This window comes from Cydia pomonella, chromosome 5 (genome assembly GCF_033807575.1).
Source record: "Cydia pomonella isolate Wapato2018A chromosome 5, ilCydPomo1, whole genome shotgun sequence".
NCBI lineage: Eukaryota > Metazoa > Arthropoda > Insecta > Lepidoptera > Tortricidae > Cydia > Cydia pomonella.
Genome location: NC_084707.1, coordinates 20,585,931 through 20,730,109, shown reverse-complemented (window position 1 = coordinate 20,730,109; position 144,179 = coordinate 20,585,931). Strand labels below are relative to the sequence as shown.

Sequence of the window (144,179 nt, the reverse complement as noted above, 5' to 3'; positions counted from 1 at the left end):
GAGTGTATAGTGTTAGTGCTGACACTAATACATTATTAAGGTTTATTCACTTGCTTCGTAGCCATATAGAAGTGTGAAATGTGTGAATACTACGGAGATTTTTAGTCACCTGCTATAATTTACGGGGTGAATATATAGAACATACTGAGCAACTTTTTCCTGATTTCGGGGTTGGTCCCATAGTAAAAGTAGCTCAGTATGACCTAAGTTTTTTGGGGGTTGTGTCGCTCACTTCCGTAGGAGTTTACCCATAATATATATGAATCCCTACAAGTGACCCCCGGGTGGTGCTAATCGAGTGACAAATCTTACCGGTGGTAGGCTAATGCCGTAGCTGGTTACCACCCATCAGACTAAGCCATGGCGCCATAATGGGTCACCGTGTTCCGTCATGAAGTCTGTTGATAGCAGTTGAGGTGGTGTGTCTGAGCAGTAGTTTCTGGCCTAACTAGGGCGTGCAGTCCCGGGACCGGTTCCTAGTTTTTCATTTCCCGGTACCGGGTCGGAGCCGGTACCGGGATTCCCGGTTCTCCCGGTTCTTTATGCTGAGCTGAATTATTTTTATATATTTTGTTTGACATCATTTAACTGTGAATCTTGTGTGAATAAAAAACAGTTTTAGGAATAATACACTTAAATCAGTCTTTATAGTTACTTTAATCAGTCTTAATTGATTAATCAGTTAACAGTGTCATTGATCATAACCGTAATGTTATGAATCATGTGTAGTAAGTAATACTTACAAACACCATAATATTTTAAACATTATTATCGTGTTCACAATATCATAATTATCATAATATTGTAATTAAAAAAAAAAAACAAATTGTGCAAAGTTATACAAATTTTAATATCTCAACCTGACTATTTATGTAAGATGTCGTCGAGTTTACTTGACGTAACGCTAATCATTATTTTAATTTTAAATGTGAACTTAAATAATATAAATCAGTCTAATTATAATAGTTCAATATTTTTTCTATTTCAACTGTGATTAACTTAAGATAATTGTAACATTGCAGTAATATAATAATCAACACACTTAAAACAAATACAGTTCTTTTTTTTAACAAAAATATAATCACCTCACAAATAAATAATTTAACATAAAGAACTTATCAAATACCTAATCTAATCATTGGCTTAAGAACGGATGGAACTGGAGATCAATAACAATTAGACACAAGAATGTGATTTATAGTTTTATACATAAACATTGTAGTTTAAGTCTTGTGTATATAACATTTATTAAACTCTGAGTAAAAAGTAATCAATATTACGGAAACTTAAACGTAACATCAACAAATTATAATCAGGTATTTCAGGTCATTATCTAACATTTGAATCTTACAAAATAATAAACTTTTGCAAAATTACACCTACAAGTTCAAAATCAAAATCTGACTAGTTATGTTAATATGTCGAATTTGTTTGACGAGACGCTAATGATTACTTCAATTAAATGTCAACTTAAGATGATATGTATAAATCAGTCTAACTAAATCTAGTACTTAGTCCAATACTTTTATTTGCATCTCTTTTCTTGATAATATGTCCGAAGAAAACTAATGGCGTCTATGGTACGGTCACCTAGAGATGTTCGCAATCGATTAATCAGGTAACAGTTAGATTATGCGACGCTGCCGAACTTGCCGGTGCGTTAATTTTACTGATAATATAAATGTTTATTTGATGTTATGGCGGGAACCGGGAGAACCGGGACTCGGTGCTCAGTACCGGTTCTTTGGATTCCAAATAAATCCCGGGATTTCCCGGGAAATCGAGAACCGGTATTTCCCGGGAGGACGCCCTAGGCCTAACTACAGTGGCACTACTGGTGCGTGCCACACCGAGCGTCTAGTTCTGGAGGTTAGCGGGATCCGAAGCACGGTGCACCGCTGGCCGACCGCAGGTAGTAGGGGGCCCAAGTAGCGGGAGAGCCACCCGTGAAAGGCTGCCCCGCCAACTAGCGAAAAATCCTGAAACGGCTCCACCTTGCCGGTTGGCGACCGGATGGGAGGGCCAGGTGGCCATTTCAGGGGGGTTCGGGCGTCCCCGCAGTCTCCAACCTAGATTTCTTTAAGTGTGGCATGCATGAGTTTGTGCTTGAGTTCTGAAGGCTGAGTTGCCTCGCTCAACTTGCATTCCCTCGTCTATTCGCTCTTCCTCTTCATCCCCTAACAAACATGCATAGCAAAAGAAAGAAAAGTAGAGTTCAACAGCGGTTGCACTCCCTCCCGTTTAAAGTGCATCTCTCTAACATTAGAGGTCTGCACTCCAATATCAATGCAGTCCATCATCACCTAGAGACTGACAAACCGCACCTGCTGTTCCTCACTGAAACGCAAATCAGATGTCCAGTTGACTCGTCATACCTCAACTACCCAGGTTACACTCTGGAGCACAGGTTTCTATCACGTGCGGGTGTGTGTGTGTATGTCCGAGATGACATCTGCCTTAAGCGTCTCAAGAATCTTGAAGAATCCAAGTTTTCTGTCTTGTGGGCTTGGGTCGATACCGGCGTAGCTCAAATTATCTACGCCTGTATCTACCGATCGCATAGTGGGGACTCTGAGACAACAAGGCTGTTTAACTACCTTAGTGAGGCTGCCGATGAGGCTCGCCAAAGGTACCCTACGGCAGAGCTAGCAATCGTTGGGGATTTTAACGCGCATCATCAGGAGTGGCTGTTCCCGTATCAGATGACGGACCACGCTGGACGAGAGGCCCATAAATTTGCACTTTCACTAGACCTCTCTCAGCTTGTTAGCTGTGCTACTAGGGTACCTGATGTTGAGTCACACACTGCCAATTGTTTGGACCTTCTGCTAACCACTAACCCAGACCAATACTCTGTAGTGGTAGATGCTCCACTAGGAACGTCCGACCACTGTCTGGTGAAAGCTGTATCCGTTTATTCCCCACCCGATCAAGGCCCAAGTGGTGAGAGACGGGTGTGGCGATACAGGCTAGCAGACTGGGATGAGATGCGTCATTTCTTTGCATCGTATCCTTGGCGCACCACCTGCTTCTCTTCGGATGATTCGTCGGCCTGTGCTACCGAAGTAGCCAATGTCATTCGGCAGGGTATGGAATATTTTATTCCCTACTCTGTTGTTTCGACCGGTTGCAAAGCTCGCCCGTGGTACAATGCTGACTGTGATCGCGCTGAGGCGCTTAAGCGGTCGGCTTACCGAGAATGGGCTGATGCTCGTTCACGCAAGGCTACGAACACACATGACTTGAAGAAGAAGTTTAATAAAGCTGCCAAGTCCTGTAAGAAGCAGTTTCGCAAGGCCAGGTTCGACCATGTCCGTCGTATTGGGACTAAACTAGCCTCATATCCTCCGGGAAGTAAAGCGTTTTGGTCCCTAGCGAAAGCGGTCGAAGGAAATTTCTGCCGCCCATCACTGCCTCCCCTGGTAAAACCTGACGGAACGCTAGCACATACAGCCAAAGAGAAAGCTGACCTGTTCGCTTCTCTTTTCGCTAAGAATTCACGTCTTGACTCAGCCGGTAAACTTCCACCCGTGCTTCCTCAAATGAATATTTCCATGAGGGATGTTCATATACATCAAAAGGAAGTCCTCAAAATACTGCGAACGTTAGACGTGAATAAAGCCAGCGGTCCCGACGGAATCCCTGCTATTGTCTTGCGAAACTGTGCAGCCGAGTTGTCCCCAATCTTAACACGCCTATACCGCCTGTCGCTCGAAACTGGCGTAGTACCCTCGTGTTGGAAGCTTGCAAACGTGCAACCCGTGCCCAAAAAAGGTAGTCGTTCAGACCCAGCCAATTACCGACCAATCTCGGTCACCTCCATACTCTGCAAGATTATGGAGCGTGTACTGAATAAGCGGCTCCTAACACACCTAGAGGATAACGATTTGCTCAGCGACTCTCAGTATGGCTTCCGCGGGGGTCGTTCGACTGGAGATCTTCTGGTGCATGCTACCCATCTTTGGAGCGAGGCAATTGAGAGGCACGGTGAAGCCCTTGCGGTATCTCTCGATGTCTCTAAAGCATTCGACCGGGTCTGGCATGCAAGTTTGGTGAGCAAGCTTCCAGCATATGGGATACCAGCCGGCCTGTGCAACTGGATTGAGAATTTCCTGAGTGAACGTTCCATCCGGGTGGTGTTAGATGGCTACACATCTGACCAATGGGCTATTAATGCCGGTGTTCCTCAGGGCTCTGTTCTGTCCGCGACCTTATTTCTGCTGCATATCAACGACATGCTAGTCCCAGATACTTTTGGGTATGCCGATGACAGCACTGTCGTGGACAGATATCTCTCCAATGCTCGGGCCAAAAAAGAGGAAGTCCAATCTAATCGACAGGCTATGGTAGACCGTCTGAATTTGACACTTAAGGTAGTATCCGATTGGGGCGACGCAAACCTGGTCAAATTCAACGCTACCAAAACACAGGCGTGTCTGTTCTCTGCGAAACGGAGTCCTTTCGACCTGACTCCGACTTTCCGGGATGTATCCGTACCGATATCCAACCATCTCCAGCTACTTGGCACAAGTATCTCATCTAACCTGAGCTTCGGGGCGTATATTGAATCTCTGGCTAAATCTGCAGCTAGACGATTAGGCGTCCTTTCTAAGGTCAAGCAGTACTTCACACCGGAGCAGCTTCTTCAGCTTTACATAGCTCAAGTCCGGTCGTGTATGGAGTATTGCAGTCACCTTTGGGATGGATCCGCCAAGTATCAGCTAGCCACCCTAGATTCCATAGACAAACGCGCTAGGAAGCTTATTGGGGATGCGAGATTGGTAGAGGCTAGACTGCAGAGCCTAGAACACCGTAGAAAGGTAGCCTGTTTATCGGTATTCTACAGGATACATTTCGGGGAGTGTGCGATGGGATTACATAATCTTATCCCCCCATCTCCGTTCTGCCACCGTGGGACTAGACGCGGACTTGCGTTTCACTCTTACGTCGTTACTTTACCACTGATTCGCACTAAACGCTACGCATCCAGCTTTATCATGCGTACGGCTAGGGAGTGGAATTCACTTCCTGCAAATCTATTCCCAGTCCACTATAACTTGGACCTTTTTAAATCGAGAGTGAATAGACATCTTTTAGGTAAGCATGTTCCATCCTAGACTACATCGGCACTTTCCATCAGGTGAGATTGTGGTCAAATGCTTACCTTTTCGGAATAAAAAAAAAAAAAAAAAAAAGTATATATTAATCCGTAAATTATTGAAGGGGAGTAAAAAACTCCGTAGTATTCATACATTTCACACTTCTCTCACTCAGTCTCCAAAATGTTTATTTGTTTTAAAAATAAAAAGATAATTTTTAATATCGTTGACTTTCGTTATGTAAAAAGGAACTCAATTGCAATATCAGCAATAGAATCGATTATAATTATATAGCCTTTGCAGATTTATTTATTTATTTAATCTTTATTGCACAAAAGAAAAACAATCTTAAAAGAAGGCGGACTTAATCGAGAATCGTAAAAAAAACCTTTCTAATTTGCATTGTCACAACCTTATAATTGTTTTTTTGACATGGACCAGTACCCCTAGTGTAAATAAATTCGATTTCGAAACGTGACGTACGCGTTTGCGTTTAGTCTCATTTTGTATTGGATTTAGAAAGAGCGCGCCAAGCGGGACGTTTTGGAAACTCAAAATCCTATACAAAATGAGACTTAACGCAAACGCGTTCGTCACGTTATGATGTCGATCAAATTTACACTAGGGGTACAGTACCCCTCATCATAACGTGATAACGTGACGAACGCGTTTGCGTTAAGTCTCATTTTGTATAGGATTTTGAGTTTCCAAAACGTCCCGCTTGGCGCGCTCTTTCTAAATCCAATACAAAATGAGACTAAACGCAAACGCGTACGTCACGTTTCGAAATCGAATTTATTTACAATAGGGGTACAGGTTTGAAAAAGACTATAGATACTTTTGACACATTGTCTGATACGCTACTTTTGATATTGATTGTACCTACTGCTAAGTACGAAGTACAAAGATTCTAGCATGCTGATACGAACTATTTAGCTATCTTGTGATAAAATTTTACGATTGCTATTAAAACATACTACGTACGCGTTTATCAACGTGTTGAAAACTTTTTATAGGCTCTTTATAATATAACACGCGCCTATCAGGCCAATTCTAACGTGCACCACGTCAATATGATATTTGAATCATATTAGAATTATATTCGTTAGCTGTCATTTGTGCGTTCATTTAATATTACTCTGATTCCCTAACAATAATTTACTTAATACTACCTAATCTATTGCAGCTTTTATTGTGCAGTGCAATTATCATATCGGAGTGCGAGAAGCAGGACTTCACGCCCCACACCTGCATATTCATAGGGAGTTTAAGGGCTCCTCTACACGATGGCCCATCGTAGGCCAGTCTAAAGGACGCAGCTATGCGGTTGAATGAGATAGGTAATATTGCTTGCTCCCTCTAACGCATAAATGCGTCCCTTGGAGTGGCCTACGCTGGGCCATCGTGTAGAGGCGCCATAATACTTTTTATTTTACCCCCCCCCCCCCCATACTGGCGACTGAAAAAAAAACATGTCGTGTCCCACTATTGCCAATATTTTAACAATTTGGAAACAAAAAATACAAGTGCCTAATAGTGTATTGGTAGATATTATTTCAGGGTTCCGTAGCCAAAATGGTAAAAACTGAACCCTAGTTTCGTCCGTCCGTCCGTCTGTCTGTCCGTATGTCACAACAATTTTACTATAAGGTATATTTTTGGAACGTAGGTATATTAAAGCGGCTACATAGATCAGAAGTTAAAATTGATAAATATGTATTTTTAGGAAGGGCATCCCAATATAAGCACATATTTTTGCTTATATTGGAATCTAAGGCTCAGTCAATGGTTTTCTCAAATGAAACTAAAAAGATGGCAACACACCTACAAACATACAAACTACCGAGCTCATCTACGTCTAGAATATTCGCCCCGTGACCAACTAGGCCTGCTATTCACAATGCTGCCATAAGTATTTACTTACACACCACTGCAGCACTGGGCAATCCGGTACTACTTAATTAATAATACCATATATTTCCTGCAATGCATTCCTGAGAAAAAAAGATTTATTGTCAGGCAAGAAAGGGCTAAAAATCTTAAAAATAATGATCATTTTGGCGACACGACATTTTTCTGGTGTAGGATTCGGCATCCTTCGGAAAATACTTCGGCCAGAAGTTCGCGCTCGCAATGGTTTCCAAAAGTCATTGGCAGTGTTAATCCTGTAAGGACATCGTTGTGATAAAGAACCCTAAAATGATAAAATATTTAAAACGTACGAGTATTATGCCTTTACAAAGTTACACTCAATAATTGACGACCGGTTTGGCCTAGTTGGTAGTAACCCTGCCTATGAAGCTGATGGTCCCGAGTTCAAATCCTGGTAAGGGCAATTTATTTGTGTGATGAGCATGAATATTTGTTCCTGAGTCATGGGTGTTTTCTATGTATTTAAGTATTTATATATTATATATATCGTTGTCTAAGTACCTACCCACAACACAAGCCTTATTGAGCCTTACTGTGGGACTTAGTCAATTTGTGTAATAATGTCGTATAATATTTAATTTAATTAATAATCCTGTATCCCTTTCCTTTTATGCTCTTAATAAACAATTACGCCGTCACCATCATTGTTGAAGTCTCCGATAGATATTTCGTACATTTTTGAAATCGAATTATGAAACAGGTTAGATCAAGGGAAGAGCTAGAACACAAATCAAAATGTTTGTTAACTTAAATAGCTCGGCTAGTAATGGTTGACATCACGAAAAACAATTACCTCTCGGTGCCGCTGGTCATTTGTTTCGGTATTGTTTTACCGCACCAGTGCGTTGATTCGAGTCGTAGCCGTGCACAATCAGGCTTCCGATCCAGCCCATCACCGATTTCTGATAGTCACTTGTTTGTGCATAGTGGTAATTTAACGGAGATAGGTACTTCAAGGAACAGAGCCTAGAGTGGCTTAGAATTTAATAGGAATTCGTGACTTGATCTGACATAAAGTTATTTAACAAGAGAATCCTTAAATAGTTAGGGCCAGAAGACGAAAATTTTTACGGCAATTAATTATAAATTTAAATATCTCTTTTCTCAGGCTGTGGTAAATTAAGTAGTTGTGGGGTAATTTTCTAATAGACACTATTACACAAATTGACTAAGTCCCACGGTAAGCTCAATAAGGCTTGTGTTGCGGGTACTTATACAACGATATATATATATATATAACGAACGACATACCTTTAAACATAACAACGATATAACTGTAGGATTGAGTGAAACGGAATGGATGAATGACGTATTGTGAGTGAATGAGATAGCATGAAGACCATGTCTATAAGTATGAAAGAGATAGCATGATAACTTAAGACTTTTGTAATCTAAGGGGCGGGCCGGCGGCCATTGGAGAATCTGTTCGGAGCGATTAAGTAAAAGACGTGCTGTTACATTATTTCTTCTAAAATATAGTTAATTCACTTAAAGTTGGTGTTTATTTGCAAATCCACTTCCTACAGTGGTGTCAGAAGTGGGATACAGTGGATTAAGCCTGAAGACGAGAAGAAATTTGGATTCTCCGGCAGCGGCTAACGAACAAAGGAGTACCGTTAGTTAACCGTTGGGATTGCAACGTGGTTCGAAACTAGGAAGACGATAAAGACGTCGGACTACAACGAGACGTGAAGATGTCGCCAGGCTCAGGCAGGTAATAACTCACTTCTTATTTATTTTAGTTGTTGTTTACATGGGAACCACACTTACCCTCCCCTTAAGTCAGGTTGTGTACCCATACATTGTTTCATGTTTAAGATGTTTCAAGTTATGATTGTTATCTAATATATTGCTGATCTGTGTACGATTGTTAACCATGCTCGCCTACATGCATACATGTTCTACCTGTACAAGTACATATCAGTCATCAGCTGTTTATACGATGTTTAGTTATAAGAAAAGCTACACTGAGATGTTTGTTGTTATATAGTTGTTATGTTACTTATGTCAGCCTGAGAGACCAGTCTGAATTTCAGGAAAGGCCGACTGTAGGATTGAGTGAAACGGAATGGATGAATGACGTATTGTGAGTGAATGAGATAGCATGAAGACCATGTCTATAAGTATGAAAGAGACAGCATGATAACTTAAGACTTTTGTAATCTAAGGGGCGGGCCGGCGGCCATTGGAGAATCTGTTCGGAGCGATTAAGTAAAAGACGTGCTGTTACATTATTTCTTCTAAAATATAGTTAATTCACTTAAAGTTGGTGTTTATTTGCAAATCCACTTCCTACATACCTTTAAACGAGCAATTCTTGTATATATATATATATATATTTCTGTGATCTCGGAAACGGCTCTAACGATTTCGCTGAAATTTGGTATATGGAGGTTTTTGGGGGTATACAATCTATCTATATTAGTCTTATGTTTGGGAAAACGCGTGTTTTCGAGTTTTCATGCGTTTTTCTTTCGACGCAGAATATGGTCGCTAATTTCGTATTGCCGGCCACTGTCCGTCTGGTCCAGCGGGTTAAGACGCGGACTGCTAAACGAGTGTTACGGGTTCGAATCTCGCCCGGTGTATAACTTTTGTTTTTTTTTTAGTTTATATATAATTTTTGAATTTTTATTGTTTTAGACAAGTTTAATTTAGTAAAAAAATGTAGTTAAGATTATCACCTATAGACCACCACATTACAATAAATAGCTGTAACCTTCGCCCAGGTACTATATATTATAGGTATACATATTTATAACTACTTAAATACATAGAAAACATCCATGGCTCAGGAACAAATATCCATGCTCATCACACGAATAAATGCCCTTACCAGGATTTGAACCCGGAACCATCGGCTTCATAGGCAGGGTCAAATAATAATTTCTTTACCGACCGCCTCAGGTGGTGGTGGTAGACTAGTGGTAGTGGTGGTGGTGGCTGGACACCTGGACGCGTGCTAGTGATTGGCAATGAACTATTTCTAGATCGGAATTAAGTATAACATTCTGAGTCAACTGTTGCTTTGATAAGAATTTACACTCACTGGAAAATCAATAGAAAGCCATTAAAAAAATCGGAGTCCCGGTCGATATTAACACATTCAACGGCTTGTTATTTTCGATAAAACCCTATTTTAAAGGCGGATACGAACTATTCTAACGTCATTCACAATACTATTAGGAATCTGCCCGACCACGCCGGAAACCTGCGGTCAGTCGATACATTCACAAACATTCATTTTTTTCCTAACTAATATAACTTAACCCTCAGTTTCTTCACAATAACGCATAGCTGGCCTTCTGATTTGTACTGGTTTTCGTACAGCGCCAGTAAGTGACCACTAGGTACCTGAATATCTTTCACTGATAGACCATTAGGTTAGATAGCAGTCTTGCCACAGGATTCTTATTTCCATCGCTCACAGATTACCTTAGACCATTCGGTCCAGTCTGAGTATGATATCCAATTACACACAGTTATTAAGGATCTTCAGGTCATGCTTTAAACTGGTCTGGAAGACGAAAGAAAAAGAATGGTTAAATAAAATAAAATGAAATAATTTATTAATGAATGTGGAGAATGGGTTACATATTTAGCTAAAATTGCTACTCTAGTAGTCTCACCAAATTCTACCCTTTCAGGGGTACATACATTTCAGTACGACACACGCAATCACATTATATACATAATATCGATTTAAAACAATTTAATTCTATAACCCCTCAGAAACCAGAAATCGTGCAGTTTTATGCCTGTCTATTAGGAAATGGAAGTCCAATCAAGTTAGTTGGAAGACCAATCAGCTACGTCGTCAATATTTAACGAGATCGTTTTATTGGCTCTAAATAGCTTTTAAGAGTACAAATGTACAATTAGGGTACATTATAGGGCTTTTAATACACTAAAAATAATACGGTTTACTTAATTCATCTGAAACTAATATGCAGCTATTTAACAGTACTTAGCCTGCCTAGCTCCTGAATGTATTTCTGAAATCCACAAGATATAAACAATAATCATAATCTAGAAATAGAACTGAATGCTTATAAGTAATGTAAAGCTTGATACTATGATCAAAAACGCGTTTGTATAATATACAAACTCACAGTTATGTCCTAAAGCACAGAGAGCCTCGGCCGCGTCACGCGCCGCTTCGCGGGCATGGACCCGGGCGACAGTTTTTTAGACAATCCACCGAAAAAGTCAAAACGAATAAAAAGCCACCGCTTACGAAATCACGAAAACTCGTGTCGTCAAAATTACCCTCGGAAACCATCTTGGTTGCCGTTGTTTTTGTCGAAGTTGTGCTCTAAGGCGGCATAATAGAAAGAAAATTAGCTTTTGTCGATAGACAGGAGTATGTTTGCGCGTGTACGCCGTCGGCAAAGAATAAATTGCTCCAAGTGTCAGCTAAACTCATAGTTCGGACGCAATTTGTTTTCTACAAAGGGCTCATTATTAAAGGAATAATTTGGACGACTGGCAGGAAACTATGTCGAACGCTGAACTTTCTTCTGCATTGTTGATATAATACCTTGCTATTTCGAAATGCATTTATTTGCTTTTAATATACGCGGCTTCAAATGAAAGTAGGTATTCCTATTGAAACGTTGCAATAATTGAAACGTTTGGCAGCGGTACTAATAAGGAGGGCAATTTTTTGACGATTACCAACTTAAAAAATGTACAATGTTTAAATTTAAAGTATTTTCAACATTTTTTTCATGTCTTTTGAACGCACAGTCAGATATAGAAGAGACTGGACTTGGCCTCCACTTATTGCAACTATATGTAACCCAGCCCTTTATTGGTTAAAACCTTATCTTAACTTTTAATACAACCAAGGGATTTCTAAATCTTCTTCAGCAACACTAATCCGCGCCCATTTTTGTAATGACACGTTGCGGCGGTCGCTCGCCGGTCATTAGCCACGCCACGGTAGCCAAATTATACATAATAACTAATGAAATACATAAACAATCCGGTATTTAGCGTGAGAACCGATTTTTTGACACCACCAGAGACCAGTTAGATTCGATCTGAAAGTTCCAAAATAAACACTCAAAATATATTGCTAAATAACAAAAATTTCGAAAGCAAGCTGAGACCACACTAAAAGACCGCTTGTTGGTTTGCTAATTATTGGTTTTTCGCTCAAAAATATCAACGCACCAAGAAAATTCTGATGATCAATTTCTATCTAATCTTAGCACATATTTTACTACCATAGAATATAACTAGTAACTGGTTATAACACAGACAATATTATATACCTATAAGAAACTGTTATGTATGTAAAAGGGTAGTTGTAAGTGCATGCAAACGGTGGCTGCGTCCACCGTCATTCTCGAAAATATATTAGTTCATAAATGGCTGCCTTGCGTTTGACTGTGCTCCCCGTTCCAATACTTAACAGTGGCGACGAGGATGGGATTCCAATACCCAAACCGCTTAAGCGGTGCCATTTTCCTCAATGAGCCATACCCTAATGTCTGCATTGGGACCTCAGTGGACAGATTTAGCGCAGATCTATCCTGGTACTACCTCCCTGTGTAGAAACGGACTCCCGGAAATATCTTTTTGATTACCGCAACTCGCGGCATAGTACAACGGGGCAGTCTCCAGCGCGCCTAGTATTCGGTAGGCAGCTGAGGACTAGGCTAGACTTACTTACGCCACAGTCATCGCCCTCGTCCACTGAACTCGCCTCATTCGTTGAAATCAACCAGTGCTCGCAGCGTAATCACTATGGAGGTACCAGCAGAACACATTTCGCACCCAACGACGAGGTGTTGTACAAATCTTATACAAACAAAAATAAGTTTTGCTGGCGCAACGGATGCGTTATCAAACGTATTGGCAAGTTATTATACCTTATACGAGACAATATAACACAGGAAACAGTGAAAAGACACTTTAATCAAGTTTTAAAATATAAGGCTGCAATGCCACTAACTAGTACTAATCAAGGCCAACAGCGATTAATGCCTACGAAAACGGTACCCCCCCCTGTTTACTTTTCCGACTGTACTAGAGGCTGGAACAGAGCCGGGGGGAGGAGAAGAGACGAATATAGGCGATGTCGATAATCTACCATCGGTCGCGTCATCTGAGCCGTCTCCGCCGGCCGTATCCGCCGCGCCGTCCGCGCCTGCTGTGCCGGCCGCGCCGCCCCTGCGGACCGCACCGCCCGCGCCTCCCGCGGCCTCCGAGAGCGCCGCAGTCGCGACTTCATCGTCACCGGCGGCTACAGTGAACCCGTCACCTGGACAGGGTTCCAATGCGACGGGTAAACAAAAGAGGGATCGCCCTAGAATTAATTATAAAGTTTTCTTCTAATGTTTATTTTGAATGTGTGTTCTGATCTTATAAGGGAGGGATGTTATGTATGTAAAAGGGTAGTTGTAAGTGCATGCAAACGGTGGCTGCGTCCACCGTCATTCTCGAAAATATATTAGTTCATAAATGGCTGCCTTGCGTTTGACTGTGCTCCCCGTTCCAATACTTAACAGAAACAAAACAGCTCCCTATTGTTAGTTGACTTGAAGTCTGTCTGAAAGCAGGCATTTCTGCACATTGTTTCGGCAAATGAGCTTCATATGCTGAGTCGGGACCATTTCGTGGCTTATAATATATGTTATGTTATGTTACTTATTGTTTTCTTTTTTATTTTGCCACGAATAAAGGCTCTCTATTTTCTATTCTATTCTATTCTCTATAAAAATTACTTTACATTACACGAATGTACATATAATTAATAACCGGCCAAGAGCATGTCGGGCCACGCTCAGTGTAGGGTTCCGTAGTTACTCTTCCGTCACAATAAGCTAAACTGGAGCTTAAAGTATAGTAAATTGTTAACCAAGGGATGAAACGCTACCTTTCACCTGAGTTAAACAAATAGGCAAATTTGCATAATCAGTACCTAATTAAAATAAGGCTTTTTATTTATTTATTTAATCTTTATTGCACATAAGAAAACACACTGTACAATAGGCGAACTTAATGCCGTAAGGCATTCTCTACCAGTCAACCTTTAGGCAAAGCAGATAAGTTGTAGGCGGTGCAAAAACATAGGTATAGGTGATACAATTGATACATGTACGAACACAATACATTCATAAAAAATACACATACATAAACATACATATATATTAATAATATTGATACAAATACATATACTTACATATACATATATATATATATATATATATATATATATATATGAAATCAGATGAACTTACAAAGCAGAAACATTAAGATTTTCCAGTACTGCCAGCAAAGTGCTCACTTAAGGATTTTTTAAAAGCAAACCTGTTCGGACACTGTCTAATTTTGACAGGGAGACTATTCCAAAGGCGAGCTGCCTGAATAGAGAAAGAATCGGACATGTAACCAGTTCGGTGAGATGGTATAGACAGTGATAGATTGCCAGAAGAGCGAAGCTGACGGACACGAAAGACACCATAGTAGTGGAAGAAAGATTTTAGATATTCGGGGGACTGAGGGTCGTTAAGAACAGAAAAGAGGGTGCAGAGCATGCGAATGTTGCGCCGAATACGAATGGGAAACCAGCCAAGTTTTGAGCGGAATGAGGAGACATGATCGTATTTGCGGAGACAGAAAACAAAACGGATACAATTATTCATTAAACGATCTAAATGGTCTGGCGACGACCGGTCTGGCCTAGTGGGTAGTGACCCTGCCTATGAAGCCGATGGTCCCGGGTTCAAATCCTGGTAAGGGCATTTATTCGTGTGATGAGCATGGATATTTGTTCCTGAGTCATGGGTGTTTTCTATGTATTTAAGTATTTATAAATATTTATACTCGTATATTATATATATCGTTGTCTAAGTACCCTCAACACAAGCCTTATTGAGCTTACTGTGGGACTTAGTTAATTTGTGTAATAATGTCCTATAATATTTATTTATTTATTATTATTATTTATTATTTATTTAAGTCCGGATAACACACATCGCCATAGTCGATTATTGGTAGGATTTTTACTATGAAGGGAAAACTTTTTGCGATAACTCAAAAACAGCTAAACTGATCATGTCCGCTATAGTTTTCATTTAATGTCTTTCTTAAGTTCTACTTCCACGATTTTTTTTCATATTTTTTGGACCTATGGTTCAAAAGTTAGAGGGGGGGGACACATTTTTTTTTTCTTTCGGAGTGATTATCTCCGAATATATTCACTTTATAAAAAAAATGTTTCTTGAAAACCCTTATTAGTTTTGAAAGACCTTTCCAACGATCTCCCCCACTCTAGGGTTGAAGCGAAAAAAAAAAATCACCCCCACTTTACGTGTAGGTGAGGTACCCTAAAAAAAAAAAATTTTTAGATTTTATTGTACGACTTTGTCGGCTTTATTGATTTATATATCCATGCCAAATTTCAGCTTTCTAGCACTAACGACCACGGAGCAAAGCCTCGGACAGACAGACAGACAGACAGACAGACAGACAGACAGACAGACAGACAGACAGACGGACATGGCGAAACTATAAGGGTTCCGTTTTATGCCATTTGGCTACGGAACCCTAAAAAGGATATGATAGACGCAAGCTTTTAGCGTCGTAGTTTTAGTGAGATAGACAGGGAACGCAGCAGCGAGGAATTAGAATACGCAAAACGTCTTGTGCATTGACATAGGTATATCTAAGGACGGGCCTTACGGGCAATACGAATGGGGCCAGTACAGTGGTGTCACACACATGAATTCGAGCCAATCGTGCAGTCTAACGCCGCAACTCAATTGGTTGATAATTAGACTGCACGATTGGCTTGAATTCGTGAGTGACACCGCTGATCTAGCACCATTCTTAGTACCCGTAAGGCCCGTCCTTAGATATGGTCTTGTGCCTTGCTTGTGCCGTCTAAAATAATGTAGCTGGTGTTCCCCTAAAGCTCGGTCTACAATATAACACTAGGAGACTTTGGCTCAAGATTGGCTGAAGTGGAGGCATGCAGTGAGGACAAAATTGCCGTGGTGGTCGAAACAGGCCAGGACAGTATGATTATCTCATTAAAGACGGGCGCCGCACAGCCGCTTCATGTCCGTTCATCGCGGCCTCTTTTTCAAGGACTCGAATCTTACTTACATAACTTTTATTAACATATCGACAGATATAGATAAATTATAACTATTTCTTGTTTACTACGAACTATAAAACGAGCTTACTAAAGCGCTCTAAAACTTAGTACACTTAAAATCTGTCCAAGTTACCCAATCCCTGGTACCATTCATTCTTTAAAGACCGAATTCAGCACGCTCTCCGGTATAAATTCGACGCCGACGGTCATCCACCGTCACGGCCGACCGCCGACGCCGCCGCCGCCACGAGTCTTGAACTTTACAGCTTTGGATTCAGCGGAAACTTTTGAAGTATCTGTCGAGTTACGTGTTGAATTTAATGTTTATTTTAATAATGCATGTGTTTGTTTCCTTTTCTTGCTTGTAAAGTTCTTCTTTATGTTATGTGTAGGCTGCATTAAAATGGATTATGATTATTATTTATTTATTCATGAACAATATAACAATTGTATTTTAATGTAACTACTTACTAAATTCCTTAAATCTAGGTTCTTTAAATCTAAGAATTATACAATCTAACATGCAGAACAATATCAAGCGTATTTATCTAAATTAATTACTAACCATCATTAACTTAGATAAACTACAAAAGTAGGTCGTAAACTCCTCTATAGATTAAAATCATTCTTTCAACATTAATGTTATTGATTTATATTCAAAGATAGCAAGGCAAGTGATATTCCTTCATTCACTGGGAAGCTTGTTCTTTTAGATTTTTAAATCCTAGTCTAGTGCATTTTAAAGTAAAATCATCTTTGAATACATTAATTAACTTATGACTTATCAATAGGGTCCAAAACCTGCCACACAACCACCGGGCATGGTGGAAGTCTCTCGTCGTCGTCCCAGAAGTGTCCGGGTACATACTACGAGTATTAATAAATTATTTGCACGCTTGAACATTTAATAAGTATTTCTTTATATTTTACTCGCAATTCGAAGTGAAAAGCAAAGTGTATTTCTATCAGAAATATTAAATACCCATTTTAGACCCCCTGCTTCTTGCCTATAAAATAGGTGTTTTATGCTCCTGTACAGTATTGTATGATGATGATGAAGATTGCGTTATTTTTGGTGGCTGTTAAAAATTAAAACAATCAATTAAATCTTTTAATGCGGTTTTTCTTAAGAGGAAAGTAGATGATCGATTCTCCATACAAACGTAGTATTTTCCTCCCTGAATATTTTTACAGAATTTTATGTATTTTAGTCATAGTTATTTTATTTATTATTTAAAATTTGTTCATGCAACAAGGCCCATATTACAAATACCTTACAGACCCACCACACACAGATGCAGAGCTATACCTGATTGTTTTTTTTTTTCATTTTTTTAATTATTATAAAAGTTAGGTGCAAAAAACATGTCTCATAAATTATTTTAATCTCCTCCTATCTCATATAATATTGATAAAGTCGAAAAAATCAAACGGTCGGGCATAGCTCTGCATCTGTGTCTGTGTGTGGTACCCACTACACGGTATTTAGTATTAAGTAGCTATTATTAAAACACATTATATTGAGTAAAAACATTTTGAATAATGTTAATATCCAAAGAGGAAAACGGGGACTACGTTAGTATGGAAAGGTGGTTTCGGGGCGGTCGTCCCCTTTCGTCTTATAGTTTACGATTTTCCTCCCTGTTCCGTTTAGATTCAACGACCTGTATATTGCGCGCAAGTACCTATAGCGATGCGAATTAATTTGCCCTTTTCCATAGATAATCAAATATTTAATTTTCTTACAAAAAACACATTTCTTTGGTAAAGTTAGAAATGGCAAGCAGACGCGGGTGTCATTGGCACTGACAGCAAAAAGGCCGTGAAATGCCAACAACCTCGTAGTTCCATCATTAACGAGTGCATCGCCTCATATGACCAGTAAAAGTTGGACTTTGATATGTATATCCTCCAGTCCAGATGTCCTTTGAAAAGGACGAAATCAAACCGAATTTTGAAACTGGAATAAAAGAAGGTTCCAAATTCAAAACTAGATATCTTACTGTATATCACGTGGATAGAAATACAGAGCGGATCGGAGTTAGCGCACCCGTGGTTTACTAAGCGGTAACTGAACGCGAATATGGAACAAATATAAAAGATCACTGGCAGACTAGGCCTAAAATTCCGCTGATCGAAGTAACGAATTGCCGCATATGATCAGTAGGTATTATCCAAGAACGAACGAGACAAGTGCACACAGTAAAAATTAGTGCATAAAGAAGACTGAGATAATTTACATACTTTGTCTTAAGAACCGTGTAAAAGTGGCCTATTCAATTCAAGCAAGCAATTGATACGATTCAAGTTGTATTCTCATTACTCGATGAAGGTAAGAAAAAGAGTATGCCCATATAGTAAGGTAGTGTATACATATTTTTGCCACATTCTTCGTATCGATAATTTCAGACGTGACTGAAAGTTTTCAAAAAGTGATCTTACAAAATATTTCACAGAAATGGAGAGACTCTTAAAGAGAAAGCACAACGGAGACCGGACCACTGATATACCTAAGTATTAAAATGAAGACCTGATCAGAACACTGACTACGTTAGTTCTGGTACAGTAACAGAGTACTTGTTAAGTCGTTGGAATACCGCTGCGCCCGCGTCGGCGTCACGGCGCGGGCGCACATTATGCACCCTCTTTAATTAGCCTGCTTTATGGCGGCCATCATTAAGACCAGCTAATTGAAGGCTTTGGAAACTTCAAGCCTTTCTAATGTCAAGTTTAAGGATAGGAAAAATATTGTAGTATGTTCCGTACTTCAAGAATACATTTTGGACCCGGGTATGTCCTTAAACTACGTCGAAAAGAGGTATGTGCACAGAAAACCGCAGACAAATAACAGTAGACGCTACTCATAGTGTTGTCTTCCTGCCGGTGAGAAAGGTTGCCAGAGCTCAATGAGGATGCGGTGTGTTAGGGTCGGCAACGCGCATGTAACGCCTCTGGAATTGTAGGTATCCATAGGCTACGGTGACTGCTTACCATCAGGCGCGCCACCGACGAAGTATAAAAAGCTAGCAGCGATGTTGAGTCGTGACCCTCACGTCCCTTAAGAGTCACACAGAAATTAGATCGAATAGAGGTTTCACATAAATAAACTTCGAGTGGTTCCATTTGTATTTTTAATTTAATGCATATTAGTTATAAGATATACAATTTAGAAGGGATTTAAATCTTTTCGGGTCAGAGGTGTGGGGTTAGAGCCGACGTAGCCTTTATTTGACGTTCATAAATAAGGCATTGTAATATGCCGACTTGAAAAATAAACTATCTTTATTTTCTTTTCATAACAATGTTTAGCAAAGAAATCTAGAGGTACCAGGTAGATAGATGTATGTCACCTACTTGAATGATCATGTTATTTAAGCATGTCGCTTTAAATGAGTGCAAGTTCGATTTTATTGGGATTCGGTCACTAAAATGGTCACTTTTAATGCCTAAGGCTTGTAAACTGTCCAAGTTGCGAGCAATGCACAACAGCAAGTGCACTAATGAATATTTACATTATGAAAATTATTACTACACCACCATTTCGTTAAAAAATTTTTTTCGAAATTTTTATTATTATAAGAGTTAGGACCGATAAATATTTTCCATACAAAATTTAAAATGCTCCTAACTCTTATAATAATTAAAAAGTCGATAAAAATCAAACAAGGGAACATAGCTGTGGTTGATATACATCAAATTGTGTGAAAATATTTTCCATAATGTTAATGTCCAGAGTGGAAAATGGGCACTACGTTTGTATGAGAAGAGGGTTTCGGAGCGGTCATCCATTCTCGTCTTAATTTCAACGGGCTAATATTGTTAGATCTAATCTAAAGTAAGCTGATAGGAATGGAGTTTCCCCACTATTTCAAGAGCCACTGTACCAGTGATTATTTATTTATTTGAGCTCCTTTCAAATTTTTTTAGTTCCCAGTCCTATTTGATTGGTGTTTTATCAAATAGGGTTACGAACCAATTTGTCAATCACTGACAAATTCGCATTCCCCTACAATAATATTCCATTTCTAATATATAAAATCCAAGTGCGGCGGAGGCGTCGACCGCCACGCGCCGCCGCGTGCGCAGCCACCGTGGCAAATGTAAGGTGCGCGTCCTAGCAGGTGATGTTCGATCACAGAGGTCGGGCGAGACCAAAGTTCCGGCGAACCATTATAAGAGAGTATAATATAGACGTATATAGCGGGCCAGGAGCATATTTCGTCAGTCATCGCCTCCCGGCTGATACTTTGTCAGATGATAGTTTAGTTGCTGTTTCAAACTTAAAAAAACCGTCAGCCGGTTCTATCGCGGTGGAATGACCGTCAGCTGTAAAATGAACATGTAAAAAATATGCGCCTACCACTTTATGTGCGGCAAAGTATGCGTAATGTGCAAATTGCGTAATCCGTTGATGGCTTTCCAGGCGTTTACGCCTGATGAAATGCTACATGCAATAACTCATGATTTGTTATTGCTATCATAAAAGGTAATAGCGCTTATTTTTTACATGTTCATGCGACCATCTGATGTTCTTACCGCCGCGATATAACCGGCTAATGATTTTTTAAATTAACAACAGCATCTGAACTATCATTTGACAAAGTATCAAACGGGAGGCGATGACATTTTTTTTTACGTGTTTCGATGGCTGCCTTTCCTCAACCCACCAACGGAGCGACAGCTGACGTCATCGAGGGTTCATCATACCTAGCCGTTAACCACTACACGAGTTTTCAGCCGGGAGGCGATTGGTCATGGAAATTGTTCCTGGCTCGCGGTCTAATAAGACTAGCCAAGATGACAATCGTTGATAGAAAACGATAATCAAAACTTAAATGGTATATTGAAATAGTCACGTGACTTTTCGTAGCATCCGCCCTCCCAACATTTTTACTTTTTGTTTGGCGTTTATCATGTTGGCTAGGCCCCCTGTGCAACCATTATTCTTAGACACTGGGTAACCAATCTACTCTGTTCGCTCTGCTCGTATCGAGTGGGTATCACGGATAAGAGACACGACAATAAGCTGTCTAATGGTATACAGATGTCCCCTGAATGCTCTCTTTATCCCACGCTGTGCGTTGTTTCCCATTATCCCATAGCCAATAACCATGGCAAAATCAATTGATCGCTCGCTCAACGCGGGCGAGACCAAAGTTTGAAGGACCAATGTCAGAGGATACTAGCCATTACAGCCACCGAGGAACGTAAAATGGTCCTGCTCGGACGGAGACAGACGGAAGGAGACACTAGCGAGTCCGAAGTTCGAATCGAACGAACAGTGAGCGACTCCATCACACACTGGACAGCAACTTCGGATCATACACAATGGCAAAAGTAAGGTGCGCTTCCTAACAGGGTACTGTTCGATCGTGCTACACGGGCGAGGCCAAAACTCAAGCGGTCAGATATAAGAACACATGGAGCTAGATTTTAAACTCGAGCGAACCAAAATAGACGGTCATCAAGCGAAGAAATGTAAGGTGCATCTACACGTAGTAGCACTAATGTAGCAGGTAATATTTGTTACATATAAGGGAACACTAAACGATTAATTATGCATTACAAAATATAAAGCTCTATAGACCGTAGCAAATGTGAGGTGCATGTCCTAGCAGCTACTGTTCATTTGCTCGGCTAAGACGAATCCAAAGCGAATGAGCAGAGAGGAGAGAGTGGCTTTTCTTCTATATTTGTTCGTAGTCCCACTTTAATCCCGCCCTAGATCTTATTTCAGTGAAACCTGAATAACTGAGAATTCAAGGGAACTGCCAATTTGTCTCACTTAAAAAGGTATTTCACTTAGCCAGGTATATATAAATTTCTGTCTCATTTACAGAGGGTTCCATTAATGGAGAGGTGAAAATAGAGGTTATTTCAGTTATAGAGGTAGAGGTGGTTAGTAAGTTATTTGTAAACATTATATATACCTAAGTTATAATCTTTAACAATAAAAATAATAGGTACTTGGCCTTCAGAATATTGAGTGAACTTTTAAAGTCTATTTAAGTATTTTTTCCAATTTATTTTGAATGATTCTACAAAGGTTAGATTTTGTCACATTAAATTTGATGCAGGCTTTATGCGTCTTACCATTTTAAGAAATGGAAAAAAATTGGTTTTTCATGTTACTTATCATGATTTTAGCTTTCGTTTCTATAGTTTTTAACTATTTAAACAAACTCAATAAATCGGAAACCTTTAGACACAATTAACCAAATGCGGAATTTGTGGGTAAAGTAAGAATTAGTTAAAAAAATTATCGAGGTTTGATTTGTCTCACTAACAGAGGTAATTCAGTGCTAAAGTGTCGGTACCACAGCATGAGTCCTAGCTATGGCGGTTTCTCAAGTTTCACTGTATTTTTATTTTCTTGGCGAGAAACCAATTATATTTCGACCCTAGCCACTCGCCATGGAAAATGTATGGTGGACGTTCTAGCATGTGTTGTTGAGTGAACAGGGCGAGTTTAAGTGGACACCAATATAAGAAGTCATTGGACAGCCATTCCTTTAAAGGAATACCACGATCGGGGTAGAAGCACTGCGTAGAGCTATAAAGCTTTATAGTTATAAAAGGAGTGTACAGGTTCTTGAAAGGTCGGCAACATGCTTGTGACTCCCCTGAAATTGCTTGCGCCCATAACCTAATGAAACCGTAACTTTACCAGACGGGCTTTGTGCTTTTTTACCACTGATATTGTATGAAATACGTTTTTTATCATTTCATTTTTGATAGACACTGCATGGCTTTTATCGCTGATTGTACTTTTATTTCAAGATGCAAATATAACTCATCGAGACAATTCTAACAAATCAAAACACAATTAGGTTATGTTTTTTTATCACAGAGTTCTTATGGCCACCTCCTGTGTTCATCATGAGATCGATCGATGTTCGATGGTGTCATAACATTACATTGTCACCCAAAATACATATGTATACATAAGTATGTGGTGTTTCAGTTCAATCGAATAGTGAGAATTTAGCTTGCAAGATTTAACCAGAATATATATACAAACACGGCAAGTTAAATAAAACTTGTAAAAAAGTTCATATTACACTGGATCGCCTGCGAACTTGCCTCGCGTGCGAGCGGAGCGCACGCGCAGGTGCGGCGTCACCTGCTTATGGGACTGTTATGACATTTGCCAACGGTTAACGATGATCTAGAAATGTCTAGAATGTTAATCGGTACGATTGCGTGATAATAAAGTTGGCTGGTTGTATAGTAGGCTGCAGCGGACAATAAACTAAGCGAGGAATGGAAGCTACTGTTCTCAGTAGAACGTACTTCACAACTCCACTACAAGTGTACAGTGTGCATCAAAAGTAGCATATGAAACAACGCGCCAAAAGTAAATAGAATAGAATCGTTTATTGTCAACCATGCTACATTAAATTTGTGGAACACATGGCGCCCTGGTAAGGCATTGCAAATTAATCTTATATCTAATTTTATAAAGAACAATTTTTAAAACTAGCGTTTGTACAAATGCATTATTGGGCCATGATAGGTCCTGGTTTCAAGACTTGGCCTGAAAACGGACAATAAAACACATGCGCGATGACGACCGCCTCGAAACGGAACCTCAGTTTATGTATTTGCCATAAATGTGGGCGATTATGTCGTTCAAGAATCGGTTTATATAGTTACGAGCGGCGCTGTCGCTAGATCATAGATGCTGCTTAAATCATCTGTAAGGATGTACGAGTACAAGGCCTGTTGATGATTAGGCCATATTAGGAATATAGATCGGAACAGATGCGATAGCCCAGCTATTAAGCAGTTCCTGTACAGTACAGGTCTCAGAACCCCATGCATTTTCATCTTTACCAGGAGCCAGAAATTTATGCTTACTTAGACTTTCTATCAGGCACTTTAAAGACGATTTGCCTACTCAATCGCCATGATTATGGGCTTGTTTACGCGCTTCAGTAGGTACTGTAAGCAGCAGTAAATTCCAGAAATTATACAAAGTAGCTTCACGGTTCAATGCGGTGGTGTATTAGTGGTCGTGGTTATAAATTGGCGGATTTCCTAAGCTTTTGTTTGGTCAAGACAACGTAAACTGAGAATTGTTTAGGATTTCCGAATTGGTTTAGAACAATAGCTTTGTGCTTTTTATAAAATTCGACTATACGGTCATTATTGGGTAGATTATATAAGTAGGTACCTACACCGACTACTACTTATCAATGCAGTGTAAAAAGAAAGAAGGCACAAGATAATATGCCTAAATATTTATCTTCCAAGTTTAACTAAAAGTCTTTACTTAGTTCCTTAGGTGAAATATTAACAATGTCGAAAAACGACACACCTAACCAATTTGCTTGTGTTGAAATCATTCAGCACCGAACCTTACGAAAAACTGAGCCAAATAAGCTCAAGCTTGCTTGGGCAAGCGGATACTTAAAACACCATTTTTTTTACAAATTTATAGTTTTCAGATTTTTCACCGTATTTGTAGTGTAAGACGATATTACTTGACAAATTTTATAGTTCCAGATCAATTGGAAGTACCCTATAAATTTTTCATCACACTTGCTCGAAAAAGATCTTATTTCATGCACGTGTGCTGAAGAACAAAGGCCTATTTTGTTCCCGCGGGAGTTATGGATTGTGAAAAAAAATTTCTTTAATTATGTCACTTATTCAAACAAACCAAGTAGCATAAATGAGTTTTACTTTTAAAATACTGACGTTTATAATTTAATAGTTTTGTTTATATTTAAAATTATTTAATTTGATTAATTTAACAGCCGTTTAAAATATTTTTACATAATTTTCAATCGTGGCTGAATGCCGAATGGATGCCTTCGATGCCTCACCTGCCAAAAAATTGCAAAATGGCGGACGAATGTTTGATATGTCACCGTATTTCAGAATTATTTTGCTTAAAATTTAGTTTTTTCTTCGCAAGTGTGATGAAAAACATTGTGTGTAGCTCCGGGGGTAAGAATATTGCAAACTCAGGTCTTTAATTCCCTCCAGCCTGCGGCTGTCGGGAATTACCACCCTCGTATCCAAATGCTCACTTACCCCCCTCGTTGCACAATGTACTAGAGGTACTATTGATTCCGTTGAGTGTCGAACCATCTTTTTTTACGTTACCTTGTGTTGTTTTTTTTCACAGTTTCAAGGGACTGTAGACCAGTACCCCTAGTGTAAATTTAATGGACATCATAACGTGACGAACGCGTTTGCGTTAAGTCTCATTTTGTATAGGATTTTGAGTTTCCAAAACGTCCCGCTTGGCGCGCTCTTTCTAAATCCAATACAAAATGAGACTAAACGCAAACGCGTACGTCACGTTTCGAAATCGAATTTATTTACACTAGGGGTACAGGGCGCGGTTGTGACAGTTCTTTGCGTTTCGTTCGCTACGAAGCGTTAACGATTGACACGTTGGCTACGCGCCCTGAGTATATGGTTTTAATTTTAACTTGATACCTCCACGCGTTCCCGACATAAAAGGTCTTGACAGACGGACGAGCGGACGGACGGACAACCAAGTGATCCTATGAGGGTTCAGTTTATTCCTTTTGAGGTACGGAACCCTAAAATCGTATCGTTTTGTGGGCAGCGGCATCACGATTTCACGGGCTCAGTAATGACAGCCATTAGACGAGTAACGACACGGAAAATGGACGACGACCCGCCACGGTTCGGATTGCGGCTTCGTAAATTTACCATAACATAGTTTTGGTCCAGGTCTGTGCATTTGGAGGCAACTAGCGGCGCGCGCATTCATAAAATTACCTTTAAATCCTGAACTACTCAAATATACTTATATACTGAGCAGTCTATGTAAACATACCTTAGTTTTTTTTAAATATATAGACTGTAAAACATGTGACGATACATGCTACAAAAGTAACGCTAGGGAGAACGACTAGTCGCTACATCTAACAGTTGCGTCGTTGAACGTGCTTGGACGGCACATCACATATGATATATCTTATCAAATAAAGCCCAGTTTAACACACAGTCAGCTATTGCACGAATAATCCTCATCTTTCCGATTTCCCGGTTGGATACTTAATAGGAGCCTACAATTTAGGATACCAGTTAGGACGACTGAATCAAGTAAGGTATGTGAAGAGTTATATTACTACAACAGGCCGAGGTACGTTCCACTCAATTCTAACTGCTTCTAGAATTGAAGTTCCTTTTAAAGTTTTTTTGCTAACCATATTGTAAGAAAATAGAATTTTCACCTCAGCAGCTCGAACAAGCCTACTTTCGTCACTCCAGGGCGTGTGGAAAGTGCGACGTTCCTCACTCCACGGAGTGAGACAAAGTAGCTTTTTAATTTAGTGAAGGCCATGAATACAGGAATAAAAACTTCACTTAATGTTTAATTTTTTTTACCTTTAATATGTTTTCACTACTGAGGTGAAATAAGTTATATGTGTCACACGAGAGCAAAGTTATTTTACATCTCGTGTTTTTGAGTCCCGAGTAAGCGAAAGATTCTATAATTGAATCACGAGCGAAGCGAGTGATTCTAAGTTAGAATCTTGAGCGTAGCGAGGTCGTACATCAACACTCGCAAGACGAACTAACTTTCCTCTCTTGTTGCACAAATAACTATTGTAATAGAGGAGGATTGTCGAACAAAATTTTGTAGCCACGGTCAATTTACTGCCATCTTTCGACACATGATTAAAACTTTTAGAACGCCTTTTCACTTTGATACTTATTCTTTCACTGATATGTGTTAAATTTGTTAAATATCAAACGTGGCGCCATCTTACCGGGCATCGGTTAAAGGTTGTGGTGCCATCGCTCGTATGCTGCCATAGTTTTGGCCTTATCAGTGAAAGAATAAGGATCAAAGTCAATTGACGTTCTAAAAGTTTTAATCATGTGTCGAAAGATGGCAGTAAATTGACCGTGGCTACAAAGTTTTCTTTGACAATCCACCTCTATTTCAGATTTTCTATGGTAGAGACAACCCATATTGACCATGTGCTGTTAGCATACTTATTTGAAATATGTAAATTATGAGCCACACCTCCTTCTTACTTCAGTAAATATTATAGGACATTATTACACAATTTGACTAAGTCCCACAGTAAGCTCAATAAGGCTTGTATTGAGGGTACTTAGACAACGATATATATAATATATATAAATATTTATAAATACTTAAATACATAGACAACACCCATGACTCAGGAACAAATATCCATGCTCATCACACGAATAAATGCCCTTACCAGGATTTGAACCCAGGACCATCGGCTTCATAGGCAGGGTCACTACCCACTAGGCCAGACTGGTCGTCGTTAACTTCAGTTAATATAATCACGATAAAATCCACTCCGTTAAACCATTATCTAACTAATCCGTTACCCATAACGTTCGTTCCTACACTTAGAACAGTACCTACAACGCAGATAAGGCCATAAACGCATAAATTAGCAGATACATCTCATTCCGGCAATTAACTTTGTATATCTATTTTCTAAACAGCAAGAACGGAACCATTGCTCCGCGGACGGGAAAGATAAAAAGGCACAAAACCGTTGGAAAGCATTGCGATAGTTCCTCCTAGTGCTACGGGTAGGGTTGCCGCCTGTAGTGGCTATCTTAAGAGGAAAGTAAAGCACCCGATCGTACATACAAAAGGAGAAAACGTTTTTCCACTTCTAAACTTTTTCCATTCTCCATGATATTTTAGTGTTATTGAGACAATGAGAAACTAGGTTTATTGGTTCAGGCAATCAAAATGAAAAAAAAATGCAAAACAAAAAAAAATCTTTTAAAGCGAAACCTATAAACCTAGAATATATTATGCTAAAGCGATCGACATCAAAATCAAAGTGATTTGTTAAGATTTAGTTAGTGGAAAACGTTTTCTCCCGAAATGGAATTGATAGAAAATTTACCGTTACTTCGTTACATTCAAAAAGCTATTCTTCCCTCTTAATCGGGGGTTAAGAAATTCGAAGTCATTGAACTCTGTGTCTACTTCGGACACTAGTTAGTACTTGTTTTTGCGCTTATTTACCATAAGTATAGTTTTAGTTATATAGTGACAGCCAAAGTGGCCAAATAAATAAATATTATAGCACATTATTACACAAATTGACTAAGCCTCACAGTAAGCTCAAGAAGGCTTGTCTTGCTTGGGGTAGTCAGATAACGATATATATAATATATAAATGCTTAAATACATGTAGAACACACTCAAGACTCAGAAGCAAATATCTGTGCTCGTCACACAAATAAATGCCCTTACCGGGATTTCAACACTTCTGTGCTTCAAAGGCAAGGTAACCCACTAGGCCAGAACGGTCGCCGAAAATATATCGTAACACACTTTTGTTACTATAAATACAGTTTAATGCTGTACATATAACTTTTCACTTCAGAAGTAAGAACATGGACGTCCCCCGGCCCTTCCCTATTGCCGATACCATTCCATTTGCTATTCGTTTCGTGCTACCCGCTGCCCTTGGTACACTTGGTACAACCCTGCGCTGTGCGCTGCGACCCAGTTCTCGGTTGCATCAAGATCTAGTTTTATCACGAGATTATAGTACTTTCCTTCTTATAGAATCTCAATTATAATATAATAATATAACTCTACGCAATCTCGCAATACAGGTCATATTTAGTGAAATGTTATTTCATAGTATTTGTTTTATTTTTGTATATTCCATTTCCGCAATCGCAAAGAAGTACCAACTCGGTACTGAAGATGGGAAAGAATCTAAACAAATAATGTTCTAATCTGGCGTCATATTCTCAAGAAAAATCTTGAGAGCGTGATTCTGGATTTTTAGTACATAGAACAACAGCGTCATCTAGCAAGTGTTTTGAAAACTATACAAATTATGTTCTGGTGTAGGGTCATTTTCCCAAGAAAAACCTTAGAGTGAAAAAAAAAGCTGTCTGTAGTCTACTGTCAATGTCAAATTTGACAAATGAGAAAAAAGGGCGGGAAACCTAAAAAACTAGGCGGCATTTTTGATAATATTTTATTTTAATTAAGTCCTTTTTTACCGACAAAATTGAGATATTTTTGCTCATTTATTATTAATAGCGCGATTCAAGATTTATACTACACGGAACAGCGCCATCTAGCATTTAATTTGTAAACTATACACATTATGTTCTAGTATAGGCGTATAGGCTCATTTTCCCAAGAAACTGTAACAACTATCGTGCGATTACATAACTTAATAAAAACTATATATAAGTTTAGGATCATTATTTATATTTAAGATCAGCACTTGGCCTAACGTAACATTTAGATATCATGAAAACTCTATACGCTGAGCGCAGCAGGATAGGACGGATGAGTTAAAAAGAAAACAACTACATTGTGTAAAAATATTTAATTTGAAATGGTTCAACGATAAAATTATTTACAGGCTTATGATACAGCTAATATACACTATATAACAGATATACACGTTATTTACAAGTTTGTTTCGGTAATTTTGGACCCCACAGTGCTTTGTTCGTATTACATTGATGTACATTATAGTCAGCACGAGGTTTTAAACTCAGAATGAATATCTGAACTTGACTGTTCTGAATTCACTGCCACTTTTAACTTATACTTTAAGTCAAACGCATTTTTATCGTTTATAGAAGTTATGTCTATGGACATCAAATGCAGATAGGTTCAAGGAGGGGTCAGTGAGGGTCTAAAATTCCAGTCATTAACATCTGACGCGCGGCCCACGCGGAATACATTTCAATTAGATATCGCTATAACAAACCAATAATCACAAAGTGGGTATACAATACTGCACATTGAAATTTCTTCCAATTTGAACCTTCGGCGCTTTGAGTAGTTTGCATCTAGGCTGCAATTTGAATTTAACAGATTGCCTGTGTCTTCTTTTCTCTGATCGTTTAAATTGTAATACTATTTTGCAACGTAATTTAAACTTGTAAGATCCGGGGTAATTTTTGCGCTTTTGAATTTGGAAATTTAGTTTAATTTGTACGCGGGGACTTACCAACTAGGTTAATTTATGTTCGAACACTAATTACAATACTTATAATAATTTACAATATTTACAAAAATAATCCCTATTTACACAAGTTCACATTTAAAATGCTTAAGTTAAATAAAATTGCAGGGTAAAAAATTGAATTAGAATTAGGAAGATGGATAAAATATAAAGTAGGTATACATTGCATTACTAAATTTATTATAATTCCGAAATGAAAATTACTTCCTTAGCGTTAAAAATTATTATCTTATGGAGTCGGAACAAGCTTACTTGGTATTTGCAATGACAAAATGTGGCAATGAAATCATTAAATTTCTATGAAAATATAACAATTATAATGACACTGTCTCACTTTGATCTGTTCATTTCGGTGCAAACTTAGCATAGACGGACTCTATCGACATAATACTTACAAATCTGTACTTTTAACGTTTTTGACGCCAATGACGGATAAATCCGCACCGTAGGTCTAACGCCGTAAACGGATTAATCCGTCACAGACCACAGAGCAACATAGACCTACGAGCATATACACTGCCCTCCTAACGTTAAGTGCAATAACTTATTTTGAAATCTCATTTAATTGTGTGACACATCGTATGAGAACAAAGTACACAATTAAATATTATCTTAATATGAGCTATCGCACTTTACGTTAGGAGGGCAGTATATAAAGTTCAATTTCAGTTTTGACACTTCGGTGACGTGGCGTCCAAGTGACAGCTGTTGTTTGACACAGCGTCGAAAAGGTTAAAATACCCACAACCATGAACATTTTTAATTTAAACATGAAGGTAAACAAACCTATCGTCGGTACGCAGATCTACTAAAACTATGTGCTAATATTCGGTACTAATGAATGATTTGTTTACCCTAGTAGATATTTTTTTAATCAGTACAGGCGGCTCAAACGACGTGTAACAGAAATAAACTTTTTTCACCTATTCTACACACATTTCCTATAAGAATAACACTCCAAGGCTCAATCGAACCAGTCTGTTATTGAGCCTTGAGTGTTCTTATAATTAACATTGAGATAATAGGGGACGAAGTCACGTGACCGTCTACATACAAAAGTCCTAATTTCCATATCTGAACATTAACATTATAGAACATATTTTTGCGCAATTTGATGTTTCTCTCGCTTTTTTTTACTTCTTATGATATGGATTAGAAACTTTTTGAAATTTGTATGGAAATCGTTTTTAAACAAATAGCAAGCTGGTTAATATACAATAAATTGTGTAAAATTAGTCTCCATATTGTCAATATCCAGGGAGGAAAATGGTGACGGTCGTCCACTATCCTCTTAATGCTTTGTGGACATCAATTAGTCTCAACATATGGCTATATCGCCGCTATCAATTGACAAATCATTAAATCCAATGAATTTTATTCGATAAATATAGTTCGTGTCATCCACGATGACGCGCAGATTTGCCAATCTAACCTTTAAGAACATGACAATATGAGTCAAAGGCACGCGTCTTCATGAATGACACGATCTATATGAATTTCAACAAATTGTTTTAACTTGGAAACATTTAAAAACCCTTAGATGTATTATTTTAAAAGCATAAAAGATTAACAATTTTGTTGTTCAGGACAAGATTATATTATGATTTCAACAACTACTGATCAAGAATCATTTCATTCTAAGAGTATACAATTTAAAATAGATACTTTTAGTGTAAGATGGTTCATTTAGGCCTACAGAAATTTGACACAATTTTAAATTAAATAAATATACAAGACGATTAACGTAACTACGAATTGTGATGATTGCGATTTGTTTAATAAAATATCTACAATAAATAATAATGCCTTTTTATTTTCTAACAACTATCAACACTATCAACAATGTGAATGACATTTTTCACTCAGGCCAATACATATATGAATTGTATATTGTATGTGAATTGTATCTTCTGTTGGGGATCCTAATAAACAAATAAATAAATATACAATGGTATTGTATTGATCGTCAACACTCCTCCTAAGGCCCACCGTTCAAAACAATGTCATTTGAATTTGAAATCAATAATGAAGGAAATATGGTTAATTTTCTTTTTTTTTCAAATCGAACGAAACGAAGGAATTGCAATTGTTCCAATTGAAAATGGTTTAAATTACATTGAAGTAGTAGGGAGTATTACTGCAATGTTCTGCCACCAAAGTGCAGGACTAGCACCTATCGTAAACCATAGACTAAACTGCCTTAAACTGTTTTTTGACAAGTTTCATCAAGGCGGTTTTTTTACAAAAGACCTACCATAAAATGGAAAAATCGAAATTTAGATATCTGCTTCTTTATCTCTCGAATATACAAAAGTGATAGAGAGATTAGATAACGAAATTTCGATTTTCTCGTTTCGAGGTAAACCCTCAGATTGTGATGGATTGTGGTAGTAGCGCCCCCTACGCAGTTTCGCGTAATATTCCCTATTAGTACTACGGGTAGCAGCGTAGGCCTTACGAGGATATTGCAAACATAAAATCCACCGATGTTCAGTTTAACACATTCACTGCCAGACGAGAAATTAAAAAGTGGTCCAAAAAGCATGCATTATCTATAGTAAAGGCTCGGAGGGTCGGCGCGGCCGCAGTACAGTCCGCAGTACTGCGCGCCCAGAGCCACGAGGCGGACGGCAGAGCGGTGACAACTTTCTCCTTTTATTTTTTCGTCATTTCTTTTGTTGTCAAATAAAACAGGAAGGGTTATTTTTGAAATCGAGCTATTGGAAGCTGCTCCAAATGGTTTTCGAAATACCATTAGGTTAGATTCCATAATTAACGACATATGACATATTGATGCATGTTTAAAAATAGAATAATTAAATCTTCATTCCGTGTCAACCCCGCTAGCAGTGGCGATGTGCACCCGCTAGGTGGGCTCTTTGTCGTGGCCTGTTGTTATATATGGCTACCTATAACAACCCACCTAGTGAATTGTCTGGCATCTAACCCAAAGTTACGACAGCCCACTAGGCGGGTTCCTGCCAGTGAATGTGTTAAAGTTTTGCCGTTACTAATTTTCTTAAATAAAACTTTATTGCGATCAACGTTATTCGCTACCTTTATCTGAAAGGCGTTTTTATAATTTCATCATTGCTTATAAAATATATCTTTTCTCATAGAGTCAGACCAAGATAAGTTGGCAGCGATTTTGGCAGCCCAGTCAGGGCAAGTGTTGTTTAACCTTTTGACCGCCAAAAACGTCATATGACGCGCGCGGCTACAGCCCAATATCAACCTTCATGCGTACCGACAAGGTTCACGATTACGCGCCGCGTGCGATAGGCGTGGCATTCAAAAGGTTAAAACGTCAAACCTCTATGGAATTATGACGTTTGCCTATCACTTGCACAGGCTGAGCTATCAAAATCACTGCCAACTTATCTTGGTCTGACTAGTACCATGTTAAAACTTATTTAGATACTGACCACATTACTTAATACATGGGGCACCAGCGACACAAATAGAAACACCTTAACACAAGAGTAAAATTTGGCAAGACTTGTGATATCATGTTCAATACACAATCACAAAACTTGCTGGTAGGATGGATACAATATCATTTTCAAACTTGTTCTTACACCCAAAGAAAGCATAGTTTGTTATACTCCTTTGGACTTGGCTACAGCATAGATCGCCCAATAGGAACCGTGAGCATTGGAGGGACTGTCACCTCGTGGCCTAAATCAGAAACATGTACTTGACATAGTAATTTTGCGCCAACCAACACTAAACAGTATACTCCTATGCTGTGCAGTTTACGTACGCTTCCCACTCCGGTTCTACAAACACTTCCTATCCGATCCCATGAAAGGTAAAGGCTTCAAGACCGTCCGCTGACATTTATCTCATTTCTTCTCTTTCTACCTTCCTTACCACTTACACGACAGCGACGCCTACCCGTCGTTGCCCTCGTTCAGCCAACATGGTGCGATCTTGTCTCCGGGCCGGATCATGACTAGTTCCCGTTTCCAAGGTGGATTGGTCTCTACAAGCACTTCTTTCCCCGTGAAATGACCTTCATAACAGTCCGTTACCTTCTCTTTTTAAATGTTACTTTTCTATTCACACACCCGACAGCGACGCCTACACGCGGTCCGCGTCCGTATCATGTTCAGGTTCGATCTTGTCCCCGGGCCGGATGACCAGTTCCTTCCCGTTCCCAAAGTGAATTGGTTACTCTAGAGTTCCCTTCCCCACAAGCACTTCCTTTCCCCTGAAACGACCTTCATAAGAGTCCATTACCTTCTCTTTGTAAATGTTGGTTTGGTCCTGGCACACGTTGGCAGCGACGCCTACCCGTCGCTGTCCCGGCGCTAGCTGTCGCGCGCGGGCTCCAGCTTGCCGGCGGGCCGGATCATGACGAGCTGCTTGTCGTCCTCGCCCTCGGGGTGGATGGTCTCTATGGTGAGCATCATCTTCTCGTCGCAGCTGTCGTCGCCGGAGTCCGAGTACATAGATTGCGTTGAGGTGGCTACCTCCTGGAATGGTAAGGTTAAATTAATAATAGGGCTATTTGAAGGAAATTCTTACGATGTTCTAGACTATTCTAGAGATATTTTAAGAACGAGAAAATCGGCGCAAATAATATTCATGGTTGGCGCATAAAGTATAAATAGATCACCAGATAAGTTTTGCAACTGACAGATATGAAACAAAGAGGTGGCCTGTCACACGATTTCCCGCAAACATTGGTCTATGGAAATATAGTCTAAAAAGTATATGTGTCTTTGTTTCATATTTGTCTATTGCAACACTTATCTAGTGACCTACATATGTAAATAAAATTAAAATAGTATATATTATTTTTGTATTTGTTTAAAATAATGATAGAATCTCTTCCTTAGTTTAGTAAGTCCGCCTTTTGTACGATTGGATGTCTTTTGTGAAATAAAATTTGAATAAATAAAGCTTGTTTTGAATGTTTGAATAAAGGGGTGAAAAAATGTATATAATTGAAATCAAGTAAAAGCTACTTTAAGTATTGGTTTTCAATGATTCTATCAACAACTAATTGTTGATAGAATCATCGAAGCTGGGGCGGGTCGCTACCCGTCTCAACTTTGCACAGATTACATAAAACCTTAACAAATCATACCTATAACTTCCTCAAGAATCATGATAATAGAATGATAGGTGAAAACCACATGAAAATCCATTTAGTAGTTTTGAGTTTATCGCGAACGTACAAACAGACGCGGCGTGGAACTTTATCTTATGTTATGTATGTATATTTATGGTGGGTAGGGTTAAGTCTACCAACGCGCCCTCTGGCGCCGACATTTTTATAACCGTTTCATTAGTTCGGTTATAAACCTATGTACTACCGCACGGTCTTCTAAGTTACACCTCCAAGAACCCTCCGTATCATCCCTTGGGGCTTATACTCGTATATACCATTTTATAATATATAATGAGTGATAAACTTAGAAAAAAAAAACAAATATGATTTACTTATCTTAAGTAATTTGTTAGTTGTTCACGCTAACGCTTACCGTGATGCGGTTCTTGGTGTGTATGCGGACGTGCTTGGCGAGGTGGTCGGAGCGCATGAAGCGCTTGCTGCACTCGGGGCACTCGAAGCGCTTCTCGCCCGTGTGCGTCCGTCTGTGCCGCTGCAACTCGTCTGAGCGTGTGAACCTGAAAATGGTTTATCCAATTTACTAGTATTCCACATTTGGAAGTTAAAGTTTGTGATGTCAAAATTTCCTTTTAAGTGGTGGGCCAAAATACTTTTTAATGGCTAAAAACTAGGAATTGCTACCGTACTGAGTTTGAATGGAGAGAGCCGCGGAATCCCCGGTTCCGGTACTGTATTTGTATAGAAAACCAGTACCGGGAGCACTCCCTACTAAAAACTTGTCCTTTTTCGAATTGAAATCAGTTTCTAACGCAAAAATTTCAGGTAAATTTCAAGTATAATACAATTCACTTCCAATGTAATACATAACATTTAATAAAATTCTTTATTTTTCCTTAATTCAACTGTTTTACTGTACTCTGTTATTATTACCTACTACGTTACCATTTTTCCCCAAAAATTTATTAGAACAATTTATAAAATGATTTAAAATACAGTAATATTTATTTAAAATACTTGTAACTCCAAAAGTTTCCTGTTGTTTACCACTAACCAATGCTCTTCCTGCAACATTTTATTTGAGCATGAGAACATGAGCCCTAAAAATCAACGTGAGCCGCACTACTCATTCCAACACTATATGTAGTGTTGTTAGTTTTCGTTTGAGTTTAGTAGACTACCGATACATATATTGCAGAAACTAAATTTTTTTTAACATTTGTAAAGATCGTAAGACCTAACGCAACTAACGTGAAAACCGGCCAAGAGCATGTCGGGCCACGCTCAGTGTAGGGTTCCGTAGTTACTCTTCCCTCACAATAAGCTAAACTGGAGGTTAAAGTATAGTAAATTTTTAACCAAGGGATGAAACGGTACCTTTCACCCGAGTTAAACAAATAGGCAAATTTACATAATCAGTACCTAATTAAAGTAAGTCTTTTTACTATGAAGGGAAAACTTTTTGCGATAACTCAAAAACAGCTAAACTGATCATGTCCGCTATAGTTTTCATTTAATGTCTTTCTTAAGCTCTACTTCCACGATTTTTTTCATATTTTTTGGACCTATGGTTCAAAAGTTAGAGGGGGGGGACACATTTTTTTTTTCTTTCGGAGCGATTATCTCCGAATATATTCACTTTATCAAAAAATGTTTCTTGAAAACCCCTATTAGTTTTGAAAGACCTTTCCAACCATACCCCACACTCTAGGGTTGAAGCGAAAAAAAAAATTCACCCCCACTTTACGTGTAGGGGAGGTACCCTAAAAAAAATTAAATTGTTAGATTTTATTGTACGACTTTGTCGGCTTTATTGATTTATATATCCATGCCAAATTTCAGCTTTCTAGCACTAACGACCACGGAGCAAAGCCTCGGACAGACAGACAGACAGACAGACAGACAGACAGACAGACAGACGGACATGGCGAAACTATAAGGGTTCCGTTTTATGCCATTTGGCTACGGAACCCTAAAAATTGTCATTTCAGTATCCAAGTGCCGCAACTTTTACGATTTCAGTATGAGAGCCCTAAGTGTAATGACCGCGAGTCGTTTAACACGCTCCACCTAAACCCGAAACCGTAAATCAAGACCAAGAAAGTTAACAAAAAACACAAAACAAGGCAGGAATCGCCACGGAGCAAAAAGAACATTCTAACAGTAACAGTAGCCGATAAAAATGGCGGTGATAACCATCATAAAGCGAGGTAGACACTATTATTCTGCGATTTTGTCGATTACCTAGATGTATGTAATATAATAAATTACATCAGAGTTCGTTCTTAAGTTACTTGTTTTTATTGCACCAAATGTTACGAATGCCCGAAGTGTTACAAGCACAATACCAGCTTAGCAACAAAAAATCACGGATGTTTAAGTTTTTATTAAGATGTCTTGTATTTATGTAAAAATTTGTAAATAAAATTATGTCTTTAAATCATACAATTAAAATTACCAATAAATAAATTATCCTAGCGTTTTTTTTGTCCAAAAGGAATATACTGTTGTACAAACATTTTATTGCAGCGGAAACATTGTCGCAGTTTTTTTTTTCTTGACTTATGGTTTGCCGAAGACCGGGCAAAGTGGAGAAGATTAAGTAGGAAAACTGACCCTAGCGCTAGGCCGGGAAAACGCTAGGTTGAAGAAGAAGAAGAATTACGGTTTCGAATATAATATAGCAAAATGGTACCTCTTTCCACAGAAGAGCCAGTTGCAGAGGAAGGGCCTTTCGCCAGTGTGCCAGCGGAGATGAGCGCGCAAGTGTGAAGTCTTGCCGTACACCTTGTTGCAACCCGCTATGTGGCACACATGCTGCTTCTTGCGGTCTACTAGACGACTGTAAGACGAAAACATACATCATTTCATTCAGTTTATCGGATGGAATTGAGAAGAGAAATTTAATATAAGTACACATATACAAAATTTATTAAGTTAAACAATGTTGTTTTGCAACCCAAACTTCAGTTTTTTTTTATACCGCTTCAAAGAAATGATTAAACATGTCAAATATGGTTAGAGTTAGAATCTCCTAAAATATATTTAACTATTATGGGTTAAATATTCATTTTATCGAGTTTAATGTCGGACTAGATTGAAGTGTTAAGTTATATTTAAACTTAAATAAGTTTTAGCCAAAAATTTCATTTCTGGTAAAAGCTTTTATCACTGACTGTACTTTTCTTTTTTACAGGCAACTAATACTCATTGAGACAATTCTAAAAACCACACAATTAGGTTGTTTTGTTTTATCACAAAGGTCCTATGGCCACCTCCTGTCTCCATCTTCAGATAAACTCGATGGTACCATAATATTATATTGTCACCCAACTTACATATGTGTGCAAATTTGCAGCTTCATCGGAAACCGAGAATTGGTTCACATTTAACTTGCATTATTTGACCTGTATACACATACATAGTTACATTGCAAGTGAAATAAAAGCTTGTAAAAACACTTACTTCTCCCCCTGATCACAGTTCGGACAAGTACAAGCCACTCTCTTCATCATCCTCTTGCCACTGGGACTGGCCGCTCTCTGCTTCCCATTCTCACACTCGGTACCCGAAGTGTTGCCGCTGTTGCTGTTGTTACTGTTGTTGCTATTATTGCCAACAGTGACTATCTGCCACTTGCCCGGCTCATTGGGGTCTTGCTGGATTTGCTGGCCTGCAATTAAAGATTAAGATTAATATTTTTTGTTGACCAAGCGTTAGTGAAGGTTTTCGTTTCAGCTTGGACAAAAATGCTTTCATGTCTGTATGTTCTTGTCTAGAGGTCGCATTTCTCAACCGATTATCTTGAAATTTTGTGAACAGGTTCAAGAATTAATTATAAATTTTGTTTTCGGAAATTTTTCAAAATAGCAGGGCCATGGGGCTTCGCTAGGTCTACAACACACACAGCGACTAGTTTTGACTTTAATAAACTATTTATCTCCATTTCTTAGTTATGTGGCCCCTCTAAGGGTAAAAGGGTCGTCCTGGATTCCAGATATAAGGACATGAAGGAATCACTGTAATTTCGTATAGGCAAAGGTAAAGAGATAAAGATAAGTATGAATCAATTTAACTCCCGTACAAGTGTTCAAGCTATATCCCTAGCTAATATCTACCACAGAACATCTGTGGATGTAAACAAAAGATAATTGACCTGCTATAAAGATTAAATAAATAACCCCACCTTTGAGACATCTCAATATTTGCATGAGATTTCTAAGAATTTGTTACAAATGGTTCATTTTTAAAACCGCTACACACTGAAGTCACTATATCCACATGAATCTTGTACTAAAGTATGCTTCAAATTCATGGGACTTGGATTTAACGGCTATATCGGAATAGCCGCTACAACCAAGGTCATATTAAATAAACTTCACTGTATTTTCCTTTGCCTTCAACCAACTTTGCATCCAACTTTTTCCTGCTGTGTTTATTATGTTATCGGCCTATTATTTCTTATGCCTTCCCCATTTTCTTTTGCCTTATAGGCCCGGCTATTTAGTTATTTGGTTAGCCAAAATGATCGTGAGAATACACAGACAGACATCTGTTAAGTGGTAACTTATACCCAAAAATCTATACCATAATCATCTTAATGGTAAAAGCAATCAAATTAATAACTAACTACTGAATTCATGATCATATGATACATGATAAATATGATATTATTTGAAAAGTAATATTATAACTTAGACTAAAGACTCTTTACCATGTAAAAATGAATTTAAATTACACTATCTAACTTAAAAATGATTGCTAGAAGTAGATAAAAACATTTTAAAGACAAATACTGAATGTACACAACCTGAACTCCTATTTTTATTGCAAATCTCTTAAATACACACCTGCACAAAAAAGAACTATAACCAATAATAATTACATACTAAACAACATGTGATATGCCATAATTCCCCTATTTTTACTCATAGAACTTCCAAGTAGGTAATGAATTCGGTAGTTTACATCCTACACAACACATTATTAAACAATTTACCATTATCACCAGTGAGTGGATCGTCTTCGTCGGACAAAGGCTCATTCTTTGGTTCAATTGTAACTTCATCTAATTCTGCTGGCCACATGGTTTTAACTATAAAGTTGCAGATTTAGCGTAATTTCAATATTGTTCTAATAAAATTACAACCGTTTTAATCAAATTACGCTTGAATTTGGAACACGCAGAAACAAAAAAGTTAGTTGACGTTGACTGCGTCTGTCTGACAGACGCTAGATTGACTGTTATTCAGTGTTGCCATACGAATAATTTGACGTAACTTTGTATGACGTTTTTTTGTAATGTTGGCTATATTGGTGCAGCCGTGAATCTCCTTTAGTGAATAATTGGTTTATTGGAGTATGTCGTATTTTTTATTTTATTTAAAGTAACGAGCGGAATTATAAACTGTAAAAAAGTCCTTTCGGAAATGATTGTACTGTACAAATATTTGCTGCGTTCCATTTTCGGTAGAATTTTCAACGCGATGCAGTACAAAATAAAGTAGAGTCAGACCAAGATAAGTTGGCACCGATTGTGATAGCCCAGACGGTGCAAGTGTTAAGTAAACATCATAATTTCATAGAAGTTTGACGTTTAAAATCACAATTCGCATATTGATGTATCATTTCATGATATTACCTATACTCTGGGAAGCCAACTTTGCCAGTAGTAAAAGACGCCAAATTCTAAACTTATACAGGATGTAAAGAACCTCTCGTTTGCAAGTATTTTTTTCAAATAGTTTCCTCGTAATTGGATCCGCGATCGACATGAGCAAGTTCTTCTATAAGACCAACACTAAAAACAGGAAAACAATTTTCTGTTTCATAATGTTTGGCTGGTCAGGTCAGATGTTGAGGAGGACAGCCAATTTTTTTTTCGCAAGCCCGAGGTTGGTCCCATAGCAAAAGTTGCTCAGTATGACATATATATTCACATCACAAAATGTTGCAGAGAGTTAAAAAAAACACCAGTATGGGAGACTGATCCTTGGCGTCAACGTTTTTCAAATTTCCCGCCCTTTTCCATTGATGAACCAAGCTTGCCTGAGTATAATCTAAGGTTCCTGATAGGGTGGTATTCCATCCATCCAATATATATGTACAATGTGCATTTGATCAAGGAAACTGGGCGACATCATCAAATTCACTAGAAACACTGACATTTAATAACATATTATATTTCAAATTACATTTATTTAAAGTGGCTACGTAAATAGTATAAAAACATGAACCAAGATATTGGATAAGTGGAATGGATGCACTTCAAAGAAATTAGCTGAAATATTGGACAGATGGAATATCACCCATACCCGTGAAAACATAACTCCTAAACGACTTACCAATGACAGGCTGCGGTTGAGGCTGAGCCTGGGGTAGCTGTGCGATCTGCACGCCGGGCAAGCCCAGCGCTGGGACTAGCTGCACAGCTCCGCCGATACCGCCCACGCCCAATGTTGGCACCTGTGCAAATCATTTCTACTTAGTTCAATTGAATAATTCTCGAGTAATTAAGATATTTAGCAGCAAAATTTAATATTGGAAGGAAAGTTTTATTTATTTAAAGACTGTTTGAGAACCTATAGCTCATCCGACCTATGTGAACTTGCTAGTTTCCGACCAGGATTTAGGCTTGCCACCAAATTGTATTGCGCCCCAACCAAGGTCAGCGATTGGACGGTCGGAACCGGAAGCTTTATTGGTCACCGTACAGTAATACCGTAATGCCTTTATTTATTTATTTATTAAGAACTTTATTGCAAATTACATTAAAAGTACATATGGCGGACATGATGCCAGAAAGCATTCTCTACCGGTCAACCATGGGCTAAACCAGAGGTTTGCTGGACCTTGGATTGACTTGTAGGACAATAGGCACACTTGTCTGTGTTCCTTAGTCCTCTGTATGGTAGAGCTACTGGACCATACCACGCGTATCTCTTAAGCTTTTGAACGCCACGCCTATCGCACGCAGCGCGTAATCGTGAACCTTGTGGGCACGCATGAATGTTGATATTGGGCTTTAGCCGCGCGCGTCATATGACGTCTTTGGCGGTCAAAAGGTTAAGAACGCTACAGCTCCTATTTTTCAAGGAGTTTTCTCATCCCCTAATACCCGAACAACTTTAGGACGCACGTTGCTAGTGGCGGGTAGGACTGTGACCTGCTGGCCAGCGGGCGTGCTGGTGATGATGGTCTGCGATGGTTGTTGCTGGATGGCTGTGGTGTCGGCCTGCATGTTCTGTACATCCTTTATACGTTACCAGAGAGTCCGATAGTGATGATGATGACATGGAAGTAAGGCATAAGAGAGAATTACTTTAAAAAATGCTTCTTTTCTTAAATTTTCTGTGATGTTAATGTTATTTCGTCTAAGAATCTCTTTCGAACTCAGCAAAGAAAAATATCACAAAACATTCCCTAGGTATTTTTTTTCTAAATTTCTTTTGTGTTACCACCATACAAAGTATATGGAATTACGGTAACACAATAGAAAAAAAAACTGTTACTTTTTTCGTAATCGCTGTATAGAAATAACATAAAAAACACAGGAATCACATTTAAGAAAAGTAGCATTTTTTTAAGAAATGCTCACATAAAATGCTACTTTTAATCCATCACGGGTGTCGTCGAGTTCCCTAGTACCTGAACAACATTAGGACGCACGTTGCTATTGGCTGGTATGACTGTGACCTGCTGGCCGGTGGGCGTGCTGGTGATGATGGTCTGCGATGGTTGTTGCTGGATGGCTGTGGTGTCGGCCTGCATGGGGTTCTGTACCGCCTTCATACGTTACCAGAGTCCGAGCAGCCGGGGATAAGGTATAATTTTTAGATTGATTAAATGAATTGTACCAGTAATATATTAAACGCGATAGGATTACGGCAGATTCTATACGTGAAATTTTTTATATGAAGTAAAACGGTCAAAGCTCAAGGCAAAAGGTTCCAGAAAAACGGTTCAAGTGACAGGTGAGTTTTATGACTTCTAAAACCAAGTTTCAAATTAAAAAAAAAACGTTAGGCTTAGCAAGAGTGCACCATGACAGTGTCTCGGGCGCAAAATTGACTAACAGTCCCTTTCTAATTAATACAATTAGAAAAAAAGAGTACAGCAACGTAAGACGTTGCTCACTACAGATTGCAAGACAGATGTGTGTTTGTCTACAGTCTATTATGGGAGAATTATTTCCTTTACGTTCATAAAGAGCTTTTCAACTGTCAATAGAACCTTTTCCCCTAAGCTCTATTCGAACCTCGATAATTGGCTGTTTATATAATATTAGTGAGTAAATTGTCTTTACCTGTAACGTTATGGTTCCTGGCGTTTGCCCGGCACTGGCGGTGGCTTGTGTTGCTCCATTTTGCTGCTAAAAAAATAGTACATTTTGATATTAACTGATAATTAGAGTCCGCAGTAAGCTCGGTTCTCTATACAAACGCAGTTACGCTCTCATTTTAAAACGACAAGCTAGATTGCTCTGAAATTTTGTATTTACAATAGAATAAAATGAGAACGAAACTCCGTTTGCATGGGAAGCTGAGAATCGTGCAATGCGAACGTCAATATTGTGTGGTGACGATGAATCGTCGTATAAAAAGAAGAAATACAGAGAGCCTACCGCGAACCACGTTCGACGTGTTGCCTCCCTATCGCACTTGTAAATTCGTGCGTAAGTGTGATAGGGAGGCAACACGTCGAACGTGGTTCGCGGTAGGCCCTCAGTTTATTAGCTCTCAAATGGGTTAGCCGGATGTTAATCTTACCTGGACGTTGGCTAGCGACGCGATCTGAATCTGTTGTATCTGTCCCGATGGCGTCAGCACGTTTGCGACTTGTGGTTGCGCTTGCATCTAAAGCAAAGAAACATTTTAGGATATTATGTAAACTATGCTAGTTTCTTATTAAAATTACAAAGAAATTAGAATTTTTTGTAATTTATGGTGTTATTGATAAATGAGCTATAAGCTTCAATTACCTATTAATCGTTTGTCTTCCTGGGCGTAGCCAAAGGGGAGGGGGGGGGGGGCACTGGGGGCAGCTGCCGCTAGAGAACAAAATTCCTAACTATATGTATGCCCCTTTGGCCATCGGCCATAAACTGCCCCCAATCCCCTATTAGCTGGCGACGCCCTTGTTTGTCTTAGTCTGTTATTTTGACTTACGTATTTGTAAGGAAAAGATTAAAACATAAATTAAACTGATCGAGCAATGATATTTCGTACATCATTTTGACTATACCAAAATTGTTATTCAAGAAAAAAAGGTTTCTTAGACTGTTTCCGTATCCTAGTTTCAAATTTCCCAACACCCATTCACCTTTTGTCTGTGTATGATATAAAGATCCTTACCGAATTATTCGTCATCTTTTTGCATACCCACGCCCACGTACACGCCGCCCACCTTGCCCACGCCGCCGACAACTACTACACCGCCTGAAGATAAGGCGAAGAAAACAGAGGCGTTGTTACCTGCTGCAGCTGCGGGATGATCTGCAGATGCTGCGGCGCGTGCACGGGCAGGTGCACGGTCTGGTACACGGTGTGGCCGTTGGCCACGCTGACGGGCACCTGCACGGGCACCATGCCCATGCCCACGCCGCCCACGCCGCCGCGCACCGCCACGCCGCCGCCTGGGGATATGGCGGACATTCAACATATACGATGAACGCAAGATGCATTGTATATATCTAAACTTTTGAGTTTTTCTGCGCGATTCTTATCATTACAATAATCTGAATTGCATTTTTTTTCATACTGTCATTTCACTCATATTATTCTGAATTCTGCTCAGTTTTTAATAGTAGATGCTCATATATTTCGCATTTTTTGTAACAGGTACTATTTTGTATTACGAATAAACCTTCAAAGAAACTACAACTCAAGCCACACTGCGACAAAACGAAAAAATTGCTACTGATGTTTATTAACTTTGACCCGTTGTTTCTTGGAGGATTTACCAACTGAAGACGGCTTGTCTGTAATTTTCTATACAAAACAGTCTGCCGATTTTTGCGGAGGAGGGGCACGACAAATGTATGGCTATTGGTACGTAACGTACAAATAGCCATGTCAGATAAAAGTCAATCCGTACAATGCATATGACCATTGGCCGAGCTTTTCGACAGAGAGGTATAGGTAAAAAACTTAAGTAAGTCACCTGTTGTATGTAGTTGTGACGTGTTCTGTTCGAATAGACATTAGTTTTGTTTGTGTGTGTCTTTTAAACATGTATTGTCTATTTGAACACGTCACAACTACATACAACAGGTGACTTACTTAAGTTTATTACCTATTAGCTCTTAAAGGCGTCTCCAGTTGTTAAATCCTCCAAGCTTTGTTTTTCTGTCCAAGATTTATTATCAACCTTATTTTTACTAACCAATTTTATTAAGTTATAGCAAATAAATACAAGAGTGATCTAACACCGTGTTTTACTAAAGCCGTGATGGCAACATATAACAATGATGTGCATGATATGATGGTGAAGGAAATTATTACACCGAGCAAAGAAACCTTAACAGCGAAACAATAAGTAAGCTTGGGAGATAGAATAGTATTAGATAAGGTTAGGATGGAAACAACTTCTTACAAGGTGTGTAGTCAACATAATCATTACAGACTGTCACGGTAAATTTATGTGATTTTTCTTATGTATTAAAAACTGTTTTTATTTAATTGATGTATTGATTGTCGGTTCAACTTCAACACATTTTAGTTAGTACCTTATATTTCCATAATAATCTACCGCAATGTAATTTATCCATTTTTAACATAATTTGATAAGCACCGTCTACCGGGGTGAATAGGGACAACAGTTTATCTGCCTACAAAAATCGTATCATACAAAATCAACCATTATTTTCAATCGAATGATACAATTTGTGTAGGTAGATATTAAGAAATTACTACGTAAATCTCATTTTAAGTTTTGTCCCTATTCACCCCAGCCGTCTCTATTCACCCCGGTTGACGGTACTTACAAATATGTATTGTTTTTTAACGTTTAGCTAGACTCTACGAGGTGAATATGTAGTCATTGTGAACCACTTTTATTGTAAGCCAACCCCAAAGTTCCGAAAAAAATTGTCTGTATACATAGACATGAGATCAGATTAAGCACGAACACGTGTATGGAACAGCCATTTTTTGCAGACTTGAAATATTTTATTTACTGTTTTTTTTTCAACAAAAACCATACATATCTCACAAAATATTGACCCTATATATGATTATGGTCTCATTCGATACAGCGCAAAAAATTACACGAAAATGATGCCTCACTCGCCTAGTTTGTAGAATGTACATATTTTAAAATGAACTCGCTGCACATACCCCCCGGAAACGGGGTCGGACTCCTAAATTTTGATAGGACTCCGCTGATCCTCATTTCTACTACCAAAATAAAGATAAAAAACAAAGTTTAATGGATGTAAATATTTTGCCGCCAAAATATGCTATTTATCCTGTAGTATACTCGTAGTAAACGTAGTTTATTATGAGATTCATATGCTCCTAACAAAGTATTGCTAAATTTACAAAACACCCTGTGTAAGGCAATGTTATAAAGTTGTTCCCACCCAATTAGTTTACAAACCTTGGTGCTGCGGGCTGCCCTCCTTCTCCTTCTTGTCGGGCGCGCTACACGGTATCGATATCGTCTGGCTGGTCGGCACCTGACTAGTCGGTATCGACAAGCCCTGCACTAGGTTGGAGCCGGGTATCGATATCATTTGGTTGCCGAGCGCGGATAACGGTATCGATATGTTAGTGCCCGGTATCGTCACGGTGGCCTGTTGCTCTGTTAGCGGGGGTGGCAACACTGATTAGTATGGTGGTCGTTGAAGCTGCATGCACATGCTAGATAGAACAGTAGGGGAATGAGTTGCCTATACGGTTCCCTCATCCAAGAAATGTAAGTATATAAATCCAATACAAAAATTGACGTCATACAGGAGATTCCACAATTTTATGAAGCGATTTAAACACTGACATTGCATTCTACCGCGGTGAGCAGTTAGCAGCAATTATTAGGGTTGGCACAACTTGACGTCCCTTTGCGTGCACAACCACAGATAAGATAATGACTTGAATTTTGACAACCCTAAATAGCCGAAAGGGACAGCATGATTTGTCCCTGAATCACTGTCGAACTTAGGTTTTGTAGGAGGGTAGTAGGAAGTGTCATTTCTGTAAGGCAGTACTATTATTTCGTAAGGTGACACCACAAGTTCATAGCCATAATGAACCATATTGCTACTAAAATAAGGTTGATTTCTGTTTAATTATTTTTTAGTAATTAGTGAGTTTTGCTTGTCACCTGACGATTGATTCTATGACATAAGTTTGTAATGAAACACGCCGGACGATTGATTTATCGCTCACCGCAATCGCAGATTCAGTATCAGAATCGCTAAGGTATCAAAATATCGATCTAGATGCGAAGTGTTTTATTTTTCGGCAAGTTACAAACATAGGCTTGGATAAGAGTACTGTCAGGTAATTCGTCGAAATATACCTTGATGGTTGGAAATATACCGAGTAGAAATGTGTCGCGGGCACCTATTTATTTGTGAAATAACAGTGATAGTATCTAAAACTAAGCATGTATAGGCGAATCAATTACAATACACATTACTGTAGTTGTTTGTCGTGATATAATAGAGAGCTATTCAGTCGATTATCGTGTTTAGGCAACGAAGACTACTAAGTTGCCTAAGTAAGGTACGAAATTGAAACGCTTGATTATACCACTATTATTTGCAATACTTTTTCTAAGAGTCATCTAAAATAATACTTTTTTACGTAAATAATTAATGAAAATTGGTAAATATGTCAGTAGATAAAAATGTAGTACAAAATACATAAACGCGCGACTCCGGCCCGGCGCTCCGTACCCTGCGCCCCTTTAGTCTTATTTATTGCAGCGCGGCGGCACGTGATTGGTCAATTATTTTTATAGTTAGTCAACTATAAAAAACGCAGTAGTCACAGCGTATTGAAATGAATCTTATAGTTGAGTTGGGAGCCCATACATGAAAAGTACGCAATTATAGTTAGGTATACTTAATCTTAATTCAACCGTTACAGTCGACGAGTAGAAAAAAGGTATTGCGAGCATGTATGAAATATAGAGGGGCAGCACTGAAGTCCCCTGATTATTCACGCGAAATGTAAATATCAAATTAAAATTTCCAAATTAGGCCACTTGTATTGATCAACAATGAACAAAACAAAACTGATATTTCACAAATAAAAAGGCAAAGCATACATTTTCATATCTAGGTACATCTTCGTACATAGGATATGGTAACTACATGATTTGTCCAAACCATTTAAATGTGTAATAACTAGTGAAGAGTCAAGTAATATTTACATTGATGACGTACAGTCGAAACTATTAAAAAGCAAAGCTTATGAAATGAAATAAGACAGCAATCCCAAAGCAAAGATCAAGATGTGAATGTTATAAGCTTATGAGGGTATTGTTTTTGATATATTACAAGTTATAATTTCCATACAAACTTGTCAAGGTTAGAAAAAACTTCTAGTTGAATATTTTTAACATGTTATCCACCACATAGAAGTGAACTTTGGCCCATGAAGTCGCAATATGGTTTTTCAACAAAGTCACCTTTTGACGCAATGGTATGAACTTATAAGGGTCAAAATTTAATTCAAATTGGTGGAAAAATTAAACTGTTCTATATACCAGATATTAAAAGGACATTTTAATAGGCTTATCTTAATTGAGTAGTCGCAATCTAGTTTTTAGACATCTCATATTATTGTCACTGTGTGTGAAAGTACAAAGTGGTACAGAAATAGAATTGCTTGACCGCATGTAGTTTATTCTTTTGAAACGAAACAATTAAGACTAAGAAATTGAAACAATAACCTGAGGTTAGTCAAGTTTGTATGGTAATCCCAGCTTATTGGAGATATTGAAAAGGGTTACTAGTGTCGTCTCACCAGTGGGCAGGTGCATGACGTTCTGCAGGAAGCCGGCCGGCAGCACCGGCGTGCGCACCAGCTGCCCGTTCACCAGGCTCACTTGGCCCATGCCAGAGAAGTTCTGAAATATAAGTTGATTTACATTATTACATACACATTCTTTTTTATTATTAGCGTACATACAGCGCCCTGCGCGTCCAGTATAATAACACGGGCAAATTGATGGCTTTTACGCCTAATCAGGAAGCCGGCCGCCTCGATGATGAGGCGCGCGCGCGGTTCCACGAACACCAGCCTGCACGCGCTGCCCGAGAGGCGGGACTCCCCGGTACTGCGGCGATGGATTCAGGTCCATAGCACAGTGGTGAAATACATTTTCAATTTTAAATGTATTTTATTATAATATGTAATTGTAATTTTAATTAATTTTACCAATTTATTTCCTATGTACAGTCAACTGTAAAAATATGGGTGTACACATTTTACTCAAAAATATGTCCCATAGCATCTTATTCCAGTGTAATAAGTGCGTAGTACCATATTTATGAGACGATTCTGTCGATACATATTTTCCCTCAGTATGGTAGAGAGTATAGGTACCTGGGAGTGCTGCGCGGGTATGAAGAGTGCGTCCTGCCCGTCCACGGTGACGGCCTGCAGCGGCTGCACCCGCCCTCAGTATGGTGGAGAGTATAGGTACCTGGGAGTGCTGCGCGGGGATGAAGAGTGCGTCCTGCCCGTCCACGGTGACGGCCTGCAGCGGCTGCACCCGCCCTCAGTATGGTGGAGAGTATAGGTACCTGGGAGTGCTGCGCGGGGATGAAGAGTGCGTCCTGCCCGTCCACGGTGACGGCCTGCAGCGGCTGCACCCGCCCTCAGTATGGTGGAGAGTATAGGTACCTGGGAGTGCTGCGCGGGGATGAAGAGTGCGTCCTGCCCGTCCACGGTGACGGCCTGCAGCGGCTGCACCCGCCCTCAGTATGGTGGAGAGTATAGGTACCTGGGAGTGCTGCGCGGGGATGAAGAGTGCGTCCTGCCCGTCCACGGTGACGGCCTGCAGCGGCTGCACCGGCCCTCAGTATGGTGGAGAGTATAGGTACCTGGGAGTGCTGCGCGGGGATGAAGAGTGCGTCCTGCCCGTCCACGGTGACGGCCTGCAGCGGCTGCACCCGCCCTCAGTATGGTGGAGAGTATAGGTACCTGGGAGTGCTGCGCGGGGATGAAGAGTGCGTCCTGCCCGTCCACGGTGACGGCCTGCAGCGGCTGCACCCGCCCTCAGTATGGTGGAGAGTATAGGTACCTGGGAGTGCTGCGCGGGGATGAAGAGTGCGTCCTGCCCGTCCACGGTGACGGCCTGCAGCGGCTGCACCCGCCCTCAGTATGGTGGAGAGTATAGGTACCTGGGAGTGCTGCGCGGGGATGAAGAGTGCGTCCTGCCCGTCCACGGTGACGGCCTGCAGCGGCTGCACCCGCCCTCAGTATGGTGGAGAGTATAGGTACCTGGGAGTGCTGCGCGGGGATGAAGAGTGCGTCCTGCCCGTCCACGGTGACGGCCTGCAGCGGCTGCACCCGCCCTCAGTATGGTGGAGAGTATAGGTACCTGGGAGTGCTGCGCGGGGATGAAGAGTGCGTCCTGCCCGTCCACGGTGACGGCCTGCAGCGGCTGCACCCGCCCTCAGTATGGTGGAGAGTATAGGTACCTGGGAGTGCTGCGCGGGGATGAAGAGTGCGTCCTGCCCGTCCACGGTGACGGCCTGCAGCGGCTGCACCCGCCCTCAGTATGGTGGAGAGTATAGGTACCTGGGAGTGCTGCGCGGGGATGAAGAGTGCGTCCTGCCCGTCCACGGTGACGGCCTGCAGCGGCTGCACCCGCCCTCAGTATGGTGGAGAGTATAGGTACCTGGGAGTGCTGCGCGGGGATGAAGAGTGCGTCCTGCCCGTCCACGGTGACGGCCTGCAGCGGCTGCACCCGCCCTCAGTATGGTGGAGAGTATAGGTACCTGGGAGTGCTGCGCGGGGATGAAGAGTGCGTCCTGCCCGTCCACGGTGACGGCCTGCAGCGGCTGCACCCGCCCTCAGTATGGTGGAGAGTATAGGTACCTGGGAGTGCTGCGCGGGGATGAAGAGTGCGTCCTGCCCGTCCACGGTGACGGCCTGCAGCGGCTGCACCCGCCCTCAGTATGGTGGAGAGTATAGGTACCTGGGAGTGCTGCGCGGGGATGAAGAGTGCGTCCTGCCCGTCCACGGTGACGGCCTGCAGCGGCTGCACCCGCCCTCAGTATGATGGAGAGTATAGGTACCTGGGAGTGCTGCGCGGGGATGAAGAGTGCGTCCTGCCCGTCCACGGTGACGGCCTGCAGCGGCTGCACCCGCCCTCAGTATGGTGGAGAGTATAGGTACCTGGGAGTGCTGCGCGGGGATGAAGAGTGCGTCCTGCCCGTCCACGGTGACGGCCTGCAGCGGCTGCACCCGCCCTCAGTATGGTGGAGAGTATAGGTACCTGGGAGTGCTGCGCGGGGATGAAGAGTGCGTCCTGCCCGTCCACGGTGACGGCCTGCAGCGGCTGCACCCGCCCTCAGTATGGTGGAGAGTATAGGTACCTGGGAGTGCTGCGCGGGGATGAAGAGTGCGTCCTGCCCGTCCACGGTGACGGCCTGCAGCGGCTGCACCCGCCCTCAGTATGGTGGAGAGTATAGGTACCTGGGAGTGCTGCGCGGGGATGAAGAGTGCGTCCTGCCCGTCCACGGTGACGGCCTGCAGCGGCTGCACCCGCCCTCAGTATGGTGGAGAGTATAGGTACCTGGGAGTGCTGCGCGGGGATGAAGAGTGCGTCCTGCCCGTCCACGGTGACGGCCTGCAGCGGCTGCACCCGCCCTCAGTATGGTGGAGAGTATAGGTACCTGGGAGTGCTGCGCGGGGATGAAGAGTGCGTCCTGCCCGTCCACGGTGACGGCCTGCAGCGGCTGCACCCGCCCTCAGTATGGTGGAGAGTATAGGTACCTGGGAGTGCTGCGCGGGGATGAAGAGTGCGTCCTGCCCGTCCACGGTGACGGCCTGCAGCGGCTGCACCCGCCCTCAGTATGGTGGAGAGTATAGGTACCTGGGAGTGCTGCGCGGGGATGAAGAGTGCGTCCTGCCCGTCCACGGTGACGGCCTGCAGCGGCTGCACCCGCCCTCAGTATGGTGGAGAGTATAGGTACCTGGGAGTGCTGCGCGGGGATGAAGAGTGCGTCCTGCCCGTCCACGGTGACGGCCTGCAGCGGCTGCACCCGCCCTCAGTATGGTGGAGAGTATAGGTACCTGGGAGTGCTGCGCGGGGATGAAGAGTGCGTCCTGCCCGTCCACGGTGACGGCCTGCAGCGGCTGCACCCGCCCTCAGTATGGTGGAGAGTATAGGTACCTGGGAGTGCTGCGCGGGGATGAAGAGTGCGTCCTGCCCGTCCACGGTGACGGCCTGCAGCGGCTGCACCCGCCCTCAGTATGGTGGAGAGTATAGGTACCTGGGAGTGCTGCGCGGGGATGAAGAGTGCGTCCTGCCCGTCCACGGTGACGGCCTGCAGCGGCTGCACCCGCCCTCAGTATGGTGGAGAGTATAGGTACCTGGGAGTGCTGCGCGGGGATGAAGAGTGCGTCCTGCCCGTCCACGGTGACGGCCTGCAGCGGCTGCACGCCGCCGCCCACCAGGCAGCCGCCGTACACGCCGCCCTGCTGCTGCAACACAACACGGACATAAACCACCTGTAATGTTTAAGCAGCGCCCGTACCCGGAGCCGCTTCGTGAGGCAGCTTTAATGAAATGTAAGCGGTACACCAAGCGGATGCTGCCCTTGCCCGTTTCATGGGACGCACGCAGAGGCAGCACCCGCCAGGGTGTAAGGACTACTTGAGTGTTGATGGAATCTAAAATGAACTGGGCTATTGGGTGAAACCGATGGACTAAATACTGGGCTATGGGATAAAAAACCGGACGCCTGCCTAATAAAACGTATTCAATTTTATTTCCGGCAGGCGGTGACTCGCCCCCACAAGATGGCCCCCACAAAAAGCGACATCTAGGATGGCTCAAGGGCAACACCGGTGTGAGCGGCTCAGGGGTGTCGAGAGGTGTGCGCCACTTTCTACCCAGTAGCAGCCACTGTGCCAACTCGCGTCTTATGCAATTTTTCACTTCCACCCCTGGAGATTATAATTATTATTATGAGCCCATATTGTCCCACTACTGGGCAAAGGTGTCCCTCTTATTCTTCCACGTGTCCCTATCCTCGGACGTCTCCCACCTGTCTCTGACAAAGTCAAGTTCTTCCCGCCATCTCCGACGAGGTCTACCGTGACGCCTTACAACCTGTGGGACTCAACAGGTGACTGTTTTGGCCAACAGGTCATCCAGCATACGGCAGACGTACCCTGCCCAGTCCCATTTGACGTTGACATAGACTTCTATATAACATATCTATTTATATAATTATTTAACCATACAACAAACCCGAAATCAGAAATAAAATATAAAACCTACCTGTAATAGCTGTGGATGTATCTGCAGCAACTGTTGCGGAGTATTCTGGTAGGTGGCGCCCTCGCCGTTCGATACCACTCCACCGCCCAGTAGCGACTGAAGCTGCTGCATTGATATAACCTGAAATTATATGAAAATACCGTTACATGCTGAATTCACACCATACAAAAAAAATGTTGTAAAAAAATTGACGGTCTTCTGTCCCATAATAGAATGGGTCTATATTACCCTACTTAGAACATTTACCCAACCGGAGCCGCCTTTAAAGAGCTTACCCCTCTGTCGAAAACCTCGGCCAATGGTCATACACACGTCATACTTATAATATGGATTGACGTTTATCTGACATGGCTATTTATACGCTACGTTTCATATACTAGCCATGTCTTATCCAACCTCGACATTGGCTGAATCATCAACAGCTTGATGGAGCCATATCACGAAAAATTGATTGATTGACAAATTATGGCTATTTGTCGTGCCGCTCCCCCGCAAAAATCGGCAGACTGTTTTGTACTGAAAATTCGGGGTTAACCGGTTAAACCTGGAGTTACCATATTTACCAGTACAATTTGACACTGGGTTAACGGTTTAACCGGTTAATCCCGGGTTAGTGAGATAGTGCAAGTGGCGCTAATCTTAGTAAAACAATTTAGAAGACTAACTCAGGACAGTCAGAAGACGTAACCACGGCAACTGCGACAAGGAAAGAAGACAAAACTCCATCTAAGAAAACGAATCAAAAAGGTTGAAGAAAGCAGAATTCCTATTCCTACATTTTTTTACAAAACTTAACGTGAACTAAAATAGAACATACCTGAGGTTGTTGAACTTGAATGCCATTGGGAACAGCATTTGCCGCGTTCGCGATAGCCGCCGATAATTCATTTCCCTGAAAAATATGTTTATCCATTAGAAAAACCATATATAAATACTGAATGTTGCTAATCAAATTTACATATTTGGGATGAGTTCAAACACAATATACTATGCATTAATATGGGCGGGTCACATAAAGTGGTTGGTGATTACTCGCAATAAGGGCGGACTAACCTTGTATGGCCCAGTGAGGGGGTATTCCATGAGCTATCCCATACAAATGCATTTTATTTCGTATATCAGAGGGTCTACCACAAATCACGTTCGACGTGTTGCCTCTCTGTCACGCTTACGTACATATTTACAAGTGCGACAGAGGCAACAGGTCGAACGTGGTTCGCGGTAGGCTCCTAAGATATGTACATGTTATTAACGTTTATCGATAATTATTTTACAGAGCATTTTTTACATTTATTGTGTAAAAAAAGTCTATATCTGCAAATCTTCAGAAAATTCGCGTTTGAACGGAAGAACGATAGACAATTTCGTGGAATGCTTCTCTGAGTCGTAGGATAGGTACGGGATGCTCAACACCGCATGCCGTGCCTTCTCAGCGGCGGACTCTTGTGGCCAGTAAACACAAACTGCACGGTACGCAGAGGCCGATAGTATTGGTCAAAAATCATGGGTTCAAACCTAGGTTGTGTTGTATCTTTCTTCTTCTTTCTTATCACACACGGACAAGAGGTGAATTTGATTGACAAGACAGTACTCACAGAGAGCCCCTGAGCACGTAGCTGTTGCACGACGGCGGAGCTTATGACTCGCAGCTGGGGCTGCTGTTGCAGGTACTGTTGCTGGATCGCTGCTAGAGTGGCAGCTTCGCTTTGCACCTGGAAACAAACCAAAATACAACTTATTATTAAATCTTTCTTTCCTTATTAAAATTTGCCACTGCTGGAAAAATATCTCCACGATTCCCGTTGATGTGCTTTTTCCAGTCAGTTGCTGAGGTAGGCATCAATGTTCTCCCGCCATGTCCGTGAAATCTAATCAATTTTATAGATATGTTTGTCCGTTGTGTTTACTCACAATCCTCGTATCTAGAGTTGTAGACGTTATGCAATAAAAACAAATGGTATTTGTGGAAGAGATAAGCGGAGGCGTCTAGAAACCTGTTTTGTATGTACTTAGAATGGCCCATTTTCGCAATATTTCTTAGAACAAAAATGATAGTTTGGTACAGAAAGGCATTAGTTTCCTTATCATTTTAGGTTTTTTTTTACTACCACCACGGTGGCAAACAAGCATACGGCCCGCCTGATTATAAGCAGTTACCGTAGCCTATGGACTCCTGCAACTCCAGAGGTGATGCATGCGCATTGCCGACCCTTTAAAAACCTGTACACTCCTTTTTTGAAGAATAGACTATATACTGTAGTAGACCCTCGGGAAAGCCTCGGAAGGGAGCTCATACCACAGCCAGAATGTATTAGGGTAAGTGAAATATCCTCCTCCTTGCATCGGTGTCCTCATCACTCAGGGTCGTGGCCACTTCTAGGGAACAGCTTCTCTTTGTCAATCTGCCGCCACCTCTTTCTGTCTGTCGCCCTGTAGGGCATCTTGCAGTTGTACATCAAGATCTGAGCTGAATTTGGTCTGTCCAACTCTTTGGGCTCCTACGTCTCACCTTCGCCTTCGCCTCGCCTTCGATTTTACCAATGATAACCAACTTTTCCATCACGGTCTTTCCTAGCAATGTGGCCAAAATACTCAAGCAGATGGTACACCGCCTGATTGTGATGTTGAGTTCATCCAAGTCCATCCAGTTGAAGTAATTTTGCACTTTATTAGTGATAACTGGTAATAGATTGAGTAGCTTAAAGTAAAGCTCACGGAGCACCTTGTCACATTTTGCAGTAGTATAGTATACCTGTTGCTGAATCAACTGCTGTTGTTGTTGCTGCGCTTGTTGCTGCGCTTGCTGCTGAGCTTGCTGCGCTTGCTGCTGAGCCTGCTGCTGTGCCTGTTGTGCCTGTTGCTGGGCTTGGGCCTGTTGCTGCGCCTGCTGTTGCGCTTGTTGCTGTTGCGTTTGTTGTTGTGGACCTGGAAAAGTTTATGGTAGAATTGGTAACTTATAAAATAGCAAAATGAATTAGACTTATTTAGTCACCTCCTCTAAGGTTTATAAAAAAGCCTTCAATTCCATTATACCTACTCATAATCGGAATCTTTACATCCATCATCATCATATCAGCTGAAATGGTTGACCCATTTCAACTGATATGATGACATAGACACATCTACAAAACGATTGGTTGTGCGCTCACTCAGCTTGACATGTTGACTAGATCATCAACATCAGTCTACCTACTTTATTAGAGGCCTTATCTGGCGACGCCCTAACGATCGTAGTTGCCACTCAAGAACCTTTTTGCTGTCCTGCATGTTAATCCTTTGTAAAGCAGAGGTAGTATATTTCCCACAACATTATGAACTTTATTTCATAGTGATAGGGTTCAATTTTGCGTAACTTCTGACACACTCATTAAAAAATTAAAACTTACTGAAATGTTGTTGCTCCTTCTCCTGTTCAGGCCCCATGTTGGCGCCGAGACGGCTGCACGTGGCTGCCAGCAGCGCTAGGGGCGACTGGGGGCCGCTTCCCTCCTGTTACACCAAATACACATTTATTACTGTGGTAGGTATGGTGCGTAGACGTACGCACACACACACGCGCGTTGTAAACCTCGCAGTAGACTTTATCGCAAAGAAATAAGGTCTATCCTTGCGACATCTTGGAGCATATTATAATTATAATCGAAATTTAAGTCTTGACATTGAAAGCCTGATAGGTATAGGAATATAGGTAGGTAGGCCTGATATGTATACATTACATAAAACATGTAGAAATGATAATGTATAGAAACAGCTATGACCTGCAACACGTACAAAATTGTTTGCACACAAACAAATATATTTATTTATATTTTTAAGAGTACAGGCCGAAAATACAACAAAGAGTATAAAAAGGAATGAAATGGTGTCACTTTCTGTAGGAATTTCTAAAGAAAGTAACCTGTTTGATTTGAGGGAACTTATGACTATGATGCAAAATAAATTTAACCCACCAAAGTATATCCTGGATGGTAAGCTACAATGAATAGGAAAATATTAGCATTAAAATATGAGTAGCATGTTATAAATACACTAATTATTATGCAGATGAAGTTGAATGACATTAAAGCGAACATGAAATAGAGATACAATAAATAACATACTTTGATAGAGACCACATATATTAGCAGAAGTAAGGAATTATGTTGCTATGCCTAGTGACCATTTTTAAAGCTTAAGTGGATTTTTTAAAAGTGTTTCTTCATTCGCCTTTTGTTACAATTACTATGTAACACAGTAATATTTTTCAATTATATTACATTTTGACCTGAACAATGCCCAGCAAACAGAAACATGGTCGTCCTAAATTTACTTGGATAACGTGGCGCCGTTCTGTGGACCAATACCTGGGTGTATTAGAGACGAGGTGGGAAGAGGTTACCCAAACTGCCCAGGACTGGAGTCAGTGTAAGAATATGATTCGAGCCCTACACCTGAGCAGAGAAGATTACATTTTAAAAGTCATCTGTATCAACCCACACATATGCACTCTGAAGATTCTAGCGATTATCTGATTCACTTGTAACTTCCTCAAACAAGGAATTTTATTGCGAGCTACCAAATAAACTATTGGTATGATATAAACAAGAAAACTGTTGGTATGTAAATAATATTTTAATATACAAAAATATTTTAGGTAATATCAGAATACCTACATTTTTCAACTGCATTTATTCTTTGATGTACTTGTTTTCAGTATTTGTACTTTATTACTTCACGATGCCTTATTGTATGAGCATATTAGGTACATTAAGTTTGTGAATTTAAAACAGGCGAAGTTGTGTTGCTAATCATATTTACATATTCATCACTAAGACTGAATGCCTTAATGGCTGCAAATAACAACTGCAAATAATTTTAACAAAATACAACAGTATTAAGAAACAAGGTTTCTTGAAAACATTTAAGAAACTTTCCACGTCTTTAAACATCTTTAAAAGTAATCTTACTTTTGCCTATGGTAGACTGGTAGAGAATGCCTTCTGACATTAACTCCGGCATTTGTACTTTCATTTATTGTGCCATTATAAAAAAAAACTGTAGTGGTTTTTCACTTAAATGTTTTAAGATGAACCATTAGACACAGTTACCTTTTAGTATTGATAAACTTTATCACAACAACATAAGGTCTTCAATTGGTCAATAATGATTTTTATTCAGAATACTACACATGAAACCTATCATTCAAATTTAAGTCTTTTTTCCAGGTCAGTAAGGAAGGTAATTTGTTAAAAAAATTATATCAGTTAATTTTTACTTCACTATCAGATCAAGTAACAAGTGTATAAGATAGATAATGGGAAAAGGAAGCAAGCTTGATCATAATGGTTCCATTGTGTAAGAGCTGTGTACGTGTTTAACCTAGTTGGTTATCTACTATCAACCTCAATGATTGCAATCCATTATTGCAAACTAGCTACGCCTGCTTGTGGCTCCGCCAATGTAGAATTAGGCCCATGTTACTTGCCTTCTTGCCACCCCGGGGAATATTTAAAAAAAAGTAGGCTTTGTCAATTTCCAGGGTTGCCTTCTGCATATTACTAATTGTTTCAAAATCAGTCAAAAGACAGTCAAGAGGTAGTTTTACATGTATATCTTACCTCCATGTTGATGTTATATGAGAGATGTAACATAAGTAATTATTTAATAGTGAGTTTTTGTTGTAAATATAATGTTTAGTCATTTTAATGGATGATGTATTCACTGGCACAGCTATATTGTGCCTAATTTGGTCCTAGGTGAAAAGCCTCTAGAGCATCTATTATATTCAATGCACAGTCATACTAGCTCTATATTAGGAAAGTATTTGATTTCTAAAGTAAAAGTAAAGGTTTCCATTCAACTACCTCCGTATAGGTACTATCATTAGGGGTTACTTTAATGTTTTTTTTTTAAGTTCTTATGAAAATGAGGTATTGAATGAATAAGCTTATAAATAAAATACTTTGAGTTAAACTAGTTAGTGTGTGTGTTAGTGTGTAATAAATAACGAAGTCCAATTTAGAAGGCAAATTAGGCTAGCAACTAATTAGCACAAATTTTGCGATATAACCGGCTTCATAACGAGTTCACTACTTCATAAAGTACTTTATTCGAAAATGATATTTTGCTGAGGGGAGATATATCGACATAACTTACTAAATAGATAGCCGCTCAAGCACAATGAGTGCTAAAAGGCGCGAACGAAAGGGGGAAAATGAGACGGGGAACCCTTTATAGTGCGAATGTACGCTCAATTTTTTCTATAACGGTTGCTCGGATAAACCCTAAACAAAAATACCTACGTAGTTTCTTTTTACACACACTTACCGTGTATTGCAGAACTGGTGCAGCAACCATTTTCACAATTGATGTTAATTTGATGACACCATGGATGTTAAATAATTTTGGCGGGTGAAGATTTAAATGATATTGAACAATAACATGCACATGACAGATTTTCGTTATTGCACAGATTAAAAAATAGATAGCAAACAACAAATGCAATAATCATAGACAAATCATTCGTTCAGTTACGTTCGTTTTTTTATTATCTTCAGAAATAAAACTTCCGGTAGTGACAGGTACAACGAGCTTCTTGAAAAAAACAGTGCGTTTGTGTTATTGTTACTGACACTTGAAAAAAATCGGATGAACACGAAGTTAAAAAATAAGTTTTGCTGAATACTTCAAGGAAGTTCAAAAGTTCCAACTGTTCAGTTTATACATTGCAGTAGTTGAAGTCGACACGCCTTTTCCTAACGAGTGCCGGGAGTCGTCGCACGCAAGGCCGCCGCCGCCCTTTGATCCACCCACCTCAAATCGCGTGACTGATTTTATGCAGTTGTTGAAGAGGTTATCTGAGACGTTTGGAATATGATGTGATCATTAATATATCTTACGCTCAGGACTGTACGTATGACGTATTGACATATTTGATCCAGTTGAACAATAAAATCTAACATGTTTTATTTTAAAAATGGCGACAATCGCGACCTTCATTGCATGAGTGAGTACAATCAAATGTTAATTCTATTGACAGATTCACGATGCTCTTATCACGTAACTAGAGTTTGTTATTGTTGGTGTTGAATTGTAAATGGGTGGGAAGCGGAACTGGAGGAGGACGCTGATGCTATTTCGGCAAGGGAGTTGCTTGCACAGCGGTCACAACCTCCTGCGTGTGGCCTGGCGGGCCCCACACGCCAGGGGCCGCACTCGCCCCGCCCTCCCCCTGCGCCGACACGAGACCGCTGCCCGCTGGCGTCCGTTTTGTTACACAATAATACTACGTCCTTTCACTTCAAACAATTTACCTTGCCTGTTTTATCCTCGTTTATGTATTCCACCTGCACTTTAGTAGGCTCAGACGACATTATCCACTTGACACTTGCAAAATAATATTTTTCTTTGTTCGCGAACGGAACGCACCATCCTCACGACCGGCCGCCAAACTGCGGCGAGCGTACTGGCGAGCATAGGCGAAACGGCTCGGCAAACTTCGGAGATCCGCCTCCTATCGCGGTCGGATTTATTTCAGTTTTAAATGTTTTTCAGGGATGTCGTTACTTCTTGATCGTATGAAAGTTGCCGTAACTCACCAATGATTATATTTACTTACAATTTTATATCTGAAAAGTTTCTCTGGGCATTAAAATCAAGTATAAGTATTATTTTGTGCTTGTCGGTCGTTATCTCTGTCCCTTTCTGTCGAGGACAGGTCTCGATTATTGGTAGGCAGCAGCTGCGCCTCTCTCCTCCTCCCCGTCGCGGGTGCGGCGCCGCCGCCCGATAATAATAATTGAAAGTAGGAAGGACGTAATAATGGGTGTATAACCTCGCGCCCGCGGCCTCCTTGGGCGGGCAAAAAATGCACACATGTCGTGCCGCTTGGCGCGCCAGCCGTGTCTGGTAACGAGATGTGGTCTGTAAACAAACGACAAGAGTACATGAGGTACTCTGTTGCTGTTGCATTTCAAGTCTTTGTTCACATGACTCCACGTTGTAACTTGTAACTCACATTACGACATGCTCATGTTTGAGCAACTTTTATCGTATTCGAGCAAGTACCCTTGGTAAGTGAATTACAAGAAGGATATGTCAGTCATGTGGCCTTGTAGTTTGACCTACAACGGAAGAACATAATTTACCTGTGCAATCAGGTACCCATTTATCATTTCTCAATATGTGTAGACAAATCATAATGGGATGCTGGTATTCAATCTATTTGTCGGTAATTAGACTAATTATTGATATGGCCGCTTAATTCGTGCTGATATTACTGGTATTACTTAAAATTACTGAAAGTAATTTATTTCGTTTAGCAACTACTTTCCTCTGTAGGTAGGGATTACTCAGAGGTTGCCTTGAAGTGATAATTTGCAGAATGTATTGGAAAGTTATGCAAATGAGCTCACAAGGCCAAAGCACTATGAAGAGCGACCGATTTGCTAATTTGCTTAATTTTGAACTGCCCAATGTGTGGTAGTCTCAAACTTGTTGGAAACGAGAGTGAAAGTCGCGCCACATTTTGTCAAGCATCAGCCGCGTCGCCCCGAGTCCATTATGCACGAATGAGCAGCCGCCCCGAGAGAACGTGTGCGGCTTAATTATCTCCTCCCGCGAAAAAATATTCTCAACCTTAAAACAAGAGCAACAAGGCTCACTTTGTTTTGGGAGAATATCTCGGACAACGATTACGGAATGGTAGAGCTGTTATCCAATATTAAATCGTATTACAGTCAGATAAGGCTCATTGCTGTAGCTTTTTAATTTATAACCCGTTGTTAATTTTACTTAGTTCTATTATGGGTGTAGGCACTTTGATGCGACGCGTGGTGGTATTTCATGCGACAGAAGCGTGACGTGATGCTGTTTGCGCTAACTAATTATTCAATGGACTGTTAAAAAACAACTCCGTTGTTTCAAGAATTATGGCATTATAATTTAATTATAAGTTATAACGTTCTCATTTGTTTTGTAAGTTGATGCCAAAATACGGATAAAAGCCAGTAAAGTTAGAATTTACGCCTCCTACGCCAATCCCATTATCTGAATGCCAGCCGCGCAAGAACATTCATTCATGCTCTTGCACTGGGTTTCGAAAAGGACAACTCGCAGAACGAGTTTCTGCGTGCCTAACTTTATCTTGAAAGATTGTAATCAAGATTGATAGAGTCCTCTTGAGGATGTAAGCATAAAGTAATATCCTTGTACCTATTTCAATGATGCAGTATTTTAAAGAGTACACAAATTTTGCTTGAATAAACATCTCTAGTAATTCATAGTACCTACCTACTTATATAATGCACTTTATTTTATAACGGCTAACATTGTAAAAACCCTACTCTATACACGGTGGCCAAAAAAAAAGTGCATTCCCGTTGCCAGAAAGGTTTTGGGATTATACTGAGCAACTTTTACTATGGGACCAAACCCAAAATCGCGAAAAAAAATTCTGGCTGTTTAATACATTTCAGCTGGTCCATTTTCTATGGGAGATTGGGAGGGTAAAAAAATTTTTCGCGATTTCGGGGTTGGTCCGATAGTAAAAGTTGCTCAGTATAATCCCAAAACCTCCCTGGCAGCGGGAATGCACATATTTTTTGGCCACATTGTATATGTTTCGAAAGCCCTTCTAATCTGTTCGTAAAATGAAAATCAGAATTAAAACACTCCCCCATTATGTAACATAGTAGGTAAGGAGGATATAAATGAAATAAATCCTAGTAGCTTTCGGAGATTACAATATTATTTAAAGTACGAAGCCTGTAGCTGATTTGTTTACTGTCCACTTAACGAAGCCTGCGTTGCTGATCACGAACTATGAATTGACTACTTGTTTCTACTTATTTTGTTTAATTAAATAAATATTAAATAATTTCGTAAGCATTTTATACCAAAAAACTGCGGAAACAAGTTCTTGTTTTCATTAGTAGTCTACCTAATAGACAAATTGAAAATTTGTCAATTCTAGGTTTTAAATTCTGCCACGACATTTTTAAGTGTAGAGACAGTCAGTTGTTCCTTTTTCTTCAATATCTTGCAATAGCAGCTGAAGGGCCTGGCTGATAGCAGCCAGCTAGACTGGAAAACATATACAAGCATCTGAAAATTTCTGTGATGTCGGATACACGTCTGCAAACCAGATTGCATAGAGCTCGAAACACAGTCATGCGTGCACGGACGACGATCACTAATCATGATAATCAGTTATGATGGAATAAGAACATTAACTAAAAAAAGAAGATCAATCTTCCTTAAGAGGCGCGAAACCAGGAAATAAGAAAGGAATAAAATATGTAGTGGTTCTGTGAGCTGTAGACTTCGCGATAAGATTGATAAGCTAAACCATGTAAGAACAAACATACTTACTTACTTCATTCTCACAATGGCCTTAAGTGCCATGGACGCCAATGGAATTTAAGTCTCTTATGCCAAAATTTACATTTTGAACATTTTCCAAAAACGAAACATCAGAAAATGTTTATGTAACTACTGAACCTGGTCACAAAATTTTACGAGAGAGAATGAGACCTGTTGAGAATTGCGACCTGTAGTAGACATCCAGATAAACGAAAGCATATTGCCTGAGTCAAACCGGAGACCTCCAAAATAAAAACTGAATGTTTGCGGGAGCCCCCTCTTAACGTGAGAACTTTTAAAAGGTAATAACACTCACTCTTCAGGGATGCAATAAGGCATACGAGATTATCAGCGTTTGCTTACGATTATAAAATCGATTATGATACCGACCTATCAATACTACGAGTATCTTCTTTGCTTTGCACATACTTCGGTCCAGTCAGTGGTCGATAACATACCACTACCACTCTCTACTTGTTAAGGACATTACATCAGAAAGTTCCTGCACTTCCTGCGTCCATCCGTGTATCTTTATCTGTACCATCATCTATGTACCGTTTATTTTAGAACACTGTAAGTAGTACAAATATTGAGCTCTGTTACATTACCATAAGTGATAAGTACCAATCTGTTCAACCCTTGAATTAAACATTGCACTAAGCAATGTTTTGATTTGAACCCAAATAACATATATAACGTCCAGAGAATTGTGAGTTATTGTTTCTTCCTAACAACAGAATATAGGGGACTATTCAATAGAATAGATAGAATGGGTGTAGAGAAAAAGTGCTACTGATCAATTGTTCACGATTGTCAAATTATGATCAGGACTACCAATGGTCAAATGACTGTAGCATCATTATCAACCACCTGAGGGTTGCTGAATGTCCGGTAGGCTTACGTGCTAGCGGAAGTGGAAGTGACGGTGGGCGGTCCGAACCGCCCGCGCCACCCGCCCCCCGTACCCGGACACGCCCTAGCTCTCACGATGCATCTCGGACTAATTAAAATATTAACCTAAACAAATTGGTTCCATACATGTCATTGGCGTCATGTGTCGTCACCGTCAGGGCAAGTATTGAAGAAGTGCGAAAGCAAGCTCACCGCAATGAGCCCTCTCGAGTGTCTTGTTCGACGCACGATGCGATTAATCATGCACGATGCTTACATCCGGGGTAACAACCTTTTATTTTTCCTATAAGGTGACGCCGGTTTTATAGTATCTTAGAGATAGTTATAGTAAGTTACGTATGTTTGGTGACTTCGAAGGTGATTTATTTTAGGTAATATAAGTACTGTCCATTTTATGAATGAATTGTAATACTTATAAGAAACCTTGAACGATATTAAGGATGTTTTAAGTTTGAATACTCTATCAAGAGTCATGTATAACGTTAACGTGATTTAAGGTAGGTACTTAAATATATTATCTGAGTCATCTTGGCCGTATACTGACGTCGATATTAAATATGAAGGTAATATCTTTTGTTCGGTTACTTCATCTTATATTGTTTTGATTCGATTTGACCAATTTCAAGGGAAGGAGTTGTTTTCTCAATCGCACTTTTTGTTGCTAAACATTTTTTATTTTTTTATAATCAACATACCACATGTTGGGTATCACAACTTAAACAAGGTTATTCACATAGCTTAAGTACGGTGTCAGCTATCATCTCAATACATATTGTGCGTTTTAAGACTGAATCCTATAAATTGTATGGATATGATATCTGTCACCGTACCCCAGCCCAGTTATGCTAAAAATATTATAGTACTATGTTGACGACGAATCGTTGTTGAAAACTTATTTATTCTTTACAAACATGTTGGCATTGGTAGATTGGTTCCAAGCATAAACGTTAAAGACAATACGAGTGTTTTACGCTAGGTACTAGTTCGTTGGCAAAGGGTGTATGAGTATTTAGTTTGATTAATGGTATGGGTATAAATAAACGTTACGGCTCCCACCAAACAAACTTAGTATCAATAAAAGCGATCAACATTTGTACTAAAAAGCCACGGTCCACGGATCCTCCTTTTGATCACTACAGTCGCCCTAATACTATTGTTTGCCCGTCAATCCCTCGTCTCTTCACCCTGCGTAGTGGCCCCCTTCTGTGATCATTATTTAAAATTCGCAAGAACGCAAAAGACGCTCCCACCCACCGCCCGCCCGCGACAGCACGCCGCGGGGGCGTAACCGCCGCCCTACGTTGTGCAGCCCACGCGTCATCATAACTTTTTCCCGCCAATTTGCTTTAACAGATTTATGAAGAATGTACAATTACCAGACCGCTTAGTTTCTTTATAAAACATCAGCACTGTAATTTTATATTTGAAAAACGCTAAATTCCAAGCACCTATCTTATAATAAATTACGATTAAGTCAGAATTGTAATGAATTGTCATAAGCACTACTATCATTTTGTCCAGCCAGAAAAAAATAACCGGTCAGTGAAAAATTATTCATAAAAAATAAACAATTCCAGTGCTTCGATATGCTCAATGACTCAATATTTAAATAACCTTGTAGAAGTTAATTTTACGATTCAGCTTGTACAGCGCCATCTGTGTAAAGTAGTGTGAACGGTGCATATCGAGTATGAATTCAAGTAGTGCTAGTAAGCCGATTGTGATGTAGATGGTAGCAGTACGGCGATAAATTTAGTTTACTTGTCTGCCGTTAGATGTCTCCCTTAATTTAGCACAAAAAGTCAAGGTAGGTAGTGAGTTCAAGCCTCCTCGACTCTCAATAGTCCTAATAGATCTTCTGGTTAGGAGAAAATAAAAAGGGTGACGAAAATTACAAAATTAAGGGTTAAATGCAACATTTATTTAAATTCTGATGATGGAAACGCTGCAACATGACAGTAAATATATCCATGACAGACCAATTTATTAGTAGAAAATGGCGCGAAATTAAATTTTGTTATGGCTAGTACTCTAGGCATTGGCGCATATATTTTTAAAATTTGAGGTAACCATTTGAGGTATCACATTTTATTGTCGTAGAGCTCACTATGATTAAACTAAATGATTCAATCAAATCAGTTACATCACAATTCCTTTTTACGCACTTTATTTTTAGAGCATTTTACATACATGGGAAATGATATTATCTATTTTGACAGATGTGTTGCTAAATAGAACAAGTAGGTACGCTTTTCTCAGATTTGAAAGAAGCTTTGCTTTCAGATTTAAGTTTGTCTATATCGTTGATGTTTTGTTATTCCCAATTTTCCTAAATACCTAATTGTTAATTAGTACGCTGTGATTGTTGACATTGTAATATACACATGAATTTCATAAATTGTATCCTTTTATAATCAGATGTTGCAAAATTAGGATCTTTTGCCTGCTTCGGTTATCTGACTTACGAGTTACGAGTAAGTAGTTAACGTAGGTATATATATTTATTTTATTAATTATATCCTTAACCCTTTGACCGCCACCGTCGGCTATGGCCGACATCTGAATGACTTGCCAAGGACGCCAACAAGGGCTACAGCCGACAGTTTCGCCAATGCAATAGGGAGTAACGCGGGACTCTGTAAAGTTCAATTTCGCTTAAATAATCGTGATAGCCAGCGTCCGGGGCACGGCATGTTCCTTTGTCGTCTGGCGTTCAAAAGGTTAATAACTGTATTCATACTATAAGCTGATAGTTCGGTCAGGGAGTCGTGTTACAATTATTTAAAGGGGGTAAATTAAAAACCCCACCTGGCAATTAAAGAAGTATGTATTACTTGATAGCCAAAATTGTTGCCATATAAAATAAAATAGACAACTTTTAAGCATGCTCCATCCTAGACTGCGTCGGCACTTACCATCAGGTGAGATTGCAGTCAGATGCTTACCTTTTTCCAATAATTAAAAAAATTACGTAAGTACCTCATATTTCAATTTTTATTATATAGGTCAGTACCTAGTAAATCTGGGAACATTAATAAAGTACACAAACGCTTGATTTCAAATTGATTTATTAAATTGCACAGTTTATAATACATAAAGATCTTTTTCAAATTGTTTTTAACTTAACATATTTCAGTACACTAATTCATAAGCTATTTGTGGGTATGTAAACATTAACATGATATTTTTTATTTCCTATATATGATTATAAAATAAACTTTTTATTAATGTAAAACTTTTCGAAAATGAGAGGACCTTAATAAAAATATTAAATTGATAACAGATTTTTTGTCAATCGTAGTTTTTTTAAATCATATGTATATGTAAATACTTATATAAGAGTTAAGGTATCATTTATTATTGCTGAAGAAGTATTCACATAGTTAAAAAAATACTTGAAAACAATCAAAAAATCCTAGAGAAATATAAATAATTTCTAAGGGCCTATACTAATACTACAATTTTGTCTTTGTAAATAAAAATATAAATTACATTTGTGTAAGTACCTACTAAAATAATGATCTGTTGCTTTTAGCTAGAATCAAATATTTGAGTTCAACATAATGCAATCTAAAAGCTAAATATAAATTAATGTGTTGGTCAAACCAAAACTAAATTTAAAGAGTAGTGAGGGTTCATTGGGATTTTAAATAATAATTATGACTGGGTTAGATACGCCTTGGATCTGCAACAAAATACTCTATTAGTGCTTTGTGCCCTTCAATTAAAAAAACTACAACAAACAGCTCTGCAATCTTCATGCAAGCCCTGAGGATTTTCGGGTTGATGAAGGGAGCGAGAGCCATGTGCCTAGTGCGATACAACACGGCATTCATGTGTTTCACAAAAATACATATAAATACTTACGATATGAACGTTTACAATCCCCCACCGCTTCTGTCGACCGTGATCATTTTCTTCAGCATTTCCTTTTCGTGATGTTCCTCCTCCATCTCGGCCATGCGCGCGAATCGAGAGTAGGCTACGTGGCCGGACTTGATAGCCGACATCATCTGTCGTTCAATTAAGTGTTAGTACAGGGATATATTTATACATTTTGTACTGATGTATCCAACATCTTGATGATCCGCTTAAATCCGTGTCTGAAGTAGACTAGGAAAAATATTACAAGTAATATTTGGTCGAAACAGGCGAGTTTGCTATATATATTATATGTTTTTCTAGTCTAAAGCATCCTATCCTAGTACAGAACAGTAGTATATGCGACACTGGTCTGGTTCTTAAAGCGGATCATCTATATTTTTAAAACATTTTACATAATTTATTTAAGAGAATTTCCTAATTTGCCGCCTTTTATTGAGGATAATTTGGCAGATTATATAAAAGCAGTATTAAAATTTAAATACGAGTAAATGGGTTCAAAGTCTCGTCAATTTCGTCATACTCAATGACAAAACGTTTTCAAATATGGTATGGAATTTGAACACTTTGTCAGTGAATTTATTAATTTAAATTACTTAAAATGTGGACGCGCTAATTAGAGTTCTTTATAGGATCTGTCAAAGGAATTCTCTGCAGGGAGCAAATGACAATTTTACAACCCATTTATGGTAATACGTGCCCATAAATGTTCGAATTAATTGGTATTTTATCATTAGATATGCTTTTTTCAGTAGGTTTAATATAATTCCATTTAGCAAGAAATATAAAATAAATTGAGTTATGAATATCACAAATTTAAAAAAAATTATTAAGTTAGAATAATTAGAACCTCAGTGTAAAATGGAAATTGTTAGTTATTCATAATTGTTAATATGATTAGGTAGGTACTAAACTTTACATGCGGTTGTGGGATAGTTCATGGCTCATGCAGTATGATAAAGACACGGCAAGCGACATAGCAGCAGTAAGAAAGAAAATGACAATCGTTTAGAAGAAGTAGACAAACGATATATGTTATAATAAATAGTCCACACTTAGCAAGATCATTCAAATTAAAAAAATTGTCCTAGAAACATTGCACTTAAATAAAAAAGTTTTTAGTCTAGCTAGGCCTTTGTCGATGGTATACGAAACGCAATGGAGAGATTGCTTTTGCTATATTAATTATCCAAAAGAAAGCTGTAGATACGAGTATATTAACTTCGATTTAAACACTGAAATTTCATTGTGGGTGACCAGATTTTTAGTCACAAAGGTTTACGTTAAGTATACTACGTACAAAATGCCTCGTGTTATTTAGATTATACAACAAATCGAGCAAAATCATTTACTTAATAGCAAATTAAAACGGCCCGCAAGGCCTAGCAAAAATATAATTTAAAACACTCTAGATATGGACCTGTAAGTATTCGTCGAGCTCGACTTGGCCGTTCATGTTAGTGTCGATCTCTTTCAGAATTTCGTGCAACTGTTCCCCGGTGACTTCCTCGCCTCCCGCCTGTGGAAACGCTCCGGAATCAAGCAACATGGACATGAGAAGCGAACACCATGCTATACGGAACTTGTCAATTTGCCACATCATGGAAAAAAGATAGACAATGGCAGAACATGAAGGAAACATCTTGGATTACAAGACGGTGCATCTTTTCCAAAGATTTGAGTACTCGTTTTAAAAACTGATAAAATTGTTTATTGATTAGTTGATTATGCACGATAGAATGTGAACTTTACCGTAGTTTAGTTAGCCTCAGTCAGACACGCGCTCTCCAAAATCATCTCGTGAGTCGACTGACTACTAGTTAATCTTTGTATGGAGATTTTATTGTGTTTTGAGCACAATCAAATACGAGTTCCATATAGCACAGTTCAATATCTATTATTTTACACTATCTGTGAAAAATATTCCCAAAGACGACACAGACATACTATCCTCTAAAGTATCTTTCTCCCCTCTACCTGAAGGTAGTCCTGTATTTCCATCTGCCCGTGGTATGTCAGATCTATCTCGGACAGAAGGGCGCTTAGTTCTGCGTCGGTCGGCTTCAGACCCATACTCTATAACATTTGTGGTAAGAAAATTTACAAGTGGTCTTCTGTTAATATACCTACCAATGTTATAAGACCAAAACAAACTCTTCTCCCTTGATAGTTACTTGAAAGAAAAAATGGTGCAACAATCTTGTCATTCTCAGCTCAAAGTATACTAATATTTCCAGGTCTTTCTTTAAAAAAAATATCTTTTAGTGTGACGTAAGTTTCTTGAACGCAGTTTAATTACTTTAAATAAAAACTAAATTTGTAAGGATTTCAAAATGTTCAAAAGAAGGATTACTTGATTAACATTTCGAATCCTTTTCTTTTGAATCCTTAATTCCAGGGAAATTCCGTTAATGATAATGAACTCTATCACGATACCTTAAGACTCCTCCTAATGTCGTTGATAGACACGTATCCCTTCCTGTCGGCGTCAATGATCTGGAACCGCTTGATGTATGTCTGGATCTCGTCCTTGCTCAGATTGATGGGGATCTTATCGCGACTGGCACGGTTGACGAGTTGACCCATCTCGTTGGATAAGAATTCGTTGGCTTCTTTGATTTGCCTCTGAAAGTGTTAAATTGTGATCAATATTCAATGATGAAATTTGTTAGAAGTGATTTTGTATTTGTAACGCTATTGCCAGAAATGCACAAACACTAATAATCTAATTAAAAGTCCTTGTACAAAATTAATACAAATCTTGGTGGGAAGAGGTGACCCAAACTTCCCAGGTAGAAACAACTTTGAACATTATAAGTCATACAACCCAATAGAGTAACAGGAAGAAAAAATAAGAAGGTAGTAAGTAAAACTGTATTGAATGGACCCCACTCCACACATATAATTAAGTACTGAGCTGATATCAAAACTAGTGGTGTTCTTGATACAAAAAATAAACGAACTTTGATACAAACGTAGAAAAACAGAACCAGAATATTAAGAAAGGGATGAAGGAGATAGATGCGAGTCGGTCATAACGAACACGAATACAACCAAAATCACACTTTACACCTACAAAATACTGCGCTTAAAACCGTACAAAACTAAGTACCTAGGCAGTGTAATAACTAGTGACTGTTACATTGACAACGACGTAGTGCATCGTAAAAGTACGGGCTGGCAAAAGTGGAGGGAGCTTACAGGAGTACTCTGTGACCCGAGGATGCCCATCCGCATAAAGGGCAAAGTGTACAAAACTGCTGTCAGACCAGCAATGTTATATGGTGTAGAATGTTGGCCTCTCAAGAAGCAACAATCCGACCAACTTCACGTCGCTGAAATGCGAATGCTTGGGTGGTCTGCAGGAGTGACACTCATGGACAAAGTACCGAACCGTTACATTACATCAGAGGCTCGTTCAAATAAGACCCATACAGGACAAGCTAACAGAAACACGACTCCGATGGTATGGTCATGTCATGAGAAGGCCGGAGGACCACATGACTAGAAAGGTGCTCGAATGTATGAAAGAACCGAAAAAGAGTGGACGCCCCGACTTACATGGATTTCCGTAGTTAAGAAAGACCTAGAGAATAAGAATATAGACTCAACGACGACCCGGAACAGATATAACTGGAGAAAATTGATTAGGAGAGCCGACCCCAAATAAAAATGGGATAAGGCCAGAAGATGAAGAAGCATACAACCAAAATCATATCAGAGTCAAGATTATGTGCATTGATGCACGTGATAATTATGACAGATAAATACTATTCAAATCGGATTCATTTTTATCGTTATCTTACCTTTGAGTTTGCTGCATGATGTCCGCAACCACTGGTCTACGGTCGCTTGTGCGTTAAGGAACGCGAGCCGTAGACTTAATGCATGATGATAAAGATATTTTTATGGTTGTACTACCTTCATTGCTCCACTGAAAGTCCTGCATTTTCAGCGAATACTGGTAACGCATCTACTGTCGCTAGTACTTTAAGGAACGCGAGCTGTAGATTTGAAACACATCTGACGATGAAGATAAAGAAAACATCTAAGAAGGTTATTTTTATTGGCCTACCTTTTTCTCGTCGTTGCTCCATTTCAGTTCCTCCTGCATAATGTCGGCGACAACTGGTAACGCCTCTACAGCCGCTTGTACGTTGAGGAACGCGAGCCGTAGGCGTCTTGCGAGCATGTCCACGCATGTACACGCGTACTCGCGGACACCATATCTGTAAACACGGAATATTACTTATGTAGCGAGTTGAAAACTCACAAAGCTGGACTATTCCAAGTGGGAAGACTCGATGCGTTCAAATCATGATGCTTTTATTCCGTTTATATGAGATTATGGCTTTAGCTTTACGGTCGCTTGTACGTTGAGGAACGTGACCGTAGACATCTTGTCATGTGCATGTGGTTTCACGAAATAATGAGACAATTGTTTCTAACCTGATTTCAGCATCAATGTAAGGGAATTCTGGATGAATTTTCTTGCCGATGATAGGCCATCTCTTGCCGGTCATAGCGGCCATCTTAGCAACAGCAAACGCTCTGTCACCGTATGACTTGGCCAAGTGTTGTGCTACCTGAAATAAATGCAAAAAAGTTGCATATTACTTTGACAGATTATGATTATGACAATTTGCTATACAACAGCAGTTACATCTACTAGTCGCTCGGTGTGCTTTCCACTCTTACCTCCATCTCCAGGCCGAAATCTTGTACTAATCTAATGTACATGGTGGGGGTCCAGCCGTGGGCGCCTTCGATGAGGAATCCGTCGGTTTGGCACTCGCGGAACAGCGGCTTCAGGTTAGCGCCTGAAATATAACGGCTTTTTACGTAACGAGTAGTTACCTATTTCATAATGGGTCGAAGAAAAGCTTCAAATAAGGCAGTGACTTACTTCCCTTTATATTTAAGAGTTACTATCAATTAATGGTACTATAGAACTGCAGCGTGTTGAACTTATATTTTTTTATATAGAATATAGAAGGCAAACGAGCTGACGAATCGCCTGATAGTAAGCAATTACCGCTGCCCTACACCTGCAACACCAGAGGGGTTGTAAGTGCGTTGCCGGCATTTGAGATAAATTTCTGATAATTTCTAGAATTCAAAACTCACGGAAGTTTTATTATTAAAATTTCTAGAAGATACCGAAAGTACAACATATATAATAAAGGCTATATTTTGAGTTAATTTTGTATCCGGCTGAACTAATCAAATCACAAATTGGATTTTTAGACTGGAAAATATCCATCTTTGAATCTTATCACTCACTTTCGATAGCAGCGTCGATGGTCTCAGCCGCCATAGCACGGTACGTGGTCCACTTGCCACCCGCAATGGTGACGAGGCCGGACTTGGATACGTGCACGATGTGGTTACGGGCCAGAGACTGTGTGTCCTCCTTGTTGGGATCGGAGACTAGGGGTCTGATGCCGGACCATGCTGAGAGTACGTCGCCGCGACGGACTGGAATTAATTTATCAGTACTATAACGATGGGTTTGTTTGTGATATAAAACTTATTAATCACAGCCCCCTCCCTCTAAAATTCCTAAGGGTATACGCCGCCTGCAGCAGTAAAACCCTAAAATCTAGAAAGTTTTGAGCCCACACGACATTTGTGGACCTCCCTTAGGAACGTAATGTTATATGTAAATGCCTTGATAATTTAGAGCAATAAGGTTGAATGCCTTCATTTCATGAGCTTCACCTGAAGGTTTATACTCGTAAATACAAAAATGCTAATAAAGCTTGATGACAAGAAGGAAAAAAAAAACAATTAGATTAAGAACGTGGTTCTACAACAACTAAAAGCTGCTAAATAAATACCTTCAACATCAGGATTGAGATAGTTTTTGACTTCAGTGAGGATGAACAGAATCTCGTCTTCCGTCGGCTTGGGGTTGTGTGTGACCTTGCAGGGCATGTCGGTGGTCCCCGCGATGGTTCCCTTCAGCCAGGGCAGGAAGAAAATAACGCGACCGTCGGATGTGGCCGGATCTAGGAGGCCCATATGTTCGGGGCTGAGGAGAGTTAACAGTTTTTGTTAGACTTTTTCGTCAATATTTCGATGATGCACAGTTGAACTAAACTTGCACCACGAATATAAACATCACCCTTATTGGAACGAAGTTCCGTATCGAACCGTTCGGACTTGGCGGATGGGAGTCATAATTATTTGATATTTATAATGTAATTTGAAAAGCATTATGTGTCACATGGTAGCAAAATTATTTCCACGTTGGGCGTTAACACTTGAATTCCGCCATGAGTTTTCGTCATGACCCTCCTTGACTTTGTTCCAACCGAGTGTTCCACGGCACTCACGCATGTTTTTGCTTTAATTTGTATTACCTGTAATAACCAGGCAAGACAATGTGAACTCCGCTGGAAGGACAACAGATCTCTTTAACCGTGGGCTCGTCCATCTTGCGGATACTGTCGGTGAAGGGGCCGGTCGCGTTGATGATGCACTTTGCTTTTACATCCCATTCCTTACCGGTAATCTCATCCTGGAATTAATCGTCAGCAAAATTTAGTACATTTGTAAACTTGTTCCTTTCGAGCGTTAGTTGGGGAACGTATAAAAACTACAGTTTAAGCCAGCAGTATTTCGATACTAGACTTTATTCTAACTTCCGTTTAAAGTTTTAGCTGCTAATTATTTGCATTTAAGATAAGAATAATTTTGATACCTAAATGACTTTTCATGTTACCTCAAAAGTTTACACGATGCCTGTTCTCATATGTGATTAAATATTATGATTTACCTTAACCCTAGCACCGCTGAGTTTTCCTGCAGTCTTGTGCAGCTTGGTGACGCTGACGTGATTAACGATTGTAGCACCATGCCGAGCTGCAGTCAGCGCGATGGCCAGATTCATTCGAGCGTCGTCTTGTTGGCCTGAAAAAATTACATTAAGTTACTGATCTACAGCAAATTGACATTGGATATGCTATCCGCAAAGCAAAATAATTGGTGGATGAAGTTTGAATGTATCGTAGCCTGGCTGTGGCTTCAGTAAAACGAATTTTATTGACATATCGATTAAATTCATAAACTGCGCCACAGGTCGATATGGGATTTCACTAATTGATAACCCTAAAAGGTTTAAAAACTTGGAAAGGGTTCTCTAAATCATTATCAACTTCTCACCATCATAATATACGATGCCACCGCAGAGATTATCAGATTTTAACATGGGGAACAGTTCCAATGTGTTCTTTTTGGACAGATAATAGGAACTCTTCACGTTCCTGTCGCCAGCTACCACATCGTACATTTTGATACCGAACCAGTAGTAGGGTACTTGCCACCATCTAGAAAAACAAAATCATTGTACAATGAATCATCATCTACAGATAGGTATGTATACTTACGCTGTGAACAATAGAAACTTTCTTATTCTTAAAACTAATTTGCCAAAGAAAGGCAACTTTCATTTAACGAACACAGGAGATGATCGGAATTTGCAAAATAGTAAAGGAATGCTAAGACACGAAAGAAATTGTTAGTTTAAGTAGATAGCACTCTACTCCGCGGTAGCATGGGTCGTTGTGGGACGGTCGATAAAAGGTTATACTAACTTATAAACCGGTAACAAAATTGGTAGTGGCCTGGTCAAATGCGGCGCCACCTCTAACATATTAGCTCTCTCGTGCAGCGCTTCCTTCACCATCTTGTACTGGTCGTAGTCGAGCTGCATGATAGCTTTCTGTAGGTATCTGACACCGCCATGGATAAGTTTGGTACTGCGGCTGGAGGTGCCGCTGGCGAAGTCATCGGCTTCGACGAGGGCTGTACGGAGACCTGAAATTGAGATGAAGCCTTAAGTACGATTTTCGTACTGTAAAATAAAATAAAAAAATATGGCCAACGTTAGCTCTAGCTAGTCTTATAGATAAATATTATTACATAGGTATACTAGGTTTATCAGACTACACTCATCAAATCAGACATCATCAGTTATTTACAGTGTGATCAATAAGTAAATACGAGTATTCTTTATTGCACCAATAATTATACATTTAACATACGGTGTAACACTACAAATAAATTTAAAGGAATATAGAACCAAGTAATAATAGGCGGCCTTATCCCTAAAAATCTCAATCTCTTCCAGACAAACTTTAATAATATGAATGATAGTAAAATGATGTGAGTTAACGTAAGGTTTTCTGTAAAATGAGAAAGACAATTAATATCTGTGTCCTTATAAACATGCCTCGGGGTTTTGAACCTCGTGTGCAAACCTATGTATTGAGTGTGAAACACCCGGGGCCCCTCTAATGAGGAGCATCCTAAATATACGTTGTGTTCTGGCTGGACTGACTACGGATCTGGCTCATTGCACTCACATACATAAGAGTCATACGAGCTTGCTATCTTAGGTCAAGGTGACCTTGCCTATACGAACAACAACAGCCCGCGCGTAGAGAGAGTATTAAACGCCTTATAATAAGCAAGTAATTTGTCCGACCTAGGACTAATCACACATTCGGCACATTGTATCTACAAACTGCTAGTCTAGCATATTGACGAGAAGTACACAAAAACCACGATAAAACTTTGTTTATGTTCCTAACCTCTTGTGCAAGCATCCAAAGCGCAGCCGACACCAGTGGCACCTCCTCCAATGATAAGCACATCGTAAGTATGCCCCCCTTGTAAGCTGGCGACCTGTTCAGTTCGGGACGGCAACGGTCTCTTCTTGCGTTCAGTCTTGGCCGAAACCGTTGATGGCTTATACCAAATCTGGAATGGAATGCCCGGTAGGTATAATAGTTGTTATTGTTTACTAATTGATTGCTGACACGTGACTATCTGGCAGCAATAGTTTATCTACTTTTATGTACCTACTACGTCTTTTGATTAATATATAAACAATGGACACTATTAATAGTGTAGGTATTCAAATGTGTGAAGCCTGACACGTACGAATAGTTACAAAATTTGGATTAAAAGAAATTGCATTGCGTCTTGACTGTTATTAAGAATGTGTGATGAGTTGTGAGTAGGTATGTATACGTAAAATAAAAGAGTAGTACAATAACTACACATTGGCTATACAAAAAAAAACGGACAAGTGCGAGTCGGACTCGCCCACCGAGGGTTCCGTACTTTTTAGTATTTGTTGTTACATCATCTGTGAAAATTTCAACTGTCTAGCTATCACGGTTCATGAGATACAGCCTGATGACAGACGGACAGCGGAGTCTTAGTAATAGTGTCCCGTTTAACCCTTTGGGTACGGAACCCTAACAATGGCTGTTTCATACATTTTGGCTCTCTGACCTTGACATTTTCTATGTGAGAGTAATTTTTTTTTCCCTGTTTCGAGGTTGGTTACATAGTAAAATTTGCTCAGTGTGACCTATATATTCCGCCCGTAAATTATTGTAAGTGACTAAATAAACACCCAGTATACATTGATTCACCACTTGCTAATAGGTCGCGACACCAATATAGTCTTGAAGATCATTCAGACCTTAATCCTACATAAATAAATCCAAGTTAGGTAGACTTTGACCACGCTAACTTTGCACAAACTTGGCAGTAAGAATGCCTATCCCTATATGCTCCATACTTGGTCTACCACTTGGCATAAAAACTTAGCGTGGTCCCACTCTACTCGGAAGTGTGTAGTATTCATGAAATAAAATGAAATTACTCAGGTAAGTCCCTAATGAACATAACTTTTAGTAACCTTACAACTTTATTTCACAATCGTTACTTAAATTAAAAATGCGTCAACATAGATAAGCATAAGATATTGGCTCTATTTCGGTTGCTACTCGAGCGTTATCTATGGTCGCGAGTCGCGAGGGTTTCCTCGTTACTTACGGCGGGTGAGTCATCTGCGGAGAGAGCCCATGCTGCTAGTGCTGCGCCGGCGACGCCTGTGGCGCCACCAACTAGTAATCTTCTTCGTGACATTACTGGAATTCAAAAGATTGGAATTATTGTTATTGTCAAAGTGGCTGGGCGTAATAATGATGGATGTTTGGACATATGCCCAAGGTGGAAATTTTCCCTTTTACAAAACTTAAACCTTAAACTGAGTATTAGATAATTTGTCAATAAAACGTATTTCTATAAGATTTAGTCCGCGATTTCGCCGGCATATAAGATTATTTCTATGCAGTACCTAATCTAAAAGGACAGTCCAGACGGGAATTTTTTTTCGCCAATCTGATTAAATTGATCAAATCAGGTGGTGTGGACGAAAACGCGAAAATAAACCGCGAATTATGACCAATATTACCAATAAAAAGGAGGTGCGGACGCAATAGAATACCAATTTTTGACGCTAGTATTCCCGGGGCATTATTTAAATTTAGATTAAAGCGCTCAAATATCACCATAAATTTAAAATTGATGATTGACGTCAATTTATTTCCTGATCAAATCGATCATCCCGTCTGGACTGGTCTTTCCCATGAAATAAAACAGCGTTCATGTATTTTGAGCTACTAAGCCACTGTCGGCTAAACAGATGGTAAAACTATAAGTTTCTTGTTGATTACGAAATCCTTAAACTACAATTAAAATTAAATGCATTATTTTAAAGAATTGTTTTACTAGGGTGGTTAATTTTATTCATTTACAAAGGTAGTACTGTCATTTTAAATAAATCCTACTGTGGATGTTTACTACTTGGAGAGGTTACAATTAAGTACTATCAGTTAAATATACCCCCTTGTAAGTTAAATACTGAAAATGTATATGCCATAGGTACCTAAGTAGTCATACGCATCGGTATATAAATGTAATCTAGATAACGGCGCAGGATATCTAAGAAACCGCTAGGAAATAGTGATATTCACGTAATTATCACGCGTACGTTGCATGTTCACATCTAGCTAGCGTGATAAGAGAAAATATAAAGCACTATCTCCTATGCAGGCTTAGGTACATCATATTATGGGGTGATATACATCTGAGGAATCACCTCATACTGCATGACTTATCTGTAATTACCGTAACCAAATGCCTGAATAACGTAAGGTCAACGTACTGGTAGGTATAGATAGTTTACGTTTAAGCCAAGAGTTCGAGGAAGAGTTATTTTGGGATTTTGTAGCAGCTTTTGAGCGCGTGATTGTTATGCGAATTTGCGATAAAAAAATATATTTACTAAGGACAAAAACTACTCTTTGTTCATTACACCGCGCGTCAATAAATTTTTCATACATCATTGCCATTATCGGCTTTATAGTCACGTTTATGGTTAGCTGTCCCATGTCTTACTTAATCAGACTAGTAGGTTAGGTACCTAAGACAATCGCCTATTCCCGGTTTTTTAGTACACTTAAACTACCTGTTTACGTCAATTTGTTTGTATAACCGTAATGGGGTTTTAAATACTTTAGGAGTAAAAGATTGTATAGATATGATGTCTTTATCAAGTACCTATACTGAATCTGTTCACTAGTTAGATGGATTATCACTTCCTACTCGTCTGTCTAACATGCCCCCCTGATAACGTTCAAGGCCGCATCACACATTGTACGCGCTCACCTAATTATAGCGAGTTTAATAATATCCGCAAAGTACATTGTAGTGCAGTAATGCGTGTTCGCAGCTACTTAGGTCGCTAGATTTTAGCCAAAATACAATGTCGTTGGCCGCATAACAAAGTTCGATCTAATCGGAGATAGGTGAATGTTGGCAGGCGTTCGACGTTCGTCGCATTCAGTTCCAATTTTATTTAAGACAACCACGAGTTTACATGCCATCAGTACGTACTTTATTCTATACTCTTCGTTCAATACATAGCGTTTATACCACGCCGGTAGCCAGAACTAAAATAGCCTGTGAGCTTGCGAAATAATGACTGCGGTACGGTTTAATAGAGACGGACGCGTGAAGTCAGGTGACACTTGTAGGGAATATCAACTAATTGTCTCGTAGCTGTAAAGCCGCGGTTGCACAAGTATTGTGGGCTGTGTATTTGTTTGCTACACAGTGCGCATTATATTTAGGTGTCTTATTCTTTTATGTGCAGTATAAGCGCACCTTCTTCAGAACGGCTTGGAAGAACCCTTTAGAAATTGTCAAAACAATGACAACTTCATTTCGTATAAAAATATTTCAAGTCATCAGGTCATCACAATAGTCAAAAAATGGGTGATATATCTTATACCTTTAAACGAGCAATTCTTGTATTATCTCGGAAACGGCTCTAACGATTTCGATGATATTTGCTATATGGGGGTTTTCCGGGGCGAAAAATCGATCTAGCTAGGTCTTATCTCTGGAAAAACGCGCATTTTTGAGTTTTTATATGTTTTCCGAACAAAGCTCGATCTCCCAGATATTGTAAAATAATGTTGCCAAAAATTTAGTTTATTCTAGATGATGAAAATGTAGAGATTTAAAGGTAATGATTTATCTTTTAAATAATATAAAAACCAATCCCTACGTGTACCTAAACCCCTCACATAGTCAACTTCAGGGCAAACATCGACACATTTTAAACTGACGCCATACTTGCTTAGTGAGTTCGGGCGTAGCGCTGAATGGGTTAGCTGGGCGGCTACCGGGAAAATCGAAATTCGTCAATTGCGGGCATTTTTCTCTGTCACTTTGATTACGTCTTACGAAGACTAAAAGAGAAAGATCCCCGCAATTTGCGAATTTCGGTTTTCGCGGTAGGCCCGCTGATATCTTCTTTAACACTAAACAATGATTCTATCAATCTTTTATAATGTTCTGTTTTTAGTGACTACGAGTGCTGCAAAATATTTCAAACGACGGCATCGGAATGTAACACCAAATAAAGTATGTGTTACCTAAATACATAATTTAACGTTTAATTAAAATTATTAATAATGGCGGAAATTATAGGATTGGTAGTTAGGAGGTAACTCAATCCCTAAGTACAAACCTGTGTACCAACCTAAAGCAAAATAAGCGGAAGGAGGAAGTATTTGCCATCGGTCCTATTGTTGATAAGCACATTATGTAGGTAGTATTAAGACAATAACTCAGATATATTCATTTAACACGCAATATTTCTATATTGATAGATCTAATCAGTCTCTAAGTATGATTAAAGAAATAAAACTTGTTACTTACAGGGAACTCCATATACCGAATAGATTAAAGGCCTTGAGTTGCAACTTGCAACGCCTAGTAGGATGATGTCATAAGGCAGCAGAGGCTTTTTTATTTCACGCTGAGATATTCTCTTGCAGAATAAAAGGCATTTGATCTTAAATAATTTCACGAGAAATAATGGAATTTCCAATAAGTAGGCATTTCAGTTAAATTAGACCTGCATACACCAAAGTAAATTTAGCTGAATGGAAACAAACCCCTAATGGATAAGAAACAATAACAAGATTGAAATCGCGAATACCAATATACTTAAATGAGAATATCCCGTTATAAAATTAATATTTGCTATAATAATGAAGTGATAATTAATATGAACTCGTTTTAAACTTACCTTAAGCAATTAAATTGTATGAAGGAAAACTACGTAGAAAACATTAAACGGATGTTATATTAGAAAAACAATTTAACAAGGACAACAAGGTTACCGTATTCGGAAAAGGTTAATTTTGTATGAACACTACAAAATTCCCGTATTTAATTCACTATATTTTTTATGTTATGTAATTTAACATAACACTAAGGGCGAGGATGTTGTTTTAGTTTAACTAACACTTATTAGCTAATCGTGAATGACATTCATGCGCGACCGGGCGTTGAACGCCCCAGCCCGGTTTAGCCGACTGACCGTATTTTCGTTCGATCTCGAGCTGAAGCGTGACTCATTCCCCCCTTTTGATATAATCGCAGTTTGGTACAGCACTAACTTCACTGCCAAGGCCAAGCGACATCTATAGGCGAACTTCAACAATATGATGAATGCGTTGTTAGCTCCATCTAGTGACAATAACTAGAATAAGATAAACTAGAAAGTGGTGTCTTTTTTGTAGCAACTGTGGCAGTCACAGTTTAAAAGCCTACATTAAATTTAGAATTAAATTATTATACGGAACTTAAGTAGTTAACTTTTGATTACTTACGGTTATGGCTAAAATGCCGTTAAGCGTGTAAGTGTTGCTAATTTTAACTCTTATCTTTGCTATAGTTCGTTTTTTAGCATTAGAAAGAAGGTAGGCGATCTTGACGTGTCTTTTTAGGGTTCCGTAGCCAAATGGCATAAAACGGAACCCTTATAGTTTCGCCATGTCCGTCTGTCTGTCTGTCTGTCTGTCTGTCTGTCTGTCTGTCTGTCTGTCTGTCTGTCTGTCCGAGGCTTTGCTCCGTGGTCGTTAGTGCTAGAAAGCTGAAATTTGGCATGGATATATAAATCAATAAAGCCGACAAAGTCGTACAATAAAATCTAAAAATTTAATTTTTTTTAGGGTACCTCCCCTACACGTAAAGTGGTGGTGAAATTTTTTTTTCGCTTCAACCCTAGAGTGTGGGGTATCGTTGGAAAGGTCTATCAAAACTAATAGGGGTTTTCAAGAAACATTTTTTGATAAAGTGAATATATTCGGAGATAATCGCCCCGAAAGAAAAAAAAATTGTGTCCCCCCCCCTCTAACTTTTGAACCATAGGTCCAAAAAATATGAAAAAAATCGTGGAAGTAGAGCTTAAGAAAGACATTAAATGAAAACTATAGCGGACATGATCAATTTAGCTGTTTTTGAGTTATCGCAAAAAGTTTTCCTTTCATAGTAAAAAGACTTACTTTAATTAGGTACTGATTATGCAAATTTGCCTATTTGTTTAACTCGGGTGAAAGGTACCGTTTCATCCCTTGGTTAACAATTTACTATACTTTAAGCTCCAGTTTAGCTTATTGTGACGTAAGAGTAACTACGGAACCCTACACTGAGCGTGGCCCGACATGCTCTTGGCCGGTTTTTTTTATTAAAAATAACTTAAAAATAAGTCACAGCAAATATGTAACAATTATAAATCATATACTATTATTTACATTATTTTGCTTTCATAGGTAATATAAATAATTTTTTTAAAGCAATAATTATCAATAAAAAAACACGTCAAGATTGTTTACCTTTTTTTTAATGCTAAAAAACGAACTACATATAGTGATAGTAATTAAGTACCTAAGAGACAGATTAATTATGCATGTAATATTAAAACCTTGCAAGTCGATTTAAACATTTTAAACCATCAACTTCTAATAATCACCCCGATATGAAACTGTGCCTATGATACCTAAATTATATTATGAAATTAAATTCATCAGTGTTAAATTTTTATGTTAAGAATTTGAGATAGCGTAAGATCAAACCAAACACAAAAATATTTATTCCCTTAACTACCTACTTCTCATGTTTCAGACCTTCCAAGAATCTACAGAGAGGGCCATTCCAGAAACTTATGTTTACAATCGAGAATAATTTTGAGAACTTAAGACATGTCCGAAATGTCACTTCTGATACTATTCCCAACAAGGACGAAATGCTTTATAACTGTATTGTTGACAATATGGTTGAAGTGTGCCTGCAATTTGATCATACTCTCCTAAAATTCAATCCAGGAAAAGAAAATTCCGTGCAAATATCTGTCATGATTGCAGCTATGATACTTGAGCCAGCTAAACATAACACAGTTATATTGAAAGTAACATGCAATGAACTTAATTATTCAGAGCAGATTACTTGTACCGAACACTGGTTAGAATTTATAAGTATTGGTGAAAAAGAGGTTATTCTAACAAAGGATCAGTTTAAAGTTTCAACTGACTTAGAAATAAATTTAAGTGTAATTAAGAAAGAACCAGTTACTTTCGCAAAACTTTATGATGATACAATCTTGGCGGATTTCCAGCTGAGCACTGCAGAAGGTAGTATAGCGGTACACAAAGTATGCCTGGCCGCTCATAGTGATGTATTTAAAACAATGTTTAATGGACCTTGGAAAGACACTTCAAATGGTCGTGTGGGATTAGCAGTTGCGTTGAGCAGTCTACAACACTTTAAGGACTATATTTACTTGGGCAAGCTGCCTGATGAAGAAGAAGGCCTGCAATCTCTATTGCTTCTTTCTTCATTATACTTTATGGAATCTCTAAAGTCTGAATGCATTTCCAAGTTGATGGAACTGGTCAAACCTGAAAATCTGTACAGCCTTGTGGAATTTGCTTGTAAAAATAATATACCGGATTTGACATTTTCTATGCTTCTGGAAGTTCCTGATGATGTTGTTCATAAAACTTATAAACTGAGGAAAAGTAAACAGACCTGTATACAAGAAGACAAAGAACATCATACCAGTTAGAGCAATCTCTGGTAGTCTACCTTACTTTGTTTTCTTACTTTGAACATGATAATCTCTAATTTTTAATTTCTGCTATCATAGATTACTTATTTACACATAATAATTGTAAAAGTACTTATTAAGAGGAGTACTCACCTAGTAAAACCCTCTGAAATTGTGTATTCTCATTTGGCCCTGCCCCACGGGACCGTCATCATACATGAGAGGGACAGATGGGTATGATTCATACTCGCAGCTATTCCCATCTGTGCCCAGTGGAGACAAATATGAATACACCTCTCAACTATGTGTAGTGTAGACAACCTTGTTTTTTTTTGTATACTATTTCCTATAGCAATCATGAAATTATATATTTTTTATAATAATACAGACAGAAAAACAAGACCATGTTTAAGTTTACATATTGAAACATACATTTACAATTAAAAAGCGGCCAAGTTCGAGTCGGACTCGCCCATGAAGGGTTCCGTACCATTTATGACGTATTAAAAAAAACTACTTAGTAGATCTCGTTCAAACTTATTTTCGGTGGAAGTTTGCATGGTAATGTATATCATATATATTTTTGCAGTTTAGAAAAAAATGACATTAGATACCTCAATATCATTTTTGAAGACCTATCCATAGATACCCCACACGTATGGGTTTGATGAAAAAAAATTTTTTGAGTTTCAGTTCTAAGTGTGTGGAACCCCCAAAATTTATTGTTTTTTTTTTCTATTTTTGTGTGAAGATCTTAATGCGGTTCATAGAATACATCAACTTACCAAGTTTGAACAGTATAGTTCTTATAGTTTCGGAAAAAAGTGGCTGTGACATAAACGGACAGACAGACGGACATGACGAATCCATAAGGGTTCCGTTTTTTGCCATTTGGCTACGGAACCCTAAAATGGTGGCTTTATCATTGTATACCATCATACTCATGAAAAAATGATTTAGCATACAGTACAGTAGAAAAGATTTTTTAGGAAATCAGTCTATTCTTAAATCAGAACTCATTACATAGTTAGAAATTATTTATTGAGACGAAATTGCAGTCATAGATTGAACTTTAGATTACTTCTCCTTCTTCTCCGTGGACAGAGAGTTATACAACTTGTTTACTTCAGTCAGTACAAGGTTTTGGACAACTGTTCCGTTGGTGTCAATGAAGTTGGCAAAGGACTTGTTGATGGAGGCTTCTCGGCACTTGCCGTTGGAGTCGCGGAGGACCAGGATCAGGTTGTATTTATCATCATGTCTGTAAAAATTTAATTGGTGGTGATGTTTTTTTCTAGGAACTTGTACAAAATTTACTTACTTAATTGGCCGATCAAGAACAAGTCACATGGAATTGTTTCTATATACATTATTTTAAGGCCCTAATGGAATAGACTGTCGAGTTAATCTGGTCATCAAAGTATCATCTTCAATTTTGACTTAATTGGCCGATCAAGAACAAGTCACATGGAATTGTTTCTATATACATTATTTTAAGGCCCTAATGGAGTAGACTGTCGAGTTAATCTGGTCATCAAAATATCATCTTCAATTTTGTTAGATGAGAAAAGTTGCAATATTATCTCAAAAGCCTACCCCACAATTATAATATGAAGGTTTTATGAAACATTATTACTAGAGATGCAACGAATAGTGGCTAGGCCGAATACCACATATTCGGCGGAGCCATCGGCCGAATAGCCGAATATTCGGCTAGTAGTTTTACCTAAAATGAAGTGCGTGCGTGCGCTGTGCAAGTTGCAACTTGTTTCTCGCTGTAGGCAGTCTGATAGAAATTGCGCTTAATAAGCGCAATTTCCCTCTCGGTCTTTAAAAAGAGCGCTCCGATCTCGGTCAAACGAACTAGTTCGCTCTTTTAGTTCCTTTAGTTCAGGAGCAAATCTCGAGATCTGAATGAGGATGACTAGGTATATATCTTGCTCGCGCTCGCCAATAAACAGAGAGAGAGCGACTTTCTTGACCTTGACTCATTCTGATCATTCGCTCCCGACCGATTTGTTACTAGGTACCGACGTACCGACTACTGAACTAAAGGACCGAGACCGATTAAGAGCGCTTAAGATGAACTAGTTCCTTTCGGTCCGTGGTGGGATTTCATTCCTTTTAGTTCTTCGGTCCTGACCGACTCAAGCCTAGCGCTTATTCTTCACGCAGTGCGTATTGAATTGCGGTGCGTTCGTTTTCGTGGTGTGTAAAACAAAAATATTTTGTATTCTTTTTCTCATGTTTTTGTACTATTTATGAACATAAAGGTAGTCTGAAAAATTATACTGATCTTAATAATTGATTGCCTACTTGTAGTTTGTTCCTTTCTTTACCCCTCGTTTACCGTTATCTACGTCTTAATTCGGTATTCGGCCGAATACTATGCCACTATTCGATATACGGTCGAATAGTGAAATTGTGGCCGAATAATGGCCGAATATTCGTTGCATCTCTAATTATTACTATGTTTTATACGGCTAAGTGTAATAGTTATATACTTACTTCTTCACATATGAGCTGGCTTCCCACACTCTGGTGTTGTTCCCAACCTTCTCCTTGGCAACCACAAATATGCCCTTCTCTTTGAAAGTTGTGTACAGGGTCAGCATGCCCATTAGCACAAAATAGGAAGACACACAGATGATTAGCACCAGCCTAAAATTTCGAATAAGTTATTGATTCATTGTATTTTTTATTTATATTCATGCTAAGAAATTAAGGTTAAATAGCTTTTTGGATGATTCTTTATTTTTTATTTCCTTATACACCGTGTTTTTTTTCCCCGTTAATTTCAAGGGTGCATCCCTGAGCTTAAATTAAGTAACTTACACTTTACATATTGATTAGTGTTTAGTACGAGTTCATACATTTGCTAGTAAACATAAGTACTATCTCGGACGATCGATGTTCGAAATGACATTGATATGTCACAGTTTTCAATTTTTTAGTTGAGTTAAATGTAATATCCGTGTTATAACAACGCTATATGTAACATTCAATAACTTTTTATAAAAATAAAAATAGTTTAAAAATACCAAAAAAAAGTTTTTTTTACAAAATTAACTATGCCATTTAGTTTCCTTAAACATACTTACCGATACCCCAAAGTTAACGGAATTCAATAAAAACACGGTGTATAATATAAAAGTTAACTGTCATAGGGACCATTACTTAACGCGAGAGATAGGTATAACAATATATTGAAATCATGCGTTATTTTGAAGAAATACCAGGTTACAAACACTAAGAACTTCATACCAATCATACCATACTCTGACAGCTCAAAAATTTAATAATTTATTTGCAAAGTTACTAACTGACATGCCCGCTAATTGCCTCCTCAAGTGCAGTGTATGGTTATTAATAAAAGATTTATGCAAAATAAAAATATATACCTGAACCAAACTATAAATTCCTAAACAATTAAGGGACATCATAAATCCAAAAGCCCACAATTAGCTTATGAAATTATGATTATGAGTAAATAATACATATTCTAATGATTAGGATTGTCAAAGTCAAAGTCTTAGGGCCTATAATACATAGTTAATTATAACAATCTCACCTTGACTGGGGGAATGGGTATAAGTAGTCCCAGAGCAGGGCATACAGGGCAACACCAACAGCGAGTGCACAGAGGAACAGACGACCATCAATAAGTGCAAAGCTCTCTTTACATTTCAGATCTCCAGTTAACACCTGCAAATATAACCAATATAATATCTGGGAGACCAAGCTTTGCTCGGAAAACATATTGAAACTCAAAAATGCGCGTTTTCCCAGAAATAAAACCTAGCTAGATCGATTTTTCGCCCCCCAAAACCCCCATATAGCAAATTTCATTGAAATCGTTCGTCGTTTCTGAGATTCCCGAAATATATATATACAAGAATAGCTCGTTTAAAGGTATAAGATATATTGACTAAGCAAGAGCAAAGGTCTCTGTTTTAGCTTGGGCAAAAATGCCTTTATAGGATGTTCTGTCAGACTGTTCTCTTTAAAATTATATATATATATATATATAGAACTATTTTGTTGATTCAGTGTATGCAAGGTCTACAGAGCCACTAGTTTATATTCTAAAATAAGTACCAAACAACAAAGGTGAGATTCACAGTTTAACCAATACGAATTTGTATGTAGAAGTATTCTGCGGTTTTGCGGGCCAACGGTTAACACTTCTATATTGGAAATAAGTCTAGGAAATTATTTGAGGAAGAAAGATTCAATTTAAAGTAATATTTTACCTCTCTGACCGCATCATCGATAGCATTTTTCGCCGCAGCACCATCCCATTTGTTGATTTTTACTACCTGTAAGGATGTTAATTACTGTTTATATTAATTTGTATATACTTTAGATACAGATAAATTAAATAATCGGCCATTTCTCTAGAAGACATCGTCATTTGTTAACACGTAAGACGGCAATTTATTTTCTAACTTATTCCAAGCACCGTGGATTTAGTTACAGAAGGGAAAACATGACGTGTCCCCGGGAAAGATGCATAATCAAGAGAACCAAACAAAAACGAAGTGAGAGTTTATATTTACATATAACATTACCTCTGTTGTTTCAGTCATGTTGATCTGTTTTAAGAAAAAATATCTTAGAGTTTAATATTATAACAATTTTCTCCCAGAAAGCGTCGTTTTGACACGACTGCGAATCGGTGTCGGCCGATTTGAGTTTGACTTGACGTTTAGTTAGTGTGGTGAAGAGTTGTACTGAAGAATGTGTGAGTGAATGATTGACGTAGTGATTATATGCACTTTGGATTGGGCAATGAAGCTCGCCTTTGTGACATCAATGAAATTTGAAAACAAAAAAAAAAAACCTTAGTGAAAATATTGATAACAAAACACATGCAATTATTTAAAAATTAAGGGATCGATAAAATGTAAATTAAATAACAAAGTGACTGATAATTTTTTGCTCTTCGCAAAACAACACTAACTTCAACATCTTAACGTTTTGTTTGGGTTTTTCACAACACTAACTCTCGATGGCTGCCCATAATTAAAAAAAAAATTAATGAACTGAGAAAATATAACTAGCTTCGCTGATTTATTTTATATACCTCTTTGATGTATTACGAATAGTAATAGTAGTGCTATTTACATAATTCCAATGACTTTAAAGAATATTGCTAGATTAAGAAAGTAATGGTATGTACTCATTATTTCATAAAACATTCTACTGAAATATTGAAACCGGTGGTTATGATAGCAAAATTTCATTACACTATACTAGCATGTCGTACATGATCTCATTGTCTCTCAAACAACCATTTCAAGGTGTCTGTATTGGTTCGTCCGTAAATAATATAAGAACCATGTGGCGAACAGGCATCTTAAAACAATAACGATCGAAAGAGGTCATTGTATTAATTTTTCACATCCACAGGTTGATTGTCACCGTGCTGAGCAAGCGGCACGATGGCACGGCGAAAGAAGGCAGCAGCGAAACCCGCGACGCGGAAAATGCCTCGGCGGGGAAAGGCGGCGGCCGCGGCCGCGGCCATGGAAGGCGAGTCGTCCGCCGCCGTTGAGCCTCCTCTTGAAAAACCTGCCGAGCTAGAGCCGCCCGTCGAACCGACGCCCGTCACCGACTCCCAACCATCTGTCTCCCAAGACTCACTAACTAATCAGACACCAAAACCAACAGTACCCACTGTAGTAGTTCACAAGAAATTCGGCAAATATCGCTGCCTCTTCAACAACGAGGATTCATTTACTAGAAGATATGATTTAGGGAGTGATAGTGAAACTAACAGTAGTGTAGAAATCAGGGTTGTCGACCCCTGTGCCAGCTCAGAATCTGATTCAAATACAGCAGCAGATACACAGACAGAAAATTGTAGTGTAGTGACAAATTTTTGTTCTTTGAACAATGCCAATCACCAAAGTGACGCAAATAACACAAATATCTCAGCAGTAATACAAACAAATTCTGTGCTTCCCATAGCAAATGAAATACTAATGCCAAGTGAAGCCCCTCTGACTGAACTACCTCTAACATCTGAAATACCTCTACCTAGTGAACCACCTATCGCTTCCGAAGGACCTGTAATATGTAAACCATCTGAGCATAGTGAAATTCCACTGTTATCTGAATCAACAACAATTGGAGAAAATGAAAATTTACTAGCTGGCATCTCATTACCGTCTGAAATTCCCCTACCAGTAGGAGCTCCAACTTCATCAGAACCTTTTATAATTGAAGCATCTTTGACTTCAGATATTCCATTTCCTACAGAGCCGGCTCAAGCTAGCATACCATATGCATCAGATGCTGTGATACCAGGCTTGTCATTGGCTACGGGAGTTCCTCTACCAGTTGGCATTCCACTGTTGAATGATATACCAATGCCTGAAGCACCAGCAACTGACAGCACTTTGAATCATGTACCTGAAACAGCAACAGCCTTAGAAACAAATACAGAAGTAACTTATACTCAGACTGATGAATATCCAAATGCAGTAAATAAAGAGAACATGAACCTAGACATTCCAGGTGAACAGGAACCAATGGATTATGGCGGTGATGATGAAGAACTCATAACCATCGTACAGATTGTAGAAGATGACAACCAAGAGCTGTACTACAATATCAAGATGGATAGTCCAGATGAGACAACAGAAAAAAAAGAACAGGATGGAGAGTTTCAGAAACACTTTGAGAAACTCAACATTACCACTCATAGTGCTGTTTCTATGGACTGTTCTCAACCTGGGTCTAAAGTACTAATCCCTGAGCACTTATCTAGACCAGACCCAAGTCTAACACCCAGTTCCATTGTATCTGATGATAGTAACTCTTCAAGAGTTGCTGATACAGGTGTAAATGCAACTGAGTTAACAGAATCTTCACCTACTGTTAGACGCTCAAGCAGAATAAAGACTATTAGTAGTCAAAAACAAAAGTCTAAAGGCTATGGATTAGTAAAGACTCCATTAAAGAAAGCTTTGATCACACAAACAAAGATTAAGCTTGAAGAGAACAACTCAGATAGTCAAGAAAAATCAGGAGACACAGCAACTAGCATTGCTCCCAATTCTCCTTCATTCCCTGTGCCGTCAGATCTACCTGTCAAAGTAAAATCAAGATGGCGTCGGTCAAGCGAGCTAGAAATGGGTGCCAATTCTCCGGCAAACTCACCACTGGCTAGCCCCAGTTTACCACAGCGGTTACAACCAGTACCTGAAGCTCAAAACACAGAAGACCAAACAGGGAATACATTATCTAAAGAAGCATATGACAAAATTATAGAGGAGAGAATGAAACAATTTCAGCACTTGAATGAGAATGAGTATTTGTGTGAGCGAATGATCAGTAAGGATACAAAGAAGATGATTTGCGACTGTTTTATGACCAAAGAGGAGATAGAAAGGGGAGAGCTAGGCTGTGGAGAAGACTGTCTAAATAGACTGCTTATGATTGAATGGTAAAGTATAAAAAAAATACATATTCTTTTTTTTATGAATTTATTGACTAAATATATTAGGTAAGCTTTTTTGTGGTGTTGCATAGTTATTGGTGCAGTATGAGACAAATCGTTTTAGCTATCATAAATTTATGATTATTTACACAATGCTTATACATATTGAAGCCTGAGAATAGGACAAGTTCAGGCTCTTTCGGTATAACTGTTACTTTCTATTTTTACTCTAATGAGGTCTATAAACAGTAATTATTACTTTTGATACTACTTTCACACAGTATTTTATTTTACCAGCAATTCCCGATGTCCTGTCGGTGACCGGTGTACAAACAGAAGGTTTGAGAAGCGAGAGAATGGGGCACTGAAAGTGTTCTACGCTGACAAGAAGGGATGCGGTGTAGAAGCCGCTGATGACATTCCAGCGTAAGTGATAATCTATTTCTGACTGCTTATGCGAATATTGATTGACTGTATTTTGTTTTGGTCTCTGGTTGATACTGTAAGCTGTGCATATGTCGCAGTCAAATTGTAAGAATCCAATCCAAACATTTTCACGGTACATTTGCAAATTGCCTGAGGCAAATTGTTGGTACGCTCAATAGTGTCAACGTAAACGTGATGGTTGTCTCAGGGTGGCCATAGTTTGCTGGTTTATCAATTTATATTAACTTTTATACCACACTACCATTCCCATGACCACCAAAATCTCAAGCGGAGGGAGAACAGTGCTTCACCATGCGAGGGCGGAAGGGCCGGTCTTCCTTAGCGCCGGAGCCACCCAGATCCAAAATCATCCCCTAATAATAATTAATAATAATAACCATCCCCACGCGCCCCTAATAAGTCCAACGAACTTCAGATTTGATGGACACCCCAACCTTTTTCATAGTTTTGATGAGCAACGCCAGGCGTGGTAAATTAAAGACCTAATTCGACCAAAATGCCGCAACAAATTGCAAACTGCGCTGTTAATGTCATAACTTCAGAAGGTATTTTAAAAAATGCGGACTTTTTACAGTTTGCCTTACGGCAATTTTACAAACGGCGATTCTTACAATTTGCCTGCGACACACACTGTATGGGAAAGGAAAATTTCTGTAGACCATGTTGTTATAAGTAGCATATGGCGCAAGAGACAATGGCTTTGAGCTGGCGTTTACGACTTAGGTACATTAAATATTTTTGAGTGGGTTAGGTAGGTATAGTTCGTGTTACCCACGATGACGCGCGGATTTGTCAAATTAAACCTTTAATAACATGACATTACGAGTCAAGGCACGTGTCTTCGTCAATGACACGATCTATAGTATGTTTTTCGCAAAGGCGAATTTATAATGATTAGTTTTTCATATTTTAATAGTAGAAATCAAATAAATGATTGCACTAAACAAGTAAATAACAAATAGGAAATACTATAATGATAATGGACAAAAGCAAACTTATTCCTTCAACATATTGAGATCTTATAAAAAATGTAACAAAAAAGACATGATTAGAGTACATTTGCCCTTATATCATGCTTGTTATAAGATGTGGCATAGAGAAATAAGAAGTACATAGAGTGCACACTCCATACATCAGTTTTGGTACCAAAACGCTTATTATTTTCGTAGTCGACATCTAGCATCGAGTAGCGGAACTCTCAGTACTGCTACTCAACAATAGATATCGCGGCAAACAAAAAGTCTAATGCTCAACGATTTTCAGCTAATATTATAACCAGAGTAATCGTAGGAGTTGAAAATAGAGTTCCGGTTACTCTGGTTATAGTATTATTTCTCTCTAGTCTAGACTCAGGCCTAGTATTTTTGGTAACAAAACCGTTGTATTCAGTGAGCACTCTGGTCTTCTTAATTCTCTTTGGATGTGGTTACCTATAAGCATCAGTCCTGATTGTCATATAGATTGAAGAGCATATAAGAAGTATTATCTGTTGGGAACCCTAAATAAAGAAATTAAATAATAAAATTATTTTCTACCTCTATATGCAAGTGTTGTTCCTCATACAACGGTTTAAATAATAATGACTTTATACAAAATGATAGTTGATTTCGTTTGTTACAATCAGTACTATGCTTATCGATTTTAATTAAAACCTCTATAAATGAGAATAGGGAGCGTGCATGAACTGTAGGAGGCAGCACAGGAGCCGTCATATTTTTGGCGCGAGGCGTAAATGTGATGTTTATTGTTCCGATGTAGCCCACAAGATGGCAGAACCTACTATGCACAAGATAACACGTGATGTGTAAATGTACATGCTTATAGTTCCGATTCAGGCCACAAAATGGCAGACCCTCCAACGCGCACGGTCCCTATAACTACTGTAATAGTGACAAACGGTGTTAGTGAGAAACCTATCGTGTCATTCACGACGACGCGTGGCTTGAATCTTATTGTCATGATATTAAAAGTTAGATTTGACAAATCTGCGCCTCATTGTGGAAGATATGAAACATATGAGAGAGAATAATGTTAGAGTCCCTTGAATTCTCGCTTAACCAGGTTCCACTGTATAGCTGTTATCGGCTCTCCTTTTTGTGTAGAACTACAAATTATATTCATGAATAAGGCGTTCATTGAGAACACCCACTAAAAGGTTAATATGGCACAGTCATTCACAATATCTTGCATAACGTAGCGCCCAAAATCTAACACAATTTTGTTTCTATAGCCACAATAAGGTGTGTCTTGTGGGTGTCTGTTGTTTGCCATAAAGTTTTAAGTTATAATGTATTGTTAGTCCGCATTTTCGTTAGTCATAATTTGATTTTTCTCAGAAACGCGTAACTTTTTAAGATTGCCATAAATCAAACCTAACCTATCCTATCTATAGGATAACCTCACGAAAATCCTGAAAAGTTAACAGTATATGACTAATGATAATTTGACAATCATTACATTATGACTTTCAATAATTATGTCAAACAAAGGGATCCGCTGTCTTGTATACTTATGTATAATTACTTTATCACATGCTTCATTTTTTCTTTCAGAGGCGAATTCCTCATGGAATACGTAGGCGAAGTGCTAGACTACGACCAATTCTACAAGCGCGCGCAGACCTATTCTGACGAGAACAACCTTCACCACTACTTCATGTCTCTAAAAGGAGACACGGTTATCGACGCGACGATGAAAGGCAACATATCTCGGTTCATCAACCATTCCTGCGACCCCAATGCTGAAACGCAGAAGTGGACGGTCAATGGGGAGCTCAGAATAGGGTTCTTCAGTAAGAGAGATATCGCCAACGGGGAGGAGATCACGTTTGATTACCAGTTCAAACGGTTTGGGTGAGTTTTTATTTTAATAGTAGACGTGAACCTTATTGCAAGGAGATAAGGTGTACCAATGGTCAGGCAACCAGTGAACTAACACGCGCAGCTACGGCTCAATATTAGACATGCGCGAAACAGTGCTTCAAAAAGTAATGCTATATCACATCACTTTTTCGAAAACGTAATGTTACACTGAGATATCACATCACTTATCACTCGAAACGAAACATTTACCCGAACGAATACAGGCGCGCGCGTAATGGCAACATCACACTCATCACAGTCATCACAGTACCAACTACATTACGCAGCGAGTGTTAGGACTCTAGGGCGTATCATATCGGCGCGTCGATCTATTACGCATTGCGTTTTGTCACCGCCATGTGATAGATCGTTTTTGTTAATGTTTTTATTTTTATAGTCGTAAAATATGCATCATAGATAAAAAATAAAAGAAAATATCTGTTAATTAATGAGATAACGCCATCGAGAGTCACTAGGTAGTATTTTTATTTGGGTATATCAATAAAATTATGATATGATACTGATACGAGAATGTACTGTAAACACTAGCTCACTATTAAATTAAAGATAAATAAGTAACTTCACTCGTGCTTAATTTAGTTTGCCGCGAAAGTCAACCAAACCAAACATTTCACAACAATAATAAACAGTAAATACGTTTTTGTTCGTCAAATTCAAACTCGCAAGCGAATTATCATTTAGCTGCATCCTTATAGGTAAAATACTAAAAACATTGTAAGCTCTATGGTAACGCATTACAGTTTTAAATCGATTGCAGGTGCAAAAATCCGTTATCGTATCAATTTAATGAAATTTGCAATAACTCAAATGAGACTGCTACCGACCGGCCGAGCGGACCGATCCGAAGTGTTCCGAAAGCATTGCGGAATGAGAGCGAGCGAGCAGTGAGTGCGGGTGCGAGCGGGATAGCAAAGTAATGATAGCACGGCAAACAAACATCACACATCACACCATCACGTCTCATTGCTCATTATACATTACGCGGATTGTACTTGAACGGACCTTTCGTACCGACTACCGGCGCGTCAATCTATATTGATGCTTTACGAGTTTACGCGCGCTTTGGCCAGTCATATGCTCGAGTGATGTTTGAAGTAATGCTTGGTTTCTCGGAGTGATGCGTAATGCAACATTACGCGTTTGAGTGATATCTCATTTGTGATGTTACGCGCATTACTTACACATGTCTACTCAATATCAACTTTCGTGCATTCCGACTAGATTAATGATGACGCGGCGCTCACGATAGGCATGGCGTTCAAAGAGTTAAATGTTTGCTGTCAAACGCGACTATGGAAAAAAGAAGTTGAGAATATATAAACCTTGAGTAAGTATAAAGTTCTTTGGTTGGAATCGGATTATTATTGGAATCTGCATGGGATTACGAAAAAAAAAAATCCAATATAGCCATTACTTTAATGTCAGGGTTTCCATGATTGATTTGGAAACAATTTTGTTTTGGTTTCGCGTGTGGTGGCCGTGTTAGAATTTTTCTCTAAACCCAAGGCTTTTCTTTAGAATCTATCGCTTCGGATTTCACTGTACGCTCTCGTCCCAGACATCACTTTATCTTATCTACAACTGGTAATTTTCAAAAAGATCATGGTAATTTTCCATAATTTCTTGTAGGGAACTTTTCAAGAAGATTCCAAAATCCTCTCGCATGGATCGCCTGTGAATGGTATCAATTTTACCAATAAAACAAATAACAACTTACATCAAATGCCGTGTACAATTTGTACCTATTCCATTAGAGGCATAAATATGCGGGAGTTTGAGAATGTGTTGTTTTGTTCTGCAGAAAAGAGGCGCAGCGCTGCTACTGCGGAGCCGACGCCTGTCGCGGCTGGATCGGTGCAGAGCCTGATTCTGATGACGAAGATGAAGAGGTAGGTGAACCATTATGTTGTTGCATGATATCCCCTTACACACCGTTACTGCCACTGAGGATAACCAGAGCCAGAGGTCAGAAAGCAGGAACATCGTATTACTGCTTTCCTGCTCATGTTTATTTAGTGTCTGTGATAAAAAATGTTTTTGTATTTGTATTTTGTATAAATAAAGATGATTGGAAACCTTTAGAGGAGGCCCTTTTCGAAAACCCTGAAAGCCTGACTAGTTACAAATAAAATAAGATTATAAGTAAAACTATCTATTGATTTAGTAAAGCAAGGCTATTTGTATGTGGACATTATCTGACACGTGCCATAGAAAACCTCATGTTTCAAATGAGCTCTAATCCCCAGGAGGAGGAGGACGACGTGTCAACGACGAAGGTTCCGGAAGCGGTGTCGGTGGAGGCCCCGGCGGCCGCGGAGGCGCCGCGCGCGCGCCCGCGCCGGCCCCGCCGGCCCCGCCGCGAGCGCGGCTACAAGCCCGGCGCCGACCTGGTGCAGGATGCCGACGTGAGTCATACTCATACACGACTTCTGACTAAATTGTACATTTTCATACTATTCAAAATGGGTGGTGAGTACATACTAAATAGTGTTTTGCAGGAAGCAGTTTCAATACAGTACATGCCCAAGGTAAAAATAATGGCCTCCATTTTGAACTTTTTCTTTGCGTGGCCAATATGCAAAAGTAATGTTGAGTATGCAGTGTATTGCACGAAGCAGACTTAAGTCAGTACTGAACTTTTTGCAAAACGCCGGTATGATATTCTTGCACTTATGACATTAACTTTACAATATCTACAGTTACAAGAAAAAATGGCCGCCGTTTCAAACTTGTTACTTTTATGACCGATTGCATTCAGTACAACCCACTCGCAGATATTGCGTTTGTGAGTTTTAATGTAAAATAGGAAACATTCATATCTTCTAATCTTTCATTTGTTCTCAGATCGAAGAAGACCTGGAAGCGTTACACCGCACCGGTGTGAAGAACCAGAGTCACACGCTGCGCCTGTCGCGTACAGTCGTCCGCGCAAAGACACGCCGCGCGCAGGTCGCTCTCCTGCGGCTCCTACGCGACGCGGACCTGCCGTGTCGCCGACTGTTCCTCGACTACCGCGGCCTGAGACTGCTGGCGCCTTGGTGTACTGACGCTCCCATGGACTTTAGGTTAGTCTTGTTATCTATATAACTTGTCGAATCTATTGATTGTTGTTTATTACTTTACAAGTTTTACTACTGAAGTACTGACTGCCAAATTGGCAAAATATTTGGCCACTTTACCGATAACATTTTTTTTTATACAGAATGCATGTACAGCGAGAAATTTAACGGACACATAACGAATGGAATTTATTCATAAAGTGGCCTTGTACTTTTGCAGCAGAGTGTACAGTAGAATTCAACATTTCTTTGCAAAACTGATGTTCTTGTTGATATTTACGTTGTTGGCGTCAACGAAAAATCACTTTGCTTTGCATGCTTGGTCTACGACAAAGACGTTTCAAGTAATTTCACTTGACAATTACGTTGCAACTGTTTTTCGTGACCATCGGATTAAACTACTGCACAGTGCAATAATTTCAATTTCATTTTTTCAATCCAGACTCGAGATGCTACAGACAGTGGACCGACTGCCCATAACGAACAAAACCATGGTGTCCGAGAGCCGATTCTTCACCATTGTCGAGCGGTGGCTCAGCGACACACCCACTCCTGATGTCTTCATTGATGAATCCACAGGTACGACTACTTAGAAATAACTTTGAATATGAATGAGAAAAGTAACTGGCTTTGACAGATTTAATTTAAAATTTTACTGTATTGTTGTAAGCGGCCGGGATTTACAATTGTAATTAGGCAGGTCCACACAGAGCGAACATACGCACGAGGCAATTTCTTCGCCCACAAAACTGCCAGTGTAGTCGCTCTGTGTGGACCCGCCTAATGAGGCAGAATAAACCATACTATTTTTTGTTACTACATATAGTGCGGAGTTTATTTCTAAGTTTAAGTAGGATCCTAACATTCATAATTTAAGTAATTTCAAGCTATTGTGCCTAGTATGTCATCAACCTTGAGTAGAGGGTGTAAATTTACAATAGGGTAAGTACCTACAATGCCTACTAGTCAAATCTGTTTCCTTATAACGGGAGTGCGACACAAATAATGATTTTCCAATCAAACTGGTGGGATTGGGACCACTGTGCCTTGAAATATTGAATAAGCCAAAAATGTTACTCGCATACTTTGCAATAATAGTGAAATGTGTGGACCCTTCTTGTTTTAATTTTTTTTTATCTGCTTTAATCTTACGCTTACTATTCTGCCCATAGGTTTGCCAGTAGAACTGGCCAACAAACCGCAAGACGATACAAATATCAGTTCAGTGTTGGAAAAAGTCAAAGATCTATCTAGCCAACTACTGGAAAGATGGTCCAGCCTAAAGGTATGTACGGGTATGGCGGGAAAATTAAACGATTCCCTTATCAAAGTAGATACTTTGACGAGCCCATTTTTTGGCTAACTAACAAAAAATCTGAAAAAAAAAGATTACACGACATTTTTTGCCAAGGAATGGGCCGGCCATAACATATCTAAAGAAATGCGCTAATTATTTTATTTGATTTCTTAGGAAAACTTACAGCTAAAGTAACAAAATAGGTTTCGAAGTGAAAACAGTAAGCCAATTACAAGTTTCCACAGGTAGAAACTGCGTAAAGTACATGACGTGCGAAATTGCAAAATTAATAATAACTATTATGCTTATAACTATTGTTGCCGTAAAATTGACAGCCGAAGTAAATGTTTACGAACAACACAAATCTTATTGAGCTTACCACTTAGTGAATCTGTGTAAAAATGTTCGTGTTAATTCTCCAGGAGGCCTTTAAAATACCCAAAAAGGAGCGCATCCAACAAATGAAAGAGCACGAACGCCAAGCCAATGTGGAGCGCCGCGCCGCCGACTCGAGCGGTTCCCGCGACCGCGAGCGGGAGCGGCGCGACGAACGCGAGCGCGACCGGGAGCGCGACCGCGAACGGGAGCGCGAGAGGGACCGCGAGCGGGAACGGGAAAGAGAGAGGGATAGGTATGTATTTTGATGTCTATTGGTATACATTAAAGACTAAATTAAAGTGCGACCGGGGTCGAAAGAGGGACCGCGAGCGGGAGCGTGAAAGAGAGAGGGATAGGTATGTATTTTGATGTCTATTGGTATACATTAAAGACTAAATTAAAGTGCGATCGGGACCGCGAGCGGGAACCTGATGCCAGAAGAAGTATAAGATGGTATGTTTAATTAGTATTCTCGGTATAATATAAATCAAATTCAGGAAATGAAGATACATAATAACATTTTTGTATTTGAATATTATATTTTTTCTAAATACTCAGAAATTCTGTTAATTTACTACTGGAGAAATCATTTTTGTTGATTCAAGAAAAGTATTTTTTGTAGGTACCGGGAACGAGAGCGTGACAGAGACAGGGAAAGGGATGAACGGGACAGAAGAAAAAGAAGAAGCAGTCCTGAACCCAGGAGAAGTATAAGGTAACATCCACTTTACAATGAATTGTAGGGGGCAGCACAGGAGCCACTTGTTTATTGACGCAAGTTGAGAGCAGTTGTTATGGCTGAGGGCCAAAGGGGGGAGGGGCATACATTTAGCTACAAATTTTACTATAGATTTTCGACACCCCCTTGGCAACGCCCTTGAAGATAACAATTATGAAATTATAGAAAATTGGTCAAAATTAGTAAAAACATCACATTGTCTTAAATTGTTTATTACTATTCCAGTTCTGTAATTTTACTTATAAGCGTTCTAGTATTGTATCTCATTTATAAGCTTTAGAAAAATAGATGTAAAAACGGGTATTTCCTCCTATTTCTCAAACTTGAAGGGTCCTCTCCAACTCGTAACCATTCTGAACTATTACTCGGTGACCTTCCTGCCCCAGCCCCTGTTCCTAGGCTCCGATCACCATAAACATCACTTTTATAGAGTGGAAGTATAGTTTCACCTCTGGGACACGTTATGAATCCTTCATGTACACTAACCCCCTTATTCATAAACGTCTACTAAATTTACCATGCCGCTAATAATCGTTTGTCACTTTTCATCATACCAATACGTCGGAAAGGGACAAACGATTATTAGCGGCATCGTAACTTTAGTATACGTTTATGAATAAGGGGGTAAATGGCTAAGCCTAACATCAGCACATCACCCCTTCCCTCGCATCTAAGTATATAGTACTAGGACCTGAACCCAGTCAGTCAGTTGCATACCAACTTTCAAACACCGCATTTTTTTCTTCTCAAATTTGTGCCGTAGATCTGGCCTCAAAGCCATTATGTTAATTTAAGTGCTAGATTTTTTTTTATGTCCTGCGCGGACTGAATGACTGAGTTAGTAATGTTGTCACAGGAGCAGTCGCGTGCTAGCCACAGTACCGCCTATGAGCAAAGAAGAACGTCGGAGAGCGTTTGCCGAAGCGGCCGCCGCGGCCGAGGACTCACGAAGACAACGGGAACAGCACTATGCTCACTACTGGCCCGAGCAGGCCTTCCCTCAGGTAACCACTACCTATGCCAGTAGATAGCCTTACTGTGTCGGTTCTATGTAAAAAAACCGGCCAAGAGCATGTCGGGCCACGCTCAGTGTAGGGTTCCGTAGTTACTCTTCCGTCACAATAAGCTAAACTCGAGCTTAAAGTATAGTAAATTGTTAACCAAGGGATGAAACGGTACCTTTCACCCGAGTTAAACAAATAGGCAAATTTGCATAATCAGTACCTAATTAAAATAAGTCTTTTTACTATGAAGGGAAAACTTTTTGCGATAACTCAAAAACAGCTAAACTGATCATGTCCGCTATAGTTTTCATTTAATGTCTTTCTTAAGTTCTACTTCCACGATTTTTTTCATATTTTTTGGACCTATGGTTCAAAAGTTAGAGGGGGGGGGACACATTTTTTTTTTGTTTCGGAGCGATTATCTCCGAATATATTCACTTTATCAAAAAATGTTTCTTGAAAACCCCTATTAGTTTTGAAAGACCTTTCCAACGATATCCCACACTCTAGGGTTGCAGCGAAAAAAAAATTTCACCCCCACTTTACGTGTAGGGGAGGTACCCTAAAAAAAATTAAATTTTTAGATTTTATTGTACGACTTTTTCGGTTTTATTGATTTATATATCCATGCCAAATTTCAGCTTTCTAGCACTAACGACCACGGAGCAAAGCCTCGGACAGACAGACAGACAGACAGACAGACAGACAGACAGACAGACAGACAGACGGACATGGCGAAACTATAAGGGTTCCGTTTTATGCCATTTGGCTACGGAACCCTAAAAATGGTGTTTAAGTCTAAAATCATGCGGTGCAACTCATTTTTAAAGTTTAAAGTGACGAACTGACGACCAGTTTGGCCTAGTGGGTAGTGACCCTGCCTACGAAGCCGATGGTCCCGGGTTCAAATCCTGGTAAGGACATTTATTCGTGTTATGAGCATGGATATTTGTTCCTGAGTCATGGGTGTTTCCTATATATTTAAGTATTTATATATTATATATATCATTGTCTAAGTACCCTCAACACAAGTCTTATTGAGCTTACTGTGGGACTTAGTCAATTTGTGTAATAATGTCCTATAATATTTATTTATTTATTTAAAGTTTTTTAATGTATGTAAGAATCAGGTTACATTGTAGGTCGAATATACAATTTCATATTTAGTTACACCGAAAGTTTACGTTTTCAGGTGTACATACAGTATACTTATAATTTTAATTCTGTGAACAGATATTTATATTTGTGAACGAAAACAGAAACTTGATAGATATTGTAGAGACAAGGGAAAGTAAGAATATTATTTAAAATATGGCTCTAATGCCATATTTTCAGTTAATCCTATAGACTTATAGAGCCATGCCGTCCATATATTATACAAAATAATACTCTTACTTTCCCTTGTCTCTATATGGCGGTACAGCGCTTTTGAACAATAAATACATTATGCTTATCAGTGCTGTTTCCCCAGATTACTACACCATACCTTAAAATTGAGTTGATATATCCATTATACGCTATTAATGCTGCTTGTATGGAAACAGTTTGACCAATTCTGAGGTATTTGATTTATTTAATATGACAGTAGCAGTGCCTGCGTTTTACTTATCAAAATTAGATGACATCATAACTGTTTGCCTGCCTACTGTATTTCTTCAAACGACAAAATAATATAATTTCAGATGTTCCCACCCGGAATGATGGGCGCACCGCCCAACATGCTCCAGGGCATGCCACCAGGAATGCCCCCGGGAATGGCCGGCATGCCGCCGGGGATGCCGCCGGGGATGCCCGGGATGCCGCCGGGGATGGCCGGGCTGCCGCCCGGCATGGTCCCGGGCATGCCCCCCGACGTGCCCCCGGAGTGGATGGGGCCGTCGGGCGAGTTCCAAGGCCCGCCCGGCTTCTGTCCGCCGTTTGGAGGCCCGCAGCAGTTCTGCATGCCGCAACCTAAGTAAGTCACATGACTTAGTGTATGTATAAAAACATTACGTACGTAGAAACGAGAAAGTCTATGTCCCGCTTGTAGCTTTTCGATCAGGTCACGTGTCCGTCTTACGAATTTTCTTCTTCTTCAATCTGTCGAATCTGTCGGTCACGTGACCGGTCGCGAGTTTAACATTTTTTCCCAATCACAAAAAGTGCACAGCACCGCTAAAGAAGTTTTCACTTCAAAAATAATTATGTTTTTTGCCAAATTATCTGCGATTTTGCCCATGTGCTTTAGCGAATACATTTTTTTTTATGTTAAAAGCGGCATTCGGGTGCTCGAGTCACCTACTGGGAAGAGGTAATCATCCACGATTATATGTAATACGAAATGCTTCCATTGGATAATTATTTGACTTTGCATTGAATCCTTATCAAGTCAGAGGCGATTTAGAGGCATTATACGATGGTTCCATCAAGACATGTATTTAATAAATAAGACATTTTCGATTATATTTTCGATCTGTCAGCCCGGATAAGGGTCACTTCGCATTTGTAAAAATTTATATCTATGTCGTGACTTTAATTCTGATAATAGCGAACTGTTTATTTTCCAGTATCATGGGCATGGGCGGGTACGGAATGCCCGGGTTCGTGTTCGGGCAGCAGATGCCGCCCAACGCCTTCCCGGCCACACCGCAAGCAGAAACCATGATGCCAGTGAGTCAACTATTAAACATGAAAGCTTTTAATTTAATTTTCACTATTTCTGTGCACAACGAAATAGAGGTAGAGGGAGATTTTTTATAGTTTACAACACCCATATCGAGAAAAAAAATATCGTCTCATACAAGAAAAAAGGCGGCCAAGTGCGAGTCAAACTCGCCCATTAAGGGCTCCGTACCATTTATGACGTATTAAAAAAAACTACATACTAGATCTCATTCTAACCAATTTTCGATGGAAGTTTGCATGGTAATGTACATCAATTACATCATATATATTTTTATTAGTTTTATCATTCTCTTATTTTAGAAGTTACAGGGCGGGGGGCCGGGGGGGGGACACTATCATTTTTGAAGACTTATCCATAGATACCCCACACGTATGGGTTTGATGAAAAAAAAATTGAGTTTCAGTTCTAAGTATGGGGAACCCCCAAAATTTACTGATTTTTTTTTTCTATTTTTGTGTAAAAATCTTAATGCGGTTCACATAATACATCTACTTACCAAGTTTCAACAGTATAGTTATTATAGTTTCGGAAAAAAGTGGCTGTGACATACGGACGGACAGACAGACAGACATGAATCCATAAGGGTTCCGTTTTTTGCCATTTGACTACGGAACCCTAAAAACTTTGAACTTTGATTATTTATTTATTATACACGTCGGTGGCAAACAAGCATACGGCCCGCTTGATGGTAAGCGTCACCGTAGTCTATGGACGCCTGCAACTCCAGATCAAAAAAAAAAACAAACAAATCAAACAGAACAAAAGCAACTGTATTCCATTTAATAATGATTTAAATTTCATTGAAGGGTATTTGTACTAGTGTAAGGACTTAGAACCTCAAGACATGAAAAAAATGAATGATCGTATTTGGTATCGTAGGAAAGTCATTCAGAATGAGTTATTTAATTACCTCCCAAAACATGACAGGTAAATATTGAAATAATAATCGATTAGGTAGATGCACAAAGAACGAGCTTCACGAGAAATAATAGCAGCTGTTCGTGAAGACGTATCTCGCCCTGTGCACTATGGCCGCGCGTGCATTGGCTTCGGAGATGCTTTTCGCGGTAACTTCCTCGGTGTTTCCACGCGAGTTAGATCGTGCTTTATAGACCTGAATGAGATTGAAAGACAAGGTAAGAATGATATAAGTAGAATACTTGTCAGCAGGTAGCGGAGCAACAGCCCGAAGAAGTGATCCTGCCGTCGCACTGGCGCTCGGCCACGGACGCGCGCGGCCGCCCCTACTACTACCACGTGAAGCTGCGCCAGCCGCAGTGGCTGCCGCCGCCGCCGCCCAGCGCTAATGGAGGTATACAAAATAATCTACTTCTCTACTAAAAAAAATTTAAACCGAATAGTGAATATTACTCGAAACTCTGCGTAGGGAATGCCACTACCACAATCCATCACAATCTGAGGGTCTACCGAGAAAAAAGAATTTTACTTATCTAACCTCTCTATCACTCTTGCGTATTCGAGCGATGAAGAAGCAGATAAAGAAATTTCAATTTTCACGTTTCCCGGTAGGCCCTTTGTAAACAAACCGCCTTGATGCGTGAATGTTGTATTTTATTATCTGTGAAAACTTATCAAAAACCAGTTTTAAGGCACAGTATGTATAAGTTACTCTGTAGGTAAGTATATTTTATAGTAGATGATTTTATTTTATTTCTAGGTTTAATTTTAGTTTTAATTTTGTAATATTATATTTTAGTTTAGTTAGTCAATATAGATTGTTTAAGAGCTTTATTAGAAAAAAAAAAGTTACTCTATAGTTTACGAAAGGTGCTAATGCTGCACTCAGAGTGCTGCAGTCAGAATCTGGTTTAAATTTCTTTAAATATGATCGGGCGGGACGAGTTTGTCTGTCAGTGTGCTTATGAACGAAACATAAATCAGACCGGTTTGTCTGGACTACTAGGACTGACCATGTCTATGAAGCTGATGCTCCTGGGTTCGAATCCCGGTAGGGGCATTTATTTGTGTGGTGAACACAGATATTTTGTTCCTGAGTCATGAATGTTTTCTACATAGAAAACAGTAGCAACTGTGGATAATATACGGGCTAAAACAATGCGATTACGAGGCACACGGCTCACACGTAAGGGCTTGTGCACATATCACGGGTTTTTTCGGCTAGTTTTTGCCCCCCCTCCTTGGTGATATTTGTAAGTATTTATCTGTATACGTATGTATATCGGCGCCTAGTACCCATAGTACAGGCTTTGCTTAGTTTGGGGCTAAGTCGATTTGTGTAAGATTGTCTCCAAATATTTATTTATTTAAATAACGAAAGATTGACCACTTCAAAATTTCAAAAACTACCGAGTATGGTATTTAAATTTGTTAAACTAACGTAGTAATAATATGAATGTATTAAGATTAAAAATGTATTGACAGACGACAGTTCGTCAGAGGAGGAAGCCGAGATGCCCGCCGACGCGCCGGCCGTGAGGCGCGCCGGCAAGGTGGTCGAGGGAGTCAACGGAATCATTTATGAAGGTACACTTTTTATGGGCATTGACACGCCAAACCTATTCAAGCTGCATATTTCGTCGAGGGTGCCCGCGTGGCGAGGCGGCTGCACACAGCGGGCACCGGGTGCACGGAGCGGGCGCCCGCCATTGCAGGTAAAATCCGTCGCACGCGTGCACGCCAGTTTCTCTACTGGTTTTCCATACGCGCTCACCCGCTCCGTGCAACCGCACCAGCTAGCAGACTCCCTGGAATCGATAATATGAACTCGAATGGCGTTCATTTTGTATACCTAATTGCAGGTGATTCTCTTGAAAATAGATAAACAAGAGAATCACCATGCAGAAAGAAACCTCTACATTTTGCGCACTCGCTGTAGAGGGTACTCCAGTAGAGGATATTCAAAACGCATGGAAACATGTAAACTGAAGTTCGTTTTTTTATCATTAGAAAAAAGTTAAACAATCTTGACGTCTTTTTATTGAAAGACTCTTTTTAAAAATCAGGAACTGATTTATAATTGTTACGTATTTGCCGTGACTTATTTTTCAATAAAATGACACGTCGAAATCGCTTAAATACCTTTCTAATGCTAAAAAAACGTACAATAAAATTACATGAGTAACCTGTCTGGAATACTTTTAATATAAATTTGTTTATATTTTGCAGTGGTGAAAGAGAATCCTCACAACGGTCTTATTCCCGACCACGCTCTCGTGAGCGTGAAGCCGAGGAAGCGGCGCCCGGGGCTGGTCTCCGAGCGGCCTATCAGTGTAAGTATCCATCTCTCTATCCGCCCATCACTTGGGGTCGGCTCTTCTAGTCTTTCTTCGCCAGAAGGCTCTGTCCTGGGGGGTTGTCGCAGATGTAACACTCTTCTTCATCGCGCTGTCCCAGCATTTTGCCACGGCTCATCTCATGTTAGCCTGGGGTCCGCTTGACATCTAATCCCCAGAATTAGCGTAGGCACTAGCTTTTACGAAAGTGACTGCCATCTGACCTTCCAACCCAGAGGGTAAACTAGGCCTTATAGGGATTAGTCCGGTTTCCTCACGATGTTTTCCTTCACCGAAAAGCGACTGGTAAATATCAAATGTAATTTCGTACATAAGTTCCGAAAAACTCATAGGTACAAGCCGGGTTTGAACCAGCGACCCCGGGTTGAAAGTTCGCTCTTACTAGGCCAACAGCGCTCCTTGCCTCACATGTGGCATTAGGTGGGTCCACACAGAGCGAGCATGTGTGTAGACGTGCCTCGGCCGATTTGTGCGTGAGGAAATTGCTTCGCGCGTATGCTCGCTCTGCGTGGACCCGCCTGTTAACATCTTTCATGTCCTTATTTGTGGTGTCTATCCATGTTTGGAGGTCTTTTAGGGGTGTAAGTATACATGTCATAGCAAACATGCTATCAAGTGGATGAGGTAGCCTCCAAATTACGTGATGAGCAAAAATTCCCTAATACTTAAACAACTGTGGTCGACAGATAGAACACAGACCGCGACAATATGAAATCGTTCTCGCTCGCCATATGTCAGGCTTTGGTCTCCGGTGGATGTCGCGTTGCGCACAGCATTGTGACTTAATAAACTGTACACGCTGTGCAACCACAGAGGTTGTTGTAATTATAATTCTTTCAAATTTGCAATGAAATGTTAATATGACTTCAAATTAGATCCGGAAATACTACGTCTCCGGTGCGATGAGTGAACAGGATATGTAAAGGAATTTAATACAGCCATGCACACCTAGGCCTGTAAAGCAACCTTCTTTTGTTTCTAAACGTCAAATTGTCTCATTATACAAATCTCGACAAAAAACGCGGTTGCCGGCCGCGTATCCCTCGCTACGCTCGGCCGTCTATATCTACTAAGCCTGCAACCCTTCGTTTCCCGTCCTCTATAGTATTAATACCTAAAATTTGTCGGTTCCACAGCCCCGAACGGAGGAGGACAAGCTGGCCGGGCGACTAGAAGTGAAGCGCTACAAGCAGACCAAAGAGAAGCTCCGGCGGCGCCGCGAGAAACTGCTCAACAGGGTGCGCCAGCTGGCGCAGCGCTCCAGGAAACCCAACGTCGACGAACTCAAGGTACCGCTACCGCGCTGTACACCGTTATGTGCCATTAGTAAGAGTTTGCTGTTGTTGCTAAGAACCAAGATGAGATGGGTAGATACCATAGCAAAAGACATGAGATGTTACAGTGGACGAGACGTCCCATAGCGCGAAGTGGAAAGAAAAGATAAGAAAAGCAGACCCCACAATCAGATGGGAATAATAATGCTGCGGAGAGAGAGAGAGGGTCTGCTGCCATCTGTTTATTTTTTCCATCATACGTTTTACTAGTTGTGGTCTTAGGGGGGTAATGGCAGTCGTCACGCTCCTTGCTCTTACCACCCGAGCAGTGTTTCTTAGCACAAAAGACAAGAGTATCGCAAAGATCTGCCGCCCGGAGCCTCGTAAATTATAAGGTCGTTTCAAATTTAACGAAGGGATGTATAAATTGTATATACAGATGTCAATCACAAAATCAAAGATGATCAACTCTGGCCTACGTGGGACTCTGACACACATTTTTAAGGTTGTCAAAAAAAAGTGCAGATGTCGCTGAAAAGGGACGTCGTCACAGTTAAATTCGCTTTGAATGACGGATGGTCAGCTGGCAATCCAAAGATGTGGATTCGAGTTCCACGTTGGCCAAAGTTTATCAGCGTTGATTTTTTCATTGTGATTGTAATCTGTTTATACAATTTATATGGTGTGTTCCACAGGAAAAAGTATTTACAATCAAGGGATTTGTTTTTTCAGCTTTCCTCAACAGTTTACTAAAGAAGTACGCTAGAGTACGTAAAGATGTTGTTCTATGTTTTTTTTTCTGAAGTTCACATTTTCATCCAGATCGTGGACCTCGCCGAATCCGACTCGGAGTCCTCAGCCTCAGCCGAAGAAGCCGAGCCAGCGCCGGCGGCGGCGGCGGCGCCGGTGCCGGCGGCGGAGCCCGAGCCTGTACCAGTTCCGTCCCCGCCCGTGGACGCGGAGGAGGCCGCGCGGAAGCTCAAGGAGCAGTTCCGGAGCAGCATGGCGCGCGTCATGGTGCACCACCTCAACCCCTACCGCCACTCCGACGCGCCCGCCGGACGGATCACCTGCACTGCCGACTTCAAGCATCTGGCCAGAAAGGTATCTCATACTTTATTCAAACACTCTTTTTTTTTCTGTGAATCACGTCGTTTTTCTGGTGACTCGGAAGAAAGGAGCGGAAATTCAAACTGTTCCGTGGTTGTATGACGCGGGTTATGGTGCCCCATCTCATCCCGTATTGCATTTAGTACAGAAGTTGTATGAAAATTTGTAACTCAAGGACTTGGTTTGATTTTTTTATTTCCTTGTTTGTATCCTTGTACATACTAAAAATATAAAAAAAAATCTAAGTGTGCGCTTTTTTTTTACTGCCAAAAAGGTTTACATCGAAAATTTTCTAAAACTATTACAAGAATCTCTGTAGCGATAAGGCCGCCTATTGCTTATTTGCGTTGTGTTTCCGTGTACATTTATTCTGAGGTTATGCAATAAAGAGGGTTTGTATTGTATTGTAAGAATAGTACAAATATTTGGCAGTTAAAAAAACGCGTTTTGCACACTTAAATTTTTCTATATTTTTAGTATGTCAAAAATATACATACTCTATATATATATTATATATCATTTTTTATTGGTGGATACTGCGAGGAAATAGAAAACTCGGTGCTGAAGGTCTCTGTGTTACATCATTTTTCTCTCTGGCGCCTACAAATCGCTGGCCCAATATTACAGGGTTCTATGTTTCACTTTTATCGAACTGAAATTTGAACATTATCATGGTGACATTGAGTTTATGAGTATCATAGTGAAAATGTAAGATAGAACCCTGTAATATTGGGTCAGCGAAATGTCAAGGACATAATATCTGTAGGCGATTTCAGCTTTTCAAAAAGATGAACTACAATTGTATTGGGCGTTCTAGGCCTTATAGATGTTTGTATAATAGAGTCGAATTGAGCTAACTCATAATAATGAACATTTCTATGAAAATCGGAAGTTTATAATGACTTCTCCACACTTTGTTCTAACAAAATCGGTGCCGAGATAACTTAAACGAAAAATGTTGCAAATAGGGGAGAGTGCGTTATATCGTACCAGTTTTTACTTAAACGTGGATATTTTGTTTTTGGAACTAGTTACAATTGTGTTTGGCTGCGCAAATAAAAGTCAGAATCTTAGCTGCATTCATTATGAAGAAGAGCATTCTGGGATTAGGTAAATGAACTTAATCAAAATGCAATTTTCAGAAGCACTGCCATCGGTACGATTTAACCATCGAGTTGGTTAAATCATACTACCCATATTACATTTGTATCTATGAAGCGTTTTGCAAGTTTATTGCTTATTTTAGGTTTAAATAACAAATCATCATTATCAGAACCCGAAATCATACTTATACGACGCTAAAATAATTGGTCGTTATAATCGTACCTATGCCAATATGCTATGGTACGATTTACTTTTTTTTCTAAACAATCAGTTTAAAATCAAAACCATAAAAATTAGACAATTTTTAACACCCACGCATTATACCTAAAAAAAAAAATATAAAAAAAAGGTTGGTAATAATATTAAAGGTTGTCTGGAAGAGATCGCTTTTTAGCGATAAGACCGCCTGTTGTTACCTGGTTCTATTTTCCTTTAAAATTCATTTGTAGTTTTACATGTGTGTAAAATGTATAATTGTTGGTGCAATAAAGAATATTTACTTACTTACTTACTTACTTATACCTCTTTATATTTGTAGTTAAATACTGTTAATTACGTATTTCTAACTTATCTACATCATAAGTCATCATTATCACATCATAAGTTATATTTAGATCAAGTGCGACGAAAATAATATTTTTTCTCTCTTTCGTTAGTTTGTAGTTGTATACCACATCTGATTAGATTATTAAGCTTAATTCCATTAGAGTTCATTATATATATCGTTGTCTGAGTACCCACAAGTCCCACAACACAAGCCTTCTTGAGCTTACCGTGGGACTTAGTGTTTTATTTGTGTAAGAATGTCCCTATAATATTTATTTATTTATGTTGAAACAAACTAGGTTATTTAATGGGAAAACTAGAGGTGGTACGATTTAACCGGAGCACGATATAGCCGACTCTCCCCTACTAACGCATCTTTCATCTAAAACTTTTTGCTTCCCAGCTAACCCACTTCGTGATGCTAAAAGAGCTGAAACACTGCCGCTCCGTGGACGAGCTGGTGGTGACGGAGTCGGTGCGCTCCAAGGCCAAGGAGTTCGTCCGGAAGTACATGGGCAAGTTCGGCAAGGTGTACCGCCGCCCCGCCGAGGAGGCCGACTAGCGCCTGCTGCGGGGCGCCGCGCCCCGCCCCTAGCCCCGGCCCACCCCTACACCAGTGCCGTACCGTCGCTTGCTTTGAGCGTAACCATTATATACTTCTGTAGTGTAATAAACAGTGAGCGGCGTATTAGGCTTCAATGTAAAGTTCGTCAAGTGCGTGGTAATGTTTGGTGTGGTATTCACTCTTGGTTACCCTACTGATAAATCTGTCAGAATGGGCAAACAACGGTTTATCCGTTGCAATACGTGTTGAATCCAAAACGTGAGCCTTTTGTTGGTGATAACTGAAATTACGACCGGTGCGGAACAAAGTTATGCGAAAGATGTTTGTGAAAGTAATCGGTGTGATATTGTGTAAATTGGTATTTAAAGACTGGACTTATCGAAAGACCAATAATAATTACAGTAGAATCCGTCTATTATGACATCGAAAGGAATTGACAAACACGTCATAATAAGCGGACGTCATACAAAACGTTTTGTGAAATGGAAAACCTTTTTTATGTAAATATGTATGTACTTAAGTATTTTAATACAGAAACATAGTAAATACATATGTCTACATACATATTAAATCAAAATCAAAATTGTACATAATCAGCACATTATAACACATACAAGTGTGTTTTTTACTGTAAGAAATCTGTAATTTTTCATTAAACCTTCAAGCGTCAATTACTCACTGAGATTCAAAACAAAAACGAGCCACGTGCCGAACGTCGTCGGGAATCAACGAACATTACCGGAGGTGTAAAGAATCATGTCGGTCATTATAACCGGACATAATTTATTAAAAATGGGTCATAATAAGCGACATGTCACTGTAAGGGAAGTCATTATATCCGACTTTTTTATAAAGAATTTTATATGAAAACCAAACTTCGTGGTGTAATACGTCATAATAACCGGTTGGTCAATATAGGCGGAGTCATAATAAACGGATTCTACTGTACACCATTAATTAAAATAGAGAATTAACTAATTCGATAGTTAAAATTTAGTTTAATCGTGACATACAGAACTCTTTACAATAAGCTGTCTTAACACAAAACCAACTGACGACTGAGATCATAACACTATCTCCTTTACCCTTGTTAAGACCAATAAGAGTGAAAGAGATGGCATCATGACCTCAGTCGTAACTACTTTTAATTCGATACCGTCTGAAATAAAAACAGAAAAAAGTGAAGTTGCCAGTGATTTTGTACCGTCACTTATTGCGCAAATGCATAAGTTCGTGTCATCCCGATGTCGCGCAGATTTGTCAAATCTAACCTTTAATGACATGACAATAGGAGTCAATTCTCGCGTCGTTGTGAATGACACGATCTATAATTTATTGACTATTACATATTCATTAGTTGTGTTTAAACAAAATTAATCTTAATTATATTAGGTATTATAAAATGTATGAATTTTCCTTGTGGCAGCATATTTGATGCACATTTGAACTGATTTAAATCCAAATCACGTCTTCAATTCTAAATTATACATCGCGAAATTATAATGATATTTACGTTAGTTCCTAATTGTTAATGTAAAAGTTCTACACTGTTCGATCTACTATAAAAATAATGAATGATTCTAATATTATATTGTTTTTATAATATAACGGACAGTGCACAATGGGATGTTTGGTAGGCTAAATATTATGAATGCATCATTGATACCAATTGGAGTTTAAACAAACTGATTGTTGGTATAAATAATTGATGAATAATATTGTAATAATTAATCAATCTTTATAGATCGATTATAAACCTATAAAACAAATCAATATACGAGGATGAATCAAAAAATGATTAGAATTGCATATTTACAAAACCTCTTTAAGCATAGTTTCATTTTTATTTCACTTTTTATCGGCTATCCCTTCCTTTTCAAAGTTAACGGAACTAATTTTGATGACGAAAACGCGGTCATGTCTGCTGTGGAGGCGTTAACGAGACTAACGAAAAAAATTTTTTACAGTACATATGGTGCTACTTTACCGCACTAGTGCGAAAATTAGCATATTACGTTACTATTTCGAACATTTAAAGGGTCATATGTACTGTAAAACGTTGTACGATACAAGTGCGAATAGGTAATTCGCAACTCGTGTCGATGTAAAACACTCCCTTCGGTCGTGTTTTAATTGATCGCCACTCGTTTTGAATTTCCTATTTTTCGCACTTGTATCGTATTGTTACACGAAATAAAATATAACGGCACATATAATGTATAGCAAAAAAAAAAGAAATTTTGTAGAATAGTTAAAAAAATCTTTTGTTTTTGACCCTATTTCTAAGAACTTTTAGATTCACCCTCGTACTAGTGCAAGCGACTGATCTACTTGCATAATGTATCATATAATACAATACAAATACTCTTTATTGCACACCTCAATACAGAAACAATACAAATATTACAACACATAAGAAGAAGTAAACAACAGGCGGTTTTATCGCATCATCATTTATACAGTTCGTGTCATCCACGCTGACGCGCAGGTTTAGCAAATCTAACCTTTAATAACTTGACAATATGAATCAAGGCACGCGTCTTGGTGAATGACACGATCTATATAAACTCTTTGAACGCCACGCCTATCGTGCGCGACGCGCCATCGTGAACCTTGTCGGAATGCGCGAATGTTGATATTGCGTTGTAGCCGCGCCCGTCAGTTGACGCCTTTGGCAGTTAGAGTTAATAAATAAAAATGTAGCCGAAATATCTGAATAAAAACTTATTCTTAGATTTTCTTTCAACCAACTTGAATTAAATCTGAAGTTTTGAGATACAAACACAATTATGTTTATCTCAAAAACTTAAGATGTTATTAAACAGACAGGTGTCCTCTCGATAGATGTCGCATTGGGCGCCAAATTGTAAATATGACGATAAGTCACTCCTCATTTTCCTAAGTGTAGTAGTGTTTGGTAGAGTAGATCCTAAGTCTAATCAGTTCATGTTTGTGCTCGCTAGAGCGTGTAACCAGTTATTATGGTACACGTAGTTGCAGCGAGAGATGTACTTTCGTATATAAAATGCAATTGAAGGTATTTATCACAATGATCTCTAGTTCGACTGGAAAGCCTAGAATTATTCAGATATGATAACTACTCGAATATGAGATACCCGCATATAATATTTTCCAAGTACATACACAGTATTATGAGTTTAATGAATGTGTTTAAATAAGTAATGACCGAATGATACAGTTATAGATAAGAAATCATATTATTTTAAGGGATATCTATATTTTCTTTTTATTTTCTAGAGAAATGGGTGATCAATATGTGACATGTTAGGTAACAATCCTGGATCTTTTTGCTAGCGGAAATGACTGAATGTTATATAAAAATGTGTTGTAGGGTGATATTCCACCGGTCCAATTTCTTAGTGCAATGTGTATTTGCATCTCACATTTTGCTTAATGAGAGAGTGAGATGCAATGCATGTTGGACCAAGAAATTGGACAGGTGGAATATCACCCAAAGAACTGACTTGTACCTACCTGTATCACCGGGTGAGTCGTAAATCTTAGTCATTTTAGACATAAACCAATTATGTGATCGTTTTTTTTTTTATTCTTTTTCTTATTTTTATTTTCCGATTTGAAAAATTAAGTATGTTAATGAAAAAAGTATATATTTTGAGTAAATATGTGAAATGATTTTAGTAACTTATTTTGGGAGTATGATTTGTAAACACCAAAAGCGAAGATATGTTGGAAAAGAGGTCTGTTTTGCTGCTCTTAGTTGAGTCAAAATGGCTTGTTGAACATCAAAACCTATATGAGCTTTATATAAAAATTATAAAAAGCTCATTTTTTTATAGGACAAGGAATGTAAAATCAATATCAGCTGAAGGTATTTCCCATCTGTTCTGTAGAAATTTAAATTCTTTAATAAATAAGGTTCAAATTCGGAGAGAAATGATTCGTTCTTTAGAATTAATGGGAAGTGACCTTTAGTAGGGGAGTGTTGTAAATATTGTAAATAAAACACTTATTGCTAAACGCTTGTTCAAGTTGATAGAGTGACAATTTTTATTTTTATCTCTAGTACGTATGGCTTGCTGATTTTATCATTTTGATGTGGCGGTGAGATCGAGGCCGAAAGAACAAATACAATGTTATCTTTTAATATTATGTTGTTTTCTTTCACCGCGGGCCGAGTTATTCTTTGAGATTGTCGAGCACTGACTTGCAGGATTTGGCGTTTTCCGAGAACTTTTTACAGGTGTCATCCTGCTTCCACTTGTCACACTCCTGCAAAACATATTATGTTTGTTAGCCAGCTTTACCAGGGCAGGTCATGTCAAATTTTAACTACGAGCGGAGTTTGATGTAGATGTTTGGGCGTAAGCAATACATATTTATGCAAAATAAAAAGATAACATCATTACAAAACAACAAACAACTTATTTACATAGTATGCACAACAACTAACAGTCGGAACACGCGATCATTACATTTAAATGGGCAAAGAGAACAACGCGGTGATGGCACCATTATACACATCCATATTGTATGGCATAAACATGAATCATAATTTTTTCCTCGATGCAGATGATAAACATCGGAATGTTTATCGTGCGTTGATCATAAAAATAACTTACGCTTACGATTTTATAATTTATTTTAGATAATTTTGATCTGATGAATAATACCGACTGCTGTAACTATTATGATGCCTAACCTGTGACCTGTGCATTCAATGAATGGGGGACACTAATTTGACTTGTTTCCGCTTGTGTCAAAGCTGCAGTGGCAGCATGGTTCCATTTTTATCACTTGTCACTATGCCCGTCACTTTCGCACTTACATATTTGTCAGAACGTGACAGACATGGTGACAAATGATAAAGAGCCGACCATCTTAGCCCTACAGCAATGTAACAAACAATCCCTCGTCTGGTGAATATGAAACTTATTTAAACGATTTTATCAATGAAACTGTATATTATCTAGAATTGCACAAGCAGGCAGGCTTCTTATTTAAGCGGGGCTTCCCATCTAGGCGTCTCAAGCTAGCCAAAAATTATTAAGTTTTAGTATCAGGATTGAATCTTGATTTTCTTTGCTAACTCTTCAAGTCGATGGGAAGCGAAGCGTAAACGTTGCCTGTCCACTTAGGCGGGGCGAGGGCAGATCTGGGGAATCAACCAATAGCCTTGGTTGTAATTCAGCGAAGCGAAAATTACAACCATTGTAATTGTAAGTGTAGATGTGGGGATTCCCCGCCTCAGTGGCAGTCAGCATAAGAAATAAATAAGAGACAAAACAGAAATGCGCGCCGATAGACTCGGCCTGAAAACTGATTAGCGGACTCCATCGACGATAGCCATTATACTTTTCCTCTTCAAGTCTAACTGATTTTTGTTCCGGAGAAAGAGAAAACTATTTGACCCTTTTCCAGGCCGCACCAATCTACAAGGTTTTTCCAAAAAATCCAAATATATTCCAATTAATCCAGTTTTGATGATTAATTTGAAGACAAGTCATATTTCCCGAATTTGAACCTTAAATCGGAATGCTAAAGTTAAAATTCTATTGGCGCTTATGTCAATCATACTATGCCTGGAAAAGGGTGAAGTAGTTGAACATTAATAAAAAACAGATATTGTACTGTCAAAAGATGAACCCACACTTGGCCGACCATGATTTCAGTCCAGAAACTCTTTCTGGTCTTCATCTCTTCAACACCACTTTTCTCTGTTTCTATGCCAGTGACTGTGTGAACTTATAGACGATAAACGAAGACAGACAGACTTGGAAGTATAGTAAGGAGGTCCCTCCGGTGGATCCTCTGCATTTTCTGACAAAAGACCATAAGGAATGAGGATTTGTGGAGTATGTGCCGAAAACCTCCTATCGCCCAAGAAGTAGCGCTGCGGAGATGGATCGGACATACCCTTCGAAGAGGAGCTGCGAACACTGCCAGTATCGCGCTCAAGGCGGAAAGCATGCCTGCAAACGCCCCGTACACACCTGGAGGCGGAGTGTAGAGAACGAGCTGCGAGCCGTAGGACAGCTGGAACGAGGCCAAGACTGTTGCTCAAGACAGACAAGTGCCCTAGGATGAATAGCATTGCATTGTAACGAGGCCTTTGCCAAGCAGTGGGACAATATGGGCTTATAATATTAACAACCTCTTCAATTTTAACTGCACTTATCCTTCGGCCACGCTCGACGCTGACACCGACCGTCATACATTTGTTATAATTTAACCAATGTATGGCAGTCGGCGTCAGCGTGCCTCTCGTGGTCTTCGGGGCAAAAAGTAAAAGAAAAATAAACGCCACACCAATAAAAACTCACCACAAGAGCATTAATGTAGCTGCATATTTGGAACCTTATGAGTGGACAGGTCTCCTTCGGCGGATAGTTTTCATACTTCCCGTCCAGACACTCGGTGCGAACGCGGTCGACCATGGCTTGGCTTTCCGGGCGTTTCTGCTTGATCTTCTCCAGGAGATCTATAGTTTTTTTCTCGTCAAGAGTGTCACCGTTTAATAGGTCGGACTTTCCTAAAACGCATTTGGCGTTTTCACACTGAAAATTGCATGGTCAATAATAAATGTTAGATTAGACCAAGATAAGTCTGCAACGATTTTGATAGCATACGCAGAGTGTAAGTGTCATTTATACATCATACTTTCATAGAAGTGTGACGTTTCAAATAACACTTACCGAGTCTGGGCTATCAAAACCACTGACTTATCTTGATCTAATTCTACAAACATTCCACATAATATCGTGTCTGTTAGTGTTACTTATTTTACATTTAATCAGTCGTAGTTTGAAAAAACCTAGATTATTCATTTTTAGGGTTCCGTAGTCAACTAGGAACCCTTATAGTTTCGCCATGTCCGTCTGTCTGTCTGTCTGTCCGAGGCTTTGCTCCGTGGTCGTTAGTGCTAGAAATCTGAAATTTGACATGGATATATAAATCAATAAAGCCGACAAAGTCCTACAATAAAATCTAAAATTTTTTTTTTTTAGGGTACCTCCCCTACACGTAAATTGGGGGTGAAATTTTTTTTTTGCTTCAACCCTACAGGGTCTTCAACAAACATTTTTTGATAAAGTGAATATATTCGGAGATAATTGCTCCGAAAGAAAAAAAAATGTGTCCCCCCCCCCTCTAACTTTTGAACCATAGGTCCAAAAAATATGAATAAAATCGTGGAAGTAGAGCTTAAGAAATACATTAAATGAAAACTATAGCGGACATGATCAGTTTAGCTGTTTTTGAGTTATAGCAAAAAGTTTCCCCTTCATAGTAAAAAAACTTACTTACTTTAATTAGGTACTGATTATGCAAATTTGCCTATTTGTTTAACTCGGGTGAAAGGTACCGTTTCATCCCTTGGGTAACAATTTACTATACTTTAAGCTCCAGTTTAGCTTATTGTGACGGAAGAGTAACTACGGAACCCTACACTGAGCGTGGCCCGACATGCTCTTGGCCGGTTTTATTAACTATAGTCTGTCTCAGTTAACTTTGCAGTACCGACTTTGAATAGAACAAAGGGAATGTCATTATAATCATCATAATTTTCTTAGAAATCTGACATTAACGATGACATTGTCACAAAGTTAGCTGGGACCGATAGTACATTTCTGATCTTACATAATCGGAGCTCAGAAGCAAAATGCAGGGTAGGTTGTAGGTAGAAAAATAACTTGGTAAAACTACCCACTTTTGTTGCTGTTCCTAAATGTGTCGGTAAAGGCAGTGTCTTACCTCCCATTCGTCACCGGTTTTGCAGGAATCGAAGTGTTCTTTGTTTTCTAAATCCGCAATCTCGCAGCAATTTTGTTCAATGTTCTGGCAAAGGAAAGCAAAAGCAATGATATGTAGGTAGGTATACAAAAAACGTAGGTACGTAACTACCTAGATAAAGTGAACATGTGAACTAGCAATCATTATAAACCCCTCTGGTGTTGTAAGTGTCTATGGGCGACGGTAATCGCTTACCATCAGGTGATCCGTCTGCTCGTTTGCATCCTATATCTTTAAAAATAAAACCGGCCAAGAGCATGTCGGGCCACGCTCAGTATAGGGTTCCGTAGTTACTCTTCCGTCACAATAAGCTAAACTGGAGCTTAAAGTATAATAAATTGTTAACCAAGGGATGAAACGGTACCTTTCACCCGAGTTAAACAAATAAGCAAATTTGCATAATCAGTACCTAATTAAAGTAAGTCTTTTTACTATGAAGGGAAAACTTTTTGCGATAACTCAAAAACAGCTAAACTGATCATGTCCGCTATAGTTTTCATTTAATGTCTTTCTTAAGCTCTACTTCCAAGATTTTTTTCATATTTTTTGGACCTATGGTTCAAAAGTTAGAGGGGGGGGGACACATTTTTTTTTTCTTTCTGAGCGATTATATCCGAATATATTCACTTTATCAAAAAATGTTTCTTGAAGACCCCTATTAGTTTTGAAAGACCTTTCCAACGATACCCCACACTTTAGGGTTGAAGCGAAAAAAAAATTTCACCCCCACTTTACGTGTAGGGGAGATTACCTTAAAAAAAATTAAATTTTTAGATTTTATTGTACGACTTTGTCGGGTTTATTGATTTAAATATACATGCCAAATTTCAGCTTTTTAGCACTAACGACCACGGAGCAAAGCCTCGGACAGACAGACAGACAGACAGACAGACAGACAGACGGACATGGCGAAACTATAAGGGTTCCTAGTTGACTACGGCACCCTAAAAAGCCCTTGTTTCTACTACTATTTGGGTACAGTATTTTTTCTTACATATCTACAATTGAGTAACAGATACCTATCTTGTTATGGCTATACAGCATCGTAAGTTTTTAAAGATATTTAATTTTTTATGATGATCCTTAGGCTCCTTAGCCAAATTTGACAGGCGGTTACTAATAAAACTTACCTCTTGTTTAAACAGTTCCAAGCACGACGTGATGTCATCGTCTCCTGCTGCGATCATCTATAACACGAAGTTTTCATTATATTCAGTATTGCCATTTCAATTGACTCCGATTAAGGTCACTGTGTCAGGCTGACTTCATCTGGCTTTGGCTAGTTCAACGCCTTTTGTACTTGGGGCTAAACGATTATTGACATTGACCTGTACCCCTAGTGTAAATTTAGTCGATAGCGAAACGTGACGTACGCGTTTGCGTTAAGTCTCATTTTGTATGGGTTTTTGAACAGCGCGCCAAGCGGGACGTTTTGCAAAGTCAAAAATCTCATACAAAATGACACTTAATGCAAACGCGTACGTCACGTTTCGCTGTCGAAAATATTTACACTAGGGGTACTGATCAAACGAAGAAGGATCGTGAAAAAATCTTTTTCAAAGTCCTAAATAAAGGTTTCTCAATGTACGAGTGTCTAACTATTTGTACTTAATCTTAGCTTAGGTAAGTACCGGCTTTTGTTGTGTTGTGCTTTTAGTGTGTTTATAAGATTTCTTTACCCTGGCTAGGTATAACAATCTGCCTTACTGTCGTCGAATAAAAAAAAATATTCGTGTTGCATTTCTTTCTGTAATATGTTCCCCCTGGTAGTTGTTTGAGAGGGTTTTCTGTCTGGGCGCGCATTTAAAGAATGATTTAGCTATCTCTACTAAAACGTAGTGATTATATGCTCTTTGATCTCTACCACCGCTTTACGAAGACCACAGCGAAATATAGTCGGTCAAACAAGTTTGTCAATAGAAGAAGGCGTCAATTTCAAAATTTCTATGGGACAATAACCCTTCACGCCTACATTTTTTTAAATTTGTCGCTTTTCTCTACTGACGGAAATGGCTTGAGACTATTGTATGTAACAATTAGGTAATGCAGAATCTCAGTGGCAAATAAAGCAAGATGGCTTTATTAAAGCCGGGAATGTAGATAGGTATTGATTGTTGTTTTGATAATTAATATAATTTGAGAAGATAGCTTAGGCAGCGGTGGTTGGTGAAGGAAGAAATACCTGCCTGCATTCGTTCTTAATCCTCGGAAACCATTAAAGTAAGACTATCCTAGATCATTTCAGATGTTGAACAATCTTTTGAGTCCAGGCGAATCCGTTCGCTAGGCAAAGTATGTGTGTGGTTAAGGTTGAGTACATTTCTCCAAGTCATTTTGTGTTAATTGACTTTAAATAGGTACTTACACGAACTGTCGCAAAGAACAGGGCAAAAATGTAGTAAACCATGTTGCGGCACAAACCAACTGTGGGCCGCGCCAGCCGTTCGGATATTTAATATTACGCCAACAAAAGGCTTGTTTCCTGTGCAGAGATAATCACCTCATACTTACACCGGTATTATCATTATACATTTCATGATCGACATTTTTTTCGCAGTGTTGTAAACTATCGTTATTTCAATTTATTACAATGTTACGGTTGAAAATTTACAAGGTAATTGAGCTTGGCGAAGTAGGTATGAGCTAGTAGGTATAAGTAGTTCAAACAAGTTTTTATGGTCCAATTGTTAATTTTCATGTAACTTAGGTACTCGTATCTACAGATATTTTTATGTCAAGCAACATTGCCTACTCAGTAAAGTTGATTTTATCAATATGTTCCAAATATCCGAGCATGTAGGAAACATATCGCACCGTATTCCTAAAGTACACGGGATTAGTAATACAAAATATTCATCTTTAGCAGAGTGAACTTCTCAAAATTTACAAATAAGAGCTCACAATTCAGTGCTTCACGCGGTTTGTCGTAAACGACCATCGGAAAAATAATAATTAATAAGTCTTTTTTCTAATATTTAACATATTCAACGTATTCCTAAAGTTAAGAAGACGCTCTCACAGGAACAAGTACTCTTTGTTTCTTATTGTCCTGAATTTCATCGAGGAATATTATCAATTTGACATTATTTCGACTTTTCTTGTAATAGCGCTCTTAAAAAACGGCGACTGTACGGAATCGCAGTGACGCATCGTAAGCGTACCGTTTTTATCGCATGCTCCACACACCGCTGCTACGTAGAAGTGATATTGGTATTTTTCATCTCTCCTAATCGGAAAGTTCACTTTTCATAGGCAGATTGCCAGGTGGAAAATTGCATTTCCCACCCTAAGGTGGAAAGTATTTTTTTTTTAATCCGTACTTCGAGCAACGGCTAACAGCCATATATGCCATATTATTCAGTTACAAGCTCTCATATTAACTTCCGCATTTTCATACCAAGTATTATTTAAAAACTATATAATAATAATAATAATAAAAAAGTGACATTTGATGAAGTAGAACTGCTGATGAAGACCAGAACGGAACACCTCAACGATATGTATTTCATGTTGGGTGAATCATGAGGTATATCTTCTTGGTTAAGTTTGTTCAGCAAGTAGGGTTTTACACAACATTTTGTCAAGGTTGATGATGGATTCAATGAGGAATTGAGGAAACTCCTTAAGTCTCCTCTATAGGATACATATAGCGATTTCTTTATAATTTTTTATATAAAAACCAATCATTTGCATTTCAACAGTGCTATTAAGTGAAATGGAACTGCTTAAGAAGACGAAGGCCTACCGCAAACCATATTCGAAGCCTCCCTATCACATTTACGTTCGAATTCACAAGTGCGACAGAGAGGTAACACGTCGAACATGGTTCGCGGTAGGCCCTCACATTGGAACTCCTACGCGACAAGTCTTGGGGCAGATTGTAATTGTTATGACTGTTATGCACTACGGCTGTAAATAATTTATATGGCATTTCAATTTTTTTTTGTATTTTTCTATTAAAGATTTGTTTTTAGTTAAGTTTTGTAAACTTTTGTTTTCTTACGTTAGCAAATCTATATACACTTTGTCTGACTAAGGTTAAAAATTGTTTATAATAAATGAACAGGATTTTAATCTTTAATTCATACTTAGGTTGTCTAATTACATATACAATTTCATATAATTAATATAATGCTTAATTTTAGGTTTAGAGTCAGACCAAGATAAGTTGGCAGCGATTGTGCTAGCCCAGACGGTGCAAGTGTTAAATAAACGTCTTAATTTCATAGAAGTTTGACGTTTAAAATAACACGTGCTCCGTCTGGGTTATCAAAATCGCTGCCAACTTAGCTTGGTCTGACTACGTTCTTAAAATTATATAACTCATGGTAGGTAACTGATGACTTAACACTATGATCATAATCGACTAGACTTTACGCTACTACTACAAGTTCGTTCATTAATAACGTCTGCTGCTACTCCTCCCTGGGGGCGTATCCAGCAAGACGACAATCGTTGAAAGAAAACGACAATCGAATATTTCGTTTCGATACATTTTTACTTTTCGTTTGGCGTTTGTCGAATGTCGATAGACGATTGTCATCTTGTCGAGGCCCCTGTTCTCCAAAAACTTCAGAACCTCATCTACCTGCTGTGTCACGATTCCGCTCTTCCTACCGACTATGGGTCGGGGTTCTTCGGATAGTTCTCCAGATACAGCTTGTTGGTCACTACTATATGTATATATACATACCGCTTCTCTATCATACATAATAAATTAAACCTTTCATCTAATACAACAAAATACTTCTACCTAAGCCTAGTTTCCCAATTAAATTTTATAACGTCTGCTGCTGTCTCCAGAACTCCTCCCTGTTCTCCAGAAACCTCAGCGCCTCCTCGGCCTGCTGAGTCACAATGTTGTTCTTCCTGTCTGCAATGGCCAGATCAGGGTTCTTTAAAAGGTTTTCTAAGTAAAGCTTATCAGACATCAGCTGACCGAGGACCGGCCGGGCAGACTTGGAGCGAGTCCGCTTGGTTGGTTTCTTCGCTGGTTTCACGGCGCCTATTGTGTTTTCAATGGCCTCCTGAAATAATAATAATATTTATTTAAAATTATCAATGGGGTTCCAGATTTTTTTATTTTTGTTGTCACAAGAACCTTGTAGTAGGTATTATAAAGAGTTTAAGTCACTCATAATAAGGTGCAAAGCTCCATGGTTCCTGGTTCTATATAAATGTAGTATTGTGTTATGATTTACGAGCAACGAATGAAATACTTAGGCTTCTAGGCTGGACTGGAATACGTTTTAAGGTTTTTAGTACAGGTTGAATAATACATTGTTCAGTTGAGCTCCGGATAGTAGAAGCTATAAGTATGATAGGTACTACTAAAAATTCAAAAAAATAAAATTATCTGCCTTGTGAAGCCACATCTTTGGGAAAACCGCCGTGCCATCTTGGATTGTGTGGCTTTAAGAGCCGTTATTCCTTAAAGCGTTCTCCGATTTGACTAAATAACGCTTATACGTCTTTTAAAAAAAATATAAATTTACGGCAATGTAGGTCCCATAGTTATGATTTTTTTTAATAGGTTAACATAAAGTTACAGTTTACTATAATATTATTTTTAAAGCAAAATATGCGTACAATTTGCGGAAAAAAAATGTAACCCTGTTTTCGCCAAAAAAGTGAAGAAAACTCGGAAGGTATTTTATCAATTTTTTCAAATGAATCTTCGATTGTTAATCATTCCAGCCCCTCCTACGAGATATGTTGAATCAAATTGTAATCATTCATGTACAGACATTCATACAACTAAGACTGTAAGAGATATACTTTTGAGCGCGAATTTTAGATATTTATCTATATATTTGGAAAAGTTATCCGGAATATCAGATACTTTTGGCGCGTTGTTTCATCCGCCACTTTTGATGCTGACTGTACCAAATGATTCTTGGTTACTGCAGAATTGAGAACCGAAACGACACTTCTCACTGCAAAATTTGGAAACGACTCCCAAGAAAACTCATTAAAAAGAGGTTTAAAAGAGAAAATGAAAATTTTAACTGTTCCAGCCCCTAGTTCAGGAAATGATTCTTTAAGTACATTACCAGTTTTTGAATAAATACTAATAGTTACGTCGTAATCTTGAATGAAAAAGGAAGCATTTTACTAAATACGCTCGTCTGTAGGAATAAGGACTTACCTGCGCCTTCTGCACTCCCAGTCTAAACTCGTTCAAGTCAGGTCTCGCGCGTAAGCCCCTGTGGTAATGGACCAGGCTCATCTCAAACTCCCCGCAATAGTACAGCGCCTCAGCCTTGTGAAGAAGCGCCTTCCCGTGCTTAGGGTCTAAAGCTAGTGCTCTTTCGGCGTCCGCTAGTGCAGCCCGTGGCTCGCCGAGAAGCAGGTGGCATTTGCTGCGCGCGACATAGGCTGCCTTCTCTTCTGGAGCTAGTTCTATTGCCTGTGGGAGAAACATAAATCACATTATGGTATTAAAATCATTACGGTATGCTCTTACCACAATGGGCCCTTAAAACCGGAATAACGACTTAATAAGGACGTATATACAAAACCTTGCAACAATTAGGATTTTGGGATTATATGAAGAAGAATTTTAACAAGCATTTGTGAAACGGGCCCTTGATATACCTTGTTAACAAAATTAAAAGCGGTCTTATATCTTTCCCTAGTCATTTCCGCTCTGGCCAGGGCCAGCAAAGTCCCAGCATCAGCCTCCTCCGGCAATTGTAATGCACTGCTTCTCTCCGCCTTGTCTTTCATGCTCAGCGACTGCTTGATATCCCTAGAGCCCATCACTACAGCAGCAGCTCGGTCTTTGTCAGTATACACTTCTTCTTCTCGCCGTCGTCTCTCACGCTTCTGTTTGCGTTTAGCGCTCTTTTTCCTGGGTTTAGGGGAAACTTTCCTTTCCTTCGCCGAATGCTTTTCTTCTTCGACGACTTCATTGCTCTTGTCAGCGGATTGCGGAGCTCTCTTGCTGATAGATGCTTTTGGGGTGGTGTCTTCTTCTTCCTCATCTGCTATGCCTACCCGGACAAAGCTCGCAAGGAAGTCAGCGTCTTTGGCTGGTCCGAGGATGGACCTGGCTAGGGCCTTTGCGTTATCGTCACTGTCCATTTTGTTTACGTAACGCGGAGTGTGTGAAGAGGCGACGGTATTGACGCCTGAGCTGCCGTTACCATAGCTACTGAATGTGTTTTCGCACCCACTTCGCTCGCTAGTGGGCCTCACGAGAGGCCGCAGCGAGCACGTATGACGGTCTAAGCTTTCAGCTACGTTATGAATGTTATGATGCTTTACGAGTAGGTAATAAAACCTAAGCTTAATGGGGCATAAGATACACATATATACGGTTGTATGAGGACTCATTAAAAGAAGTATAAAATTTGATATACGAGTAATGTTGCTATAATCATCGAAAACGCTCATAAACAAGGTCGTAAAATTTAATTTATATATGACCTTTTATTTTTATCTTGTTATTATAATAATAAGATCTTGTATATGGTACTATAGTAAGGAAACTCCAAGAAACGTGACTGTAAATCTACGTCTACATACAGGCTGCAAAGTCAAGATGCCAATCGTTCACGCTCCGTAGCGTAGCGTAGTTATCTCTCTCTATCACTTTTCCATATTAGTGTGCGTTAACGATTAGCGTCTTGGCTACGCACCCAGAGATCTGTTAAGTACATATGATTTTATACCTTAACTTCATAATAAATTAAGTATATATTGCAAAGATTGTAGTAAGTATATATTGCAAAGATTGTACTAAGTATTATTAGACTGTGTTTTAAACGTCGATAATAACTATTAGGTATCTGTCAATCACAAACTGACTGGTAATTTTTTAACGACCTCAAAAATGTGGAGGATACTTAATCCTGGGGTTGTTCAAATACTACAAATCTAAAACGTAACTGTAAGGACTAGTCTTGGAAGATTTAACAACTGGAGACGCCTTGTCTGTAATTTTCTGTACAAAACAGTATGCCGTTTATTGCTGGGGAGGGGCACGTCATATGTATGGCTATTTGTACGCAACGTACAAATAGCCATGTCAGATAAACGTCAGTCCATACAATTCAAAGGAAAGCTCTTAAATGCAAATGCTAGTTGTTAAACGCTCCAAGGGACTAGTAACGTAGTCGACAAGTTCAAAATAATGAAAAATAGAGATACGGCTCTTAAAAATATGTATGATAGGTATCATACGTATCTAAATCCAATGAGGTCATTAGATTTGGAATGATGTCTAGAAAAATGAGTTCGAAGTCGAAGCGTTTTTATTAGTACATAAAAAAAATTAAAAGTTATAAATTATTTAAAATGAAAAACGAAAGGTATTTCGGTTATCGCCAATGACTCAGAAATTAAATAATAGTTTCTTAACGAAAAGGAAAATTCCAATAAAAAACTTTAAAGGCCGAAACTCTATCTCCATTATTTATAATTTTAATTTAACACTGGAAATAGCCCTCTGCGCGTCATTTGCGAGATGCGCGCGCGGCGTCATAAGCGAAATTTATTTTAAGGAATTAAACATTAATTAAAAAATTGAGACTTTTTAATAAGTTAAGCAATTGTTAACGAACAAAATTATCGGTTCAATAAAGTATTTTTAGGAGCAGTCTCTTTATAAGTACTTATTGTTCCAGTCGCTTGAGTCGCTTCGCAGGTTTCTTTGGGTCGCTGCGCCACAGCAGCAGTACTACCTAGTTTAAATAAGTATCTCTATTGTTTACCATTTTGAACTTGTCGACAAGACTAGCAGTTTTTCTGGGCCTCCACAAGGTATCTAAACGCTCGTCGGCCTCCAGTCGGTAGCTTTGGCTTGTCTCACATGCTGATTGTAGAGTCAGACCAAGATAAGTTGGCAACGATTTTGACAGCCCAGACAGTGTTATTTAAACGTCAAACTTCTGTGAAATTATGACGTTTACTTAACACTTGCACAGGCTGGTCTATCAAAACCGCTGCCAACATACCTTGGTCTGAATCTATCTACCTTGTGTACATTATTTTGTACCTTGTTTAGGGACGTGAGCGCTCTAGTGTAGTGGCCGTTCTTTAGGTGTCCAGAGGACTCGTCACGATGTTGTTTGGCCTCCACGGGGTTACTCGTAGGCAGCTCTGGTTCCTTCCCACGTCCCATTCTGCTGTTTTCTGAAATATTAATAAATACTAGTGAATAGGGATTGTGACTAATAGGTATAATTCAAAAATAGGTAAAGATCAAGACAGTTACGAATCAACGTAAGCTAGTATTTGAATACATGTCGGTAGTAGACTAATTGGTGGAATGGAGGTAGAATTTTAATTAAGTAATTGACAAATAAGATACCTACTTTTTACACGAAGGTATCTACTTCTTTTTTAGGGTTCCGTAGTCAACTAGGAACCCTTATAGTTTCGCCATGTCCGTCTGTCTGTCTGTCTGTCTGTCTGTCCGAGGCTTTGCTCCGTGGTCGTTAGTGCTAGAAAGCTGAAATTCGGCATGGATATATAAATCAATAAAGCCGACAAAGTCGTACAATAAAATCTAAAAATTAATTTTTTTTGAGGGTACCTCCCCTACATGTAAAGTGGGGGTGAATTTTTTTTTTGCTCTAACCCTACAGTGTGGGGTATCGTTGGAAAGGTCTTTCAAACGAATAAGGGTCTTCAACAAACATTTTTTGATAAAGGGAATATATTCGGAGATAATCGCTCCGAAAGAAAAAAAAATGTGTCCCCCCCTCTAACTTTTGAACCATAGGTCCAAAAAATATGAAAAAAAATCGTGGAAGTAGAGCTTAAAAAAGACATTAAATGAAAACTATAGCGGACATGATCAGTTTAGCTGTTTTTGAGTTATCGCAAAAAGTTTCCCCTTCATAGTAAAAAGACTTACTTTAATTAGGTACTGATTATGCAAATTTGCCTATTTGTTTAACTCGCGTGAAAGGTACCGTTTCATCCCTTGGTTAACAATTTACTATACTTTAAGCTCCAGTTTAGCTTATTGTGACGGAAGAGTAACTACGGAACCCTACACTGAGCGTGGCCCGACATGCTCTTGGCCGGTTTTTAATTATTAAAACCGGCGTCTCAGCCGACTGCACTTCTTATGTTGAAACAATGTGCTTAGTTATACATAATATTTTGCCTACAACAATTTGGTAAAGTGCCAACCCACGCTTTCCAAACAAGCAGAATATAACATTATGGACTAGGCAAATGTTAGCTAATGGCGTAAGTAGTTTCACGACATGTATAAGTAGATAAGTTCATCGTTTTACCCGTCAGATGCTGACAAGCCCTTTCACGAGCCGCTAAAACTACAAGGATCCGCAGTATTCTTCGAACCAAGATCGAATTAATATTTTATTTCAGGAGATTAACTTAATCAAACAATTCGGTTCGGCAAAGTCGAAAGTCGTATCGCGTTCATCGCGTGATAAAGCACTAACATACTTATAGTAGATTGTTAACCAAGGGATGAAAGGCACTCATTTCTGCGGAGGTAGTTTGAACGCAATGACAGTTTGGTTTTCAATCCATTTAATACCAAATTATAATTTCTTAGAAACGTGTCACTTTATGCACGCTTTTTAGAACAACAATGACCCTCCTTGAGAAATGAAAAAGAGCATACGGCTACTTTGGCTGTCTGAAATACTGACATTGAATACCAAATTATTACTCGCTATTTAGAATATTTAGACGTTAGATTGATGATCACATTTAACCGTAAGAATATAACATTACGTCCCAATATTTTTCAGTGGGTTTGCGTGCGAAAACTTGGCAGTTGTAGGATATGAGTACTGAGCCGTCATTCTAAGAAATATTACATTGAAGCATTAGGTAACCTATGTTGCTTCCCTTGTTTCATGTCTCATCCATAAAGTGGTAAGCTGAGTCACACCTTTCAAACGTTCAGTTATAAGTTTGAAATTAGCTTGCTTAACCTATCAATCACACCAATCAGGCGGTTCGCTCCATGGGGCCTAATTCCCCGAATGTCTAGTCGAGTTACGTCAATTCCCCGAATGTCTAGTCGTCATACGTCCATTTACTGAAACGACTAGTGTCCACAAGCCTAATTCCCCGAATGTCTAGTGGTCATACGAAATAGACGTTCTTTGAAATTCAATGTTCGCGGTAGCCACCCAGACTTGTTTGACAGTAATAGGCTTTATTTATTGACGTCACACACCAGATAGTGAACGACATTACCACAGATTAACGCGACCGGCATCGTTTGTGGCTGTTTCAGTATATTTTGCTTTTATTTTTTTTACTTTTTGGTTTTGTAGGTCGTAAAAAATTATGGGGCTATTTTTTCCCTAAATGGATACTAATAAATAACATAAGATAGAAATAAAAAATAGTCGAGTAGCCTATTCATAGATACACCCAGGCTATTTACAGTGAAATAGGCGTTTAATCCATAACCGTCTTACCTATGGGCAGGCTACATAGTTTGTAAAACCGATAACCATTGGGCCAGAAAAGTCGGGCCGAAAGGTGGGTTAAACGGAGATAACTGTCGGGCAGCCACAGGCCGGATGGACAGACCACGAAGTTCGAAATTCGAAAAATTACCATTTGCATCCCCTTTTGCAAGTGTGATAGGGAGGGAGATAGCAAATTTTCATTTATCGTACTTCGCGGTACGGGTTGGGTCTCTGGGACCCCGTGGGTGCAGTGTGTAAATACGTATTCCCGGAAATGGACATTCGTAGAAAGAGTCATTGGAACTAGACATTCGGGGAAATAGACACTCGTGGAAATGGACGTTCGCAGAAAGAGGCATTGGAACTAGACTTTCGGAGAAATAGACACTCATGGAACTAGACGACCAGGAAAATAGACATACGTGGAAATAGACAATCAGGCAAATAGACATTCGTGGAAAGAGACATTTAGGGAATTAGACATCATGGACCAAACCGCAATCAGGTAGCAATATTAGACATATTTTATAAACATAATGAAATACTAAACGACTCCCAATATCCGGCCTCGACGGTAACAAATGAAATCTCTTCTGGCCCCGTATTCCCAACTACTGACGATTACTCGTCACACCGATCCAATATACGTGTGATCTCTGATTGAAAATACTTCACGCGCGAATATCAAGGCTGTCAAATTCCCCGCTTATGCCTCCCGCTTTGTTAGCCCCTTATTTTAGTTTTCATGCGCGGACTTCATGTCCTAACTTTCGACCGGTTTCGGCTACACCAACAGATTTACTGTCGTGGGGTGCTTACGTGTAGCTCATATCTTAAAGATAAATAAGATACGGATGCACAAGAGAACGAGATCCCATTAGCCGTATTTTAGTTCATCAAGTCAAACGCCTTACTTATATCCATCTACAGCCCCCTCTGCACGTCTGCCAACAAAGCTTCCAGCCAAACTGATCTTGTTGGTTTGCAACCATGTAGACAGACGGTGGTGGCACCTAACTACATTGCGCCCCGACATTGGTCAGGGCAATCTTGGACCGTCAGAAGCTCGGTTGGTCATGTAGGCATTGGTAGTGAGCATATTCATTGCGTATCTTGCGTCCAAGTTATACTGGTTTTTAATCTTCGATGGAATGGGAATGATGAGCCATGATCAGATAACCTTAATAATGGCTGTAGTGAACCGTTTTCGTGCGCCGCGACTATTCGCCGGTTATCGTTCCATCGCCGACAGCCGATAGATGCATTCGGCGTCTAGTTTCAGTACCTCTATTTCTCATGCGTTGGACACAAAACGTTTAACAAATATTACTTACCTAGTTGTTTAATCATTGTTGTAGAGACAAATAGTGTATTTAATTACTACTATTACCGTCGCTGGTATTTAATTTTTATGATGATTTCCACATTTGGCATTGATTTGTCCAGAGTTGGAGAATAAACTGCTCATTAGACATCATTCAAATCCAATTAATTTAGGACCACATCTATTCTTTTTAGAATTCGTTTAACGTTGTACGTGTAACTAGGTATTACATAATTATAAATTACGTAAGTATCTCGTGCACGAACTGCAGGGTAGGGTGGGGGGTGGTACGCCATAACTTTGGCTTCGGTACGGCGCTCATTATCATCGCATTATTCATGCAAGTTATGAAATACGACATGATCATCATAATACAGTAAACAGCTGGCGCATCGTAAATTTACATCTATACAATTTTGCTTTGATTTTGTTTTGGATGCCGGTAATCTTAATTAAATATGAAAACTAGTTTTTCGAGACTGTCCAAATTTTAGGCTGCTGGTTAACTAGATCATCGTTTATTAATTTTATTATGTAATATAATCCTTTGCCGTACCCAATCAAATGGTGTTCCGGACGTTTGGGTGGCGTCGGCGTGCGAGTAGCAGTAGCTGAGGCTAAGGCAATTAATTGAGATGTTACGAGTAAAAAGTTAAAACACAGAAGGGATATTGCCCGAGTCATGGGACCTGTATTTGCGTTTCCGTTGCTATAAAATCGTTCGTTATGTATATCGCAGTGCCTTTTATGCTACATCGCGACTTGTGTTATTTATATATATTAATGGATTTTGATCTTGCTGGTTTCATTTAAAAGTGATGTTTGTATAGCAACTGTGAGAGCTGCCCCTATCAATTTCCTTTATACTTTCCTTTTTAGGGTTCCGTAGCCAAATGGCATAAAACGGAATCCTTATAGTTTCGCCATGTCCGTCTGTCTGTCTGTCTGTCTGTCTGTCTGTCTGTCCGAGGCTTTGCTCCGTGGTCGTTAGTGCTAGAACGCTGAAATTTGGCATGGATATATAAATCAATAAAGCCGACAAAGTCGTATAATAAAATCTAAAAATTTAATTTTTTTTTAGGGTACCTCCCCTACACGTAAAGTGGGGGTGAATTTTTTTTTTCGCTTCAACCCTAGAGTGTGGGGTATTGTTGGAAAGGTCTTTCAAAACTAATAGGGGTTTTCAAGAAACATTTTTTGATAAAGGGAATATATTCGGAGATAATCGCTCCAAAAGAAAAAAAAAATGTGTCCCCCCCCCCCTCTAACTTTTGAACCATAGATCCAAAAAATATGTTAAAAATCGTGGAAGTAGAGCTTAAGAAAGACATTAAATGAAAACTATAGCGGACATGATCAGTTTAGCTGTTTTTGAGTTATCGCAAAAAGTTTTCCCTTCATAGTAAAAAGACTTACTTCAATTAGGTACTGATTATGCAAATTTGCCTATTTGTTTAACTCGGGTGAAAGGTACCGTTTCATCCCTTGGTTAACAATTTACTATACTTTAAGCTCCAGTTTAGCTTATTGTGACGGAAGAGTAACTACGGAACCCTACACTGAGCGTGGCCCGACATGCTCTTGGCCGGTTATCTTTCTTGTATAAGTGTGTGACGTTCGTTACCATAAGTAGGGAGGATATGCCGATTCCAGCTCACTTTAGGTATTTATCTTCCCCCCCCACCCCTCACCCCCCCTCACCCCCCCCTCACCCCCCCTCCCCCAACCCCCCTCACCCCCCCTCACCCCCTCCCCCCCTCACCCCTCACCCCCCTCCCCTCCCCCCCCTCACCCCCCTCACCCCCCCCCCCTCACCCCCTCCCCCAACCCCCCTCACCCCCCCCTCACCCCTCACCCCCCTCCCCCCCCCCCTCACCCCTCACCCCCCTCCCCCTCCCCCCTCCCCCTCCCCCCTCACCCCCTCACCCCCCCCTCCCCCCTCCCCCACCTTCCCCTCCCCCACCTTCCCCTCCCCCACCTTCCCCTCCCCCACCTTCCCCGCCGCCGCCTCCCCGCCCTCCCCCCCCCCCCTACGTGTAAGTAAGTTAGTTATCGATGAATTTAAAAAGTTCGGCAAAGATCCGTTAGATGGCGCCACTGCTGCCCCTGGCCCTACCGCCGCCTTGCCTCAGTTTAGGTATTTGTCTCCCGACGTGTTGCATCAGCCGCCAATGTGGCGCCGACGGCCACCTGCAAATTCCTACGTGGGCGTCGAGGTCGATCGAGATAAGAGAGAATAAGTTAGATTTAAAATATGCATATATATATCGGCTTATTTTTCTTTTTGTATACCACGTCGGTGGCAAACACTGCCCGCCTGATGGTAAGCTGTCACCGTGGCCTATAGACGCCTGCAACTTTTTTTTATACCACGTCGGTGGCAAACACTGCCCGCCTGATGGTAAGCTGTCACCGTAGCCTATGGATGCCTGCAACTTCAAAGTCGTTACATGCACGTCAGCCCGCCGCATTCCCGAGTCGAGGTCGATGGCCTAGGAGCCTCGCCCCCTCCCCCGCCTTCCCCGCCGCTGCCGCAGCCGCCTCCCCGCCCTCCCCCGCCTCCTCACCGCCGCTGCCCCTGGCCCTGCGCCCCTTGGTAGTTGTGCATATATCCTCGCCAGTTGGCGCTACTTTGTATGTATCTGACGCCACAGAGCACGTGTACATTTTTGAGTCAAGGTCGAGATCGATGGCCTCGGCTCGCTCCCCGGTGCGGTTGGTTTTGGAGCTTGTGGTCAACAAATATATGGACTTTGTACTTTTCCAACTGCCCAATAAGTTTGTTTTAAAATATGCATACGGGCATATTTGCAAGAGCACATAATATAGAGTGGTTACAACCGGATAGAAAAATATATATTTTCTTGAATACCTGGGTATTCGATATTTATCCAGGTACTAGTCGTAATGTTAAACATACATGTTTTTACTTACAGTACGGGATGTTTCATGTTAATCTAAAAGTTGTAACTATTTCTAGTTACATCTGGTAACATTTACATCACACTTTTTAGAAAAGGAATTTCATTAATTTCAGTGATTGTACACTTTTGTTTGTGTTTGTCATTCATTCACCGTTACTTCTGTTTTACTCATTTCCTCAAAGGTTAACTGGAAGAGATCCCATACAGGGATAAGTTCGCCTTTGTTGTATTTAATTTACTCTGTAACTGTGTTTTTCGTGTTTTTATTTCTATGTACAATAAAGTATATACATACATACATACATACATAAAAGGGAGTTTCTAAACCTAATTATGTCGTTAACTAGCAAAGTCGAGTATATCTGTATGTGAATAATAAATAAATATCGAATACCCAGGTATTCAAGAAAAAATACATTTTTCTACCAGGTTGTAACATCTCTATATTATGTAATAGGTATTTTTTAGCTGACCTAATTCCGATTCCTGGTACTGGTGAACTTATTTATACCACGTCGGTGGCAAACACGAATACTGTCCGCCTGATGATAAACTGTCATCGTAGCATATGGACGCCTGCAACTTTTTTTTTTATACCACGTCAGTGGCAAACACGAATACTGCCCGCCTGATGATAAACTGTCATCGTAGCATATGGACGCCTGCAACTTTTTTTTTATACCACGTCAGTGGCAAACACGAATACTGCCCGCCTGGTGATAAGCTGTCACCGTAGCCTATGGATGCCTGCAACTTTTTTTTTTTTACCATGTCGGTGGCAAACACGAATACTGTCCGCCTGATGATAAACTGTCACCGTAGCCTATGGATGCCTGCAACTTTTTTTTATACCACGTCAGTGGCAAACACGAATACTGCCCGCCTGGTGATAAGCTGTCAACGTAGCCTATGGATGCCTGCAACTTTTTTTTATACCATGTCGGTGGCAAACACGAATACTGCCCGCCTGATGATAAGCTGTCACCGTAGCCTATGGATGCCTGCAACTTCTAAGTTGTTACATGCGCGTTGTCGATCACTGGTATTAGTGAACATTTTTATATCACGTTGGTGGCAAACAAGAATACGACCCATCTGATGCTAAGCAATCACTGTAGCCTATGGATCATGCGCGTTGTTGATCATTAAAGTATGCGAAATTGCATACGGCGCGACCTGCCTGATTGTAAGTGTAGTCAGTGTAGCCTTTGGACGCCTGCAACTTCAAAGTTGTCACATGCGCGTTGCCTCGCCCCAGTTTGCGTGTTTGAGGACTACTAACGTATTCTAATCTAGAAGAACTTGTGTTATACAACTATTTCTACAAGTCATGGAATTGAATAAATATAACATCACCCAATTTCTCGATCCTGCATTATATATATGTACTGAGACGTCGGTGGCAAACAACCATACAGTCCGCTCAAGTAAGCACCCTAGCCTATGGACGCTTGCAAGTACTATTGTATGTACTGGTGAATGTTTTATTTTTCGGTTGGTTTTGGTCAGATAAACGCCAGTCCATACAATAAGTATGACCATTGGGCGAGGTTTTCCACAGAGGGTAAGCTCTTAAAGGCGACTCCGGTTTAAATGCTCTAAGGATTGTAGGCATTTAACGGAAAATTTGAGGAAATATTCAACCTTAAACGCTTTGAAATAAGCTTCATTAATAATTCACGAGAGCTGATATTTGCTTGTAATTTCATACAAAATATTAAGGACAGTAGACCTTATTAACCTTAAATACGGCTTACCATATTACCATACCGTATTAAACCTTAAGCACTTTGAAATAATACAATACTTAATTCACGAAGACTGATATTTGCTTGTACCTTCATACAAAATATTAAGGACGGTAGATCTTATTAACCGTAAAACTCTATCTGTCAAAATCAAATATATTCTAGATTAACATAAAGAATAATGACAAACAACGATCAACTCTAAGTACTAGAAATAAAGTAGAATTTTACTCAAATCGGCCGGCTGTAATGCGACATGCATAATTGAGGCGATGGAATAAAAGTTTCACTTTAAGGGGCTCCCTAGTGCCAATGACCTTCGATCTGAATCCCCTTAGTTACCTTACCTTACCATAGCTAGTAGCCAGCTTACCATATTTACTTCAAGTTTATTGTCTTCGAGATATTTGGCATCAAAGTTGAACAATTTTAGGCCAAAAAACTGGTTTTCTGGACATAACTTTTGTGTTAGTTAACTAGTTAGTTAAAATTAAAATCTCTGACGAGTTTTTAGAGACGACAGACGAACCCAAATGTGTAGATTTCGTGTATGTAAAACCCTTCACAGCAATCGAGTAACGAAAAAAGTGTTTTTATAGACAATATTTAAAAAATCATAAATAAATAAGTGTTCATGTTTCTTTTAAAATCGGCAGACCAGAATGGAGATAAAATATTGAAGACCCGATAGCCGTTCGTCATAAAATTCTATCTATAGTGCAAATGTAGGAGTAACGACTCAAAACTTGTCAAAAATCTGGACTGGGGACTGTGACAAGAACAAACAATAGCAACGCCTTCTCTGCTACTCCTACTGAAAGATAAATAGGACTATCCCGTTCGGTCATTTCCCCCACCGCTCATGCCATGGTTCAGAGAAATGTTATCATAAATGAGACCACATTACCGGCAACCTGCCACTAGCGCATACGCATTCTAAAATTTATTAAAAATCAGAAAATAACAATGGAGTACGTAATTGAGCTCGTTGTGAGGCTGTGGTTCAGTAACAAGGGGTTGGGGTATAATTATAAATGCGGAGATAGCGACGGAACAAATATTGCTTTCATCTCATCAATCGAGGCGCTAGCACCTGACGTGGACATCTACAAGTGGGAGGCAGCCCGGAGCGATCTGAAGAAGCTGATCAAAGAGATTTTGGAGGAGAGGTCCGTCCTCCAGTTACACTCGGGATACCATGCGGAGGGGCTACTGCTGGAGGTGCTAAGGAAACACAACATTAGATCATTGCTCTCCGTGCCTGTCAAACAGAAAACTTTAATCTGGAAAGACGCGGGGTTGTGGTTCGTGGAGGTGATTAACCCGAAAATCATAAAAAAAATATATGTGTTTGCGGACTAAGAATAATTGTATTTGTATGCATTCCGAAAATAAAAAAGTTTAAAAGTGAATGACTAATTATTTATTTATTTACCAATCATTTAGGTATTTTATAACGTCCCCATGCAAAGGTTTTAATACCATCGTCTAAAATTAACCCTTTACCGCATACGAAGCTATGTATGGCGGATATGATATTCAACTATATTGACAACTGTTAAAGTTCAAATTTCAACAAATATCTTTATAACATGTGGTAAGGGGTTAATCTCTTTTTCATTCTTTTAATTTGTACATATTGTGCTTCATCATCATCATCTCAGCCAAAAGACGTCTACTACTGGACAAAGGCCAAATTATACATGTTATCATAAAGAGGTTTACGTAAGTCTAAACAGCAAGAGTATTTATTAAAATTTAATCGTTGTCGTACAGGAGCGGCATTAATACCTTTCGTTTTTTACACATTTAATTTTGTTTATGTCGTCTGAGGCTAATATACACGCATACATTTTTGGTCTTAACGCAACCAATTCTCGCACTATTCTCCATTTGTTTTCATCCTTTATCATGCCTAAAACTTTTTATTGACTTGTGGTAAATTATACACATTGTTATGAGAGGTCACATTAGAGTAAATTGTCTATTTATAAGGGGATTCTACGTGTTTGCTTCGGCTCCACGCATGCATACCAAATTTCAGGTCCTGAGATTATGTAAATGACAGAGATAATAATTAAGTACGTAAATATTCTTTATTGCACCACAAACAAAACAGATTTACAATGTAGAGAAAGGTAGCAACAGGCGGTCTTATCGCTGTAAGCGATCTCTTCCAGACAACCTTAGGGTATCAGGATATAAAGAACAGTAAGTTTTTATAACAGGTAGTGCACGAATATATTAGAGGAATAGGAAAATGACACAAACATTAAGCAGACAGTACATACAGTACATTTACAATTTAAATAAACAAATAAATATTACAATACATACCAATATTAAAATAAATAAATATTAGTTACATATCTAAATATACATACATAATACATACATACCTAATATAACACAGTGACACATTAAGAGAGACAAGTAATGATTTTTCAGTAGGGTTTTAAAGCTAATTAATCCCTTGCTTTTAGATTAAATTGTCTTAAAGGACCTCTGCGCTGTTGGCTTCGGCCCCAAGCATGCCTCCCAAAGGTCCCGAGATATGGAAAGGACAAACAAACAAAATAACTAACTAACTAATAACTGGAACTGGAAGAGATCCCTGAAAGGGATAAGTTCACCTTTGTACACATGATGTGTTTTTTTTTCTGTTTTATGTTTCTTTTTGTACAATAAAGTGTTTTACTACTACTACAATAATAATAACTCTAGACCCTAGCTAATTACGAGCGTGAGCTCTAATATGCCCTCGTAAAGCCGAAACTCTGTCGCAGGTGGGGTAGTAAAGTTGACGAGAATCATTGTAGGTATAATTATAGGAGGGTTTCGGTAGGGATTTACCTATCTGACGTTTCGCATCAAGTTCAATGAGACTCGTGCCTTCAAAGTTCTTTACACTTGTTTTAAAACGAGAACGTCATTCTGACCGCAGAGATGCATAAGTACTCCTCCCATTTGTCAGGTGGTATAGCGTAGGTGGCGCGTAAGCACGTCCTTATTACGTAGGTGCTGCCCACATTGCTTCCGATTACCAGTTGATAGCTGGGAATAGAAAACGGCTTTCCAGTCCAGTCTGCAACCCGCCATACGCCAAACATGCCTACACCACCTTAGCTGACCCTTCATTAAGAGCGCCTCCATGTCAGGCATCTTGCATCGACTAAGAACTTCAGTGGTGGGCACGCGATCTTACCATCTTAATCGCAGAATGGAACGTGGCTTGCAAGCGAATGTCGCCTTTGTACAAATACCAAGAATCGAAAGAACCATGGCTCTGTACATCGACAACTTCGTCTGCAGCTTTAGATTTTGCGATCCCCAGATACGATGTGTTAACCGACTGAAAGTGGACGCAGCAATCCTAGTTGGGATCTCGGAGGCTAGTCTGTTATCCTTTCTGATTTGGCTCCCAAGACACTTGTAAGAAGACACTTCTGTTAGGAGTTTCCCTTCTATAGTAATAATATCAAGGACCGAGGCACTTTAAGAACCAATTCCAAAACAGGTCACAACAGAACAGGCAAACCAGAATAGGTTAGAACAGGTTGACGCGTGACATACCCCATTCTATTAACTATTAAAACAGACCAATTCCAAAACCTGTTCTAACCTATTCTGGTTTGCCTGTTCTGTTGTGACCTGTTTTGGAATTGGTCTGTTTTAATAGTTAATAGAATGGGGTATGTTCTATAAGGGCCATGAACACAACGGCTCAGATAGACTGGGACAACTACTATGAAGCCAAGGCCAGGTACATACTGCGGTACTGGAGATCATGGAGGAACGTCTGCAGCAGCATCGAAAAACAAGCCCACAGCACAACTGGGCAGCCCGATGGTACATACACATCTTCCCCTACAGAGACCCAACGCGTTCTCTCCCTAGTAACCCACTTTCTAGGACGCGTAAGTCTCAACAATGAAGATCAGCAGGACGAGGAATACAGTACAACTGACAAATGGCGTACAGAATCTCGTCACCGCTGAAAAACTCAGGCGTGGGCCCATTGACAGCTTTCATCCCTACAAGACGGATGGTTCGGATGGGATCTTCCCTGCTCTCCCACAGTGGGGTCAAGGGCTCATTTAGGAAACCCTGACTGCATTAAAAACATTTATGCCCACTAGATTTTACTCAAATCATGGTGAGAGAGCACATATTTCATTACAAGACCTTTCAACATTACTTGTTCTTTATTTCTTAAAGTGCCTCGGTCCTTGATATTATTACTATAGAAGGGAAACTCCTAACAGAAGTGTCTTCTTACAAGTGTCTTGGGAGCCAAATCAGAAAGGATAACAGACTAGCCTCCGAGATCCCAACTAGGATTGCTGCGTCCACTTTCAGTCGGTTAACACATCGTATCTGGGGATCGCAAAATCTAAAGCTGCAGACGAAGTTGTCGATGTACAGAGCCATGGTTCTTTCGATTCTTGGTATTTGTACAAAGGCGACATTCGCTTGCAAGCCACGTTCCATTCTGCGATTAAGATGGTAAGATCGCGTGCCCACCACTGAAGTTCTTAGTCGATGCAAGATGCCTGACATGGAGGCGCTCTTAATGAAGGGTCAGCTAAGGTGGTGTAGGCATGTTTGGCGTATGGCGGGTTGCAGACTGGACTGGAAAGCCGTTTTCTATTCCCAGCTATCAACTGGTAATCGGAAGCAATGTGGGCAGCACCTACGTAATAAGGACGTGCTTACGCGCCACCTACGCTATACCACCTGACAAATGGGAGGAGTACTTATGCATCTCTGCGGTCAGAATGACGTTCTCGTTTTAAAACAAGTGTAAAGAACTTTGAAGGCACGAGTCTCATTGAACTTGATGCGAAACGTCAGATAGGTAAATCCCTACCGAAACCCTCCTATAATTATACCTACAATGATTCTCGTCAACTTTACTACCCCACCTGCGACAGAGTTTCGGCTTTACGAGGGCATATTAGAGCTCACGCTCGTAATTAGCTAGGGTCTAGAGTTATTATTATTGTAGTAGTAGTAAAACACTTTATTGTACAAAAAGAAACATAAAACAGAAAAAAAAACACATCATGTGTACAAAGGTGAACTTATCCCTTTCAGGGATCTCTTCCAGTTCCAGTTATTAGTTAGTTAGTTATTTTGTTTGTTTGTCCTTTCCATATCTCGGGACCTTTGGGAGGCATGCTTGGGGCCGAAGCCAACAGCGCAGAGGTCCTTTAAGACAATTTAATCTAAAAGCAAGGGATTAATTAGCTTTAAAACCCTACTGAAAAATCATTACTTGTCTCTCTTAATGTGTCACTGTGTTATATTAGGTATGTATGTATTATGTATGTATATTTAGATATGTAACTAATATTTATTTATTTTAATATTGGTATGTATTGTAATATTTATTTGTTTATTTAAATTGTAAATGTACTGTATGTACTGTCTGCTTAATGTTTGTGTCATTTTCCTATTCCTCTAATATATTCGTGCACTACCTGTTATAAAAACTTACTGTTCTTTATATCCTGATACCCTAAGGTTGTCTGGAAGAGATCGCTTACAGCGATAAGACCGCCTGTTGCTACCTTTCTCTACATTGTAAATCTGTTTTGTTTGTGGTGCAATAAAGAATATTTACGTACTTAATTATTATCTCTGTCATTTACATAATCTCAGGACCTGAAATTTGGTATGCATGCGTGGAGCCGAAGCAAACACGTAGAATCCCCTTATAAATAGACAATTTACTCTAATGTGACCTCTCATAACAATGTGTATAATTTACCACAAGTCAATAAAAAGTTTTAGGCATGATAAAGGATGAAAACAAATGGAGAATAGTGCGAGAATTGGTTGCGTTAAGACCAAAAATGTATGCGTGTATATTAGCCTCAGACGACATAAACAAAATTAAATGTGTAAAAAACGAAAGGTATTAATGCCGCTCCTGTACGACAACGATTAAATTTTAATAAATACTCTTGCTGTTTAGACTTACGTAAACCTCTTTATGATAACATGTATAATTTGGCCTTTGTCCAGTAGTAGACGTCTTTTGGCTGAGATGATGATGATGAAGCACAATATGTACAAATTAAAAGAATGAAAAAGAGATTAACCCCTTACCAC

General features: G+C 39.4%; 7 protein-coding genes across 12 annotated transcripts; 2 read left to right on the top strand and 5 right to left on the bottom strand.

Annotated features, from left to right (window-relative positions):
• Nucleotides 1–29,480: 29,480 nt before the first annotated feature.
• On the bottom strand, nucleotides 29,481–61,627 carry LOC133518063 (transcription factor Sp4-like). The gene is made up of 18 exons (XM_061851632.1): nucleotides 60,981–61,627; nucleotides 57,075–57,177; nucleotides 56,441–56,613; nucleotides 55,284–55,400; nucleotides 54,506–54,580; nucleotides 53,689–53,808; nucleotides 52,776–52,886; nucleotides 49,194–49,296; nucleotides 46,819–47,022; nucleotides 44,694–44,854; nucleotides 43,989–44,075; nucleotides 43,526–43,591; nucleotides 42,868–43,005; nucleotides 41,565–41,685; nucleotides 38,686–38,893; nucleotides 37,916–38,062; nucleotides 35,636–35,780; nucleotides 29,481–34,621 (listed from the first exon to the last, which is right to left on the bottom strand). Exons 1-18 carry the CDS (start codon nucleotides 61,038–61,040, stop codon nucleotides 34,457–34,459), a joined length of 2,304 nt encoding a protein of 767 aa, XP_061707616.1. The 5' UTR covers nucleotides 61,041–61,627; the 3' UTR covers nucleotides 29,481–34,456.
• Nucleotides 61,628–67,991: 6,364 nt separating this feature from the next.
• On the bottom strand, nucleotides 67,992–82,576 carry LOC133518060 (glycerol-3-phosphate dehydrogenase, mitochondrial). 2 transcript variants are annotated; one of them, XM_061851629.1, is made up of 16 exons: nucleotides 82,289–82,576; nucleotides 78,679–78,773; nucleotides 77,421–77,589; nucleotides 76,422–76,644; nucleotides 75,991–76,154; nucleotides 75,605–75,738; nucleotides 75,189–75,346; nucleotides 74,664–74,857; nucleotides 74,107–74,301; nucleotides 73,522–73,643; nucleotides 73,273–73,409; nucleotides 72,899–73,052; nucleotides 71,260–71,448; nucleotides 70,801–70,899; nucleotides 68,809–68,954; nucleotides 67,992–68,626 (listed from the first exon to the last, which is right to left on the bottom strand). In XM_061851629.1, the coding sequence occupies exons 2-15, from the start codon at nucleotides 78,769–78,771 to the stop codon at nucleotides 68,820–68,822; spliced, it is 2,166 nt and encodes a 721-aa protein (XP_061707613.1). In that variant the 5' UTR covers nucleotides 78,772–78,773; nucleotides 82,289–82,576; the 3' UTR covers nucleotides 67,992–68,626; nucleotides 68,809–68,819. The 2 variants fall into 2 exon arrangements, with proteins under 2 accessions (XP_061707613.1, XP_061707611.1); XM_061851627.1 differs by lacking the exon at nucleotides 70,801–70,899 and adding an exon at nucleotides 70,244–70,342.
• Nucleotides 82,577–82,593: 17 nt separating this feature from the next.
• On the top strand, nucleotides 82,594–85,410 carry LOC133518061 (uncharacterized). Its single transcript, XM_061851630.1, has 2 exons — nucleotides 82,594–82,901; nucleotides 84,169–85,410. The coding sequence occupies exons 1-2, from the start codon at nucleotides 82,879–82,881 to the stop codon at nucleotides 85,106–85,108; spliced, it is 963 nt and encodes a 320-aa protein (XP_061707614.1). The 5' UTR covers nucleotides 82,594–82,878; the 3' UTR covers nucleotides 85,109–85,410.
• A 704-nt stretch (nucleotides 85,411–86,114) lies between these two features.
• On the bottom strand, nucleotides 86,115–89,981 carry LOC133518062 (signal peptidase complex subunit 2). The gene is made up of 5 exons (XM_061851631.1): nucleotides 89,662–89,981; nucleotides 89,344–89,409; nucleotides 88,662–88,795; nucleotides 87,599–87,751; nucleotides 86,115–86,351 (listed from the first exon to the last, which is right to left on the bottom strand). Exons 1-5 carry the CDS (start codon nucleotides 89,677–89,679, stop codon nucleotides 86,168–86,170), a joined length of 555 nt encoding a protein of 184 aa, XP_061707615.1. The 5' UTR covers nucleotides 89,680–89,981; the 3' UTR covers nucleotides 86,115–86,167.
• A 134-nt stretch (nucleotides 89,982–90,115) lies between these two features.
• On the top strand, nucleotides 90,116–113,277 carry LOC133518058 (probable histone-lysine N-methyltransferase CG1716). Of its 4 annotated transcripts, none has more exons than XM_061851624.1 (21): nucleotides 90,116–90,264; nucleotides 90,503–92,543; nucleotides 92,835–92,963; nucleotides 95,537–95,836; nucleotides 97,668–97,755; nucleotides 98,113–98,271; nucleotides 98,711–98,931; nucleotides 99,368–99,504; nucleotides 100,098–100,210; nucleotides 100,645–100,853; nucleotides 101,223–101,315; nucleotides 102,196–102,343; nucleotides 104,026–104,297; nucleotides 104,598–104,633; nucleotides 104,890–104,992; nucleotides 106,179–106,320; nucleotides 107,412–107,513; nucleotides 108,156–108,259; nucleotides 109,420–109,572; nucleotides 110,380–110,661; nucleotides 112,721–113,277. In XM_061851624.1, exons 2-21 carry the CDS (start codon nucleotides 90,535–90,537, stop codon nucleotides 112,877–112,879), a joined length of 4,959 nt encoding a protein of 1,652 aa, XP_061707608.1. In that variant the 5' UTR covers nucleotides 90,116–90,264; nucleotides 90,503–90,534; the 3' UTR covers nucleotides 112,880–113,277. The 4 variants fall into 4 exon arrangements, with proteins under 4 accessions (XP_061707608.1, XP_061707607.1, XP_061707610.1 ...); XM_061851623.1 differs by having other exon boundaries at nucleotides 106,176–106,320; XM_061851626.1 differs by lacking the exon at nucleotides 104,598–104,633.
• A 3,607-nt stretch (nucleotides 113,278–116,884) lies between these two features.
• LOC133518057 (uncharacterized) lies at nucleotides 116,885–123,114 on the bottom strand. Its single transcript, XM_061851622.1, has 5 exons — nucleotides 123,018–123,114; nucleotides 121,783–121,839; nucleotides 120,614–120,697; nucleotides 119,185–119,418; nucleotides 116,885–117,133 (listed from the first exon to the last, which is right to left on the bottom strand). The coding sequence occupies exons 1-5, from the start codon at nucleotides 123,057–123,059 to the stop codon at nucleotides 117,041–117,043; spliced, it is 510 nt and encodes a 169-aa protein (XP_061707606.1). The 5' UTR covers nucleotides 123,060–123,114; the 3' UTR covers nucleotides 116,885–117,040.
• Nucleotides 123,115–125,342: 2,228 nt separating this feature from the next.
• Nucleotides 125,343–128,114, bottom strand: LOC133518056 (outer dynein arm-docking complex subunit 4). Of its 2 annotated transcripts, XM_061851620.1 has the most exons (3): nucleotides 127,250–127,954; nucleotides 126,801–127,061; nucleotides 125,343–125,679 (listed from the first exon to the last, which is right to left on the bottom strand). In XM_061851620.1, the coding sequence occupies exons 1-3, from the start codon at nucleotides 127,736–127,738 to the stop codon at nucleotides 125,431–125,433; spliced, it is 999 nt and encodes a 332-aa protein (XP_061707604.1). In that variant the 5' UTR covers nucleotides 127,739–127,954; the 3' UTR covers nucleotides 125,343–125,430. The 2 variants fall into 2 exon arrangements, with proteins under 2 accessions (XP_061707604.1, XP_061707605.1); XM_061851621.1 differs by lacking the exon at nucleotides 125,343–125,679 and having other exon boundaries at nucleotides 126,164–127,061; nucleotides 127,250–128,114.
• Between the last annotated feature and the right edge of the window lie 16,065 nt (nucleotides 128,115–144,179).

Bases quoted from the DNA above. Each gene is read 5' to 3' on its own strand.
- LOC133518056 (XM_061851621.1), bottom strand. From the start codon at position 128,050: ATGAGCGTTTTCGATGATTATAGCAACATTACTCGTATATCAAATTTT. The intron at 127,062-127,249 runs GTATATCAAGGG...TTTCTCCCACAG, and splicing joins CTTTTAATTTTGTTAACAAG to GCAATAGAACTAGCTCCAGA.
- LOC133518063 (XM_061851632.1), bottom strand. From the start codon at position 61,040: ATGTCGTCTGAGCCTACTAAAGTGCAGGTGGAATACATAAACGAGGAT. The intron at 47,023-49,193 runs GTGAGACGACAC...CCCCGCTAACAG, and splicing joins CGTCATGCACCTGCCCACTG to AGCAACAGGCCACCGTGACG. The intron at 34,622-35,635 runs GTAAGCGTTAGC...TTACCATTCCAG, and splicing joins ACACCAAGAACCGCATCACG to GAGGTAGCCACCTCAACGCA.
- LOC133518058 (XM_061851623.1), top strand. From the start codon at position 90,535: ATGGCACGGCGAAAGAAGGCAGCAGCGAAACCCGCGACGCGGAAAATG. The intron at 92,964-95,536 runs GTAAGTGATAAT...TTTTTCTTTCAG, and splicing joins GCCGCTGATGACATTCCAGC to AGGCGAATTCCTCATGGAAT. The intron at 100,211-100,644 runs GTATGTACGGGT...TTAATTCTCCAG, and splicing joins AAAGATGGTCCAGCCTAAAG to GAGGCCTTTAAAATACCCAA.
- LOC133518057 (XM_061851622.1), bottom strand. From the start codon at position 123,059: ATGGTTTACTACATTTTTGCCCTGTTCTTTGCGACAGTTCGT. The intron at 121,840-123,017 runs GTAAGTACCTAT...TTCGTGTTATAG, and splicing joins TGTTCTTTGCGACAGTTCGT to ATGATCGCAGCAGGAGACGA. The intron at 120,698-121,782 runs GTAAGTTTTATT...TTCCTTTGCCAG, and splicing joins TGGAACTGTTTAAACAAGAG to AACATTGAACAAAATTGCTG.
- LOC133518062 (XM_061851631.1), bottom strand. The intron at 88,796-89,343 runs GTAAAATATTAC...TTATATTTGCAG, and splicing joins TCGATGATGCGGTCAGAGAG to GTGTTAACTGGAGATCTGAA. The intron at 86,352-87,598 runs GTAAGTATATAA...AAATTTTTACAG, and splicing joins GCCAGCTCATATGTGAAGAA to ACATGATGATAAATACAACC.
- LOC133518060 (XM_061851629.1), bottom strand. From the start codon at position 78,771: ATGTCACGAAGAAGATTACTAGTTGGTGGCGCCACAGGCGTCGCCGGC. The intron at 75,739-75,990 runs GTGAGAAGTTGA...TAATTTTTTCAG, and splicing joins TGGCATCGTATATTATGATG to GCCAACAAGACGACGCTCGA. The intron at 75,347-75,604 runs GTAAATCATAAT...GATTAATTCCAG, and splicing joins TCAGCGGTGCTAGGGTTAAG to GATGAGATTACCGGTAAGGA.
- LOC133518061 (XM_061851630.1), top strand. From the start codon at position 82,879: ATGGCTAAAATGCCGTTAAGCGT. The intron at 82,902-84,168 runs GTAAGTGTTGCT...CTCATGTTTCAG, and splicing joins GCTAAAATGCCGTTAAGCGT to ACCTTCCAAGAATCTACAGA.